The sequence below is a fragment of the Salvelinus namaycush genome, chromosome 24, assembly GCF_016432855.1.
Source record: "Salvelinus namaycush isolate Seneca chromosome 24, SaNama_1.0, whole genome shotgun sequence".
NCBI classification, from domain to species: domain Eukaryota; kingdom Metazoa; phylum Chordata; class Actinopteri; order Salmoniformes; family Salmonidae; genus Salvelinus; species Salvelinus namaycush.
The window spans coordinates 31,506,433-31,642,668 of NC_052330.1; the positions used below are offsets into that span (position 1 = coordinate 31,506,433).

The 136,236-nt window shown below is 45.6% G+C and overlaps 4 protein-coding genes and 1 pseudogene across 6 annotated transcripts; 3 read left to right on the forward strand and 2 right to left on the reverse strand.

Moving 5' to 3' along the window:
• Positions 1-19,608: 19,608 nt before the first annotated feature.
• On the forward strand, positions 19,609-41,767 carry LOC120019392 (MAGUK p55 subfamily member 5-A-like). Its single transcript, XM_038962681.1, has 15 exons — positions 19,609-19,956; positions 20,038-20,062; positions 21,763-21,792; positions 25,625-25,836; positions 29,324-29,401; positions 33,477-33,605; positions 34,173-34,334; positions 35,103-35,180; positions 35,358-35,541; positions 35,625-35,693; positions 35,908-35,979; positions 38,130-38,297; positions 38,712-38,914; positions 39,301-39,411; positions 41,591-41,767. The coding sequence occupies exons 1-15, from the start codon at positions 19,609-19,611 to the stop codon at positions 41,765-41,767; spliced, it is 2,046 nt and encodes a 681-aa protein (XP_038818609.1).
• Positions 41,768-43,123: 1,356 nt separating this feature from the next.
• On the reverse strand, positions 43,124-52,803 carry LOC120019176 (V-type proton ATPase subunit D-like). Its single transcript, XM_038962479.1, has 9 exons — positions 52,564-52,803; positions 49,748-49,865; positions 48,937-49,016; positions 48,777-48,844; positions 45,303-45,347; positions 44,945-45,048; positions 44,656-44,722; positions 44,472-44,550; positions 43,124-43,914 (listed from the first exon to the last, which is right to left on the reverse strand). Exons 1-9 carry the CDS (start codon positions 52,602-52,604, stop codon positions 43,770-43,772), a joined length of 747 nt encoding a protein of 248 aa, XP_038818407.1. The 5' UTR covers positions 52,605-52,803; the 3' UTR covers positions 43,124-43,769.
• Positions 52,804-52,868: 65 nt separating this feature from the next.
• On the forward strand, positions 52,869-65,994 carry LOC120019177 (annotated as a pseudogene).
• An 880-nt stretch (positions 65,995-66,874) lies between these two features.
• On the reverse strand, positions 66,875-100,340 carry LOC120019178 (RNA-binding protein 25-like). Of its 2 annotated transcripts, none has more exons than XM_038962481.1 (17): positions 100,209-100,340; positions 96,449-96,524; positions 93,846-94,048; positions 91,527-91,584; positions 87,751-87,920; positions 87,088-87,273; positions 80,833-80,919; positions 74,555-74,832; positions 74,362-74,479; positions 72,743-72,832; positions 72,334-72,407; positions 71,934-72,084; positions 71,185-71,731; positions 68,560-68,876; positions 68,087-68,185; positions 67,941-67,988; positions 66,875-67,775 (listed from the first exon to the last, which is right to left on the reverse strand). In XM_038962481.1, exons 2-17 carry the CDS (start codon positions 96,522-96,524, stop codon positions 67,683-67,685), a joined length of 2,595 nt encoding a protein of 864 aa, XP_038818409.1. In that variant the 5' UTR covers positions 100,209-100,340; the 3' UTR covers positions 66,875-67,682. The 2 variants fall into 2 exon arrangements, with proteins under 2 accessions (XP_038818409.1, XP_038818408.1); XM_038962480.1 differs by having other exon boundaries at positions 87,088-87,276.
• Positions 100,341-105,552: 5,212 nt separating this feature from the next.
• On the forward strand, positions 105,553-116,114 carry LOC120019179 (breast cancer metastasis-suppressor 1-like protein-A). Of its 2 annotated transcripts, none has more exons than XM_038962483.1 (10): positions 105,553-106,081; positions 106,324-106,414; positions 106,565-106,692; positions 108,453-108,532; positions 108,894-108,990; positions 111,217-111,306; positions 111,416-111,480; positions 111,567-111,606; positions 114,129-114,314; positions 114,494-116,114. In XM_038962483.1, the coding sequence occupies exons 1-9, from the start codon at positions 105,991-105,993 to the stop codon at positions 114,203-114,205; spliced, it is 759 nt and encodes a 252-aa protein (XP_038818411.1). In that variant the 5' UTR covers positions 105,553-105,990; the 3' UTR covers positions 114,206-114,314; positions 114,494-116,114. The 2 variants fall into 2 exon arrangements, with proteins under 2 accessions (XP_038818411.1, XP_038818410.1); XM_038962482.1 differs by having other exon boundaries at positions 105,556-106,081; positions 114,129-114,255.
• The last annotated feature ends 20,122 nt before the right edge of the window (positions 116,115-136,236 follow it).

A 136,236-nucleotide genomic window follows, 5' to 3' on the forward strand; every position in this document is an offset into this window, starting at 1 on the left:
GTAAGGGGGAGGATGATATAGAAGAATGTAAAAAGATAAAACAGTGTGAATGATAGGGTGTGAAAAGATTTTGAATGGTAATGTAGATACATGAATTATGGAGTTTAATATTGAAACTAAACAGACAAGGTTTATTTAGAGGCCCAAACGGAACAGTGTGAGCAAAAAAGGTGAATAGGGGGTATTGATTCTATTGGCCCGATATTCTCAATTATCAGTTTTTGATAGTGATGTGCGAAAGTGGGAGTCTTATGTGAGAGTAAATTTAGGTAACTCTAATAGAACTGGTGTTTGACATATCAAAAATGTTGTATATGGTATTTTAGAAGACAAATAAATGGGATAGAGGGGATCTCTTTCAGGATAACTGAAAGGTGTGGAATTGATTGATGCCACAGATCAATTTTGGAAGAGTCTTAATGAAAAAGGTGAGTGAAGGGAGGTGGTGGACATGTAAGGTGGATGGATTGTTAATTGATGAAATGTTGTTTCTTTTCTCTTCATATATTCGACAAGTTCGCCACGTTGGACATGGACGGTGTTCGTAAACTCATCTTTGCCCTCCCAGGTAGTGTGTAAGTAAAGAGAAAGGGAAATCGAACAATCGTTTCCAGATGGTTCTAACACACTTTGTTTTCTTTCTTTCTCCCCCCCCCCCCCCCCCGGCCCAGGTAACCCCGTGTCTGCTGTGGTGACATGTAACCTCTTCGTCATTCCCGCCTTGAGGAAGATGCAGGGGATCCTGGACCCACGGCCCACCATCATCAAAGCCAGGGTAAGAACGAAGTCACAGGACTCCATGAATCTTTCTTAATTTGGTCATTTAGGGTGGCAGGTAGTCTAGCAGTTAGAGCGTTGGGACAGTTCTCTAGTTCCAATCCCTGAGCTGACAAGGTGAAAAATCTGTCGATGTCCCCTTATGCAAGGCACTTTACCCTACGGTCACCGTTGGTAATGGCTAACCCTGGCCGTGACCCCACTCTCCGTGGGTTGGCTCAGGGGGAGTTGGGATATGTAAAAAAAAAAATGCATGCGTATGAATTGTAGTGAACGAGTGCACACTTCAGGAGGGAGGAGAGATAATTGGGGGACACACCCTGATGTGATGTCATGATGTGGTCATCATGTCATGATGAGCCCTGTTGATTGTGTGGTTGTCGCCTGTAGTTGTCATGTGACGTGAAGCTGGACCCTCGCCCTGAGTACCACCGCTGCATTCTGACATGGCACCACCAGGAGCCTCTGCCATGGGCCCAGAGCACAGGTACTGATGGAACCATACCATTCTATTGTATTGTATTATTTTCTATTCTATTCTGTTGTGCATTGCTATAAGGAGCGATACACTTCTATACTAAACGACTACACTAAATGAATAGTCACAGTCTCAATGGACTGGTCACTGGCTTTGTTCATGGGCAATTGTAGAGGGGTAAGCTATAGTCCTCTCATCTAACAAACCCTCTGGCTGTGACTATTTTCAGACAGTGTAGTATTAGAAAGCTCTCACTCCCTTGCATGCTGTTGTAGTGAGATCATCCTGACTGTCATGGGTGTAATCCTCCTGGACATGTGTGGTACTGGGCACTGACAGAGGGCCTAGAGTGCATTTATTCTCTCGCTCGCTCTCGCTCTCGCTCTCGCTCTCGCTCTCTCTCTCTCTCTCTCTCTCTCTCTCTCTCTCTCTCTCTCCTCGCGCTCTCGCTCTCCTCTCTCTCCTCCTCTCTCTCTCTCTCTCCCCCCCCCCCCCCCCCCCCCCTGTAGGTAACCAGGTGAGCAGCAGGCTGATGAGCATGCGCAGCGCCAACGGTCTCCTGATGCTACCTCCAAAAACAGAGCAATACGTGGAGCTGCACAAGGGAGAGGTGGTCGACGTCATGGTTATCGGCCGGCTATGATGTCATCAAAGGGGGACGTTGAGATGGCTTCATAGAGAGAGGGGGTTCGAATGGGTGGTTCACGGTGCATGTCCACATATCATTGACTATTCTGTAATATGCAACGGCACAGCTAGTTTTTCTTGATTTGGATAACGTTGAGGTATAGTCAACATCTCCATCACAAACCTAGGTACATATGATACAAAAAAATATGATTAATTTAAAAGATTATAATAGTATTTCAAACAAAGAAAATATAACTTTCAAAGAAAAAAATCTAATTATAAAAAGAGATTTATTCTGTAATATATTCTTATGATTATTCTTATGATTCTTCTTCTTACTCTCATTGTTAGATTGTAAGGCAACTTTGTTCCTTTCATTGCAATTGCTTTGTGTGTTCAATGCTAGACCTTATCAATAGCAGTAGCATTTTAATAGATCTGTAGGTGCCTGCCAGGACAAAAAAATAAGAAATATTATTTTCTAATTTTAGTGGGAAAAAAGTATCCTTTTTTTTTTATATATCAAGAAAAACCCTGAGGAAGACTCCAGATTTCCCACGGTGCTCGTGTAAGAGGAAGGAGGGGAGGGTTTAATCTAGGTCTATTTCCTCTGTGGTGTGTCGCTTTAACGGTGACACCACACACTTCTATTTTTCTCTCATTAGTATGCATCACAATGGCTTGACAAAGAGCTTTGCTTGTTGTTTATCTTGTGAGTCTTGTTTATGTGCGCAGTGCCAAATGCCTGGGCAGGGATAAGGGTGGTGCTGGAAGGGGGGGGGGGGCAGTCATCCACCAACCTGCCCAGACCCTGAAGCTTCCTTATTTATCACCTGACCAGGTGCAACTCTGCCCCCGGGGAGCGTGGTTAACTGGGAAAAACAAAAACAGTATTTTATTTGATCGACTAAGAGAAAGAGGGAAAACACACAGAATAAAAGAAACAGCTTCTTTAAGTGCTGACAGCCTTTTTAACTGACTTCACAAAAAATGTACAGAAAAAAATAATACGAAGATTAACCATATTGTACAGATATGTGACCAGCACTCTGAAGGAAATGACCAATATTGAAGCAATGAGGAGACATTGAACAATGCTGTACTATAGTACATTTTCTGTAATGATATGAAACTGATGAAAGAGACTACGATAATAAAAATCCTTGATCATTATGTAAAAAAAAAGTGATTGTTGGGTTTCCTTTTTTTAAATAAAATCTATTTAAAGGAAAAAAAATGTGATTTTTGTTCTTTGATGCACCTTGTTTGAGGGTGATCCAATAACATGATCAAGTTTATGACCAGTTCCTGTTTTCATAAAGTGGCTCAGAGTAGGAGTGCTGCCTTTTTACATTATATTGAATAGACAGGGTTGTAAATAAGAATGTGTTCTTAACTGACTTGCCTAGTTAAATAGAGGTTAAATAAAATAAGAAATTAAATCCTAGATCAGCAATGCTATTATGAACATGGGCCTTTAACCCTTAACTTCCTGCATCTTGAGGTAGCCTACGTGAAGAAGCCAATAGGCCATTGAAAGATCAAACCCTGAAGAGAGAAAGAGGTTATGTTTACACAACGAGGTTATGTATACATAAAGAGGTTATGTATACAGAAAGAGGTTATGTATACACAAAGAGGTTATGTATACACAAAGAGGTTATGTGTACACAAAGAGGTTATGTATACACAAAGAGGTTATGTATACATAAAGAGGTTATGTATACATACGTATGTATGTATAAATGTCACTGAGAGATTAGAGTTGATTACCCTCATAGAAAATAGAGTTGAAAATACTGAAGCTGTGTGTAAGCAAACAGATACTGTGCAGATGCCGCTGTCTGACTGTCCCTAGAATCATTAACCCTAAAGTAACATATTTGTTAGCTTAGAAGCGCCAACTAGGGTCATTCTTTTTACTCCAAATTGGTAATGATTGCAAAGAGACACTGTCAAGAAGTAAGACTTTTTTATTTTCGTTAACCTTTTGTAACACAAGCCAATGGTTTGAGCTCCCCAAAATAAGCTTCTTTTTTTCCCACACATGTATAGTCAAATGTGATGTTGAACAGATATTTTGATACCGGTACAATCTAATTTGCCAACAATATGGTCACCGATGCAATCAGACTTTTATGGCATTGCCTAGGCGTCCCAACTTCCGGTGAAGCTGGAGGGCGCGCAATTCAAATAAATAATCATAAATATTATGTATGTTAAACATTTCGGTACATATACAGTAAGTGTCTTATATCGGTTGAAAGCTTAAATTCTTGTTAATCTAACTGCACTGTCCGGTTTACAGTAGCTATTACAGCGAAAACATGCCATGCGATTGTTTGAGGACGGCGCCCCACATCAAAATATTTTTCCACCAGCACAGGTTTCATAAATTCACAAATAGCGATTAAATATTTGCTTACTTTTTGAAAATCTTCCTCTGATTTGTCATCCAAAAGGTCCAATCTATAACATGTAGTGTTGTTTTGTTAGATAAAATCCTTCTTTATATCCCAAAAAGTCTGTTTAGTTGGAGCCATCGATTTTGAGTAATCCACTCGTTCAACATGCTGAGAAAGGAATCCGAAAATATACCCCTCAACTTTGTTTCATCAAGTCAAAATAAGTTTATATTTACTCCTCAGATACTCTAAAATGTAATCAAACTATAATATTTCTTACAGAAAGAAGTATGTTCAATAGGATTCCGATTTTAGCAGGTGCGTCCTCTCTTCATGGCGCGCGCAAACACGAATTTCCAAGACTGTGTCCCTGTACTAAAACTGATATTTCTTATTCGTTTTTGAAATTACAAGCCTGAAACCTTGAACATAGACTGCTGACACCCTGTGGAAGGGAGTTAATTTTCAGTATGACCTTATACTTGCCATTGTAAGAGGATGGTCTCTCAAAAAAAAATCATGTTGGTTTTTCTTTGGATTTTCTCCTACCATATCTATTGTGTTATATTCTCCTACATTATTTTAACATTTCTACAAACCTCAAAGTGTTTTCTTTCCAATGGTACCAATTCATGCAAAATTTTACGACTAACTAAAGAAAGAATTTGCATAAAATGTATTATCTCTTGTTGAATGACAAGAATCCCGTACATAGTTTCCACTCCTACTAGGAGTAGTACAATCACCCACAAAGATGCATAGACTTCGGCTACCGAACTTCGACTTGCCTCAAGAAAAAATATTGTGCGCTCCAACAGCTGAAAAAAACTGCCGAACACCAAAACATCACAAAATGTTGTTATAATATACAGTGCCTTCTGTAAGTATTCAGATCCCTTGACTTTTACCACATTTTGTGACATTACAGCCTTATTCTAAAATCTATTCAAAAAACAAACAAAAAATCCCTCTTCAATCTACACACAATAACCCATAATGACAAAGCAAAAACAGGTTTTCACAAATGTTTGCTAATTTGTCCCGAAGCCACTCCGGCGTTGTCTTGGCTGTGTGCTTAGTGTCGTCGTCCTGTTGGAAGGTCAACCTTCTCCCCAGTCTGAGGTCCTGAGTGCTCTGGAGCAGATTTTCATCAAGGACCTCTCTGTACTTTGCTCCGTTCATCTTTGCCTCGATCCTGACTAGTCTCCCAGTCCCTGCCTCTGAATAACATCCCCACAGCATGATGCTGCCACCACCATGCTTCACAGTAGGGATGGTGCCAGGTTTCCTCCAGATGTGACGCTTGGCATTCAGACCAAAGAGTTCAATCTTAGTTTCATCGGACCAGAGAATCTTGTTTCTCATGGTCTGGGTCTTTAGGTGCCTTTTGGCAAACTCCAAGCGGACTGTCATGTGCCTTTTACTGAGGAGTGGCATCTGTCTGGCCACTCTACCATAAAGGCCTGATTGGTGGAGTGCTGCAGAGATGGTTGTCCTTCTGGAAGGTTCTCCCATCTCCACAGAGGAACTCTAGAGCTTTGTCAGAGTGACCATTGAGTTCTTGGTCACCTCCCTGACCAAGGCCCTTCTCCCCCGATTGCTCAGTTTGGCCAGGCGGCCAGCTCTAGGAAGAGCCTTGGTGGTACCACATCTCTTCCATTTAAGAATGATGGAGGCCACTGTGTTCTTCTGGACCTTCAATGCTACAGAATTCTTTTGTACCCTTCCCCAGATCTTTGCCTCAACACAATCCTGTCGGAACTCTACGGACAATTTCTTGGAACTCATGGCTTGGTTTTTGCTCTGACATGCACTGTCAGCTGACCTTATATAGACAGGTGTGTGCCTTTACAAGTTATGTCCAATCAATTGAATTTACCACCGGTGGACTCCAATCAAGTTGTAGAAACATCTCAAGGATGATCAATGGAAACAGGATGCACTTGAGCTCAATTTCGAGTTTCATAGCAAATGGTCTAAATACTTATGTAAATAAGGTATGTTTTTTTTGTTTTATTAATTTGCAAAAATTTCTAAAAGCCTGTTTTCACTTTGTCATTATGGGGTATTGTGTGTAGATTGCTGAAATATAAGCTATATTTAATCAATTTTAGAATAACGTTGTAACGTAACAAAATGTGGAACAAGTCAAGGGGTCTGAATACTTTCCGAAAGCACTGTATTTGCTAACTGTTCCAACTGGGAAGCATGCGACAGGCTTAACCCAGATAGCAAAACCTTTCCTTCCAATTGCTGTTTGGCGGATACTACCTTACATTCTGTCAAACAGTCTTGCGATCACCACAACCTGGACTGGGGCAGGGGATAAGGCCTGTTTCAGACACTTGTTTCTGAAGACCATTCTTCACAGTAAGTTTTGATATTATGAAATGTGTTACACTTGTTTTCTCTACATTTTAAGTTAATTCTTAAACTCATGTGTAAGAACATGTACGATTCAAATGTAACTCAATGTTCTTTCTTTGTGTATAGGAGCCATTCTGAAGAACTCCGCAACCCGGGATGCCATGGTTGAGGGGTCCAGATTCAGGTCACCCGTTACCTGAAAGGCGCCTCCGGTTGAAGGCGGGAGGCTGAGGCGCACAGAGGAAAGGGATCCGCTGCAGTGAGTGTCAATGTCAAGTCTCGGACCACCTGTCTCAAAACCAGCCTCTACCCGCAAGCCACAGAGCTGTTCCAACAGCTGAACCCTGGGCTGACTCCTGCACCCTACCACACACTTACCATTTATTCATATTCTGTACACACTGAAATCAGTTTTGTCTACAGGACCAATGCAGTAGTTATGTCACCATATTTCACTTCTCATGTATATACTTTCAAAAAAAATGATGCTGTTATTACACTCACTATGCACATGGGAAAACAATGTTCTACTATATCCCTATAGGCCATTTTTTTATATATTATTTTTATTTGTATCTTATTTTCTTTTATCTGCATGCCTCTTGTACTTGATTTTGTTTATTTTGTATTTTTATATTAGTATGTTATACACTGAGTACACTGGGGGCTGCTGAGGGGAGGACGGCTCATAATAATGGCCGGAACAGAGCAAATGGAAATGGAAATGTGTTTGATGTATTTGTTACCATTCCATTAATTCCGCTCCAGTTGTTATCACGAGCTCGTCCTCCCCAATTAAGGTGCCACCAACCTCATGTGACTGAGTATACAAAACATTAAGGACACCTACTATTTCCATGACATAGACTGACCAGGCTAATCCAGGTGAAAGCTATGATCCCTTATAGATGTCCCTTATAAATCCACTTCAATCAGTGTAGATGAAGGGGAGGAGGCAAGTTAAAGAAGGATTTCTAAGTCTTGAGACAATTGACACATGGATTGTGTGTGTGTGTGTGCCATTCAGAGGGTGAACGGGAAGACAAAATATTTAAGTGTCTTTGAACGGGGTATGGTAGTAGGTGCCAGGCGCACTGGTTTGTATCAAGAACTGAAGTGCTGCTGGGTTTTTCACGCTCAACAGTTTCCTGTGTGTATCAAGAATGGTCCACCACCCAAAGGACATCCAGCAAACTTGACACAACTGTGGGAAGCATTGGCGTCAACATGGGCCAGCATCACTGTGGAACGCTTTCGATACCTTGTAGCGTATTAGAAAGGTGTCCTTAATGTTTTGTACACTCAGTGGACATATGTTACTTATTTGATTACTGCTACGTTTGTCGCCATTGAACTGTGTGAGAAGCCTGCAAGTAGGGCAATAACATTGAATAAGTACCTGCATAATTGCACACCCAACTCACTCAGGTGCTTCGCTATATCACATTTGACATTGTCCGTAATCTTGAGTTCAGTTGCACACAAAAAATCATACAATGATGGAAAGACCTGTGTGTTGTCCTTGTTATTGCAGACAGAGAAGAGCTCCAACTTCTTAATCATAGCCTCAATTTTGTCTCGCACATTGAACATAGTTGCGGAGAGTCCCTGTAATCCTAGATTCAGATCATTCAGGCGAGAAAAAACATCACCTAGGGTACCTGTATTTGACAGTGTTGTTATTTCGCTGAACACTAGATGGTTTAATTGTATTTTTAGCAGTGAAATGAGGTTACTCAGGCGATTTTAAAAAAAACTCACCCAAATGTATAGCCTCATTGGAAAAATATAAATGGACTGTTTGAAAATGTGAAGAAGAAGAAAAAAATATGATCTATATTTAAAAAAAATGTGAATCACATTTTTATTTGGCGTACCTCTGATGGCATTGCTCCAGTTTGGGAATACCTGGTCTAGGTTATATCAGCTGTGTCGGTGAACCGCTTCTGAACTGCCTGACACAGAGGGCACAGCATGATCAGAGGTGAGAGGTCACTTGGTCGGGGTCAACAGGAAGTATTATTAAAAAGATGCTTTACATTGAACTACAGATAGATACAGTGGGGAGAACAAGTATTTGATACACTGCCGATTTTGCAGGTTTTCCTACAAACAAAGCATGTAGAGGTCTGTAATTTCTATCATAGGTACACTTCAACTGTGAGAGACGGAATCTAAAACAAAAATCCAGAAAATCATATTGTATGATTTTTAAGTATAAATTTGCATTTTATTGCATGACAAGTATTTGACAGTGGGTTCTCCCCACTGTGGGTTCTCCCCACTCCCCACGGTATGTAGCAGTCCCAGAGTGCATTTCACCTCCTGATGATTATGATGACTGGCAGTGTTAGCATGATTAATCCTTGTTTTTTAAAATTCTCTCTCTCCATCTGTCTGTCATCCGTAGGTATTTTTTGATGTGAGAGACAATGCCAACCCCCCCAGTCCCGTCATCGCCACTTCCCCCAATTGGGGGCCCGAGGCTGGTTAGGAGACACCGTTAGAGACACACTTATGCAACTTTGAGGACCTGAGAATATGAAGTTTAGTAGCACTGTAATTCATTAATCATATGCGTTCTTCTCTAGTATCACTGTAAGTCATTAATCATATGCGTTCTTCCCTAGTATCACTGTAAGTCATTAATCATATGCGTTCTTCCCTAGTAGCACTGTAAGTCATTAATCATATGCGTTCTTCCCTAGTATCACTGTAAGTCATTAATCATATGCGTTCTTCCCTTGTATCACTGTAATTCATTAATCATATGCGTTCTTCCCTAGTATCACTGTAGGTCATTAATCATATGCGTTCTTCCCTAGTATCACTGTAATTCATTAATCATATGTGTTCTTCCCTAGTATCACGGTAAGTCATTAATCATATGTGTTCTTCCCTAGTATCACTGTAATTCATTAATCATATGCGTTCTTCCCTAGTAGCACTGTAAGTCATTAATCATATGCGTTCTTCCCTTGTATCACTGTAATTCATTAATCATATGCGTTCTTCCCTAGTATCACTGTAAGTCATTAATCATATGCGTTCTTCCCTAGTATCACTGTAATTCATTAATCATATGCGTTCTTCCCTAGTAGCACTGTAAGTCATTAATCATATGTGCTCTTCCCTAGTATCACTGTAAGTCATTAATCATATGCGTTCTTCCCTTGTATCACTGTAATTCATTAATCATATGCGTTCTTCCCTAGTATCATTGTAAGTCATTAATCATATGCGTTCTTCCCTTGTATCACTGTAATTCATTAATCATATGCGTTCTTCCCTAGTATCACTGTAAGTCATTAATCATATGCGTTCTTCCCTAGTATCACTGTAATTCATTAATCATATGCGTTCTTCCCTAGTAGCACTGTAAGTCATTAATCATATGTGCTCTTCCCTAGTATCACTGTAAGTCATTAATCATATGCGTTCTTCCCTTGTATCACTGTAATTCATTAATCATATGCGTTCTTCCCTAGTATCACTGTAAGTCATTAATCATATGCGTTCTTCCCTAGTATCACTGTAATTCATTAATCATATGTGTTCTTCCCTAGTATCACGGTAAGTCATTAATCATATGTGTTCTTCCCTAGTATCACGGTAAGTCATTAATCATATGTGTTCTTCTCTAGTATCACTGTAATTCATTAATCATATGCGTTCTTCCCTAGTATCACTGTAAGTCATTAATCATATGCGTTCTTCCCTAGTAGCACTGTAAGTCATTAATCATATGCGTTCTTCCCTAGTATCACTGTAAGTCATTAATCATATGTGCTCTTCCCTAGTATCACTGTAAGTCATTAATCATATGTGTTCTTCCCTAGTATCACTGTAATTCATTAATCATATGCGTTCTTCCCTAGTAGCACTGTAAGTCATTAATCATATGCGTTCTTCCCTAGTAGCACTGTAAGTCATTAATCATATGCGTTCTTCCCTAGTAGCACTGTAATTCATTAATCATATGCGTTCTTCACTAGTATCACGGTAAGTCATTAATCATATGCGTTCTTCCCTTGTATCACTGTAATTCATTAATCATATGCGTTCTTCTCTAGTATCACTGTAATTCATTAATCATATGCGTTCTTCCCTGGTATCACTGTAAGTCATTAATCATATGCGTTCTTCCCTAGTAGCACTGTAGGTCATTAATCATATGTGTTCTTCCCTAGTATCACTGTAAGTCATTAATCATATGCGTTCTTCCCTAGTATCACTGTAAGTCATTAATCATATGTGTTCTTCCCTAGTATCACTGTAATTCATTAATCATATGCGTTCTTCCCTAGTATCACTGTAAGTCATTAATCATATGCGTTCTTCCCTAGTATCACTGTAATTCATTAATCATATGCGTTCTTCCCTAGTATCACTGTAATTCATTAATCATATGCGTTCTTCCCTAGTAGCACTGTAAGTCATTAATCATATGCGTTCTTCTCTAGTAGCACTGTAAGTCATTAATCATATGCGTTCTTCCCTAGTAGCACTGTAATTCATTAATCATATGCGTTCTTCCCTAGTATCACGGTAAGTCATTAATCATATGTGTTCTTCCCTAGTATCACGGTAAGTCAATAATCATATGTGTTCTTCCCTAGTATCACTGTAAGTCATTAATCATATGCGTTCTTCCCTTGTATCACTGTAATTCATTAATCATATGCGTTCTTCCCTAGTATCACTGTAAGTCATTAATCATATGTGTTCTTCCCTAGTATCACTGTAATTCATTAATCATATGCGTTCTTCCCTAGTATCACTGTAATTCATTAATCATATGCGTTCTTCCCTAGTATCACTGTAATTCATTAATCATATGTGTTCTTCCCTAGTATCACTGTAATTCATTAATCATATGCGTTCTTCCCTCGTATCACTGTAATTCATTAATCATATGCGTTCTTCCCTAGTATCACTGTAATTCATTAATCATATGTGCTCTTCCCTAGTATCACGGTAAGTCATTAATCATATGCGTTCTTCCCTTGTATCACTGTAATTCATTAATCATATGTGTTCTTCCCTAGTATCACTGTAAGTCATTAATCATATGCGTTCTTCCCTTGTATCACTGTAAGTCATTAATCATATGCGTTCTTCCCTTGTATCACTGTAATTCATTAATCATATGCGTTCTTCCCTAGTATCACTGTAAGTCATTAATCATATGTGTTCTTCCCTAGTATCACTGTAATTCATTAATCATATGCGTTCTTCCCTAGTATCACTGTAATTCATTAATCATATGCGTTCTTCCCTAGTATCACTGTAATTCATTAATCATATGTGTTCTTCCCTAGTATCACTGTAATTCATTAATCATATGCGTTCTTCCCTCGTATCACTGTAATTCATTAATCATATGCGTTCTTCCCTAGTATCACTGTAATTCATTAATCATATGTGCTCTTCCCTAGTAGCACTGTAAGTCATTAATCATATGCGTTCTTCCCTTGTATCACTGTAATTCATTAATCATATGTGTTCTTCCCTAGTATCACGGTAAGTCATTAATCATATGCGTTCTTCCCTTGTTTCACTGTAATTCATTAATCATATGCGTTCTTCCCTAGTATCACTGTAATTCATTAATCATATGCGTTCTTCCCTAGTATCACGGTAAGTCATTAATCATATGCGTTCTTCCCTAGTATCACTGTAAGTCATTAATCATATGTGTTCTTCCCTAGTATCACTGTAAGTCATTAGTCATATGCGTTCTTCCCTAGTATCACTGTAAGTCATTAATCATATGCGTTCTTCCCTTGTATCACTGTAATTCATTAATCATATGCGTTCTTCCCTAGTATCACTGTAATTCATTAATCATATGTGTTCTTCCCTAGTATCACTGTAATTCATTAATCATATGCGTTCTTCCCTCGTATCACTGTAATTCATTAATCATATGCGTTCTTCCCTAGTATCACTGTAATTCATTAATCATATGTGCTCTTCCCTAGTATCACGGTAAGTCATTAATCATATGCGTTCTTCCCTTGTATCACTGTAATTCATTAATCATATGTGTTCTTCCCTAGTATCACTGTAAGTCATTAATCATATGCGTTCTTCCCTTGTATCACTGTAATTCATTAATCATATGCGTTCTTCCCTAGTATCACTGTAATTCATTAATCATATGCGTTCTTCCCTAGTATCACGGTAAGTCATTAATCATATGCGTTCTTCCCTAGTATCACTGTAAGTCATTAATCATATGTGTTGTTCCCTAGTATCACTGTAAGTCATTAATCATATGCGTTCTTCCCTAGTATCACTGTAAGTCATTAATCATATGTGTTCTTCCCTAGTATCACTGTAAGTCATTAATCATATGTGTTCTTCCCTAGTATCACTGTAAGTCATTAATCATATGCGTTCTTCCCTTGTATCACTGTAATTCATTAATCATATGCGTTCTTCCCTAGTATCACTGTAAGTCATTAATCATATGTGTTCTTCCCTAGTATCACTGTAATTCATTAATCATATGCGTTCTTCCCTAGTATCACTGTAATTCATTAATCATATGCGTTCTTCCCTAGTATCACTGTAATTCATTAATCATATGTGTTCTTCCCTAGTATCACTGTAATTCATTAATCATATGCGTTCTTCCCTCGTATCACTGTAATTCATTAATCATATGCGTTCTTCCCTAGTATCACTGTAATTCATTAATCATATGTGCTCTTCCCTAGTAGCACTGTAAGTCATTAATCATATGCGTTCTTCCCTTGTATCACTGTAATTCATTAATCATATGTGTTCTTCCCTAGTATCACGGTAAGTCATTAATCATATGCGTTCTTCCCTTGTATCACTGTAATTCATTAATCATATGCGTTCTTCCCTAGTATCACTGTAATTCATTAATCATATGCGTTCTTCCCTAGTATCACGGTAAGTCATTAATCATATGCGTTCTTCCCTAGTATCACTGTAAGTCATTAATCATATGTGTTCTTCCCTAGTATCACTGTAAGTCATTAGTCATATGCGTTCTTCCCTAGTATCACTGTAAGTCATTAATCATATGCGTTCTTCCCTTGTATCACTGTAATTCATTAATCATATGCGTTCTTCCCTAGTATCACTGTAAGTCATTAATCATATGCGTTCTTCCCTAGTATCACTGTAAGTCATTAATCATATGCGTTATTCCCTAGTATCACTGTAAGTCATTAATCATATGCGTTCTTCCCTAGTAGCACTGTAAGTCATTAATCATATGCTGTCATCCCTGCTCCTCTGTTCTTATCTCTTTCCCTTCCTGTCTTTGACACTCTTTCTCACACCTCGTCTTTTTTCCTCTGTTTTTATAGTGCACACCAGATGTGCATTGAAGTACAGATTGAACTTGTATTCATAATATAATATTATAATATTTATAATGCATGTATTATGTATTTATAACACTTGGATAATGAACTTCTTTTAGTAAAGAATTCTCGACTGGAATTGGTTCTCATTCTCTGCTGGTTGAAATGAAGTCTCTCATTTGATGAAATACTACACCTATCCTGTGTCCTCAGATCAATGGAGATTGAGGAAATTAGATATTGAGATGCACCTGTTTAGAGTGTTTACATGATGCATAAGAAGTGTAGTGTACTGTTTTTTAAAATTATGGTTCTGTATATATGAATTACAAATCAGCCTTTAACTAGTTAAATCATGTGTTCCAGTCTATTGCCGAGTTCAATGGGTAACCATTGATGTCCCAGGACCAGGATTGGTAAACACTGTTGAAGTGTATAATTGTAAGACATACATGCAGACACAGCATCATTCAAACACTGGAGTTTGATACTCCTGGTATTGGATATGACTGAAAAAGAATGTCTCACAGACATTCATACCTGAACCACACCTTTATTTGCCAACGTAGAGTACATGATCAGTGAATATATTCAATGTACAGGCTACAATGTGGGGGAACTCATGCTTGGAAATAACTACATGTATATATCACTTGCATCCTTGGCACAATAAAGTTAAATTATATTCTCCTCAATCCATAGGCTTCATTGATGCCATTTAAAGTCAATACAACCGGCCTTGATAGCTGAGGTTCATAGTTAGCTAGCTAATGTTGATTTTATAAGATTGACATGTAACAGTCATGGGTGTAACAGTCATGGGTGTAACAGTCATGTGTGTAACAGTCATTTTCTGCAATTTCTTGGGGATTAATGATTAACTGGTGGAAGCAATTAAAACCACTGTTCTGAACTCATATTTATACCAAACGTTTTAGGGTCCATACACAGATCGGCTAAATAGCTAGCGACATCCATAGGCATACAGGTATTTTTATAATCCACTACACAACGAGCAAGAAAATAGTTAGCTAGCTACGTTACTTCAACGGCAATGCATGGCAAATATCAAATATCAAATAACACACTTATTTTGAAGTGCATTTAGAGTGCAGTATAACTGCAGTTCAACAGCAGTTTTTATTTATTTAACCTTTATTTAACCAGGTAGGCTAGTTGAGAACAAGTACACTGCAGTTATTCTGAAATGCTTGTGTCCAAAATACTACCATCAACTGTCGTTACTGCACTTTTTGCTGCAGTTTAAAAACGGCAATCTTTTTTGTAAGGTTTTAGCTAGCTAGACTCGTTACATCCACTGTTTCACAAGACCACAGCCTGGTTTTCTGGCTTTGTCAGGAGTGCCGCCCCGTAGTGTACGTGGGCGGTGAGGCGATGGGCAAAAAAGCTGTCGCACCGCGCGACCACCCTTGCGGGATGCCGGACTCCAGAGTGCTCATTGCTAACAGGGTTGTAGGCCTATTCAAGATGTATTGTTTTTCATTTCTCCATATTAACACATAAATCATGGTAAATAGTTTTTTGTCGGTAACAAGACAAAGTCCTTACATTTCAGAAGGATAGAAAAATGTTTTCGAAATTATGACATTTTTGATCCCTTGTCAATTTTAGGGTTAATTGCGTCCTTTTTTTCATGAACTTTTAATGCGCACGGCAGGTGAAGTAACTATCATTCTACTAGTCACATATGATCGTGAGGTGCACACTGTACAGTCTATTCTCCATAACTCCACTAATTATGACCAAAGTCGTGTTTAAAAAAAAATGTATCCTATATATTGGCTTTGTATATCCAGCTAAAAGTAGTTCACTATTTGTGGAATAGGATGTGAAGTTATCACATGCTATTGAAAGACGAACACTCGCTCATGACCATTGACATTGTAAACTAATTGGCGCCGTGGAGTTGCCTGGGAGATGCTCAAACATCATGCGCAGTTACACTGCAATGATGCAAGCTGTCCCAACTCACCACAGACCGGCTAAGTACGATCAACCAGCAAGAAGAATAAAGACGATACGGCTACGCTCATCTTGAACATGTTTTGTGGGCAATAGAACAGGTATTTTAGAACCATTGCGTATTACGGGATTACTTATTTTTTTTAAGACTTGGAAGCGGTGAGTAGACTTCTTAGACTTAAGACGGTTGAGTCCGATCCTATTGTCTAGAAACATTCATTGAATACTAAGTTCGCCAACAGTATCAGTGCACTCTTTGTGTGTGTAATGACCATCTCGCGGTTGGTATTCGAACTTTTCTATTAAAGCAATCACAAACACCAAAATCACAAGCCTACAACTGCATCAATTTAACTTATATCAAATTGTGCTGTATTTCACACGTTAAAGTTGATGTTTATCACAATTGAAACAGGACAGATCTGCACTCCAATGTGAGGCTATATTTGTTGTAGTGCTGCTATCCATGGAAGGAGAACCTTTTGCTTCCTGTAGTAGCCCCGATATTTGAACATGTTGAATAGACATTTAATAAAAGCTTTAGCCAGCAGTGAAAGCTCTCGGTTGTCGAAGTAACTCTAAGAATGACTTATTTTAACTATGAAAACATGGCTGTTCTTCTGTAGCCTAAATTAATTATATAGATACATTTCTATGTATCTACATTTCAGAGGCCAACGTTGAAAACCTTTCCTTTTTCGGCACCCTTTTGACTCATGAGTCCACCTGACATTTAAAGCCATTTAAAACAGACTTAAACAATTGACTCCGGGGCATGAGTGATTAGTCACTCTGACAAGTAGCCTAGCCACCAGCTGTAAGGAACAGTATTTAATTAGCCACCAATTTGAACCTGTTTTCCCAAAGGAGCCCCTCTTATCAACGTCTTCCTCAATTAATCAGTTAGCTAGGAGCTAGTGTAATTACAGCCACAGATGAGCCCAGAGCCATGCGGTCTAGTCTAGGGCCTACTGTTGGTGAACTCATTTTCTACACTTATAAATTATATGAGTGAAGATAATCAAATGTATGCCTACATTTAGGATAAAGTTACCCCCACAAAGGGTGTGTATGTGTGCGTGTTTGTGTGCTCGCCTGCATATGCATGTAAGTGGCTGTGTGTGTGTGTACGTTCAAAGCTTAATTCACACAAAGTAATCTCATCAGAACCAATGCCAGCTCCCATGGTCTCTACTCAGTGTCATGCTGCTGACAGAGCTGAAGCCTGGAGGACTACATTAGACCATGAGATTCTTCCTCCCCAGGCTTAACCAAACCCACAGGAGAGGAACAGATGGTGTTGGTGGCTCACTGTGGCTGTCTGTACTGTTTGTCAGCCTTGCTGTGCTCTAAACAGTGGTAAATGCCCAGATACGGGAGGGGGAGAAGAGAGCTAGGGTATTAGGGGGGAGGAGGGGGAGAGAGTAGACCTGCCAGACATGATTAGCTGGTACCGGGGGTGAAGGGGTTAGGGTTGCCATGTGTGTTTGTCGTGGCTGGCTGCCTCTCTCTGACAGAAGGAACTTCAGAGGTGTCTGTCCAAGAAAAGCTGAGAACTGCCCCAAAGAAATCTTTAATTTTTACATTGATGACATGCTCATGTTATTTCCTGTTCAAGCCATTTTACTGAGTTTCCTTCGTCATTCATGTTAGTTCTTGACAATACTGTTTTGCTTAATTTGTTGTGTTTTCCAGTTCCCCTGCAGCATCAGGTCTGACTGGGTCTTGATTGGGTGGGGTGGACATTTTGAGAGCCAGCTGATGTTTGTCTATTGAAACACCCCATACACTCCCTGAGTAACATTCCTAGCCTTTTGCTTCTCCATTCTACTGTCCCTAACCAGACAAAACTTCACCTTTGTGAGAACGTTTTCCTTGCATCTTGAAATGCATATAATCCTCACACAAAAAAAGTGCTTGCTCCTCATCCTTTGAAAGAAAAAATTATACAATTTGGCCTTTAAAAAAAAAAACGTTGCAAGTTCAGTTTCCCTTGAGTATACACACCAGCTCACTTTATTTCCCTAGTGAACATCTAATATACAATCGTATAGTTGGTTAATCCAGATTAATACTGGGTAACATCCTTAAAATAGATTGTAATCCACAGCAGCAATGGCAGATCAGGTTGGTTGTATACTCGTAATATACCGGTTCTGGTTGAATGCATTATGATGCACTTCCTGTCACATTTTATATCCTTATTTTGGCTGTAGATGAATAGAATCAGCCTGAAGGAGCCAGGGAGCAGAGATGTAAGTGGTGGGGGGTGGGGGGGGGGTATTAGATGACAGAGAGATATTCAGGCTAGGACAGGTGGGGACAGAGTGACAGACAAAGGGGTGGATGGGCCTGCTGGACTCAAAGGATTGCAGCAGGAAAGTGAGGGCAGGCCAGGGAGGTTGCCGTGTGAGGAGTGAGATTAGCTCTTCTGTTGATTGTAAACTAGGAGGGGGGAGGATAAAATGGTGGTTAGGTATATAGTAGGTGGTTCTGGTAGTAATGTATATACTAGGTGGTTCTACTAGTAAGGTATATACTAGATGTGATAGGTCATCAAAGATCAGGGTGAGGTAACCAGGTTGGTTATTACTGTCTGGACCTTTAGGCGTAAATATATTGGACTAATGTACCATGTGCAAAATTTAACATCAGAACATGTTAAAGTACTGTATGAATAGTGTATATCAGGCCTCTCAAACTCATTTTGCCCAGGGGCCAAATTATGTGTTCACCGAGGTCCGGAGGGCTGTGGTGTGTTGCTGTGCCTTGGTTCTGGTAGTAAAGTCTGGAGGGCTGTGGTGTATTTCTTTGCCTTGGTTCTGGTAGTAAGGTCCGGAGGGCTGTGGTGTGTTGCTGTGCCTTGGTTCTGGTAGTAAAGTCTGGAGGGCTGTGGTGTATTTCTTTGCCTTGGTTCTGGTAGTAAGGTCCGGAGGGCTGTGGTGTAATTCTTTGCCTTGGTTCTGGTAGTAAAGTCTGGAGGGCTGTGGTGTATTTCTTTGCCTTGGTTCTGGTAGTAAGGTCCGGAGGGCTGTGGTGTAATTCTTTGCCTTGGTTCTGGTAGTAAGGTCCGGAGGGCTGTGGTGTAATTCTTTGCCTTGGTTCTGGTAGTAAGGTCTGGAAGGCTGTGGTGTATTTCTTTGCCTTGGTTCTGGTAGTAAGGTCCGGAGGGCTGTGGTGTCATTCTTTGCCGTCAAAATCGTCAGAAACAGTAGACGATGCAGTACACAGTATTTACTATGACAGCTGCGGCTCGTGACCGCGTACTGTATCGTGGGACCCCTGGAGTACATAACCAATATATTGTGGCTGTAATAATGAATAGTGTAAATTTGATAAGGAGGTAAACGGTAGAAGTCTCATCATATTTCATAGGCCTAGCTAGCTAGCTATCACAAGACTTCACATTATGGCTCACAAGACTAGAACAGTGGTAATGTAGCTGCTCCATCCTAACCCTGCTTATGCATTTCAGAACCTGCTCACCACCTGAAGACAACTGTCCCAGTTGAAGTGCTATGGCCCCTGCTGAAGTGAAGAGTCCTAGCCTCAGGCCTTCATAGTGGACATTGCCCTATCAACACACACAGGTGTAGGCCAGGGTCAGGCTCCCGGAGCAGGGATGATCACTTCTCACCAGAACGGAGGACCCGGATATGTAACAGAGGACCCAATGGGGCCTGTAAATGGCACGGAGGGTCCTGGGAGTGGAGCCAAGCTGCAGCAGAGAGAGAGGGCTGTGGATTTCCCCCCTGGGGACAGGGTGGTGGGGACTGTTAGCAGCATGGTGCAGGGTTCCCGCTGCAGCGCCCAGATGGAGAGGATGCAGCAGTACCAGGAAGAGCTGAGGAGGAAGCGGGAGGAGGACGCCAACAAAGGGAAGCATGAAATCGATCTCAACGCCTCGCTCAGGCTCAAGAAGTTGGCCCAGAACCCAGCCAAGACGGGTATCGACAACCCCACGTTCGAAGTGCCTGAGGCAGGCAAGGAGACCAAGGATGGGAGCCCCCTGCCTGGTGGGGACACGGCTGCGGGTGAGTAGAATCATGAGTTAATGAAGGGAGGGGGAGGCGAGGGTGAGAGGGGATGGGGTAAAGAGGGGGAGGGGTACCTCTGTGAGAAGAACAATAGAGGTGTTGGGAACTATCATAACGATTCTGTGAAACAAAGGAGTCAGAACAGTGTGCAAGGAAAGGGCTGAGCCAGGGTCATTGATGGAGTGAGGATGGGAGATTAAAAGTGAATGTCAATGGAAAGGCTCCCTCCATTTAGTCACATGGAAGTCACTCACTCCCCTCACCTCTGGTAAAGAGGATGGATCCATTTGGAGTGAAACACTTCTGTTTGGAAGTCAATTTTTCAGAGGTATTCTCATTCTGGCATTGCACATGTAGGCCTGAAATATATCTGTTTATATATCTGTTTCATTGGAGGGTGATTGTAAATCATATGAAGGTGGTATAAGATGGCGCCGATAGATATGGCGGCTCTGATTCTAGCTCCTAAGCAACTTTGCAGTATTTTTTTTTGTTTTGTTATTTCTTACATTATTAGCCCAGAATTGTTTGTGTTATTACATACAGCCGGAAATAACTTTTGGATATCAGAGCGGTGGTAACTCACCAGCATTACGACCAGCAATACAACTGTCCTGAATTGTATCCTTTGATCGTACCCCCCAGGAAACCACATATCCTGAGACCGCATTTATTGTAGTTGGGGATTTTAACAAAGCAAATTTGAGGAAAACGCTACCGAAGTTCTACCAACACATTGACTGTAGTACTCGCGCTGGTAAAACATTGGACCACTGCTACTCAACTTTTCAAAATACCTACTAGGCCCTCCCCCGCCCTCCCTTCGGCAAATCTGATCACGACTTCATTATGCAACTGCCTTCCTATAAGCAGAAACTCAAACAGGAAGTACAAGTGCTAAGGTTGACTAATCGGAATCCATGCTTCAAGATTGTTTGATCACGCGGACTGGGATATTTTCCAGGTAGCCTCTGAGAATAACATTGACGAATACACTGATAGGATGACTGAGTTCATCCGGAAATGTATAGGAGATGTTGTACCCAATATGACTATTAAAACCTACCCTAACCAGAAACTGTGGATTGATGGCAGCATTCGTACAAAACTGAAATCGCAAACCACTGCATTTAAGCATGGCAAGGTGACTGGGAATATGGCAGAATACAAACAGTGTAGTTATTCCCTCCGTAAGGCAATGAAACAGGTAAAACATCAGTATAGAGACCAAGTGGAGTCGCACTTCAACGGCTCAGACACGAGATGTATGTGGCAGGGTCTACAGACAATCACAGACTACAAAGGGAAAACCAGCCACGTCACAGACACCGACATCTTACTTCCGGACAAGCTAAACACCTTCTTCACCCGCTTTGAGGATAACACAATGCCACCGATGCGGCCCACTACCAAGTATTGTGGGCTCTCATTTTCCGTGGCTGACATGAGTAAGACATTTAAGCATGTTAACCCTCGCAAGGCAGCATCCCATGCCGCGTCCTCAGAGCATGCACAGAGCAGCTGGCTGAAGTGTTTACGAACATATTCAATCTCGCCCTATCCCTGTCTGCTGTCCCCACTTGCTTGAAGATGTCCACCATTGTTCCTGTACCCAAGAAAGCAAAGGTACAGTGGTTCCTCCTTTAAAAATGGTGAGTTTATGCCACGGGACTTAGAGATCATTTGTGGTTTAGTACGGTACCCTGCGTCACCACTTCATTGCTCCAGACCAGTGCAAGGGGGAGTTAGAGCACTGATTATGCTTTTGGGTCCTACTGTGTCTCTGACTGACAATGAATGGGCGACATAAACCTAAATAGAAACTGATAATTGTTCACAACTTCAGTATTACTTACTAAAACTGTTGTTACACTAAGGTTTTTATTATTTTCTTTTGTTAGGATTCTTTTTTGTTGCTACAGATGCTGGTTCAATACCGTGCTGTCCTCAACTGGGAAACCCATGAGATGATTGTAGGTTTTTGGTTTCTCTTCCTCTAAAAACAGAAATAAATGATTCTAAATAACAAACTGGCTTTATTTACAAATTAGTAACAATGTCTCACCCCATGTTCAAGAATGGCCTTTTTCCTTGCTCATTTTACATTACATTTTACAACGAAATCATCCCCAAAATATATTTTTTTTGTACAAAGCGATTCTTCTTCTTCATTATTATTAATTCAGAATTATATGAAAGCCTGATGGATATTCTCACAGATGTATTATTAACCCTGTTATTAGCAGGACAATATATTTTGGTCATATTGTTCATGGCTCCTGAGTGGCGCACAATGGGATTGCCTTGCAGTTCTCCAGCTGTATCCACTGAAAGCGCGTGAGGTTCAAGGCACGAGGGCAGTGGGCACGGGATGGGCCGCAAAGCCGTGCACAGAAGACCGACCTAGCCCATGGGGAAGGCGTGTAATGATGGTGACCGGTGTGCGCCATAACTGGCAGCCTGGTGACCTAGAGGCCGGAGAGGGAGCTGAGTAGTAGTGTCAAATTTTTTAACAAGGCAAGTCAATTCGGAACAAATTCTTATTTGCAAGACAGCCTACTCCTTCCTCCCCTTCGGGGAATTGAACCCCGGTCTCCCGCGTACCCGCACGACACAGGGATTCTTTAGCTAAATAGCCCAGTTCTGTACTCCTGACCATCACGTTGTACAGCGCCATATTTTCCTTCCCATCGTAACGGAAACCCAGAGGGTTTTTCATTTTTCTTGGAATAGAAACACCATAATTAAGCAAGTACCGGTCAAAAGTTTGGACACACCTACTCATCCCAGGGTTTTTCTTTGTTTTTACTATTTTCTACATTGTAGAATAATAGTGAAGACATCACAACTATGAAATAACACATATGGAATCAGTTAAGAACACATTCTTATTTACAAGGACAGCCTACTCCTTCCTCCTCGTCTGGGTTTTGAACCCCGGTCTCCTGCGTGCCCGCATTCTCTAGTACAGCTATTATTGAAGGCTATCAAATGCTTCTCAAAGATGCCCCCTGGTGGTCAAACTAGAACTAACTAGCATTAATGGTACCAGTGCTTCACACTTAAATAACGTGCCATAGAATTCTGTGGCACCATGCAAGCTGCGCCGCAGTACGCTGCAACTTTTAAAGGAGGAACCACTGTAACTGAAGTAAATGACTATCATTTACTATGACTACTGTAGCACTCATTTCTGTCATCATGAAGTGCTTTGAGAAGCTAGTTAAGGATCATATCACCTCTACCTTACCTGACACCCTAGACCCACTTCAATTTGCTTTCCGTCCCAATAGATCCACAGACGATGCAATCGCCATCGCACTGCACACTGCCCTATCCCATCTGGACAAGAGGAATACCTATGTAAGAATGCTGTTCATTGACTACAGCTCAGCATTCAACACCATAGTACCCTCCAAGCTCATCATTAAGCTCGGGGCCCTGGGTCTGAACCCCAACCTGTGCAACTGGGTAGGAAACAACACCTTCAATTTGCTGATCCTCAACACAGGGGCGCCACAAGAGTGCGTGCTCAGTCCACTCCTGTACTCACTGTTCACCCATTACTGCATGGCCACGCATGCACGCCTCCAACTCAATCAAGTTTGCAGACAACACAACAGTAGTAGGCCAGATTACCAACAATGACGAGACAGCCTACAGGGAGGAGGTGAGGGCCCTGGGAGAGTGGTGCCAGGAAAGTACCCTCTCACTCAACATGAACAAAACAAAGGAGCTGATCGTGGACTTCAGGAAACAGTGGATGGAGCTCGCCCCTATCCACATCAATGTGACCGCAGTGGAGAAGTGGTAAGGTTTCAAGTTCCTCGGTGTACACATCACTGACGATCTGAAATGGTCCACCCACACAGACAGTGTGGTGAACAAGGCGCAACAGTGCCTCTTCAACCTCAGGAGGCGTAAGAAATTTGGCTTCACCCCTAAAACCCTCACAAACTCTTACAGATGCACAATTGAGAGCATCCTGTCGGGCTGTATCACCGCCTGGTACAGCAACTGCTCCGCCCACAACCATAAGGCTCTCCAGAAGGTAGTGAGGTCTGCACAACGCATCCCCGGGGGCAAACTACCTGCCCTCCAGGACACCTACACCACCCGATGTCACAGGAAGGCCTAAAAGATCATCAAGGACATCAACCACCCGAGCCACGGTCTGTTCTCCCCTCTATCATCCAGAAGGCGAGGTCAATACAGGTGCATCAAAGCTGGGACCGAGAGACTGAAAACAGCTTCTATCTTAAGGCCATCAGACTGTTAAATAGCCATCACTAGCTGGCTTCCACACTGTCATGTAACCCTGCACCTTATATACATACTGGCCACTTTAATAATGGAACACTAGTCACGTTAATAATGTTTACATAATGCTTTACTCATCTCATATGTAAATACTGTATTCTATTCTACTGTATTTTAGTCAATTCCACTCTGACATTCCTCAATCTAATATTTATATATTTTTCAATTCCATTCTTTTATATTTGTGTGTATTGTTGTGAATTGTTTTTAGATACTACTGCACTGTTGGAGCTAGGAACACAAGCATTTCACTACACCCGCAATAACATTTGCTAAATATGTGTATGTGACCAATAAAATGTCATTTGATTGGATTTTTGATTTGAAGTGAATTTAATATATTTTGTGAGGTGAAACAAAATTGTTCCTCAGAGAATTTGTTTTCATGTCAGTTGGCTAGCCCTTAGAGGAGACAGTAGGTTGTGGCTGTTGCTGCTGACCGGTGTTAGTAGGGGGGGACATGCGCACGCACACACACACACACACACACACACACACACACACCCTGCTTCTTCTTATCTCAGGTAAACGCCCCTTTATGAGACCACTGTCTAGATAACATTAATCAAGTAAGCTTTTGTAATCGGTGGTTTAAATGAAATCCATGTGTTAATCCATGTACCTCGTCACTTAAACAGAACACCTGCTGGTTTCTCTGTGCTCCTCAGAGTTGCTATATGTAGGTGGTACCTTCAGGCCAAACTTGATGCAGATGCCAAATCCTGTCTGGGGTGCAGAATCCCACTGGTGCGCAACCCAAACAGGTTTTGGCACCTGAATTGACTTTGGCATGACAATATCCCATTAGTAACATGGCTTTAAAATTCCCACGCTGTCTCTGTGTGAGCAAGTGCTTGCTAGCGCCAGAGAGGTTTGAAACCGAGAGACATGTGATTTTACTTTCTGAAAATTCCTTGTGAACAAATGTACCACTTTGGTCTGAATGTTAAAGGTCACAGGCATTACAGGAAGGAACAGCATGTTGAACCTCTCTCTCTGGCCCTAGTAAACAACTCCTCACACAGAGATGAATGATACTGGAACCTAATCAACCTCTTTTTCTAATTGTTTTATATTGTTTATTGACTTCTTTGTATTGCGCCTTTACCACGTATTGGTGTTATTTTTGAGATTTAAATTTGGACTTCTTTTGATATTTTACTGCACTGTTGAGATGTAGTTCGCAAGTAAGCATTTCATTGCACCGTTTACACCCCGCTGTATCCTGTGAATATGACGAATACATTTTGATTTGGTCTCTCCCTCCTTTTCACTACCCAGAGCTGGAAGATCTGCTGGAGGCCCTACGACGGGTGCAGAGCTGCCTAGTGGACACCCAATCGCAGGCCGACGTGGCTCTGGTGCTGGGCATGCTGCACAAGGAGGACTTCCAGAGCGCCTTCACCACCCACAGTGCCGTGACCCAGCAGATGCAGCCCCGCGGCAGCCCGCCCTTGCCCCTCACCGCCCAGGCCCAGGGCCTCTGCCTGGAGGTAGAGTGAAATACTCCAGCACGCTAGACATCTTGATTTGATCTAGACATTAAATGGATCTTCTTTCACCGATGTATTGGTCAGAAGGTAGGGGGAGAAAAAATGAGGTAAAGTATTAGGAGGGAGGTGGAGGAGGGTTTGGAGAAGAGGATTTGTGGGATGAGAGAAGAATATGTGGGTTAAGGAGATATTTTGGGCAATGAAGAACAGCTGGGTAGGGAAGTTGAGAGAGAGAGAGACGGGAAGAAGGAGAATGAGGATGAGAGGATGGTGACAGAAACTACAAAGAAATGAGGGTAAAGGAAGCCATGTACAAAACGGTTGATTAGAGATGCAGTCTCATATTGAGACGTGGAAATGATCCTTGGTGTGTTGGAACTAGATTCCTCCTCTCACGTGTTGTTTCCTGCTTCCATGGCATCACCATTAAAGGGATAGTATATGCAAGCTGTCCCTGTAGACTTCCAGTCATTGTGCTAACGCTAGCAATTGCTCTAGAAACTACCTTAAACTTCCTTTAAACTGCACACAGGGACATAACAATGGTCTCTGAGAAGTGCTTGACTTGGGCAGAAGCTCAACGGAGCTGAGTACCGGCAGGTCAAATGTTCTACTGCTTCAGCTCCTGTTCCTCTTGTAGAATATTAGCTCAAAACTATTGTGATGCTCCTGCACCTAAATGTAAACTAAATGAGTACCGGCACCTATTTCAGTCCAAGTCAAGCACTTTCTCTGAGTAAGTAGAAAAAAGGACTTCATCGCCAAAATGTTGCACTCTCCGGTTAAACACCTCACAGCATACCATAGCTGGGGGTAATGTTACTCACTGTACCAGGAGTGACAGAGTAACACAAACTCATCACTGTGTCCATGTCCACATCTGTCTGACCACTTTTCTACCTGACTCCTTCAGTGACAAAATACAAAAAAAATACCATAGGTCTCTGCCACAGCACAACCAGCTGTGATTGACCTGTTGCTCCTGTGGGTCTATACATTGTCTATTCCATACATATCCATCATTCATTGGTCTGTACAGCCACATAGTATGTCTGATAGCCTGTTATGCTGTAGGTCTAGCTAACCTCCCACCACGTACAGGTCATCAGGTCCTGAGGATTACATATGACATGATGGAATGTATTACATGCTTGTCCAGGTAGAACAAACAGTGTGACTTCTATCAGACCATGGGTTCAAATAGTATTAGCTTTTCTTCCAAATGATTTAGCTGCACTTGACTGAGCTTGCCTGGCGCATTGGAACCAAAGTGTAAACCTCGTCCATTTGGCACTCTGCAGCAGGCTCAATAAAATACTCAGGCATTTTAATGAAAATAAATAGTATTTGGCCCCAGGTCTGATTTCTATAGGAAAGCTGGCTGTAAAACAGTAAATATATGATAACTGACAGAGGCTGCTTTAAAGGGTTCATTTGGACTGAACACATCAGTACCATTGCTCTTGTGATGTGAAGATGACATTAAGGACAAAGCGTGTAGGCTTCGGAGGAGGACCTCGGTCAGTGAGATACTGATCTTTCTCACACACACACACACACACACACACACACACACACACACACACACACACACACACACACACACACACACACACACACACACACACACACCATCTCTGTTCATACAGTAAATACATGCAGACACTCACTCAGAGCAGCAGGCACAGCGCCAGGAGATACTTAGCAAGGTGGTAATAGTTTGAGCCAGTGGACAGTGTGTCTAAACTAAGTGGCTGGTGGCGTGGGCCTTCCTGATTGGCCCTCGGGGCCAGGTAATCTCCCAGCAGCCCTGGGGCCTGGAAGGAAGTGGCCGAGGATCTGATCTGCCACAGCCAGAAAAAGAAACTCCAGCAGCTTACAGGGTACAGTGGCATGGGCTGGAGGGAGGTGGAGAGGAGAGGAGGCAGCGGGGGAGGGGGGAAAGGGGGAGGAGAAAGTGCGTCACCTCATTACAGAGAGCTTTGATTAGTGTAAAGGATGAGCTAAGCTAGAGCCAGGGAGTGGGAGAGAGGAGGGCTAGAGAGAGGGGGAGGAGGACTAGAGAGAGGGATAGAGGGGGAGGAGGGCTAGAGAGAGGGATAGAGGGGGAGGAGGGATAGAGGGGAGGGAGGGAGGGGGATATAGGGAGGGGGGATAGAGGTATAGAGGGAGTGAGACGGATGGATGAGGGGAAGGAGGGTGGAGAATGCAGGGGTGGTGGGAAAGAGAGGATTGGGGATTCTCTTCTTGAAATGGGCTGTTTTTTATATTTTTCTATGATGATGACGAAGGAATTGTGGATCTGTCTGGATTGTGATAGTTCTGAGGACCATGAAGCTGTTAAAAGACAGACTGTAGAAACACTAACGTCATGACAGTAGAACCAACTCCTCATGCTTCTATTTGACCTCACATGTTAATTCAGGGTCTTTAATTTCCAAGGCAACAGCCAGAGAGAAGAAGAAGAGTGTTCCAAATGGCAGTCTATTCCCTACATGCACTTCTTTTGACCAGAGGGTGCCATTTGGGCGGAGACTAAGTCCCGTTACAGTAGAGTGACTTCCCTGTCTGGAATGGGAAACCCCACTGTGACTTATTAGAGAGCAGCCAACTTGTGTGTGTGAAGGAATCCAGTTGGTCATCTTAACAGCAGAATGGTAGTTTGACATGACCTTCACGTAAGAACAAAATATTTACTGTTATGGCATTCGTATTTGGACAAAATACCTCTGATAGCACATGAGAGCTCAGTCATAAAGCTGACACTGTCTGCACAATGACTTTCACGTTTTTTTTACGGGATACGCATGGTATACATCGTCCAATGAAATGCTTTCTTGTAGGTTCCTTCTCGACAATGCAACAACAATAAGAAATGATATAAGATAAGAATATGAACATAAAGTAAATGGCTCAGTAGAATAGAATAAACATTTTAGCATCAGTATAATACAGGAAGGGATCATATATAGTCCAATATTTACACGTGTACTGGGGAAGACAATGACAAGCATAGCAGATGTACCATCAGTGGTTTTATCAATGGCGTACTGAGAAGTTGATTCTGAGGAATGACTAAAGCCTTGGTTAGCTTGTTGACATGTGTCGACTCATGACTGGTGGTCAGGAAGTTGTATAATTGAACTGTCATGTTGAATCACGCATAGAGCCTCAAGAGGGAGTTTTCAAGATGGCTGGTGATGTTATTAAGTCATGAACACTTTGAACTGCATACTATTCCAGATAACCAATGATGCTGACTTAGTGCTACTTATACAGTTCACCTTAATCTGACCCCTTTCGCTCGCTCGCTCTCTCTCGCTCTCTCTCGCTCCTCTCTCTCTCTTTCTTACAATCTCTTCACCTCCTCTCTCTTTCTTACAATCTCTTCACCTCCTCTCTTGAACTCTCCCTCTCTTCCTCTCATTCCCTCCCCTCTCTCTCTCCCCCCATCTCCTTTCCCCTCTCTCTCCCTCTCTCTGTCCAGGTGCAATCCATCCTCCAGTCCAGTCAACATAAAGAGGGTGTAGAGCTCAGTAACCTACTCACCACTCCCCACCTCCAGGTAAGAGACCTGGGACACACCAGAACTCAACCCTTAACCTTGTCAGTGTTCCTGAGCTGGCTATGGTACTATGGACCAAATCCCGATTTGGAATTTGTCAATGTTACTGAGATATATGTGAATATGCTCCATATACTGTACCATAGGCTCCATATACTGTACCATAGGCCCCATATACTGTATCATAGGCTCCATATACCAAAGGCTCCATATACCATAGGCTCCATATACTGTACCATAGGTTTCATATACTGTATCATAGGCTCCATATACCATTTGCTCCATATACTGTACCATAGGTTCCATATACTGTATCATAGGCTCCATATACCATTTGCTCCATATACTGTACCATAGGCTCCATATACTGTACCATAGGCTCCATATACTGTACCATAGGCTCCATATACTGTACCATAGGCTCCATATACTGTACCATAGGTTCCATATACTGTACCATAGGCTCCATATACCATTTGCTCCATATACCATAGGCTCCATATACTGTACCATAGGTTCCATATACTGTACCATAGGCTCCATATACTGTACCATAGGCTCCATATACCATAGGTTCCATATACAGTACTGCGCAAATGTTTTAGCCAGGTGTGAAAAAATGCTGTAAAGTCAGAACGCTTTCTAAAATAGACATGTTAATAGATTATATTTATCAATTAACTAAATGCAAAGTGAGTGAACAGAGAAATATCTACATCAAATCACTATTTCGTGTGACCCCCCATTGCCTTCAAAACAGCATCACTTCTTCTAGGTACACTTGCACACAGTTTGAAGGAACTCGGCAGGTAGGTTGGCCCAAACATCTTGGAGAACTAACCACAGTTCTTCTGTGGATGTAGCCAGCCTCAGGTGCTTCTCTCTCTTCATGTAATCCCAGACAGACTCGATGATGTTGAGATCAGGGCTCTGTGGGGGCCATACCATCACATCCAGGACTCCTTGTTCTTCTTTGACATTCTTAATGGCTTTTGCTGTATGTTTGGTGTCGTTGTCATGCTGCAGAATACATTTGGGGCCAATCAGATGCCTCCCTGATGGTATTGCATGATGGATAAGTATCTGCCTGTACTTCTCAGCATTGAGGAGACCATTAATTCTGACTAAATCCCCAACTCCATTTGCAGAAATGCAGCCCCAAACTTGCAAGGAACCTCCACCATGCTTCACTATTGCCTGCAGACACTCATTCGTGTACCTTTCTCCAGCCCTTCGGTGAACAAACTGCATTCTGCTACAGGCAAATATTTGACTCATCAGTTCAGAGCCCCGCTGCCATTTTTCTGCACCCAGTTCCTGTGTTTTCGTGCATAGTTGAGTCGCTTGGCCTTGTTTCCACGTTGGAGGTGTGGCCTTTTGGCCGCAAGTCTTCCATGAAGGCCACTTCTGATCAGACTTCTCCAGACAGTAGATGGGTGTACCAGGGCCCACTGTTTTCTGACAAATCTGAGCTGATGGCACTGCTGGACATCTTCCGTTTGCGAAGGGAAGTAAACATGATGTGTCTTTCATCTGCTACAGTAAGTTTCCTTGGCCAACCATTGCGTCTACGGTCCTCAACGTTGCCCGTTTCTTTGTGCTTCTTCAAAAGAGCTTGGACAGCACATCTGGAAACCCCTGTCAGCCTTGACATTTCTGCCTGGGAGAGACCTTGCTGATGCAGTATAACTACCTTGTGTCTTGCTGCTGTGCTCAGTCTTGCCATGGTGTATGACTTTAACAGTAAACTGTCTTCAGCAACCTCACCTGGTTAGCCGAGTTTGGCTGTTCCTCACCCAGTTTTATTCCTCCTACACAGCTGTTTCTGTTTCAATTAATGATTGTGTTTCAACCTACATATTGAATTGATGATCATTAGCACCTGTTTGGTATAATTGTTTAATCATACACCTGACTATATACCTACAAAATCCCTGACTTGTGCAAGTGTACCTACAAGAATTGATGCTGTTTTGAAGGATAAGGGTGGTCACACCAAATATGGATTTGATGTAGATTTTTATTTTTCTTGCATTTTGTTAAGTGATAAATATAATCTATTAACATGTGTATTTTTTGAAAGCATTCTTACTTTACAGCATTTTTTCATATCTGCCTAAAACCTTTGCACAGTACTGTATGTTCATGTGAAACCCTGAACCATCGTCACGTGACTGTTATCCAATCCTGACATCAGCCTCCCAGAGGAGCTCAGGGAAGTCACTGATCAGTGGGTTTCATATGGCTCTTTATGTGGCTTTACCTTTGCTCTGTGACTGAACTAAAGGGCATGGGAAACAGCCCTAACTCTATGGTTGCCCTGTCATAGTCTTTAATAACCTCTTGTATAGGTGATATAACAGGGCATCGTGGGTTTTGGAGTTTGGATGGTTAACATGATGACAGTGTATCCAGCTTGAGCATGTCATCGATTTGCGGAGTAGCCCAAGAGTTGCCTTTTGAAACTTGCACTGCCTTGCTGGTCAGTGTCCAGCCCAACACGCATACAGACAGGTCACTCAGTATGGATGGCTTACGGCTGGCCTTTACATGAATGACCCCAGGTCTGGTGTTGACACCGCTCTCTAAGTAGCCACTCATAGTGCACTGTCATGCCGTTGAGGAAAGAGATGAGACATGTCGTAGGCGGTGAGGAGGAGGGATGGGGAGATGGATGTGTGAGGACGAGGAAAGAGATGAGACATGTCGTAGGCGGTGAGGAGGAGGGATGGGGAGATGGATGTGTGAGGACGAGGAAAGAGATGAGACATGTCGTAGGCGGTGAGGAGGAGGGATGGGGAGATGGATGTGTGAGGACGAGGAAAGAAATAACATGCTACAGCTGGGCAACTGAGAGGCTCAACACCTACTGTGTACCACAGGTGGCTGGTGGCACCTTCATTGGGAGGAAAGGCTCATAGTAATGGCTGAAACGAAATTAATGAAATGGTATCAAACACATGGTTTCCACTCACTTCATTCCAGACATAGTGAGCCATCCTCCCCTCACCAGCCTCCTGTGCTGTATACCCTAGAAGGTGCAATCAGTAGAATATAGAGAGGATCCGGGCTCTGGTCTTGCATGCTAGTCTCTCTAGACAGACGCGTTTCCTCCCACAATGTACCAATGAGCTGTTGCCCTAGGTCTGGGAATTCCGAGACTAGTTGCGTACCGACACGTGACCACGTGACTGTGTGACCTGCCAAACTCCACTGTTGCCCCATTGACTCCACTGGGCATCATGTCCAATTAAACACAGGCATTTGCCGCACAGAAGCAACGGCAACCACACGACATCCAACCGGGAGTGGGTTATCCCTCCCTCCGGTTACTCTGCAGAACGTGACCCTTCCCACAATCTGACCCCGGTTAACGACCCTCACCCTATCTACACACACACATACACACACAGGTAAACAGATCAACAAACCCCCATGTAAAATGGTAGTGAATAGGTAACCTGCTAGGAACACACTGCCTCCCTCTCTCTCCCTCTTCTCCATTTCCCTTCCTGCTCATCCTTCTCGAGATCGAGCTGTTTTTATGATTGATGGAGGCGAATCCTGCCTCCTAAATGCAGGGCAGATTAAGAGGGATTGTGTGTACGCTGGAAGCTTAGCCAGCCCTCAGTCAGCCCTCCTCTCTGCCTTCTCAGGTCTCTCTTCTGCGGGATAAACACTCATTTGGTTCAACGGTTATTAATTGCGGCATAGGGAGAGCCCGTCACCTTAAATGAAGTGAGAGGGAAATCTTTTTCTTGTTGGCTTAGAGGTGGAGTCTGCTGTCGGCTGGTGTTGAGGGAGGGAGGAAGAGAGAGACAGGGTGGGCTTTGGGTAAAACGTGCATGTTTAAGCATAAGGGATGGAAGCCGAGTTTCAGTTTCCCCCCAGTTATTGACAATAACTGGTGAATATGAAAGTGTGTTGTGTGTTGTGTGTTGTGTTGTGTGCACTGTGGATCAAAAAGCTCCAATTCATCCAAGTCACTTCTACAACAATCAAATGGAATAAACACCCAGTTTCCACGGCACACACACTCCTTGTCCCCCATGTACCTGTGTGTTGTCTCTCCCAGGCTCTGATACAGGCCCATGACAGGGTGGCAGAGCAGGAGTTGGAGCCGGACCCAGAAGAGAGTGTGATTCAGTACATGGGAGAGACCGTCAAACTGGTGCGGCTGGAGAAGGCCGGTGACATGCCTCTGGTAAGCCACACACACACACACACACACACACACACACACACACACACACACACACACACACACACACACACACACACACACACACACACTCATCTAATTAAAACAATCAAGAATATCTGTGCAAATGGACCAATAAAGCAAATATTGTACTGTATTGTACTGTATTGTATTGTAATGTAATGTTGGGGCGGCAGGTAGCCTAGTGGTTAGAGCGTTGGGCCAGTAACCGGAAGGTTGCTGGATTGAATCCCCGAGCTGACAAGGTAAAAATCTGTCGATCTGCCCCTGAACAAGGCAGTTAACCCACTGTTGTCTTAGGTCTCTCTTTATGTAGGCCGTCATTGTAAATACGAATTTGTTCTTAACTGACTTGTCTAGTTAAATAAAGATTCAACTTAAAAAATATATATAATAATAATAATGTACTGTATTTGTATAGTAATGTAAATTCCCTGATGTAGACTTGTCTTGCTAGTTGGTTTGTGTTTATGTCAAGTACATCTAGGTGGTTTGTACTGATAAGTCTATATGACCGGTAGTGTATTTGCCTGTGTGTCTTGTCCCCAGGGAGCCACAGTTCGTAACGAGATGGACAGCGTGGTGGTGAGTCGCGTGGTGAAGGGCGGGACAGCCGAGCGGAGCGGACTACTGGCCGAGGGAGATGAGATCCTGCAGATCAACGGCGTGCCCGTCCGTGGGAAAAACGTCAATGAGGTCCATGACCTTCTGGTGAGGAATTGGTTAACTGAGAATCGCTCACACTGGATATCACACACACACACATCCCTGGGTCGCTCCTCTTTTCAGTTCGTTGCAGCTAGCGACTGGAACGAGCTGCAAAAAACACTCAAACTGGACAGACATGTCCAGTTTGAGTCCAGTACCATCTCTTCATTCAAAGACTCAATCATGGACACTCTTACTGACAGTTGTGGCTGCTTCGTGTGATGTATTGTTGTCTCTACCTTCTTGCCCGTTGTGCTGTTGTCTGTGCCCAGTAATGTTTTGTACCATGTTTTGTGCTGCTACCATGTTGTGCTGCTGCCATGTTGTGTTGCTACCATATTGTGTTGTTGTCTTAGGTCTCTCTTTATGTAGTGTTGTGGTGTCCCTCTTGTCGAGATGCGTGTTTTGTTGTATTTTTTTATTTTTAATCCTCTGTCCCCGCAGGAGGCTGTTTGCTTTTTGGAAGGCCGTCATTGCAAATAAGAATTTGTTCTTAACTGAGTTACCTAGTTAAATAAATCAAATCAAAAAACATGCACAGACCCACACATAATGTGCCCATTGACTGGTGTCAGTATGTCACGTTGATGCCATCAAATCTAATTCACGTAACATTTTATGTAGCCTCGGCTCGACCCCATCTTTCCTCATTCTTGAAACCACAAAACATTACAGTACATGACACTACATTGTGTAATACTTAGTTAATTTGAATGAAGCTGATTCCATGTACTGTGGATTGTACTCAGTGTCATTGGTCTCTCTCCTCAGACGGAGATGCATGGCACTTTGACCTTCCTTCTCATCCCCAGCTCTCAGAAGAAAACTCCCCCACACAGAGAGACGGTGGTAAGGCTCCTTCAGGGTGTGTGAGTGGTGTGTGTGTGTGTGTGTGTGTGTGTGTGTGTGTGTGTGTGTGTGTGTGTGCGTGCGTGCATGCACAACATGTGTGTTCAATTATTACATCATAATCAGTTACTAAACTCTTCTGAGAGATGATGATGCTTATGTCACCCATGTGTTCAGATGCACGTGAGGGCGTATTTTAACTACGACCCGTCTGATGACCCGTACGTGCCGTGCAGGGAGCTGGGCCTTTCCTTCCGGAAGGGAGACATCCTCCACATTATCAGCCAGGACGACCCCAACTGGTGGCAGGCCTACCGGGAGGGAGATGAGGACAACCAGCCCCTAGCCGGGCTAGTACCAGGTACCCAACCCTAACCCCAACCCTAACAACCTCTACCCCATAATTTTTTCCCCCAAGTAAATGTTTCTGTTGCCCTCTCCCAGGGAAGAGCTTCCAGCAGCAGAGAGAAGCTATGAAGAAAACCATTGTGGACAGGAATCCTGACAGCCCAGGTAAGGGGATTATTATATATACTGCCTGCTCAGTTACACACTCCAGGCACTATCACAGGTGTCTAAACACAGGCATGCACACACACACACACACACACACACACACACACACACACACACACACACACACACACACACACACACACACACACACACACAATCATTATGATCTGATATGCTCAGTTGATAATTTTCCACTTCTCATTTTCTCCAGGGAAGCTTTGGTGTTCAAAGAAGAACAAAAAGCAGAGGAAGAAAACCATGTACAACCCCAGCAGCAACGTCGGTAAGGCTGGTTCTTTCTCCCACATCTTTTTGGTCCAATCCCAAATTGACTGCTAGCACCCTATGCACTTGTGGATATTTGATTGGTGTGAGGAATATGGTGAAAGTTCCACTTAGCCTATCAGAGGTGGAGCTACTACCATATTGCTCACACCTGTCAAGTCCTCTCAGATATCCACAACATAGTGGGGCATAGGTCATAGACACCCCATAGGTATAGGGGTCGATTTGGGACTTGGCCTCTCTCAATGTCCCTATGTACATTATAATAGATTTTCACACAATTGTAAAGTGCCTTCGGAAGGTATTCAGACCCATTGACTTTTTACACATTTAGTTACGTTACAGCCTTATTCTAAAATGGACAAAATCCTCAGCAATCTACACAAAGTACCCCATAATGACAAAGCGAAAATATGTTTTTTTAAATTAAAAACGGAAATATCTTATTTACATAAGTATTCAGACCTTTTGCTATGAGACTCGAAATTGAGCTCAATTGATTGGACATGATTTGGAAAGGCACACACCTGTCTATATAAAGGTCCCACAGTTGACAGTGCATGTCAGAGCAAAAACCAAGCCATGAGGTCGAAGGAATTGTCCGTAGAGCTCCGAGACATGATTGTGTCGAGGCACAGATCTGGGGAAGGGTACCAAAAAACTGTCTTCAGCATTGAAGTTCCACAAGAACACAGTGGCTTCCATCATTCTTAAATGGAAGAAGTTTGGAACCACCAAGACTCTTCCTAGAGCTGGCCGCCCGGACAAAACTGAGCAATCAGGGGAGAAGGGCCTTGGTCAGGGAGGTGACCAAGAACACGATGGTCACTGTCAGAGCTCCAGAGTTCCTCTGTGAAGATGGGAGAACCTTCCAGAAGGACAACCATCTCTGCAGCACTCCAGCAATCAGGCCTTTATGGTAAAGTGGCCAGAGGGAAGCCACTCCTCAGTAAAAGGCACATGACAACCCACTTGGAGTTTGCCAAAAGGCACCTACAGGATTATCTGGTCTTATGAAACCAAGATTGAACTCTTTGGCCGGAATGCCAAGCGTCACATCTGGAGGAAACCTGGCACCATCCCTACGGTGAGGCATGTTGGTGGCGGCATCATGCTGTGGGGATGTTTTTCAGTGGCTGGGACTGGGAGACTAGTCAGGATTGAGGCAAAGATGAATGGAGCAAAGTACAGAGAGATTCTTGATGAAAACCTGCTCCAGAGCACTCAGGACCTCAGACTGGGGCGAAGGTTCACCTTCCAACAGCAAAAGAATCCTAAGCACACAGCCAAGACAATGCAGGAGTGGCTTCGGGACAATTCTCTGAATGTCCTTGAGTGGACTTGAACCCGATCGAACATCTCTGGAGAGACCTGGAAACAGCTGTGCAGTGACGCTCCCCATCCAATCTGACAGAGGATCTGCAGAGAAGAATGGGAGAAACTCACTAAATATAGATGTACCAAGCTTGTAGAGTCATACCCAATAAGACTCGAGGCTGTAATCGCTGCCAAAGGTGCTTCGACATATTTTTTGTAAATTAGCAACAATTTTCTTTTAAACAGTTTATTCTTTGTCATTATGGGTTATTGTGTGTAGATTGATAAGATTTTAAAAAATATATATATATGTTTATCCATTTTAGAATAAGGCTGTAACCTGAACAAATGTGGTCTGACTACTTTCCGAAGGCACTGTAAAATCGGTGCGAACTCGGTCAGGACATTACATTCAGAGGTGCTAAGTTCTCTCGGCCAGCAAATGTTATTGGTGTGTCTTAGAGTTAAAAGTATGAGAGTGGAACGTCCTCTCCTAGCAGGAAGTCTTAATACCTCAGTCTTGTTGGCACACAGGAGGCTGGACTCTGGGGCACATTCAGAAATAAATGGATTGGGTAGAACAGAAATGCCTCTGACATGTACCTAGTAATCATGCCTGCTCTATTCATTACATTTGTATCTGCCGTGTTCCCCCTCAGCTGAATGTTGTGGAATATTCTGATAGGTATATCTGTTCTACATAACATATTTCTATCTGATATGTATATTTCTGATTTTCTATCTGATATGTATAGTAACATTTCTGTAACATTTCATACTGCAACACCTTCAGTAAACCCCAACCTCTCTACTTACCTCTGTTGCGCCCAGACTCCTCCTCCGATGACATCCTGACCTATGATGAGATGGCGCTCTACCACCAGCCGGCCAGTCGCAAGCGACCTATTGCCCTGATTGGTCCGCCCAACAGCGGGCAGGACGAGCTGCGGCGGAGGCTGCTGTCAATCCAGCCGGACAGATTCGCCAGCGCCGTGCCACGTAAGTAGACCAATCAGAGCAGGGGATTGGGGGGCGGGGCAAGACTTGTGATGGGAACAAGATCCACTTGTTCTTGTGGAAGGTTCAGTTCGTGGCCTGTTAGGTTTTTATATCTTATTTAAGTGTTGTGATTATTAAACAAACTTTAATTATTAAACAGACTTTAAATACAGTTTGATGGGGTTTGATAGCTTGAAGCATTGGCAAATTACTACAGCAATTCAATCAGGTAAGGTCGACGTTACCAATACATACAGCTTAGCTTCTACCAAATTCTCATTTATTTTTATGTGTTAACTGTTTATTACAATAGACCAGACAAAAACTTAATTATACATGTATTATACATTTAATATACATTTAATACTACATTTAATATACCAAGTTCTAATTTCAACAATCGTTATCACTCAGATACAACGAGAAGCCCACGGATACATGAGAAGAATGGGAGGGAGTACCACTTTGTGAACCGTCTGGCGTTTGAGACGGACGACGCAGCAGGGAAGTTCATCGAGTCTGGGGAGTATGACAGGAACTTGTACGGCACCAGCAGTGATTCGGTTCGACAGGTCATCAACTCAGGCAGGATCTGTCTGCTGTGCCTGCACACTAAGGTAGGAAACTAAATCTTCATAAGCCCTACATAGCACTTCATAAGCACTACATAGATGCTTCATAAATCATGTGTAAGTAAGTCATTCTACATAAAGGGTGATATGTCCTTACACCTGGTGCTTAGCCCTTGTGCCACATTTTATGTGCATACCATTTTAAGCATCTCTACAGGCCTTATGAATGGTTAATCAAGGCTTTTTAACTCTTAAAAGTTATGTTTAGTTAAAGGGGGACTGTTAGCCGCTAGTTGAGAATATGTTGTGGAGGAAATTTCATATCATGTTTTGAAAGCATACTATCTATGCTGCTATTCCTCTATTCTCTATCTCCCTTTTTTCTAATTTTCTCCGCTCCTGCTGCTGTTTTCTTTCGTTTTCTCCGTCAGTCACTGCGGGTGCTGTGGTCCTCCAACCTCAAGCCCTATGTGATCTTCATCGCTCCTCCCTCTCAGGAGCGGTTGCGCACCCTGCTGGCCAAGGATGGCAAAAACCCAAAGGTACTTATCTCACAAAAAGCCCTTTATCAGCAAGTACCATAGATTCATGTAATACATTCACTGTGGATATTAATGTATCACACTTATCATGTTGATTATTATACATGTGAGAAGCTACAATGAACTATTTATCATCTGCTGGTACAGTAATAGTTCTGCCTTGAGCTACATCTAGCCAGGATATCTCTAAACCCTGTCCTTCCTGTTTCCCTACATCTAGCCAGGATATCTCTAAACCCTGTCCTTCCTGTTTCCCTACATCTAGCCAGGATATCTCTAAACCCTGTCCTTCCTGTTTCCCTACATCTAGCCAGGATATCTCTAACCCCTGTCCTTCTTTCCTGTTTCCCTACATCTAGCCAGGATATCTCTAAACCCTGTCCTTCTTTCCTGTTTCCCTACATCTAGCCAGGATATCTCTAAACCCTGTCCTTCCTTCATGTTTCCCTACATCTAGCCAGGATATCTCTAAACCCTGTCCTTCCTTCCTGTTTCCCTACATCTAGCCAGGATATCTCTAAACCCTGTCCTTCCTTCCTGTTTCCCTACATCTAGCCAGGATATCTCTAAACCCTGTCCTTCCTTCCTGTTTCCCTACATCTAGCCAGGATATCTCTAAACCCTGTCCTTCCTTCCTGTTTCCAAACATCTAGCCAGGATATCTCTAAACCCTGTCCTTCCTTCCTGTTTCCCTACATCTAGCCAGGATATCTCTAAACCCTGTCCTTCCTTCCTGTTTCCCTACATCTAGCCAGGATATGTCTAAACCCTGTCCTTCCCTCCTGTTTCCCAACACCTAGCCAGGATATCTCTAAACCCTGTCCTTCCTGTTTCCCTACATCTAGCCAGGATATCTCTAAACCCTGTCCTTCCTTCCTGTTTCCCTACATCTAGCCAGGATATCTCTAAACCCTGTCCTTCCTTCCTGTTTCCCTACACCTAGCCAGGATATCTCTAAACCCTGTCCTTCCTGTTTCCCTACATCTAGCCAGGATATCTCTAAACCCTGTCCTTCCTTCCTGTTTCCCTACATCTAGCCAGGATATCTCTAAACCCTGTCCTTCCCTCCTGTTTCCTTGCATCTTGCCAGGATATGTCTAACCCACCGTTTCCCAAACTCTGTCCTGGGGACCCCAAATGGGTGCACTTTTTGTTTTTTGCCCTACCACGATACAGCTGATTCAAATAATCAAAGCTGTATAGTTCTAGGGCAAAAACCAAAACATGCACCCCTTAGAGTCCCCAGGACTGAGTTTGGGAAACCCTGCTCTAACCCCTGTCCTTCCTTCCTGTTTCCCAACATCTAGCCAGGATATCTCTAAACCCTGTTCTTCCTTCCTGTTTCCCTACATCTAGCCAGGATATCTCTAAACCCTGTCCTTCCTTCGTGTTTCCCAACACCTAGCCAGGATATCTCTAAACCCTGTTCTTCCTTCCTGTTTCCGAACATCTAGCCAGGATATCTCTAAACCCTGTCCTTCCTTCCTGTTTCCCTACATCTAGCCAGGATATCTCTAAACCCTGTCCTTCCTTCCTGTTTCCCAACACCTAGCCAGGATATCTCTAAACCCTGTTCTTCCTGTTCCCCAACATCTAGCCAGGATATCTCTAAACCCTGTCCTTCCTTCCTGTTTCCCAACATCTAGCCAGGATATCTCTAAACCCTGTCCTTCCTTCCTGTTTCCCTACATCTAGCCAGGATATCTCTAAACCCTGTCCTTCCTTCCTGTTTCCCAACACCTAGCCAGGATATCTCTAAACCCTGTCCTTCCTTCCTGTTTCCCAACATCTAGCCAGGATATCTCTAAACCCTGTCCTTCCTTCCTGTTTCCCTACATCTAGCCAGGATATCTCTAAACCCTGTCCTTCCTTCCTGTTTCCGAACATCTAGCCAGGATATCTCTAAACCCTGTCCTTCCTTCCTGTTTCCCAACACCTAGCCAGGATATCTCTAAACCCTGTCCTTCCTTCCTGTTCCCCAACACCTAGCCAGGATATCTCTAAACCCTGTCCTTCCTTCCTGTTTCCCTACATCTAGCCAGGATATCTCTAAACCCTGTCCTTCCTGTTTCCCTACATCTAGCCAGGATATCTCTAAACCCTGTCCTTCCTGTTTCCCTACATCTAACCAGCATATCTTTAACCCCTGTTCTTCCCTCCTGGGTTTCCCTGCATCTAGCCAGAGGAACTGAAGGAGCTGATGGAGAAGGCCTGGGAGATGGAGCAGGCCTACGGCCACCTGTTTGACACCGCCATCGTTAACAGCGAGCCAGAAACAGCCTTCCACGAGCTGCTACGGCTCATTGACAAGTTGGACACAGAGCCCCAATGGGTACCCTCCTCCTGGTTGTGCTAGGGGTCAGGGGTGAGGGTTCACCCTAGAGGTCAACCCCAGGGAGCCTCATGAATGAGAGTGTGGCCTGGGTCGTGTTCATTAGGCACCAAACGGAAGAAAACAGATTGAAACAGGAAGGGACTACATGGACTTGTCCAATAAGAACCACTTGTTTTCAGGAGAAAAATAAATACATTTCACTACGGTGTACCCTAATGAACATGACCCACAGCTCTGGAAGAATGACCCTAAAAGGAAGAATGGACAATGATCGCTGAGGCCAACGTGGACCCTCGTTGACACAAAATAGAGGGCCCATGCCTTCTCTGACCGAAAGGGTGACTTGTCCTTTAACTAGCCTTCTTATGGTAGGTGGACTTTACAGGGATGGATACTGTCTTATATGTGTGTTCTGTCTGTGTTTTTGTCTTTGAATGTTCTTTTGGGTTTGTGTCAATGTCGTCAACATTCCAGTAGCCTATGCAAAGACATTTATCCAAAACTGTAGAAAACATATTTTCATTTCAATCTCAATAGTTATTTATGATTGTAAAATATGTATTTTTTAGAAGAGATGGTAAACAAATGTGGTTTACCATTACCTCAGTCCCCAATGTAAGGTATACAACAAGAGAATGCAATGCACAGGAACAATATATCTCAATGGAGGACCAATTTGCTACTATGTAACTTTCTCCCAGAAGTGAGAACCAAAGAGAAGCCGTTTGTATTGTAAATATGGTAAGGTAGTTGCTGTGTATAAACGATAGTACTATGTTGTGTTTCTGCGCTTGTACCTCAAACAGACATCATCAGTAAAGATCACCTTAGTAGCTATTGTCTAGTCAGTGTATCGAGGGGCTTGATTCAATCATTATCGCTGGAGATCTGCGCTATAGCGTGCTTGAAGTTAAGGTCATTTCCGATTGAGCCGACATATGCAACGTTTACTGGGAGTCCAGTCTCCGCAAACACGGGAATGTTGCCTTTAAATTTCAATCGCACTGAACTTCAGCGTTACAGATTAAATCAAGCTCCTAGTTAGTCTGACCACAGACACTAACAGGTTGAACAATTAGGAGCTGTAGCCTACTTCAACATATCAATTAATCTGACAAACCTTTTTCATTGGTACTTTATAAGCAGAACTCAAGAAGCCATCTTCAATAAAACTAATATTTCTCTTGAGCACTGCTTCATAATGTTGGACATTAGTTTCAGGTAAATGAATGCTTTTGGAATACACTTCAGAAATATTAATTGTGTATGCCGAGTTACCAAAACATGTAAGTAAGATCAGAATTGGGCTGCATGTGGAAATGCAGCCTGATGCACAAATTGTGGCTAAAACATCAAACTCATTTGAGAAAGTGACACTTGAGGAATATACAGAATCTTTATTTGGATGAAGTGCTCTGACACAGGAGGGGTTGCCCTCAGGGTGCAACAGCAGATGGTTACAGCGGGATCAGGTACCTACATGTTAGCCATCCTCCTGTAAAGGGTCAATGCCATAGAAATAGAATGTAATTCTGCTATGTTCAATATAACCCCACTCATATGGGGCCAACATGGAAGGGACTAGCCTCCACAAAGCAGACACTACACTTCGGGGGAAAAGAACGACCACGCTGTTATAACTGTACAGAATGACGGCATGCATTGACTTGAGTGTTCTGGTGAAACCGTAAACTTTACAGAGCCATCTATGTCCTCACCCAATCAGATGGAATGTTGAATACAGTTCACATATGTAAACCATGTTACTTTACTTAATCTATATATTATTCGCTGCTTTAAGTATTCAAAAGATAACTAATGTCAGATTTAACAACGTCGATGTGATTGCTGTTAGCAGCAAAGTTCTGACTTTAAAGTCTAAACCTCGTAGTTCAATACAGGGATACATCTGGGACATCTCCAATACTGAAAACAAAACATCACCGGTGTACACAAAAACATAACTTTTTTTTAGAACAAGACAATATGAATAAATAGGATGACTAATGGGAATGACGGCATGTCACTCAAACAGCAGGTCCTCGTCGGTTTCCTCCGTCAGCATGTTGGACGGCTCAGCGATGGGGCCCAGCTTGGCCAGACGGATGGCGATCTCCTTCTCAGTCCTCTCCCTCATCTGCTTCTTCTTCTCCTGGATCTTCTTCAGCCTGTGGAGGTGGACACGCCATAGAGATAGTTTGAAGATATAACCTGTTTTAGCATAGACATTGAGGGCTTCCACCATTTAAAGTAGTCAACTAGGTGGGGATCCTATTGGTTGGGAGAAATCAGTCAATGATCAGAGCATTGTCTTCTTTAAATAAATGGGCTATGGTTTGTAAATGGCTTTAAGCTACTGTATGTCACCTCCATCTAGCAGCCACAACATTTGGTGCAGGACTCCAGCACTGCAGGTGGCAGTAAATCACCAATATAGCTTGACACTTTTTCCCAAACAAAATAGGAAAATTGACCATTTTAAAATGAAAATAGGCAGCGCCATTGAGGCTGAGGTCACAGATACAAAGATGAGACCTCTTTCCATCTCTGGACACACCATAGAAACTGAATAAGAATACTTTCTATCTACGAGATACAGACGGTGATACTCTGGTAATATGGGGGTAGAGACAAGGATATGGAGTTGAGGGACACTTAAAAAAAAAAAAAAAAAAGGAGATGGACAGAGGTGAGGAGAGGGAGGTGGTCTGGAAATATAACTTACCTGTAGAACTCTTCTCGTTCCCTCTCATCCAGCTCTGTGATGATGTAGCTGAGGGTCCGCTCAATGCGGGGGATGATTACTGCAGACAGTTCAAATCACATTTTAATAATTTTGCTCTCTTCTGACAGCCATTATTGATATGTGTCGCAGGTTTTGTCATTGTGCGAAAGCAGGGCGGACTCACCATGCTCGATGGCATTCACACGGCGGTTGGTGATCTTGATGGCTTGATCCAGTGTGACGAAGGAAGTCTATCAATCAAACAGTGAGACCATGAGACTTTGTTGTTTAGTGAGACATACATTGCATGTTTTACCACAGTCTTGCAACAGACTTACTTCCTGGGATCATGGTCTTTAGGGCACGCACCAGAAAACGTGAACTTTTTGCAATGGGAAAACGAAAATAAGCTGTTCTTATTGGCCAAGGCCTGGAAAATCCCTTCCTGTTTCATTCTATTTTATTCCATCTACCTGTAAGGAGGCCAACTCCACTAGCAGCTCCACTGCTTTAGCATAGTTCCTCTTCAGCCTGGAGAGCTGCTCTCCTCCCCTGGCCAGACCAGTCAGCTCATAACCTAACAAGTAGAGGATGGAAGGAATACCGTGAGTAGTGACACAAACACCCACTACATGTTCAATAGCATGGCATAGACAAAGCTTCCTTTAAACCTGTTAAAAAAAGAAAATTTTCCCATAAATGCAACCATGCCAATATTTGAGATTATTTAATATGTTATAACAAAATTGCCATTTAGAAGGTTTATTCAAAAAGAGTCATGCGTTCATACTCTACCAACTGAGCAATACAGGACCAGATAAGACTACTTACTGTCCCCTCCTTCTTGGTAGAGCTCAAACACAGGTAGAGTGACACCTGTGATGTGAGGGAGAGGAGAATCACACAGGTCAGACATTTAGGAGAGACATGTTCTAAAAAAGTACAGAGAAGATCAGAAGAGCTAACCTGTGTGTATATGTACCTTTAAACAAAACTGGGATGCTTAACATTAAGATTTTTATTTTTATTTTTACAAAATGATTATTTTCTGTGTTATAGCCTAACTAGACGATAGGCTATAAAGGCCTGAGGAAAGGGGTGGGGGTGTGTGTCTTTTTGTCAATAACAGCTGGTGCGCAATGTCTAATATTCAAGAAGTTTTGAGGTATTGATTGCCTGAGGTAGAGTACCTTATGATAAGCTGTAGACCACACTACCTACCAAGAGAGTTCTCATATTATTCTTGGGCCGTCTATTTACCACCACAGACCGATGCTGGCACTAAGACCGCTCTCAACCAACTCCATAAGGCCATAAGCAAACAAGAAAATGCTCACCCAGAAGCGGCGCTCCTAGTAGCCGGGGACTTTAATGCAGGGAAACTTAAATCAGTTTTACTAATTTTTACTAGCATGTCACATGTGCAACCAGAGGGGGAAAAAAACTTTTACTTAACACACAGAGATGCATACAAAGCTCTCCCTTGCCCTCCAATTGGCAAATCTGACCATAATTCTATCCCCCTGATTCCTGCTTACAAGCAAAAACTAAAGCAGGAAGTACCAGTGACTCTCTCAATACATTAGTGGTCAGATGACACGGATGCTACGCTACAGGACTGTTTTGCTAGCACAGACTGAAATATGTTCCGGGATTCATCCAATGGCATTGAGGAGTACACCACCTCAGTCATCGGCTTCATCAATAAGAGCATCGACGATGTCGTCCCCACAGTGACCGTACGTACACATCCCAACCAGAAGCCATGGATTACAGGCAACATCTGCATCGGACGCCTATAAGAAATCCCGCTATGCCCTCAGACGAACTAACAAACAAGCAAAGCGTTAATACAGGATAAAGATTGAATCCTACTACACCGGCTCTGACGCTCGTCGGATGTGGCAGGGCTTAAACTATTAAGGATAACAAAGGGAAACCCAGACGCGAGCTGCCTAGTGATGCGAGCCTACCAGACGAGCAAAATGCCTTTTATGCTCGCTTTGAGGCAAGCAACACTGTAGTATGCACGAGAGCATCAGCTGTTCTGTGTGATAACGCTTTCGGTAGCCGATCTGAGCAAGACCTTTAAACAGGTCAAGATTCACAAAGCCGCGGGGCCAGACGGATTACCAGGACGTGTACTCAAAGCATGCACGGACCAACTGGCAAGTGTTTTCACTGACATTTTCAACCTCTCCCTGACCGAGTCTGTAATACCTATGTTTCAAGCAGACCACCATAGTCCCTGTGCCCAAGGAAGAGAGGGTAACCTGCCTAAATGATTACCACCCCGTAGCACTCACGCCTGTAGCCATGAAATGCTTTGAAAGGCTGGTCATGGCTCACATCAACAGCATCCTCCCGGATAACCTAGACCTACTCCAATTCGCATACCGCCCCAACAGATCCACAGATGATGCAATCTCAATTGCTCTCCACACTGCCCTTTCCCACCTGGACAAAAGGAACACCTATGTAAGAATGCTGTTCATTGACTACAGCTCAGCATTCAACACCATAGTGCCCATGAAGCTCATCACTAAGCTAAGGACCCTGGGACTAAACACCTCCTTCTGCAACTGGATCCTGGACTTCCTGACGGGCCGCTCCCAGGTGGTAAGGGTAGGCAACAACACGTCTGCCACGCTGATCCTCAACACTGGGTGTGTACTTAGTCCCCTCCTGTACTCCCTGTTCATCCACGACTCCAACACCATCATTGTTTTCTCCCCAATTTTGTGGTATCCAATTGGTAGTTTCAGTCTTGTCTCATCGCTGCAACTCCCGTACGGACTCGGGAGAGGTGAAGGTCGAGAGCCGTGCGTCCTCCGAAACACAACCCAACCAAGCCGCACTGCTTCTTGACACAATGCCCACTTAACCCGGAAGCCAGCCGCACCAATGTGTCGGAGGAAACACTGTGCACCTGGCGACCGTGTCAGCGTGCTCTGCGCCCGGCCAACCACAGGAGTCGCAAGTGCGCGATGGGACAAGGACATCCCTGCCGGCCAAACCCTCCCCTTACCCGGACGACGCTGGGCAAATTGTGCGCCGCCCCATGGGTCTCCCGGTCGCAGCCAGGAGGCCCTTACCATCATTAAGTTTGCTGACGACACAACAGTGGTAGGCCTGATCACCGACAACGATGAGACAGCCTATAGGGAGGAGGTCAGAGAACTGGCAGAACTGACAGGATAACAACCTCTCCCTCAATGTGATCAAGACAAAGGAGATGATTGTGGACTCCAGGAAAAGGAGGACCGAGCACGCCCCCATTCTCATCGACGGGGCTGTAGTGGAGCGGGTTGTTAGTTTCAAGTCCCCCCCATTTGTTTTGTACACTGCTGCTACTCGCTGTTTATAATCTATGCATAGTCACATACCCCCTACCTACATGTACAAATTACCTCTAACCTGTACCCCCGGTACCGGTACCCCCTGTATATAGCCTCGTTATTGTGTTACTTTTTATTTATTTTTTTACTTTAATTTATTTGGTAAATATTTTCTTAACTCTTCTTGAACTGCATTGTTGGTTAAGGGCTTTTAAGTCAGCATTTCACGGTAAGGTCTACACTTGTATTTCGGCGCATGTGACAAATAAAGTTTGATTTGACTGTGTGAGAAGTAAGTGTTGCGTTGGACTCATCTCAATATCCTAGCCTCTTCATTGATGATAGGCTCTGCCTTACTGAAGTTGTGAGATACAGCATTCCATTGCGAGATACAACTTTTGATTGCCGATAGATATGCCTAGTGTACGGTTACGACTGTCTGCCTGGTGGCTGTCCTGCTTATAATATGCCCCTCCCCTCTCTCTGTCTGTCCCTCACTAGATCGCTATGAAAGATGTGAGTGTTCTCGGAAGTACGGCAACCAATCAGTCTCCTCTGTTCCAAAAATACTGAATCTTAGGAGACGATTCCTAGTGGACACTCAGAAATGGTAGTCGACGTGCAAGGAGTCGAGGAATCAATTATTTTGGAGCCGACTCTCCACTACGTCACTGTCGTCAGCAGAGAAAGGCAAGCGACAGCAGCGAAGTCCTGCATGACAATACTTTGGGAAGTTAAATGAGAAAGAAATGCAAACTTTGATGTGGAACTGAGATCCAGTAAAGGTAGTACAGGTGCAACACTGAACCGTCTGACTTTGAAAGGGACGCTCTGTGAGACCCAAACCGTTGCTGGCAGCTGCGCTGAATTCACATGGAATTTTATGAACGAAAAATCGATAAAAATTGATGTTTATTATTATTTTTTGCCCATTTATAACATCCCTAGTGAGTCCAGAGCTGCTAACCTGCCACGTTGTCTTTCTTCGCCCGAACCTTCACCTTGGCCTTGTTAACATTCTGGATGACAGTGGTGCTGTGGGAACATTAGGAGAATGTTATGAGAGAACATTGACTAAACATTAGACAAACGTCTAAATAAAAAGCATCAAATGCACATCCTCTCACCTGAAGTCGCCAGCAGCGAATTTCGCCTCAGCTAAAGAGAAGGCCGCCTCCCTCATCACTTCGCCCATCAAGGTCTTTGTCTAGAGATAGCGAGAGGAAACGAGAAGGACTGAAGTCAATGTGTCAGGCCCTGATGACATTAGGATTTGTTATACAAAACAATAAACTTACTTACAGTATATTACTAAGAAACAGGGAATTAGACAATGTTTTAAAAACATAGAAATAGAACTACAAGAACAGATATTCCCATTTAAATCAATGGTTGGTGATGGGTAGGCCGGCAGCCATACTGAGTTTACCCTAGCCCTTAAATCATGACTCTCAGTTCCATTACACATAAGAGTCATTGGACACATAAGAGTCATTGGACGAAGAGTCATTGGACGTCTTCTCTCGGGAGAGCTTTGTTCTGAACATGAATCGCTTGCGGTTAAATTGATACACACCTTTTATAGGGTTAGGGTTCCACATTGCCATAACTCTATGTTACAGCACGTGTTTACAGAAGACAGAGGGACAACCTGTGCTAATTAGCTATATAGCATGCGCCGAACACCTGTGTGTAATGGAAGAAGCTCACAGAACGGGACCACATACTTTGAGAACTGATTCACGTTTAGATTGAGTATTGGGCTGTTTTGGCTGCCAGAACCAGCGTACCTCTGAAAATAGCTTTGGACCTTAAGGAGTAACAGCAGGCTCCTTAAGAGTACATCTTGGGCTAACGTGACACATTAGTGTACCATCAAATGTCCATGGTTTTCCCCAAATATTTTTGTTTCTATGGTTTTAACCCCCCTTGAATTACCTCAATGATCTTGCGGAGGATCTGACGGAAGCGCATGGAGAGAGCATCAGCCTTCTTCTTCAGTAGGTTCCTGCCGGTCTGGGCCCCCTTCAGACGGGCCTTCATGATGGTCTGAGCCCTTCACAGACAAGTCATCAGATGTCAGATAGAGGACTTCCATAATAAATGTGAACATTCAGATTTGAATCATAGTAAGTAGGCCTAAGTAGTTTGACGTGGCATAATCTGTGGAGAATATTTTTGGGGTAAGTACAGTAGTCCCATAGACTATATGTAAGGCACATAAAAAGCTCTGTGGTTTGGAAATTACGGCCAGTCATCACATGACAGGGAGACATGTCCTATTTTAGATGTTCATCTTAAAATGGCAAAGGATTAAAATCTGTCATTGCACCCATTTCATTAATTGAAAGCACTTTTACAAATGGGCTCTGCCTAACAACTAGCTAGAACAGGGATGGGAAACTGATGGGAGTGGGGGCCACAAACAAATCTGAACTCATCATGAGGGGCTGCAGTTGCTCGCAGGTCTGCGTACCCACGTGCATGCTCCCTTTAATTCGCCCCTCCTGGAGGACCTGAAGACTAAAACCATTCCTCAGGACTACCTGGTCTGATAAATCCTGGTAGTACCCAGTCGTGCTGCTGATACAGTTTCTGCTGTTTTGCCTGTGGCTTTTGCCTGTTTTGCCTGTTCACAGGACATGCTACCTTGCACAGGGCCTGCGGTATTCAACCCTCTTTTTCCCTCTACCGCACCTGCTGTCTCGTCTTCTGAATGCTCGGCTATGAACAGCCAACTGACATGTATTCCTGAGGTGCTGACCTGTTGCACCCTCTACAACCACTGGGATTATTATTATTTGACCCTGCTGGTCATCTATGAACATTTGAACATCTTGGCCATGTTCTGTTATAATCTCCACCCGGCACAGGCCACCCCCCAGAGCCGATTCCTCTCTAGGTTTCTTCCTAGGATCCTGCCTTTCTGGGGAGTTTTTCCTTACCACCATGCTTCTACATTGGCATTGCTTGCTGTTTGAGGTTTTAGGCTGGGTTTCTGTATAAGCCCTTTGTGACAACTGATGATGTAACAAAATGTGTAGAATTGCACGAAATTAACTCAAAAATTGCAGAGAATCTCCTGCAATTCTACACATTTTGCTATAGGGTGAATAGGAAAATGTGCTTTTTTACAGCTAATTAACTACAATTCTACACATTTTGCTATAGGGTGAATAGGAAAATGTGCTTTTTTACTGCTAATTAACTACAATTCTACACATTTTGCTATAGGGTGAATAGGAAAATGTGCTTTTTTACTGCTAATTAACTACAATTCTACACATTTTGCTATAGGGTGAATAGGAAAATGTGCTTTTTTACTGCTAATTAACTACAATTCTACACATTTTGCTATAGGGTGAATAGGAAAATGTGCTTTTTTACTGCTAATTAACTACAATTCTACACATTTTGCTATAGGGTGAATAGGAAAATGTGCTTTTTTACTGCTAATTAACTACAATTCTACACATTTTTCCACAGAGTGGAGATAAATGCTTGCAGTTTTTAATGATATCTGAGTGAGACTGACAAACAAAATCAAATGAAGGCCCCGTCGGCTGGTAATTCGACCATGATTACTACATTTTGATAGCTGGCGCTGGACTATTTTACTAATCAGAAAAATGTTAGCTGACATGAGCTAATTGCGTGATTGACATAAGAAAAAAAATGCTGATTCACAACCACATTTCAAAATTGCACCTTGTGTATTCTGCTATTCGAACTTACAACGGAGTTGAAAAAATATATACATGACCAAAAGTATGTGGACACCTGCTTGTAGAACAACGGGTGTAGAACATCTCATTCCAAAATCATGGGCATTAATATGGAGTTGGTCCCCCTTTGCTGCTATAACAGCCTCCACTCTTCTGGGAAGGCTTTCCACTAGATGTTGGAACATTGCTGCGGGGATTTGCTACAAGAACATTAGTGAGTTTGGGCAAGCTTTACAACACTCCAGCAGACACTTGGCATTGCGCATGGTGATCTTAGGCTTGTGTGCAGCTGCTCAGCCATGGAAACCTATTTCACAAAACTCAGAGGAACAGTTCTTGTGCTGACTGCTTCTTTTTATTTAACCTTTGTTTAACCAGACAAGTCAGTTAAGAACAAATTCTATTTAAAATGATGGCCTAGGAACAGTGGGTTAACAACAGACTTTTACCTTGCCAACTCGGGGATTCGAACTTGCAACCTTTCGGTTACTAGTCCAACGCTCTAACCACTAGGCTACCTGCCGGAATTCGGTAGTGAGTGTTGGAACCGAGGACAGACGACTTCGCGGCTGAGCCGTGGTTGCTTCTATTAGTTTCCACTTCACAATAACAGCACTTACAGCTGACCAGGGCAGAAATTTGACTTGTTGGAAAGGGCATCGTATGACAGTGCCACGTTGTAAGTGTGAGCTCTTCAGTAAGGCCATTCTACTGTCAACGTTTGTCTATGGAGATTGCATGGCTGTGTGCTCGATTGTATACACCTGTCAGCAACGGGTGGGGCTGAAATAGCCGAATCCACTAATTTGAAGGGGTGTCCACATACGTATGTGTATATATAGTGTTTTTTTAAATTGTTATTATTGTTCCGAGAGTCTTCGAAAGGGGGTTGGTAATCTCTGAGCTAGAAGGCGATGTAGATTCATATAAAATTGGGGAGCATAAAATCGCAAACCTAGCTAGATTGCTAGGATTATTTAGAAATGTCAAACATGCTAACTAGCTACTTAGCTAGCTAACGTTACTTACATTCTAGAGGGGAATACGTCTATCCTCTCTTTTCCTGACATCTTGTTCTTTGGCTGCAAACAGTCTTCTGTACTTCAATTCCGTCTGGATGACGAGACAGCTAACAGATATCTCTAATAATAAAGAAAAGCTATTGCACAATTTTTATTACACCTTGAGTATGACAGATTTGTAACCGATGTCGTGATCTTCACGATATTCTAGTGCGAAAATACATCAGCTGGTTAGAAGTCATGTGACTGTGTTGTTAACAGCTATTGCGCTTGCGCCTGTCAACCCAGGCGCTTTCTCTTCCGGGTCGAAAAATGAGCGCACAGATGAATTTGAAGTTGTAGCAATTGGGCCCAATTCGCTAGCTACGTATTTGGAAATAAAACAAATACAGGACATTACACCATATTGTTCCGTAACTATACGATACAGGTGAGACGTCTACTCCAGTCACCGCGAACAAAACAGCTGTTTGCCGGGGTTGTGAAGAGTTAATTTGCTAGTTAGGTGCATGTGCGCTAATGTAATCACGTTAAGCTGGGTTACTTTATGGCAATACAGTAAGAGGATATCTATCTGTCAACTCATTCTTGTCGGTGTAAAAATATGTGCTATGGCAATTGAGTGCAGTTAGAGATATCTGCTGTGAGAACATACAGGTGTGATCAATGTGGATTCGTTGACGTCTAGAGATTTGAAGAGTTGAAGGGGAGGAGTTTTTGGGACATGGAGGTATGATCAGGTAACGCTAGACTTAAATATCAGAACAAAATGTAATCTCTGTCATGGAACTATCCTTGTAGCGTACTAAACCACACGGTGAAGGAAGTGTGTTATAAACTTCACGAGTGGAGCAGAGACCCAGCTTTGTGGAATTTTTGCTCTTGACTACAGTGATTCGCCCAAAGTACATTTTATTTAACCTTTATTTTATCAGGGAGGCATGTTGAGACCAAGGTCTATTTTACAGATTACCTCTGAATTACAGAAAATATAAATATATTTAACAAAAATGTAAACATGTAAAGTGTTTAATGAGAGGAAATAAAATATCCCAGAAATGTTCCATGCCACGAAAAGCTTATTTCAAATGTTGTGCACAATTTGTTTTACATCCCTGTTAGTGAGCGTTTCTCATTTGCTAATATAATCCATCCACCTGACAGGTGTGGCATATCAAGAAGCTGATTAAACAGCATTATCATTACACAGGTGTATTTTGTTCTGGGGACCACTCTAAAATGTGCAGTTTTGTCACACAACCCAATGCCACAGATGTCAAGTTTTGAGGGAGTGTGCAATTGGACTGCAGGAATGTCCACCAGAGCTGTTGAATGTTAATTTCTATACCATAAGCCACCTCGTTTTAGATGTCAATGTCGTTTTAGAGAATTTGGCGGTACGTCCAACCGGCCTCACAACCACAGACCATGTGTAACCACTCCAGCCCTGGACTTCAACATCTGGCTTCTTCACCTGCAGGATGGTCTGAGACCAGCAACCCAGACAGCTGATGAAACTGGGTTTGCACAACCAAAGAATTTCTGCACAACTGCCAGAAACGTCTCATGGAAGCTCATTTGCGTGCTTGTCGTCCTCACCAGGGTCTCGACCTGACTGCAGTTCGGCGTCGTAACCGACATCATTGGGCAAATGCTCACAGGCACGCTGGAGAAGTATGCTCTTTACGGATGAATCCCAGTTTCAGCATGTATGGCATCGTTTGGGTGAGCGGTTTGCTGACATCAACGTTGTGAACATGCCCCATGATGATGGTATGGGCAGATAAAAACTCCGGACCACAAACACAATTGCATTTTATCAATGGCAATTTGAATGCACAGAGATACTGAGGTCCCATTGTTGTCATTCATCCGCCGCCATCACCATGTTTCAGCATGATGCATGGCCCAATGTCTGTACACAATTCCTGGAACTGAAAATGTCCCAGTTCTTCCATGGCCTGCATACTCAGACATGTCACCTATTGAGCATGTTTGGGATGTTCTGGATCAACGTGTACAACACCGCGTTCCAGTTCCCACCAATATCCAGCAACTTCGTACAGCCATTTTATTTTTTCATTTAACTAGGCAAGTCAGTTAAGAACAAATTTTTATTTACAATGACGGCCTACCGGGGAACAGTGTGCTAACTGCCTTGTTCAAGGGCAGAACAACAGATATTTTTAACTTGTCAGCTCGGGGATTCAATCCAGCAACCTTTCGGTTACTGGCCCAACGCTCTAACCACTAGGCTACCTGTGTGGGACTACATTCCCACAGTGCACAATCAACAGCCTGATCAACTCTATGCGAAGGAGATGTGTCACACTGCATGAGTCAAATGGTGGTCACACTGACTGGTTTTCTAAGCCACACCCCTACTTCTTTTGTTATCTGTGACCAACAGAAGCATATCTGTATTCCCAGTCATGTGAAATCCATAGATTAAGACCTAATTTATTTATTTAAATTGACTGATTTCTTCATATGAACTGTAACTCAGTAAAATCTTTAATTGTTGCATGTTGCGTTTTATAGTGTACTTCCAAGACTAAAGATCAGACTGACATTTTTACACTTTTACTGTAACCAATAATTATTGACAAAAGATCAATTATAATTAGTAAATAATAAGAATGTAGCTATTCCATGTATTATCCTATCTGATGTGACTGTCCAACCAAATGTACGTCCCATTGATCTTTTATTCAGTTGCTAGAGTTTCATCAAAGCCTGTTTAAAAACCCATTGTAAGTAAATGGAATAGCATATCTCAACATTTAAAATGTCTCTGGTTTCATTATATTTACCTCAATGCTACTGTTTCCCTCCCAGCGATGCTGAACCTTAGCTGTAGGTTCTACCAGCACCGGTTCCCTGAGGTGGAGGATGTGCTGATGGGGAACGTGTGCTCCATCGCCGAGATGGGCGCCTACGTCAGTCTTCTGGAGTACAACAACATTGAGGGCATGATCCTGCTGAGCGAGTTGCCACGCCAACGTATCCGTTCCATCAACAAGCTCATTAGGATCAGTCGCAATGAGTGTGTGGTGGTCATCCGAGTGGACAAAGAGAAGGGTGAGGCGGGGTTTGAGTGGGTCTGGTCGGTGAAAGAAAGATTGTGTGTGTACACATCTTGTTAATTTTGGTCAGTCAAAAACATCTCTGATATTTGTCAATGTCAACTCTCCGCAGGGTAGTCATCAAAGAGAAGAGTTTCGCCAGAGGAGGCTATCAAATGTGGAGACAAATTCACCAAATCTAAAACCATAAGTCAGGTTGACCGTCGGCACTCAGCCACGTGCCGGAGGATGCTGTAATGTACAAACTCTATCATTCTGTTCCAACAATGTCATAAACTCTCAGACGATTGTGTACCCTGTTCCCAGATCTGTTTGTGCAGTGTAGCCTACTGCTATGGTGGTTAGGATGTGTCGTGGAAATTCTAACCAGAAAGGAAGAGACTAGATTCTTCAAACAACAACTTTTTAATTATAAGATTTGCAAATCTGGAGCTGGTTAACAATCCACTCAACAACAGTGCAGAGTTAAGGGCCCTTCAAACAAGAGTTGGGTCTCAGCCTTTATAGGGAAATGCAACCTCTGTCTACGTGACAGTTTAGCAGGTGTGTGAGATCATGGTGGGATCATAGCGTGCAAACAAGTGATAATGCCAGTGTTGTTACTCCTTTCTGCTGATAAAATTGTTGTTGCTGCTCAAGCTAACTGTTCTCTTCATATCTCCACACAGATGTGCCCTTGGAAAGATACGGAAAAACAGGATGGACCAAAAACTGGTCACTCTGAGGCTCTTTGTCTTTGGCCGTGTGACCAAGTTACTCAGAAACAAGAGAGGAAAAACGCTGGCTTCTTCTAACATGAGAGAAACAGACAGTGGAAATGTACAGCTTTAAGGCTTATACAGCACATGTGTATAACAGAGTTTGTAATTTTGCCACGATAGATGACAATGACCAAAGGAGTTGGCAAGATGGAACAAACAGGGCCCCTATTCATAAAGTGTCTCAGAGTAGGAATCCTGATATAGGATCAGTTTTGCCTTTTAAATCATAATGAATGGACAGGGGGGGGAACCTGTTCCTAAATCGGCACTCCTACTCTGTCGCTTTATGAAATCGGGCCTAGATCTGGGACCAGGCTAACATGAGTATTCCCCTCTTGACCAGAAGGGATATGGAGTGTAAATATCTTAGGCGTGGCAGGTGTACAATCAATCAATCAATCAAGTTTATTTTATATAGCCCTTCGTACATCAGCTAATATCTCGAAGTGCTGTACAGAAACCCAGCCTAAAACCCCAAACAGCTAGTAATGCAGGTGTAGAAGCACGGTGGCTAGGAAAAACTCCCTAGAAAGGCCAAAACCTAGGAAGAAACCTAGAGAGGAACCAGGCTATGAGGGGTGGCCAGTCCTCTTCTGGCTGTGCCGGGTGGAGATTATAACAGAACTATGCCAAGATGTTCGAAAATGTTCATAAGTGACAAGCATGGTCAAATAATAATCATGAATAATTTTCAGTTGGCTTTTCATAGCCGATCATTAAGAGTTGAAAAACAACAGGTCTGGGACAGGTGGCGGTTCCATAACCGCAGGCAGAACAGTTGAAACTGGAATAGCAGCAAGGCCAGGCGGACTGGGGACAGCAAGGAGTCACCACGCCCGGTAGTCCCGACGTATGGTCCTAGGGCTCAGGTCCTCCGAGAGAAAGAAAGAGAGAAGGAGAAAATTAGAGAGAGCCAAGATTTTCAAAATGTTCATAAATGACAAGCATGGTCAAATAATAATCAGGAATAAATCTGTTGGCTTTTCATAGCCGATCATTAAGAGTTGAAAACAGCAGGTCTGGGACAGGTAGGGATTCCGGAACCGCAGGCAGAACAGTTGAAACTGGAATAGCAGCAAGGCCAGGCGGACTGGGGACAGCAAGGAGTCATCATGCCCGGTAGTCCTGACGTATGGTCCTAGGGCTCAGGTTCTCAGAGAGAGAGAAAGAAAGAGAGAACGAGAGAATTAGAGAGAGCATACTTAAATTCACACAGGACACTGGATAAGACAGGAGAAGTACTCCAGGTATAACCAACTGACCCTAGCCCCCCGACACATAAACTACTGCAGCATAAATACTGGAGGCTGAGACAGGAGCAGTCAGGAGACACTGTGGCCCCATCCGAAGATACCCCTGGACAGGGCCAAACAGGAAGGATATAACCCCACCCACTTTGCCAAAGCACAGCCCCCGCACCACGAGAGGGATATCTTCAACCACCAACTTACAATCCTGAGACAAGGCCGAGTATAGCCCACAAAGATCTCCACCACAGCACAAACCAAGGGGGGGCGCCAACCCAGACAGGAAGATCACGTCAGTAACTCAACCCACTCAAGTGACGCACCCCTCCTAGGGACGGCATGAAAGAGCACCAGTAAGCCAGTGACTCAGCCCCTGTAATAGGGTTAGAGGCAGAGAATCCCAGTGGAGAGAGGGGAACCGGCCAGGCAGAGACAGCAAGGGCGGTTCGTTGCTCCAGAGCCTTTCCGTTCACCTTCACACTCCTGGGCCAGACTACACTCAATCATATGACCTACTGAAGAGATAAGTCTTCAGTAAAGACTTAAAGGTTGAGACCGAGTCTGCGTCTCTCACATGGGTAGGCAGACTGTTCCATAAAAATGGAGATCTATAGGAGAAAGCCCTGCCTCCCGCTGTTTGCTTAGAAATTCTAGGGACAATTAGGAGGCCTGCGTCTTGTGACCGTAGCGTACGTATTGGTATGTACGGCAGGACCAACTCGGAAAGATAGGTAGGAGCAAGCCCATGTAACGCTTTATAGGTTAACAGTAAAACCTTGAAATCAGCCCTTGCCTTAACAGGAAGCCAGTGTAGGGAAGCTAGCACTGGAGTAATATGATCAAATTTCTTGGTTCTAGTCAGGATTCTAGCAGCCGTATTTAGCACTAACTGAAGTTTATTTAGTGCTTTATCCGGGTAGCCGGAAAGTAGAGCATTGCAGTAGTCTAACCTAGAAGTAACAAATGCATGGATTAATTTTTCTGCATCATTTTTGGACAGAAAATTTCTGATTTTTGCAATGTTACGTAGATGGAAAAAAGCTGTCCTTGAAACAGTCTTGATATGTTCGTCAAAAGAGAGATCAGGGTCAAGAGTAACGCCGAGGTCCTTCAGTTTTATTTGAGACGACTTTACAACCATCAAGATGAATTGTCAGATTTAACAGAAGATCTCTTTGTTTCTTGGGACCTAGAACAAGCATCTCTGTTTTGTCCGAGTTTAAAAGTAGAAAATTTTCAGCCATCCACTTCCTTATGTCTGAAACACAGGCTTCTAGCGAGGGCAATTTTGGGGCTTCACCATGTTTCATTGAAATGTACAGCTGTGTGTCATCCGCATAGCAGTGAAAGTTAACATTATGTTTTCGAATAACATCCCCAAGAGGTAAAATATATAGTGAAAACAATAGTGGTCCTAAAACGGAACCTTGAGGAACACCGAAATGTACAGTTGATTTGTCAGAGGACAAACCATTCACAGAGACAAACTGATATCTTTCCGACAGGTAAGATCTAAACCAGGCCAGAACTTGTCCGTGTAGACCAATTTGGGTTTCCAGTCTCTCCAAAAGAATGTGGTGATCGATGGTGTCAAAGGCAGCACTAAGGTCTAGTAGCACGAGGACAGATGCAGAGCCTCGGTCTGACGCCATTAAAAGGTCATTTACCACCTTCACAAGTGCAGTCTCAGTGCTATGATGGGGTCTAAAACCAGACTGAAGCATTTCGTATACATTGTTTGTCTTCAGAAAGGCAGTGAGTTGCTGCGCAACAGCTTTTTCTAAAATTTTTGAGAGGAATGGAAGATTCGATATAGGCCGATAGTTTTTTATATTTTCCGGGTCAAGGTTTGGCTTTTTCAAGAGAGGCTTTATCACTGCCACTTTTAGTGAGTTTGGTACACATCCGGTGGATAGAGAGCTGTTTATTATGTTCAACATAGGAGGGCCAAGCACAGGAAGCAGCTCTTTCAGTAGTTTAGTAGGAATAGGATCCAGTATGCAGCTTGAAGGTTTAGAGGCCATGATCATTTTCATCATTGTGTCAAGAGATATAGTACTAAAACACTTAAGTGTCTCTCCCGATCCCAGGCCCTGGCAGAGCTGTGCAGATCCAGGACAGCTAAGCCCTGGAGGAATACGCAGATTCAAAGAGGAGTCCGTAATTTGCTTTCTAATGGTCATGATCTTTTCCTCAAAGAAGTTCATGAATTTATTACTGCTGAAGTGAAAGCCATCCTCTCTTGGGGAATGCTGCTTTTTAGTTAGCTTTGCAACAGTATCAAAAAGAAATTTTGGATTGTTCTTATTTTCCTCGATTAAGTTGGAAAAGTAGGATGATCGAGCAGCAGTGAGGGCTCTTCGGTACTGCACGGTACTGTCTTTCCAAGCTAGTCGGAAGACTTCCAGTTTGGTGTGGCGCCATTTCCGTTCCAATTTCCTGGAAGCTTGCTTCAAAGCTCGGGTATTTTCTGTATACCAGGGAGCTAGTTTCTTATGACAAATGTTTTTCGTTTTTAGGGGTGCAACTGCATCTAGGGTATTGCGCAAGGTTAAATTGAGTTCCTCAGTTAAGTGGTTAACTGATTTTTGTCCTCTGACGTCCTTGGGTAGGCAGAAGGAGTCTGGAAGGGCATCAAGGAATTTTTGTGTTGTCTGAGAATTTATAGCATGACTTTTGATGCTCCTTGGTTGGGGTCTGAGCAGATTATTTGTTGCGATTGCAAACGTAATAAAATGGTGGTCCGATAGTCCAGGATTATGTGGAAAAACATTAAGATCTACAACATTTATTCCATGGGACAAAACTAGGTCCAGAGTATGACTGTGGCAGTGAGTAGGTCCAGAGACATGTTGGACAAAACCCACTGAGTCGATGATGGCTCCGAAAGACTTTTGGAGTGGGTCTATGGACTTCTCCATATGAATATTAAAATCACCAAAATTAGAATATGATCTGCTATGACTACAAGGTCTGATAGGAATTCAGGGAACTCAGAGAGGAACGCTGTATATGGCCCAGGAGGCCTGTAAACAGTAGCTATAAAAAGTGATTGAGTAGGCTGCATAGATTTCATGACTAGAAGCTCAAAAGACGAAAATGTCATTTTTTTTTTTGTAAGTTGAAATTTGCTATCGTAAATGTTAGCAACACCTCCGCCTTTGCGGGATGCACGGGGGATATGGTCACTAGTGTAACCAGGAGGTGAGGCCTCATTTAACACAGTAAATTCATCAGGCTTAAGCCATGTTTCAGTCAGGCCAATCACATCAAGATTATGATCAGTGATTAGTTCATTGACTATGACTGCCTTTGAAGTGAGGGATCTAACATTAAGTAACCCTATTTTGAGATGTGAGGTATCACGATCTCTTTCAATAATGGCAGGAATGGAGGAGGTCTTTATCCTAATAAGATTGCTAAGGCGAACACCGCCATGTTTAGTTTTGCCCAACCTAGGTCGAGGCACAGACACAGTCTCAATGGGTATGGCTGAGCTGACTACACTGACTGTGCTATTGGCAGACTCCACTAAGCTGGCAGGTTGACTAACAGCCTGCTGCCTGGCCTGCACCCTATTTCATTGTGGAGCTAGAGGAGTTAGAGCCCTATCTATGTTGGTAGATAAGATGAGAGCACCCCTCCAGCTAGGATGGAGTCCGTCACTCCTCAGCACGCCAGGCTTGGTCCTGTTTGTTGGTGAGTCCCAGAAAGAGGGCCAATTATCTACAAATTCTATCTTTTGGGAGGGGCAGAAAACAGTTTTCAACCAGCGATTGAGTGCTGAGACTCTGCTGTAGAGCTCGTCACTCCCCCTAACTGGGAGGGGGCCAGAGACAATTACTCGATGCCGACATCTTTCTAGCTGATTTACACGCTGAAGCTATGTTGCACTTGGTGACCTCTGACTGTTTCATCCTAACATCGTTGGTGCCGACGTGGATAACAATATCTCTATACTCGCCAGATTTAGCTTTAGCCAGCACCATCTTTAGATTAGCCTTAACGTCGGTAGCCCTGCCCCCTGGTAAACAGTGTATGATCGCTGGGTGATTCGTTTTAAGTCTAATACTGCGGGTAATGGAGTAGCCATGACTAGGGTTTTCAATTTGTCAGAGCTAATGGTTGGAGCCTTCGGCGTCTCAGACCCCGTAGCGGGAGGAGTAGAGACAAGAGAAGACTCAGCCTCAGACTCCGACTCGCTACATAATGGGGAGAACCGGTTGAAAGTTTCTGTCGGCTGAATGAGCGACACCGGTTGAGCATTCCAACAGCATTTCCCTCCAGAAGCCATGAGAAAGTTGTCCGGCTGCGGGGACTGTGCGGGGGGGTTTATACTAACGTTACTATCTGTACTTACTGGTGGCACAGACGCTGTTTCTTCCTTTCCTACACTGAAATTACCCTTGCCTAACGATTGCGTCTGAAGCTGGGTTTGTAGCACAGCTATCCTCGCCGTAAGGCGATCGTTCTCCTGTATATTATGAGTACAGCGACTGCAATTAGAAGACATCATGTTAATGTTACTACTTAGCTTCGGCTGTTGAAGGTGCTGATGAACCATGTCCAGATAAAGCGTCCGGAGTGAAAAAGTTAAATGAGGGAAAAAAGTTGCGATGGAAAAACTAAAAATATAAACGGTAATTAAAAAGAAAAAAAAACAAAACGTAAAGTTGTCAGCTAGCAAAGTAAAGTTGGCAGCAAAACGCACAGCAACAAAACGCACATCTCAACATCAGCTGTTCAGTGTACAGTATTCTTCGTCACGTGGCTGAGGTGCTGGAGTACACTAAAGACCTGCAGCTGGAGAGTGTTCACATGCACGGCCTGGGTGTTTGATGAGAAGCACAAGCGTCCGGGATTCGGTGCTTACGACGTCTTCAAACAGGCTGTATTGTATCGTGACTCTTCCTATAACCTTTTCACATGACTGAGCCAAACTGTACTAGGCTGGCCTGGTTACACATCCACCATAGTAACTGGAACCGGGCTGGAAAGGACAATGTGAAAAGAGAATATGGGAGCCAGCAGAATGTGTTTCTGGATCTGCCCTAGAGTGGGAATCAGACAATGAGACTAAGATCTGTCATTCTTAGGGTGCGTTCATAAATTCCCAGAGACCCTGCCGTTCTGGATGGGCTGGACCTGACAGAGGAGGAGAGGGCCGTGCTCATCGACAACATTAACAGGCGACTCACTCCACAGGCGGTCAAAATCAGAGCAGGTCCGAGACCACCACACAATCAACATTAAGATACACTACACACACGTTACAGAGGATCAGAGGGGGAAGGAGGCATGTACATGGCATGGATGCTGTTTTTCAGTAAAGAAGGAGGCCTGTACATGGCATGGATCCAGTTTTTAAGTAATGGAAGGAGGCCTGTACATGGCATGGATACTGTTTTCAGTAAAGGAGGAGGCCTGTACATGGCATGGATACTGTTTTAAGTAAAGGAGGAGGCCTGTACATGGCATGGATCCAGTTTTTAAGTAATGGAGGAGGCCTGTACATGGCATGGATACTGTTTTCAGTAAAGGAGGAGGCCTGTACATGGCATGGATACTGTTTTAAGTAAAGGAGGAGGCCTGTACATGGCATGGATCCAGTTTTCAGTAAAGAAGGAGGCCTGTACATGGCATGGATCCAGTTTTCAGTAAAGAAGGAGGCCTGTACATGGCATGGATCCAGTTTTCAGTAAAGGAGGAGGCCTGTACATGGCATGGATCCAGTTTTCAGTAAAGGAGGAGGCCTGTACATGGCATGGATCCAGTTTTCAGTAAAGAAGGAGGCCTGTACATGGCATGGATACTGTTTTAAGTAAAGGAGGAGGCCTGTACATGGCATGGATCCTGTTTTTCAGTAAAGAAGGAGGCCTGTACATGGCATGGATACTGTTTTCAGTAAAGAAGGAGGCCTGTACATGGCATGGATACTGTTTTTAAGTAAAGGAGGAGGCCTGTACATGGCATGGATACTGTTTTCAGTAAAGGAGGAGGCCTGTACATGGCATGGATACTGTTTTAAGTAAAGGAGGAGGCCTGTACATGGCATGGATCCAGTTTTTCAGTAAAGAAGGAGGCATGTACATGGCATGGATCCTGTTTTTCAGTAATGGAGGAGGCCTGTACATGGCATGGATCCAGTTTTTCAGTAAAGGAGGAGGCCTGTACATGGCATGGATCCAGTTTTTCAGTAAAGAAGGAGGCCTGTACATGGCATGGATCCAGTTTTTCAGTAAAGGAGGAGGCCTGTACATGGCATGGATCCAGTTTTTCAGTAAAGGAGGAGGCCTGTACATGACATGGATCCTGTTTTAAGTAAAGGAGGAGGCCTGTACATGGCATGGATCCTGTTTTTCAGTAAAGAAGGAGGCCTGTACATGGCATGGATCCTGTTTTAAGTAAAGGAGGAGGCCTGTACATGGCATGGATCCTGTTTTTCAGTAAAGAAGGAGGCCTGTACATGGCATGGATACTGTTTTAAGTAAAGGAGGAGGCCTGTACATGGCATGGATCCTGTTTTAAGTAAAGGAGGAGGCCTGTACATGGCATGGATCCTGTTTTTAAGTAAAGGAGGAGGCCTGTACATGACATGGATCCAGTTTTTCAGTAAAGGAGGAGGCCTGTACATGGCATGGATCCAGTTTTTCAGTAAAGGAGGAGGCCTGTACATGGCATGGATCCTGTTTTTCAGTAAAGGAGGCCTGTACATTGCAGAGATAATAAAGTGAACTATATAAAAATATTCCAAGGTAAAAGCAGATAAGCATATTAAGGTTGCAGCAGGACTCATACTGCAACGTGTTTCAACCCAACAGGTCTGCCTCAGGCAGTGCTCATTCCCTACCTTAGGAAGCCTTGTTGGGTTCGTATTTCCACATTTGATGTTTAAAATAACATTTTACTACACCAATATGGAAATTGATTTTAACTCCAGAGTGGCATGTTGAACTCGTTTGAAGTGTTGAACTGGAAACATGGTGGCTTGGCACCGTAGTTTTTTTAACAATACATTTGTACCATCTTCCTAGCAGACATTGAGGTGGCATGCTACGGGTATGAGGGCATCGACGCAGTAAAAGACGCCCTGAGGGTGGGGCTTAGCTGCTCGACAGAAGCCATGCCAATCAAGGTAGGTTGCATCAAGGAGCTCTCGTACCCTATCAAGCATGTGCCCGTGTCAACCCCATAGAAGTATAATCTATTTCATGTCATTCTTTCTGTGGTCGACCCCAACTTTCTTGACGGTGTTCAATGACCGCTCGAGTGCTTCCTCCTCCTAGATGAATGTGATAGCGCCGCCACGCTACGTGATGACCACGACCACTCTGGAGCGCACTGAGGGCCTGTCGGTTCTCTACCAGGCCATGGCGGCCATCAAAGAGAGGGTCGAGGAGAAGAGGTGCGTCTTTAACATTAAGATGGAGGTGAGACAGAGGATACCGTTACAGTAGATAGTTGGCTGGGAAAACGATGGAAAGATGGGTGATCAGTAGTGTGAGGGAATGCCAAAGTACTATGTGGAAGGTGGTTTCTCTCTCTGAGGCCACTTCTCATGAAGTGAATGTGTCATGTCCAACTATGTAAATAAAACACACTTGACTTTTGTACCGTCTTACTAGCACTGATTTTACAGTTAGCGGCTTAAGGTTTTACTTACAATTATATGTTTGTTTTTACCCACCTTAGTTGAATGCACTGATTATAAGAGGCTCTGGAGAAGAGCATCTGCTAAATGTGTAAATGTGGTGACGGACATGGACGAGACAGCTGAAAAGGCTAGAGCGGGAGAACGCAGAGGTGGATGGAGACGACGAGGATGGAGAGATGGAGGCTAAAGCAGAGGACTAGTCCGTCAGCCCTGAGAGAAGGGATGTTGGGAAGACAATAGAGAGGATAGGCAGATCTGGCCATAGTCACATTGTCCAACAGATGTGTAACTCTCATATTCCAAAAACAGGGGTATTCAATTGCAAATGTCCCTGTCAATTAAGAGAGGTTTCTCAGAAAATGTTAACATGTATCACTATCCACTCAGGTCTAGAAATAGACAGAATGAAATGTTAAGGCAAACTATACTAGTAAGTAACCATTGTACAGTACCAACACCTATTTGGATCAATTATACCCATATATGCAGAAAACTGTCTACAAGCATTGGCCTTTTACTTTCTTCTTGCCCCAGTGTCTTCAGTATCCATGGTGATTGGCCTCTTGCTGGTCACAGGAAGTGATGCGTGTAGAAGGAAGAGGTATAATAGGCTGTTGTGTGTCTGGTTTGTGGGACTTGTGCTCTTCCAGTACTATGTATTTTGACATCAATAAAGTTCTGATCAATGACTTTGTTGGCAGCTATGTGGAGTTTGGCATCGATTGCTAGCCTGGGTACCAGTCTGTTTAGCTAACATTTACCCTTTGTATTCCCTGTCATATACCAAATGTTTAGCTTGGCAAGGAGCGGAATGATAACCAAAAAGACTGGTACCCAGACTAATCCAGATTGTGTAGAATAGGGAATCACATTCACATTATATTGCATCAAATTTAACAAGCCCCCTAGTTTAAAGTGCTTGTACCATGTCTCCATGGCACACAGTGGTTCTTTATACTACACTGCCAAAGCTGGTCAAATAAATTCAGTCTTCCTTACTGTTAGGTTCTAATTTTCAGAGTAAAAACTTTGGACACTATGAAAGATTTTCTTCCCAGAGGATCAATACAGCTGCATTAGACAAAACATGTTTCCACCACCACAAATGTGTGTGTGTGTATATATATATATATATATATATATACATATATATATATATATATATATATACATACACACACACACCAATCCTTACATATTTTATGGTTTGACAGGAAGACGAAGTAATAAACCATTCCTTCTCCCTTATGGTGATCTGACCTCGAGCCCCTTGATGTCTAATTCAAAGCTCTCCACCCGTATCACCTATAGTATTCCTGTGACTGCCTCCTGTCCACCCAGCACATTCCAAAGCCATCTGTCTCCTACAGATAACCAGTCTCTATCACTCCTCAGATACTATAGTATTACTGATGTAACAAACATTCTCTATCACTCAGATACATCATGTCTCTAGGATAGCAATGTTCCAAGTTTAACCCAGAATCCAACATTAACTATTGGTTTATGCACTGGGCCAGATCAAGACCTGATGACATCTTGACTATTGACAAAACCAAGTACACAGAACTATAGAAAATCATCTTTATTCAAAACAAATTTCCACTGGTACAAAAAACCCAAAATGGAGACAATGTTTTCACAAATCACAATCATTACAGCTGGTCTTCCAAATGAACCTTTCCTATACAGTGTTCTGTCAGGTGTTACAGTATGAGACCAGCCAATCACAAGTCAGGAAGACCTAACATTCAGTATCTGGCCCATCATCCTCAAATAGCATTTTTAGAAAGTTGTTTGTAATACAAAAACAAACCTACTCCACTTAAACAGAAGTTTCAGCAGATGCCAATGACTAAGCATTTGAGATGTTACAGAAGTTGTGGATGTTTCTAAGTACTAATATCACAAAACTATAGACAAACTGAGACCAGTGAGATACCTTTCATTGAACCTCCTTCCCACGGCTTGGTAGCCATGTTGTCTTCTTCAAACGTTAACTGCTTATCTGCCAGCTCCATCCCAACCCTCGGGACAGCCAACTCAAGCCAAGAGACTAGTCAGGCCATTGTCCAAGTGGTTGCTTGCATGCATCTTCAATAAGCACTTAGTCAAAGTCATTCAAGCACATACACATGTAGGCTGTACAGTCAGCAGCTGCAGTAGAGAGACATGTACCAGTCTATTGGAATAATGAGAAAACGGGAGCTCAATATTGTCCGTAGTAGAAAGCCATTGTTGGCGTATTAGGATGAGCCCATTCTTTGATTTTAGGCTGCTCGAATGGAGAAGCAGTATTTTTTGGTGACTAACAACACTAAAGTCGGATTAATCTATTAGAAAAAGTTGGATGTTCGTTCTATGCTTTCTTGGGTTTCTTATTTCACCAGCCCAATCTTCTTGGCCTCTGTTTCGTAGATCAGCAACCTCCACATCTTGACTATGAAGACTTCTGCTTCTTCATCCAGAACCTTGGTGTAAAGATACAGCATTTCAGTTGGATCAATGAATTTAGTACATTTTAAAGGCTCTGTTTTAGGGAATCAAAAATTATCAAATGTAGTTGTAACAATAAGCTTAAGCTGAACTGAGACTATTTTGAGAATGTTTGCAGTGTCTTTGTTTGGGATACTCACCATGGCAACATCATCCAAGATACCCTGTGGTGTACCATGAGCCATCACCTGGGGATAAGAGGTCAAAATGAATGAATCAGAATTAACTCCTATACCAAGAACGCCCACTTCCCCCAGTAGATTGCATCACAATCAAGCTTACACACCTTTGAGCAGACAAAATCCACTAGCGTAGCCTCCTCTTCTCCAATGTACTCAATTATCTTTTTATTGATCCAGGGGCGTATGCGTCGATCCATCAGAGTCTGGGAAGGATAGACAGTCAGGCATACAGTTCTTTAGTCACTGCACCAGAGACGTCTATCAGTATTGTAGGGAAACACATTATCAAAATGTTTATGATTTGTCAAAGTAGAAAAAAAGGCTATATCACCAATTCCCTTGGATTTATTAAACCAACCAGTGTCATTTTTCCTCTCTGGTCTCTCCACCACTCTGCCATATCTCCTCTGGTTGCCCCACCACTCTAGCCTGGTCGCCCCACCACTCTAGCCTGGTTTCCTGTCTATTTCGGCCCTCTTGCCAACACCTTATGGAATCAGTTGGCAAGAGAGCAGCAAGCCTGGAAACCAGGGTACCGCCACATCCTATCCCTCATCCCAATCCCTTTGATCTTTACCGAGTCCACGGCGGACCAGTCCAGCGGGTAAGAGAACAACTCCGTCTTGCCCGTGGGGATCTTCTCGATCAGGCTCTTGATGTGCTTGCGCTTCTCCTCAGTGTTGGCGCCCTTGATGGCCGCCAGTCCCGAGGCACCATCCACCATGCTCTGGAGGTTTTTATCATCGTCACCGTAGTCCAGCGGCACCAGCTTGCGCTTGCGGGGAGCCTCGTCCGCCTCCTCCTCGTCGAATTTGTTGAAGACACTGTCCACAGTGAGCTTCTTGCGTTTGATGGCCACATTGGGCTGGCTGGGGCTGGTAACGTTAGGGGCTCCTGTAGAGAAAGATATTTTACTCCATGAAGAAAGGCTTAAAAAGGTCAAATGCAGCCGTGTTTATCTCAATATCATTTCTGGGTAACAATTAAGTACCTTACTGCGATTTAATTAAAATGGTTAAAAAAATAATAATAATTGCTTCTTCGCAAAGAGCAATTTCTCAAGCAAGAATTTAGCTAGGACTGTCTGAGTGGGGAGGAGAAAAAGTTAAACTATCCATTATTGGCAGAGGTTTGGAACTCTTTCCCATTGGTTAATTAACTAATTTACCACCTGGTGATGTCACCAGACAGGCCAAAACTCCATCTCACCAAAACAGGCTGAAATTTCAGGCGGTCTTTTCTCACAGCTCTTACACTAAAATGGCATTAACATTTTCACAGTTTCACTGTATTATTCTAATCTCAGTGTGGAAATGTAAAACACAGAAAAAACACATTTTTGACTGAAATAGGACGGCTACATTTAGTTGATATAGACAGCAATAGTAAGTGTCTTTTTGTAGGCACTAAACTCTGCCATGGTTCATTGGGGGAATGATGTTTTTGTAGTTTTTGTTATTGTTGATAAAAGCCCAAAATAAGGTCAGAGGTTAACACAGGCTGAGGAGATGCGATACGTTTTGTTCTATGACAATCTTCCTTAGCTAACGTCACTTTTTGTGAATTTTGAAGCTTTTATGTAACAATAATAAAAAGCACAGGGTTGATAATTAATGTTAACGGACTGATATTATCTCATAGAACAAAACGTATCAGATCTCCTAAGCCTGTGTTAACCTCAGACCTTATTTTCAGCATTTATCCTAAAATCCTAGTCTTTCCCAATTGGAACGGCTGAACAAACCAGAAGTAACTAATTTCCACACAAGCTCACAGAACAGGACCGCTGAAGCGCACAGCGTGTAAAAATCATCTGTCCTCGGTTGCAACACTCACTACAGAGTTCCAAACTACCTCTGGAAGCAACGTCAGCACAAGACCTGTTCGCCGGGAGCTTCATGCAATGAGTTTCCATGTCAGAGCAGTCGCACACAACCCTAAAATGTGCAATGCCAAGCGTGGGCTGGAGTGGTGTAAAGCTTGCTGCCATTGGACTCTGGAGCAGTGGAAACGCATTCTCTGGAGTGACGAATCACGTTTCAGCATCTGGCAGTCTGCCGGATGAATCTGGGTTTGGTGGATGCCAGGAGAACACTACCTGCCCCAATGCATATTGCCAATTGTAAAGTTTAGTGGAGCAGAAATAATGGTCTGGGGCTGTTTTTCATGGTTCAGGCCTCTTAGTTCCAGGGAAAGAAAATATTAACGCTACAGTATACAATGACATTCTATACCAAGGGTACTCAACTCTTACCCTACGAGGTCCAGAGCCTGCTGGTTTTCTGTTCTACCTGATAATTGTGTCCCAGGTCTAAATCAGTCCCTGATTAGATGGGAACAATGAAGAAAATGCAGTGGAACTGACTTCAAGGTCTAAAGTTGAGTTTGAGGGTTCTAGACGATTCTGTGCTTCAAACTTAGTGGTAACCGTTTGCGGAAGGCCCTTTCCTGTTTCAGCATGCCAATGCCCCCGTTCACAAAGTGAAATGGTTTGTGGAGATTGTTGTGAGTGAACTTGACTGCCCTGCACAGAGCTCTGGCCTCAACCCCATCTAACACCTTTGGGATGATTTGAAACGCCGACTGCGAGCCAGGACTAATTCGCACAACATCAGTGCCCGACTTCACTAATACCTTTGTGGCTGAAAGGAAGCAAGTCCCCACAGCAATGTACCAGCTGCTCGTGGAAAGCCTTCCCAGAAGAGTGGAGGCTGTTACAGGAGCAAATGGGGGACCAACTCCATATTAATGCCCATGATTTTGGAATGAGATGTTCGATGAGCAGATGCCCACGTACGTTTGGCCATGTCGTGTATCTGTCATCATTTCACGACAACGAGGCGTGGTCTGTGCTTGTGACGTGCTAGCGTTCGAGGGAGGGTTAGGGAGAAGGTTTTGTGGGAGATGATTGGTTGGTAGATTAGTTAAATTAAACTAATGCATCGGGAGATTCTCTGAATGAGAAAAGTTTGTCAAACAAACTAGCTCGATGGCTCAATCTAAAATGAATGGTAAAGAGTCTTATTCCTGATTTGTTCCCATCTTTCCTATTCATTAGGGATTGAGACACTTCACTGGATCTACACAACAGATATCATACATATCCTGGTAGTTAGTTAGCAATATAGTAGGTGTATAGTTATATAACCAGATGATTCTGGAACTAGCTTCTCCCTCCAGTCTCACAGAACACAAAACTCACCCAGTTTGAGACTGAGGCCGATCTTGGGGCGGTACTCTTCCTGGGACAGGGCCTCGTAAGGGGGCGTGGCCTCGTGGGGGGGAGAGTTCTCGTGAGGGATGATGATACCGCATGGTGATTCGTCCCCGGGCGTGTTGGGGGTGGCGCCCCCGCTGGCCGACGACACAGAGGGGGCCGCCGTGATTGGCCGCAGTGTGGGCTTCAGGCAGGGCTTGGACCCTGATTGGTCGTCGTCTTCAAACTCCTCCCCCTCTTCCACGTCATCATCTGAGTGGAGGTGGGGATGGTGGTCCCCTCTGTCTCTCTCTCGCTCCCTTTCTCTGTCCCGGTCTCCTCGCTCTCTCTCCCGGTCTCCTCGCTCTCTCTCCCTTTCTCTGTCCCGGTCTCCTCGCTCTCTCTCCCTTTCTCTGTCCCGGTCTCCTCGCTCTCTCTCCCGGTCTCCTCGGCGGTCCCGGTCCTCCCGTGGGGCCTTGTGTACCCGCTCCTCCTCGGGATCCGGCTCCAGCTTCACCGGGGGCTGGCGCAGACGCTCTGCCTCCTCCTCCATCTGGACCAATCCGAGAAGAGAAGCAGTGAGACAAGGGGCATACACAGTCAGGAATGTGGATACACACAGACACACACCTAATGTTTATGACTGCCAGATGAATAGAGGCCCGTTTACAACACAGACATATAGACAATGAGATCTTAGGAGTAAATGACCTTGAGCCATACACACAGTCAGACACACACTCTCTCTCCCTCACCCTGCGTATTTCGGCCTCGGGGTCGGGGTGTCCCTCGGCCAAAAGCCTCTGTCTGATCTCCTCCAGCTCCTCCTTCTCTCTCTTCCTGTCGCGCTCGTCCATCTCAGTCTCCTTCTCCCGGTCTCGCAGACGCTTCTGCAGCGCGCTGCCCCTAGGGGCGGAACACGGAACAACACCTTATATAACTGTGTCCCTGGCACTCATGTCTTCAAAATGTTGGAAGTAGGGCTGTTTATTTCTCTTCATAAATGTCCTATAGAAAAACGTGTAATAATGTCGACGTTTCAGGCCTTTATCCACCATCAACTCCACTATATCTCCTTTTCAAATTTGTTTTCTATAGTATGTAAACCTAGGGGACCAGCATCCACTGTGTCACGTTCAACTTCATTATGGTCACCTGTAGAACTTAGGGTCATCCCTGTCGTCATCATAGTCCTCCAGGAACTCCTTCAGACGTTTGCCTTCTTTAGTCTGTAGAAGACAAGACAACCGATGACGCCATTAGCCGATACACTTTGGTCTATTTGATTTAACGCCGTAGCCCAAACATTAAAGGCTTTAACTTTCAAACCCACACGTACATATGAATATGTCAATGGTAGGACCCATCAGGCCAGGCTCAGTGGTAAACCTGGGTCCTGTTCAGTAGGGCGCAGCGTAACAAAACGTTTCGCTACGGACAATGAACACTGGCGTTCCTATTAGACAAGTTCAGGTTGTACTCCCCCCTCCCCCCGTTTCAAAAATGTTTTCTCCCAACAGAACACGACCCAGGAGAGCTGTGTGAGAACAGGGTTTGTTCCTACCATCTCTCTCCTACGCTCCTCCTCCCGCTCAGACTCCTTGGAGTAGTCTCGAGCCTTCTTCCTCTCGCGGATCTCCCAGTTCTTCAAGCGCTTCAAGACAGACACGAGACATTTAGCAACATTTCACAGCCAACACACACTATCATGCTCACACTCAACTGTAAAGCACCAGGGATGCAAACTGCTAAGGGCCCAAACAGGTGACACTTTTTCAGTTGCACTGAAACATGCAATAAATCCCTGCTAGGTGGAAATGCAGGTTTTAACTAATTAAACAACAAAGAATATGATCTAAATGATTAGTCTCTGTGTGTAAAATAAAAAAGTGGTTAATATGAACCTAACTCACAGCTAAAAAATGTAAAGAAAGCAATCCAATGTTATTTGTTGTCTAGACTTTCCTGCAAATGACACTCAAGTCTTGAGAAAAAAACAATACACTACAGTTACCATGACAGCCTTTATAATAGAACGCTTGTTACCATGACAGCCTTTATAATAGAACGCTTGTGACCACACACATCTAAATATTGCACTTGGGGAAAAAACATCTTAAAGTAGAAATAGAATGAAACAGGCATTCTATTTTGCTCTATTATAGTGGCCACTATAGTAGACATCGATCAAGTGCACAAGGCTGTGTGCAAAAATAACGTTCACTGAGTAAAAAATTAAATTACTCCCCCTTACTCACACGTGTCACTGTCAAGTTCAACACAACAAATGCAATATCTTTGGGCTACACATTATTACATTGTACATGTTCTGCCTGTGGACATCTGTTCTACAACGTGCCAGCAGAGCATGAGACCCTTTGTTGGCATAATTGATCTCTTTCAGGCAGAGAGTTCACCTGGCATACCCCTTTTTAACCACTGACTGAAAAAGTGAGAGGGAGTGTGTGGTGTTCCTTTCACCTCTATAGTGGCCTCCAGTTTAAACCAGGCCCAGCTACACTTCATCCCTGAATCCACTTGTTTAACAATTAACGCCTCATTTTCACCTAATTCTCTCATTCTGAAAAATAACCACATACTGTAAAGGGAAAACATTAGTTCACAGATAGTAGTTAGTTCGTTAGCTAGTTAACATTTCACACAGATTGCCAGGATCCAGTAAGCAACTAACATGTTATAACGGCAATGAGTTGTATAACAGTTAATACTATAGCGAATTGGTTAGGTTACTAATGTTAGCTCATCTGATGTTGTAACGTTAGCTAGCTAACGTTAGCGGTCTGACTTTATTAGCAAGCTACTGTAATTTTCACACCATAAACTCAATTATTTAATCAGTTAAGTTGGCTAATGTTGCTCAACATTTACCTGGCTAGCAAGCGGAGAATTCGATCCATCTAGCAAGATACTTCCTCCCTCACCTCTAACTTTCCAAATGCCAGTTGTTTTTCCGGATACAGCTCATGAAGTACGCTTCATCACCTTCTCACCCCTGTCCCCATGGTCAGGCCTCTCACCTACCTCTTCGTTATCGTTCAGGGGACGTGCAAACTGCCTTTCCACTCTCCATCCCCCGCCCCAAATTCTCATCGGATCTACACAAATCACGTAGGTCACTAGCTGGCATCCCTGAAGCACTACTAGGTGTGTGTGTGTACCTACTTCTTGGTAGGCTGCCTCCTTGTCTCTGAGCTTTCTCTCCAGCCTTCTCCTCTCATAGACCTCCTCTTCATCCTCCTGGTCACGCTTCTTGTCCTTGTCGCGACTCACCTCTCTGTCTCTGCAACATCACCAACCTAGTTACATACCAATCATTCCTTTACAAGGTGATTTACGACTTTATTAAAACACTCACCTGGAGTGGCTGCGGTCTTTGCTCCTGTCGCGGCTCCTCTCCCTCTCCCGTTCTCTCTCTTTCGTCCGGTTGCGGTCACGATCTCTGTCTCTGTCACTTCTTTCCCGTTCTCTCTCGCGCTCCCTCTCCCTCTCCTTCTCACGCTCCTTCTCCCGCTCCTTCTCCCGCTCGCGGTCCCGTCGCTCCCTCTCACGCTCCCTCTCCTTGTCCCTCTCCCGTCGCTCACGCTCAAACTCTGCACGCTCCTTCTCCTTCTTGTCCTTCTCCTCCTCCAGTTTCTGCAAAAAGAACAGAGGAGGTTGATAAGTTGGAGGCTCCGGGACTACAGCCATGCCAACAGAACAGGAGCACAGTGAGGCTGGCTCACACGTCTCTATAAATGCACAGAAGTGGATCTAGAAGTGGCTTCCAGGCTCTGGGGGCAGAGGGGATTACTGTAACAATGTTGATTCCTATTATCTAAGGATGAAGTAGTTGATAGATAGTGACGTTTTGGCACAACAGGTACTGTACGGCAGGGCTAAGAGTTTATGGGAAAACCAGCGCTCTATGGCAGGGCACAGCATTTCTATGGGAAAACAACAACAAGCTGTCCCTTGTCGCAAGACCCAGCACTTCTTTGTCCTTGTTAATTATTTTATTTATTTTCCCCCAGACTACCTTGTGGGCCAAATCAAAAATCTGTCTTGGGGCCAGATGCAGACCTCTGATAGTATCAATATAGTACAATAATTGTTAAGCAGGGTGACTTACAAGCTAACTAGAGACACTGGAAACCACTTTGAGGTCAAAGAAGACATCTTGTTGGCCATGTGTAACATCACAGGCATTCACAACTAGAAAAAGGCCGTGCTTGATAGACGATGCTTTTTCTCCGCAAAGTCAAGTGTCCTTATTACAGGAGAAACAGAAAGAAAAAGCGTCAATCCTTTTGTTAAACTAGTGGTTGGTGACTTACAGGTGTGGAACTACGGATTTCAGCTCTTCGCTGCCCCTACAAGCCTATACCAGTTAGGCCTGGGAGGAAAACAGGTCAAACGATCCACAAACGAAACATCATGAGATTCTCTCACTTCTTTCTCAAGCAAATCATCAAAAAACAACCATTAACTTCAAATGGGGTACATCGCTAAAAACAAAGCTGTGAAAAATCCTGGTACGTCTTTTTACATACTGTAGTTTTATCACATTTTTTGTACAGGTAAATTAAATTGTAGAGACTCTTACCCCTGCTTCAGTCTTCGGTAGTTCTCCCGTGACTCACTTTCCCAGACACACTCAGAGACATCTTTCCCTCCTAGCAGCTACACCCATGGCTCCCCATGTACTCTGAACTGATTTACAGCTACAATTATAAGCCACACATTCTGAATGCATTGGGTTTGTCATGTATGTGTCGGGTTGAGACCACAGGATTCCGATAGCTATCTGCTCTTGACATAAAAGCAGTCCATTGGTCCATAATGAACAACAGATGGTTGTCCTGACCAGAACTATAGAGCCATGGGTCTAGTGCAGCTTAAGACCAAAACAATAGGCAGAAGAGAGAGATTTGGGGTCGGGGATGGAGGGAGGGAGGGAGAAGAGAGAGGTGGACGGAGGGAGAAGAGAGAGGTGGACGGAGGGAGAAGAGGGAGAAGGGGGTGGACGGAGGGAGAAGGGGGTGGACAGAGAGAGAAGGGGGTGGACAGAGAGAGGTGGGGGTGGACGGAGGGAGGGAGAAGAGAGAGGTGGGGGTGGACGGAGGGAGGGAGAAGAGAGAGGTGGGGGTGGACGGAGGGAGGGAGAAGAGAGAGGTGGGGGTGGACGGAGGGAGGGAGAAGAGAGAGGTGGGGGTGGACGGAGGGAGGGAGAAGAGAGAGGTGGGGGTGGACGGAGGGAGGGAGAAGAGAGAGGTGGGGGTGGACGGAGGGAGGGAGAAGAGAGAGGTGGGGGTGGACGGAGGGAGGGAGAAGAGGGAGGTGGGGGTGGACGGAGGGAGGGAGAAGAGGGAGGTGGGGGTGGACGGAGGGAGGGAGAAGAGGGAGGTGGGGGTGGACGGAGGGAGGGAGAAGAGGGAGGTGGGGGTGGACGGAGGGAGGGAGAAGAGGGAGGTGGGGGTGGACGGAGGGAGGGAGAAGAGGGAGGTGGGGGTGGACGGAGGGAGGGAGAAGAGGGAGGTGGGGGTGGACGGAGGGAGGGAGAAGAGGGAGGTGGGGGTGGACGGAGGGAGGGAGAAGAGGGAGGTGGGGGTGGACGGAGGGAGGGAGAAGAGGGAGGTGGGGGTGGACGGAGGGAGGGAGAAGAGGGAGGTGGGGGTGGACGGAGGGAGGGAGAAGAGGGAGGTGGGGGTGGACGGAGGGAGGGAGAAGAGGGAGGTGGGGGTGGACGGAGGGAGGGAGAAGAGGGAGGTGGGGGTGGACGGAGGGAGGGAGAAGAGGGAGGTGGGGGTGGACGGAGGGAGGGAGAAGAGGGAGGTGGGGGTGGACGGAGGGAGGGAGAAGAGGGAGGTGGGGGTGGACGGAGGGAGGGAGAAGAGGGAGGTGGGGGTGGACGGAGGGAGGGAGAAGAGGGAGGTGGGGGTGGACGGAGGGAGGGAGAAGAGGGAGGTGGGGGTGGACGGAGGGAGAAGAGAGAGGTGGGGGTGGACGGAGGCAGAAGAGAGAGGATGGGAGGGGACGGAGGGAGAAGAGAGAGGATGGGAGGGGACGGAGGCAGAAGAGAGAGGATGGGGGGGGACGGAGGGAGAAGAGAGAGGAGGGGAGGGGACGGAGGGAGAAGAGAGAGGATGGGAGGGGACGGAGGGAGAAGAGAGAGGATGGGAGGGGACGGAGGGAGAAGAGAGAGGATGGGGGGGACGGAGGGAGAAGAGAGAGGATGGGGGTGACGGAGGGAGAAGAGAGAGGATGGGGGTGACGGAGGGAGAAGAGAGAGGATGGGGGTGACGGAGGGAGAAGAGAGAGGATGGGGGTGACGGAGGGAGAAGAGAGAGGATGGGGGTGACGGAGGGAGAAGAGAGAGGATGGGGGTGACGGAGGGAGAAGAGAGAGGATGGGGGTGACGGAGGGAGAAGAGAGAGGATGGGGGTGACGGAGGGAGAAGAGAGAGGATGGGGGTGACGGAGGGAGAAGAGAGAGGATGGGGGTGACGGAGGGAGAAGAGAGAGGATGGGGGTGACGGAGGGAGAAGAGAGAGGATGGGGGTGACGGAGGGAGAAGAGAGAGGATGGGGGTGACGGAGGGAGAAGAGAGAGGATGGGGGTGACGGAGGGAGAAGAGAGAGGATGGGGGTGACGGAGGGAGAAGAGAGAGGATGGGGGTGACGGAGGGAGAAGAGAGAGGATGGGGGTGACGGAGGGAGAAGAGAGAGGATGGGGGTGACGGAGGGAGAAGAGAGAGGATGGGGGTGACGGAGGGAGAAGAGAGAGGATGGGGGTGACGGAGGGAGAAGAGAGAGGATGGGGGTGACGGAGGGAGAAGAGAGAGGATGGGGGTGACGGAGGGAGAAGAGAGAGGATGGGGGTGACGGAGGGAGAAGAGAGAGGATGGGGGTGACGGAGGGAGAAGAGAGAGGATGGGGGTGACGGAGGGAGAAGAGAGAGGATGGGGGTGACGGAGGGAGAAGAGAGAGGATGGGGGTGACGGAGGGAGAAGAGAGAGGATGGGGGTGACGGAGGGAGAAGAGAGAGGATGGGGGTGACGGAGGGAGAAGAGAGAGGATGGGGGTGACGGAGGGAGAAGAGAGAGGATGGGGGTGACGGAGGGAGAAGAGAGAGGATGGGGGTGACGGAGGGAGAAGAGAGAGGATGGGGGTGACGGAGGGAGAAGAGAGAGGATGGGGGTGACGGAGGGAGAAGAGAGAGGATGGGGGTGACGGAGGGAGAAGAGAGAGGATGGGGGTGACGGAGGGAGAAGAGAGAGGATGGGGGTGACGGAGGGAGAAGAGAGAGGATGGGGGTGACGGAGGGAGAAGAGAGAGGATGGGGGTGACGGAGGGAGAAGAGAGAGGATGGGGGTGACGGAGGGAGAAGAGAGAGGATGGGGGTGACGGAGGGAGAAGAGAGAGGATGGGGGTGACGGAGGGAGAAGAGAGAGGATGGGGGTGACGGAGGGAGAAGAGAGAGGATGGGGGTGACGGAGGGAGAAGAGAGAGGATGGGGGTGACGGAGGGAGAAGAGAGAGGATGGGGGTGACGGAGGGAGAAGAGAGAGGATGGGGGTGACGGAGGGAGAAGAGAGAGGATGGGGGTGACGGAGGGAGAAGAGAGAGGATGGGGGTGACGGAGGGAGAAGAGAGAGGATGGGGGTGACGGAGGGAGAAGAGAGAGGTGGGGGTGACGGAGGGGGAAGAGAGAGGTGGGGGTGACGGAGGGAGAAGAGAGAGGTGGGGGTGACGGAGGGAGAAGAGAGAGGTGGGGGTGACGGAGGGAGAAGAGAGAGGTGGGGGTGACGGAGGGAGAAGAGAGAGGTGGGGGTGACGGAGGGAGAAGAGAGAGGTGGGGGTGACGGAGGGAGAAGAGGGAGGTGGGGGTGGACGGAGGGAGAAGAGAGAGGTGGGGGTGACGGAGGGAGAAGAGGGAGGTGGGGGTGGACGGAGGGAGAAGAGAGAGGTGGGGGTGACGGAGGGAGAAGAGAGAGGATGGGGGTGACGGAGGGAGAAGAGAGAGGTGGGGGTGACGGAGGGAGAAGAGAGAGGTGGGGGTGACGGAGGGAGAAGAGAGAGGTGGGGGTGACGGAGGGAGAAGAGAGAGGTGGGGGTGACGGAGGGAGAAGAGAGAGGTGGGGGTGACGGAGGGAGAAGAGAGAGATGGGGGTGACGGAGGGAGAAGAGAGAGGTGGGGGAGGGGATGGAGAAGAGAGATGTGGGGGGAGAAGAGAGCACAGGTACTATGGGCATGGCTGGAAGGGAGATGAGTCTCAATCAATCTTGTTCCTGGATCTAATTGGTTAGTCTGTCTTCCTACTTCAACTTACCTTGCTCTGTGTTCTACTGGTGACAGCTTGGGCATAGAGTCACTAATTAACTGCATGTAGGCCATAGGTACATTACTCTCCCCTCTTATATATTAACCATAGGCCTTACCATTCACACTTGAGACAACATCTCATTGCGTATTAGGAGCTCATTTACTGCAAGTCTACTGCTGTAAATAATGAACTTTGAAAACAATGTAAATGAAGAGGGTGAATGGCAGTTGGAATCAGGTGGAAAAGGAGACAGACAAGTTAAACAAGGGAGAAAGAGCTAAAGTAACAGACAGAAAAAAATAAGAAAGAGAGAAAAGCCCTAACACACACACACACACACTCATCGACAGGGTGGATTGGGACTTACCCAACTGGTCTTCAGAACACAGAGTGCTGTGGAGGGGCGCCCCCCCTCCCTGCTATAACAGTGGTTATTGAGTCTGTGACTTTCACACACATTATGTAGAATAAACAATTTACAGAGGACTCACACAGGTTCACTGGCCTCTACGGCTTGGGGACAACATGATCAAATGTTGGAAATCGAAATCAGCATGGTTCTGTCCCCATATGGTAAATAGGACCAAGACCAATGTCATGTTGACATGTATCTAATGGAAACGGTTGGCTGTGTATTGTTTAGAGGTTCTCCTAAGGTTCCAGTCACCAACGTATGCCAGAGTGCCTGTGCAGTTGCCCCTATGCGAGTCTTCGAGAGGGGGGCGTCCAGTATATGTACAAAATAAAGGAAAGCTCATACTTACATCCTATCCTCGACAACTTTTTCCAAAGCTCTGAGATTCATCTTGCTTTAGTCACCATATGATGTCTATCATAATGGTTGGGTTTAATGAATAGATTAGCTTTAAGGTAACTTTACATTGTCGCCATGCATTTTGTTTGTGTGTGATGAATGACTTATGGATCTAACCATCTATACTGTCACACCTAAATACCCTAATATACACAAATAAGTGTCCCGCCATCACACGAGTCAAATTAGGTTTGAAAACGGTGACAATACTAGAAATCGGACAACTATTCGTGTTGGAACAGACTGTAGATAACATTGAAATGACATGGTAAAAATCCAGATATTTCTAAATTTCTGACATTGCCAATTAAATCAGATTTTAGAGCAATGTACGCAATATTTTGGTATAAAAGCGTTACTATTCTCCCATCCTATATTTAGAGAACAATCATGAAAGGGTCTTTGTGCAAGTGTCCACTAGCAGTAAATGTGTAAACTAAAAGGAGTGTACTACTAGCATGTGCTGCTTCTTTTCCGAAACCTGCAATGTGAGTGAGAGAGATGAATACGGTACTGTACCTTGTGGGTGTCACGGAATTTACTGATCTCTCTGGAAATCAGGTCTCTCTTGTCATCCTCCAACCCGTCAATTGCGTTGATATCCTCCTAAGGGACAATGGGATGCAGGCAGATGGGACATTGTTCAGGGTCATGCTGTCAACCATTTCTTACACGGAACCCAAACAGGCTGTGCGCGTGCTCCATCGTGCATAAATGTATTTTCTCCCCCCACACCAAATGTGATCACGACACGCAGGTTAAAATATCAAAACAACCAATTACATTCATTTGGGGACAGGTCGAAAAGCATTAAACATTTATGGCAATTTAGCTAGCTAGCTTGCACTTGCTGGCTAATTTGTCCTATTTAGCTAGCTTGCTGTTGCTAACTAATTTGTCCTGGGATATAAACATTAAGTTGTTATTTTACCTAAAATGCACAAGGTCCTCTACTGCCAATCACAATATAAAGTCAAGAGAAGAAAAGACCTAGAAGGAGGAGAGATGACTAGAAACGATTCGGTTGACAGTTTTAATCCACAGATAAAACTGTCAACTGAATCGTTTCTAGTCATCTCTCCTCCTTCTAGGCCTTTTCTTCTCTTGACTTTATATTGCGATTGGCAACTTTCATAAATTAGGTGCATTACCGCCAATGACACCCACGTGGGTATAACCAATGAGGAGATGGGAGAGGCAGGACTTGCAGCGCGAACTGCATCACAAATAGAACTGACTTCTATTTTAGCGCCTGGCAACGCAGATGCTTGTTGGCGGCGCGAGCAGTGTGGGTGCAATAAATTAATAATTTCGATTTCTAAATTTATTTAGCATTTTGCGCGCGCAACGCGAGCGGTGTAGTCAGCCTGTTAGCGTAGTGTTTCCATTTACACAGATCACACAACCTGAAGAAACACCTAGAGCTGTGGGCCAGTTTCCCAGACACAGATTAAGCTTATTCTTGGTCTAAAAAGCATGCATGAGAATCTACATTGAAATAGCTTTTAAGTCCAGGACTAGACTTAAGTCCTATCCAGAGCTTTGTGCATCAGTAAATGTATAATGTGCCCAAATACAATATCACAACCCCAACCAATGCATATCAGGTTACAGAGAAAGGATCCCCCCAGAGTGATAACAGAGAAAGGATCCCCCCCCCCCCCCCCCCCGAGTGATAACAGAGAAAGGAACCCCCCCCCAGAGTGATAACAGAGAAAGGAACCCCCCCCCAGAGTGATAACAGAGAAAGGAACCCCCCCCCAGAGTGATAACAGAGAAAGGAACCCCCCCCCCAGAGTGATAACAGAGAAAGGAACCCCCCCCCAGAGTGATAACAGAGAAAGGAACCCCCCCAGAGTGATAACAGAGAAAGGATCCCCCCCAGAGTGATAACAGAGAAAGGAACCCCCCCAGAGTGATAACAGAGAAAGGATCCCCCCCAGAGTGATAACAGAGAAAGGAACCCCCCCCCAGAGTGATAACAGAGAAAGGAACCCCCCCCCCAGAGTGATAACAGAGAAAGGAACCCCCCCCCAGAGTGATAACAGAGAAAGGAACCCCCCCAGAGTGATAACAGAGAAAGGATCCCCCCCAGAGTGATAACAGAGAAAGGTGTTAAGTTCATGTTTTAAGTATCCCTATACTCCTGTTATTACGGGGCTATCACGGAGTCAAGAGTGCGCATGCGCTGGAAGTCTGTTCGTTGTTGGACCTAGCCTGGAGTGTAATGGCTACCTTGTAGTGTGTTCATATAGTAGAGTAAACTTTGTTAAACTGGAACCTTGTCGTTGTGTCATTTCGAGTTAACATTGGTAGCAGACGATGGCTTCTAACTACAACGTGCCACCTCGCTTCGACGAGAAGAGGTCGTACGAAAGTTGGAAAAATGAACTGGGAATCTGGACACGCGTTACTAATCTGGACGCGAAAAAGCAAGCACTTGCGGTGGTATTATCGCTCGAGGGAAGAGCGAGAGATACAGCACTGGAGATATCCGTTGAGGATTTGAACAAGGATGACGGTATGGGAACTTTGATCACAGCACTGGATTCTGTATTTCTTAAAGAAGAGAAAGACCGTGCCTACGAGGCATATTCAAACTTTGACAGTGTTACGAGAGATATTTCGGTTGCAATGGCGGACTACATCATTGATTTCGAACAGAGGTACAATAGAATGCGCAAGTACGACATGGTTCTCCCAGATGCAGTGTTAGGGTTCAAGTTGCTAGACACTGCTTGTCTAGATGGTAGGGAGAAACAGTTGGCGTTGACTGCTTGTACTGTGCTGACTTTTGCATCTATGAAGTCGGCACTAAAAAGAATATTTGGTGAAAAGACGTCTGTCGCGCCAATAACAGATGGAATGCAAGTGAGTGACGCAGCATATTACACCGAGCAGCACAGAAAAGGCGCCAAAAAGTCACGTTCTCAAGATAACCAGAAGAGGGCGCCATTTCCCGGCACAAATCCACTGGACACATATGGAAGGAGATCGAAATGTGCTATTTGTCAAAGCACTTACCATTGGGTTAAAGACTGTCCTCATAAAAATGAACACGTTAAACTAACAGAGGAAAATGTAAACACAGAGATAGAGCAGTGTAACATTACACTGTTTTCAAATGAATCTGCTTCTGATACTGAGATTTTTATAGTTGAATCCTTAGGATCTGCTGTGATTGATACTGCATGTACACGGACAGTGTGTGGTGCAAAATGGCTTGATAGCTATGTCAGTGAACTAAATATGAAGGAAGTACAAAATATGATTGACACACCAAGCAACAGAGCTTTCAAATTTGGAGACGGGAGAATTGTCCATTCTACCAAGAGAGTTAAGATACCAGCAAAAATTGGTCAGACTAAGTGTCACATTGAAACAGAGGTGGTCCCTACAGATATCCCCTTACTATTAAGCAAAGCTTCCCTCAAGAAGGCAGAGGCTGTACTAGACATAAAAAATGACAAGGCAGTGATGTTTAAACAACCAGTGACTCTTGAACTTACTACCTCAGGCCACTATTGTGTAAACATTTTAGACAAAGACATCACACAGTGTCCATGCAAAAATGAGATTCTGACTGACACAGAGCACATGAAGATTCTGACAGTCACAGAGAACATGAGCACTAAAGAAAAACACAAAGTATTGTTAAAGCTTTACAAACAGTTTGGACATGATACAGTTAACAGACTTCAAAAGTTACTCAGCAGTTCAGGGAATAATGATGATGAGAAGTACGAGTCTGGAGACAAAGTGTACTACAAACGAGTTGACTGTCAAGAGTGGAAAGGACCGGGAGTAGTCATTGGTCAAGATGGTGTGGTGATATTTGTGAGGCACGGAGGCATGATTGTCAGGGTGCATCACTCAAGATTGCGGAAAGTAAATGATCAACAAGATAGAGGGGCTGTTGCTGAGAATCAGTCTCCTAATGAAAATGACAAAAAGGACACAGTAACAGACACAAACCTACCAGATGTCGCATCCAATGATATGGACACCGAAACTGACATAGGAAATGGAGCAGAGACCTTCAACCATGCCACAGGTAATACTGTTGAGCGTTCAAATGAGGAAAACATTCAACAGCCACATGTGTTAAGAGAACATGGTTGTTCCAATCTGAAAACTGGACAACCTGTTAAATACACGGACAGAGAAAGTGGTATTCCACATACAGCAACCGTCATTGGACGAGCAGGAAAAGTAAAACACAAGAACTGGTACAACTTGCAGTACTCTGAACCAGCTACACTTTCTGGTACAACAGGGTCAGCTGACCTGCCACTTGTAGATAATATCAGAATTGAACCAATGGAAAATCGAGAAAAACAGAATGACATTCAAAATGATGATGTACTTGAAACAAAGGACGTGTCATTTGACTCAGCTAAGCTAGATGAGCTCAGTAATTGGAGGAAAAATGGAGTGTTTGAGGAAGTCAAAGACATTGGCCAAAAGTGCGTCTCAACAAGGTGGGTGTGTACCCTTAAAGAATCCTTAACTGGAATAGTGCCCAAAGCACGTCTAGTGGCTAGAGTTTTTGAGGAGCTGGCTGCTAAAGAACTCCCAAAAGACTCACCGACATGGGCCTCAGAGTCACTCAGATTGCTGATGTCAGTGATCTGCCAGAAAAAATGGAAACTTAATTCCATAGACATCAAATCTGGATTTTTGCAGGGAACAGAGCTGTCAAGGGACATTCACATCCGACCTCCGCCCGAAGCTAAAAGTGAAGGAACACTGTGGAAACTAAAAAAGTGTGTGTATGGACTGGCAGATGGATCACTCTACTGGTACAACAAAGTCAAGGCAACAATGCTGAATACAGGTGGAAAAATGTCACAAGTGGATCCTGCAGTCTTCTATTGGCTTGATCAAGACTGCAATGTGACTGGAGTACTTGCCTGTCATGTTGATGACTTTATCTGGGGTGGCTCACAGACCTTTGCTTCAACTGTGATTCCACACCTCAAAGCTGTTTTCTAGGTTGGCCGTGAGGAGCATGATCATTTTTGTTATGTTGGCATAGAGTTTATTACAGTTGATGGAAAAATACTGATGCAACTGGAGAGCTATATCAAGAATCTTCAACCTATCCACATGGATTCTTCAAGAGCCGTACAAAGGAATTCCCCTCTGTGGAATTGAAGCTGGTCAATTGAGGTCAAAGATGGGACAAATTTTATGGGCTGCGAGACAGAGTAGACCTGGTTTGATGGTTGCAACTTGGCATCTAACACAAAACACGCCACTGTACAAACCATTCATGAGGCAAACAAAGTTGTTCGTAAACTGGAATCACAACAAGTGACGTTAAAGTTTCAGCATGTTGGAAAAGATGACTCTTTGAAACTAGTTGTCTTCAGTGATGCTTCGCTAGGTTATCACTGGTGGGACAAAACGGCACTTCCTACCTGTAGTTTGTGTCACTGACAACTACTCATTAGTTGATGCTGTGAAGTCAACCAAGTCTGTCACAGAGAAAAGACTTTGAGATTAGCAGCATCAAGGAACTTATTCAAGCACAGAGAATCCAGCGGATTCTGTGGTCGACCACAAAGGAACAGCTTGCTGACTGTCTGACTAAAAAGGGAGCATCCGGTCTTGTGCTCCTACAGGCTCTCGCTCCTACAGGCTCTCAGTAATGGAAAGTGGCAGCCTGTAACACAACCCATTTGTAATGGGGATCTTGAATAATACTTGGACCTTTAATTATGTTGTTGATGTTTTATTTGTCTTTAAAGAAAAGGGGGAGATTGTTAAGTTCATGTTTTAAGTATCCCTATACTCCTGTTATTACGGGGCTATCACGGAGTCAAGAGTGCGCATGCGCTGGAAGTCTGTTCGTTGTTGGACCTAGCCTGGAGTGTAATGGCTACCTTGTAGTGTGTTCATATAGTAGAGTAAACTTTGTTAAACTGGAACCTTGTCGTTGTGTCATTTCGAGTTAACAAAAGGATCCCCCCCAGAGTGATAACAGAGAAAGGATCCCCCCCAGAGTGATAACAGAGAAAGGATCCCCCCCAGAGTGATAACAGAGAAAGGATCTCCCCAGAGTGATAACAGAGAAAAGATCTCCCCAGAGTGATAACAGAGAAAAGATCTCCCCAGAGTGATAACAGAGAAAGGATCCCCCCAGAGTGATAACAGAGAAAGGATCCCCCCAGAGTGATAACAGAGAAAGGATCCCCCCAGAGTGATAACAGAGAAAGGATCCCCCCAGAGTGATAACAGAGAAAGGATCCCCCCAGAGTGATAACAGAGAAAGGATCCCCCCAGAGTGATAACAGAGAAAGGATCTCCCCCAGAGTGATAACAGAGAAAGGATCTCCCCAGAGTGATAACAGAGAAAGGATCCCCCCAGAGTGATAACAGAGAAAGGATCCCCCCAGAGTGATAACAGAGAAAGGATCCCCCCAGAGTGATAACAGAGAAAGGATCTCCCCCAGAGTGATAACAGAGAAAGGATCCCCCCCAGAGTGATAACAGAGAAAGGATCTCCCCAGAGTGATAACAGAGAAAGGATCTCCCCAGAGTGATAACAGAGAAAGGATCCCCCCCAGAGTGATAACAGAGAAAGGATCTCCCCCAGAGTGATAACAGAGAAAGGATCTCCCCCAGAGTGATAACAGAGAAAGGATCCCCCCAGAGTGATAACAGAGAAAGGATCCCCCCCAGAGTGATAACAGAGAAAGGATCCCCCCCAGAGTGATAACAGAGAAAGGATCTCCCCAGAGTGATAACAGAGAAAGGATCTCCACGTACCTCCTCTTTTTTCTCTTTCCTTTTCCTGCGTTGCTGAGATTCATCATCATTCAAGGGAGCTTTGAGATCGCTGGCGTACTCTCGGATCAGACCGTCGATGGTGCCCTTGACGATCTGGTCCCGCATCTGGGTGTCCTTGTCGATCACCTCCTCCTCTTCCTCCTCTTTTCCATCCTCTGCTTCCGCCTTCTATCACAAACACAGAGAGAGATGGAGGAGAAGGGAGAAAGAAAGAGAATGCAAAGAGAGAGAAAGAGGGAGAGAGAGGTGGCAGGCAGGTTAGTATTATAAGGCAACTCAGCCTAACTAGTTGAAATTTAATTATAAGGGGCTGTTTTGTTCCAGGCCTTTCGGCACAGAGTTACCCATTCGTTTAGGCAGCCCTGCTTCCTAGTGCTTGGTCCATCTTAGCCTCCACTATATTACACTGTCATTCAGATTGCAAGCAACATTCCCCTCTCCCCTCTGCATGTGTTACTTCGTTGTTGATAACATAGAAATAGAATGAATGGGGAAGCCCGTTCTATCCATTCTATTTTGATGGTCGATATATTTGATCTGTCAATTCTGTTTCCTGTGGCAGCACCATTCCACCAAATCTAATTCCAGTTCTATGTAAATGTACTTGGCGTGTAAAGGTGATTGATTCCAGCGTGTCCCCACCCCGTTGCCGTTGGTGCTACTCTTCTTCTTGCCCTTCCACTCGTCCAGCTGGGCCTTGGTCTTGGCGTCCACCTTCACCAGCAGCTTCTTCTCCCCGATCTGCAGCTCGTGGAGCAGTCGCAGGGCCCGCAGCGTCGACTCTGGTTCCTTGTACTCACAGAATCCAAAAGCTGGAGAGAATAGAGGAGACAGGAGGGATGGCACAGTGTTTATCACACACCAGCGCATATTCACCACCAGGAATCAGTGACGGCAGTGTAGTAGGCAGGGCCTACCCTGTAAAAATGAAAAAATAACTAATGAAAAACAAATATAAATTGTCAATAATTTGGTCAACTTTTCTGCATGATAAAATTGATTTCTGGACTAGTACTTACTTCCCAAATTGGCAGCCTTGCTGTGTGCCTTTCCCCCACCCTTGAAACTCAATGCAAGGCATTGACAGGACTTGTGCATGCATGTTTCTACCATACACACTGAAAGGCAGGCCGAGAGCTTTGCTGCTTTTCATGTGTCAGTATGTCCCATTCATTTTCATTGCACTCAAATAATAAATGTGCATTGGTGTGAAAAAAGTAATGGGATAGGCAGGGCTCGCTCCTGCCTGTGGACGTCACATGTCAACTGCCGCCTTTTTGCGGTTACGTTTGTTTTACTGCTAGCTAAAATAAGCTGATCAGGACAGCTAACGTATTGCAACTGAAACAGTTATCAAAGTTGGATTTTCTAGCGAAACGGGGTGACAAGGGATGGAAGACGAACACCTGAGCTGAGGGACCTACATCAAAAGGAAGGGACAGAAAATAACACAAGTGGTATCAACAGACAGACTGGCTCTGTGGCTGAGCTGCTAGGCGACAGGGGGTGGTATCAACAGAAAGACTGGCTCTGTGGCTGAGCTGCTAGGCGACAGGGGGTGGTATCAACAGAAAGACTGGCTCTGTGGCTGAGCTGCTAGGCGACAGGGGGTGGTATCAACAGAAAGACTGGCTCTGTGGCTGAGCTGCTAGGCGACAGGGGGTGGTATCAACAGAAAGACTGGCTCTGTGGCTGAGCTGCTAGGCGACAGGGGGTGTTATCAACAGAAAGACTGGCTCTGTGGCTGCACTGCTAGGCGACAGGGGATGGTATCAACAGAAAGACTGGCTCTGTGGCTGCACTGCTAAGCGACAGGGGGTGGTATCAACAGAAAGACTGGCTCTGTGGCTGAGCTGCTAGGCGACAGGGGGTGGTATCAACAGAAAGACTGGCTCTGTGGCTGAGCTGCTAGGCGACAGGGGATGGTATCAACAGAAAGACTGGCTCTGTGGCTGCACTGCTAGGCGACAGGGGATGGTATCAACAGAAAGACTGGCTCTGTGGCTGCACTGCTAAGCGACAGGGGGTGTTATCAACAGAAAGACTGGCTCTGTGGCTGCACTGCTAGGCGACAGGGGGTGTTATCAACAGAAAGACTGGCTCTGTGGCTGCACTGCTAGGCGACAGGGGGTGTTATCAACAGAAAGACTGGCTCTGTGGCTGCACTGCTAGCAGCCGACTCTACTGTTTCCAATGCCTGCTGTTCTCCACCAGCGACAGCGTGTTTCTGGTGGAGAACAGAGCGAGTTACTGCGATTTGACTATAGCACTCAACAAGCATGAGAAATCTACGTCTCACATCCAAAGCCAGATAGCTCTTAAGACATTAGGCAGCTCACGGATAGATCTGACATTGATTGAACGTGAATATGCACAATGCAAAGTTAAAGAGACCCAGATTTTGAAAGACCTAGCTAATTAATGCTACAGCATGCTACCTAGGTAAACAGGAGTTGGCATTTCGTGACAACGACAAGAGTGTCAGCTCATCAAACAGGCCCAGGGGACAACAACAAGAGTGCCAGCTTATCAAACAGGCCCAGGGGACAACGACAAGAGTGTCAGCTCATCAAACAGGCACAGGGGACAACGACAAGAGTGCCAGCTCATCAAACAGGCCCAGGGGACAACAACAAGAGTGCCAGCTTATCAAACAGGCCCAGGGGACAACGACAAGAGTGTCAGCTCATCAAACAGGCCCAGGGGACAACGACAAGAGTGTCAGCTCATCAAACAGGCCCAGGGGACAACGACAAGAGTGTCAGCTCATCAAACAGGCCCAGGGGACAACGACAAGAGTGTCAGCTCATCAAACAGGCCCAGGGGACAACGACAAGAGTGTCAGCTCATCAAACAGGCCCAGGGGACAACGACAAGAGTGTCAGCTCATCAAACAGGCCCAGGGGACAACGACAAGAGTGTCAGCTCATCAAACAGGCCCAGGGGACAACGACAAGAGTGTCAGCTCATCAAACAGGCCCAGGGGACAACGACAAGAGTGTCAGCTCATCAAACAGGCCCAGGGGACAACTACAAGAGTGTCAGCTCATCAAACAGGCCCAGGGGACAACTATGTGGAACTATTACAGGCCTTTGCTGAACAACATTTAACAGATAGCAACCCATTTAAAGACTGCCATCATGTTTGCTTTTTGCTCATGACCTATGATGGCATTTTCAATAAAACTGACTCGCTGTTCCGGGTTCTGCAGAACAAAGTGATGGATATGTGTGTCTGCGGTACCCATAGAAACGACACAAAGAAAGAACTGGAACAGCAGTGACAAGATGTTGATAGTTTCTATGAGCGATTTGAGCATAAATGCAATGAAGTGGGCCTTGCAGAAACTCGTAGTAAACACCCGATCAGAGTAGAGGGCGAATCTACTACAACATACTGGACAATATCAATGTTCAGATGAGAGCCAGACCACTTTGGTGATCTTCATTTCCTTTGCTTAGAGGACTACACTAAATAAAATGCTCATCAAAATACTGCAAGTACTTTGACTTCGTTAGACTTCAGGCTGATCTTGTCAGATTGTACAGGTCACTAATTATAGGAGACAAATCAACTGGACAGCTCCTTTTTGTTCCAGCATGACCTGACACAGAAGGTCCCTGAGGCGACAAAGTTACTGCAGCTGGTCCTCATTATATCAGCCACAATAGCATTCATTGAGAGGTCATTTCCTGCACTGAAACGGATAAAGACATAGTCGAAACCGGACCGATCAAGGATGACTCTCATCCCTTGCCATCATCTCCTTTTAAAACTGACGGCCAACAGTGAGGAGATAGACGGACGGGCTGTTTACAAGTGCAAGTGTTTATTTAGAGTAGCACCATCTACTAGGATTACATGTCTGTTGTGTTAGCACTACTGATCTGAGATGTGTACTGACTACTGGGCATGCTGGGTCGCTGTCTGCGGTTCTGAAAGTTGCCTGTCCGTGCAGAGCAGCCAGTTGCGTGGGGCACAAGCTATTAGGGCCTGTGAATGTTTCTAATGGTTGGCCACCTACCTGCTGCTGTTTGGTTGTTTGATGGTTATCTTTGTGATCGTGTCATACCGATAAACACCGTAGCAAAAATACGCTTGATGAGTGTGTGTGTGCGCGTGAGACGAGGAGCGGGGGAAATTAAGGAATAACTTTGTCAAGAGTCGTGTTCATTCAAATAAAAAACATTCAAATTAGTATTTTTTTTTTTTTTTTTAAATCGGGCAAGTCCACATAGTCACACCCTGTTTCAGTCTGTTTCCTTATAATTAGTGTCTAATGAACTGGACCATGCTAAATAGTTTTACTAAATAGTTGTTGCTCCAGATTGAGAAAGCATGCCGGGGGGGTGAGGGTGACATTGGACTTACATGGTGGTAGAATATTTCACAAATGTTGTACCTGTTCTGTTTTTACCTTGAAGTTTTCCAGAGGCTCCTTGGACTCGCTTCCAGCTTAGGACCAGGCCACATTTCTGAAGAGGGAAACATTTCTTTATGACATGGACCCACTAAAGAAGATGGTTTACATTTCTATCATAGAGGATCAGGTGCAGTGGTGTAAAGTACTTAAGTAAACATACCCCAAAAAACTACTTAAGTAGTACTTTAAAGTATCTGTACTATGAATATTTTCCCCTACTTTTGTTTTCTTTAGGAATGTAGTAAAGTAATGTACTTTATACTCCATACATTTTCCATGACACCCGAAAGTACTCGTTACATTTTGACAGGAAAATGGTCCAATTCACACACTTATCAAGAGAACATCCCTGGTCATCCCTACTGCCTCTGATCTGGCAGACTCATTAAACACAAAGGCTTGGTTTGTAAATTATGTCTGAGTGTTGGAGTGTACCCCTGGCTATCTGTCAACAAAAAATACAAGAAAATTGTGCCGTCTGGTTTGCTTAAAATAAGAAATTAGAAACTGATTTATACTTTTGATACTTAAGTACATTTGAGAAATTCCATTTACTTTTAATACTTAAGTATAAATAAAACTAAATACTTAGACTTTTACTCAAGTAGGATTTTACTGGGTGACTTTTACTTTATTCATTTTCTATTAAGAGATCTTTACTTTTACTCAAGTTTGACAATTTAGTACTTTTTCCACCACTGATCAGGTGAAAACCAGAAAAAAAATTGAAATAAAATATTTGGCCAAAAGATAAACATCTTTTACAAATCAGTTGAACCCCAAAGTCTAACTGAACCTTCATACACATACCGAAAACAGAAGAAAACCTCTCAAAACAACTATCCTGATTTGAATTGTCTATTTGAGAGCTGTATTGTACTAATATGATGTGTGACTAAAGACATTGACCGTATCCGAATACCCATAACAGCGTCATAAATAGTAGGCTGTGGAGTATTAAAAAATAAATTAATTAAATAACGTTTTATAGTACGTGTCATTTTGAAAATGTTGTATGCTTTAAATGCGCAGATGTCATACTAATTTCGGCTTTTCATATAGTATGAATGAACTGTAAACTTTTGGGGAATTTCTCACTCACAATGCATTCAAACTGAATAAAAGGACGGCTAAGATTTGATATTTCTTTGAAAGTAAATATATATATATATATATATATATAAAATAATAAACTAATTGAAGATGGCAAAGAAGATGCAAAAAGAGTTTCCCGCAGTTCTGTCCGTAATAGGATCACAACTATTTAATCATACATCTTTGAAAACAGATTGTTATTTTCAGCCTGCAGTGCCTTTACTTTAGCTAAATAGCTAACATTAGCTTTAGCAGGACTTGAAGTTAACTGGATACCTGAAAATCTTGCGGTTGTTGAATGACAACTTCATATTTAACCTAGCTAGCTAGTTAGACTATCCTTTCCGGTTTAAAAACTGAGTGTACAAAACATTATTAAGGACCCCTGTTCGTTCCATGAGGCTGACCAGGTGAATCCAGGTGAAAGCTATGATCCCTTATTGACGGCACTTGTTAAATCCACTTCAGTCAGCGTAGATGAAGGGAAGGAGACAAGTTAAAGAAAGATTTTTAAGTCTTGACACATGGATTGTGTATGTGTGCCATTCAGAGGGTGAATGGGCAAGACAAAAGATTGAAGTGCCTTTGAACGGGGTATGGTAGTAGGTGCCAGGCGCACTGATTTGTGTCAAGAACTGCAATGCTGCTGGGTTTTTCATGCTCAACAGTTTCCCGTGTGTATCAAGAATGGTCCACCACCGAAAGGACATCCAGCCAACTTGACACAACTGTGGGAAGCATTGGAGTGAACGTGGGCCAGCATCCCTGTGGAACGCTTGACACCTCGTAGAGTCCATGCCCTGACAATTTGAGGCTTCTAAATGCACTTTTAAAAAACTTGTTACAGATTCTATTTTTGGAAACAGAAAACTGTATGGAAATCAAATGTTTCATCGATGAGAAAATGTGCAGAACGTTGAACAAAATCCATCTCGGTCCATCTTTTCCCACTGGGCTTCCTCATCACCATATTTGGTAGTGAGTGGAAACACCAACCGGATGCTTCACATTTATACATCTGGTGAAATAGCTGGCTCATTTTTCTAGCTGTGGTAGTATAAACATTGTCATAAATAGTATGCGACGAGGAGTACATAGTATGCAGTTTTAGTATGTAGTGCGCTAGTTTGGTTATTGGGACATGGTCACCGTCTATAGCCTAAATAAAAGGTTGCTGTCTCTTTCCAATATGACTACATGCAAGTTCCACTTCCTCACCGCCAGCAACTTTCGAATCAGCATGTCCGAGGCCTTGTCCGAGATGTTTCCTACAAACACTGTGGTGGTGGGGCCGCTGTTCTCGTCCAGGGGAGATTCCTTCCTGGGGGCCGCGGGCTTACTGACCACGGGCATGGAGGTGGGTACCAGGACTGTGGGGTTCTGGGTCATGATGCCCATGTGGACTGGTATCATTGGGGTACCTAGAAAAGTGATAACCGGGATTAATGTATACAAAATATATTTGGATTAAAGGAAAATTCAAATCAAAAACGATCTGTAGGTATTTGTTTCTTTAGTCCACTGTTGATACACTCCTGAAATGTTTTGCATGTCAGCAATCAAGTTTCCAAGATATATAACTTTCAAAATACAGGAAGTGTCACAGTATTGGTGCATTCGTAATCAAGTGGGAAGTGGGAATTTACCACCATAGAGTTAGATAGAGAACTATAGGATGGATAAAACCTGTTTTGGCATGGACATTACCAAAGGGCTTCATCATTTTAAGGTAGTCACCTGGGTGGGACTTCCTATGGGTGAAGGAAGGATCACATGATTCTATCCGGGTCATCAGCCAATGAATTACAGTGCCTCCAGAAAGTATTCACAGCTTCACCTTTTACACATTTTGTTGTGTTACAAAGTTGGATTGAAATGGATTTGACATGTTTTTTTTGTCCATGATCTACACACAAAACTCTAATGTCAAAGTGGAAGAAAAATTCTAACATTTGTAAACAATTCATGAAAAATGCAATGCTAAAATACAATCCCCCTGAGTCAATACATGTTACAATCACCTTTTGGCTGCGATTACAGCTGTGGGTCTTTCTGGGTAAGTCTCTAAGAGCTTTCCACACCTGGATTGTGCAACATTTGCCAATCATTATTTTCAAAATTCTTCAAGCTCTGTCAAATTGGATGTTGATCATTGCTAGACAACCATTTTCAGGTCTTAACATAGATTTTCAAGCAGATTTAAGTCGAAACTGTAACTCGGCCACTCAGGATCATTCACTGTTTTCTTGGTAAGTAACTCCAGTGTAGATTTGGCCTTGTGTTTTAGGTTCTTGTCCTGCTGAACGGTGAATTCATCTCCCAGTGTCTGTTGGAAATCAGACTGAACCAGGTTTCCTCTAAGATTTGGCCTTTACTTAACTCCATTCTGTTTATTTTTATCCTGAAAAATCCCCATTCCGTAACAATTACAAGCATACCCATAACATGATGCAGCCATGACTATGCTTGAAAAAATGGACAGTGGTACTCGGTAATGTGATGTATTGGATTTGCCCCAAACATAATACTTTGTATTCAGGACAAAAAGTGAACTGCCTTGCCACATTTTTTGCAGTATTACTTAAGTGCCTTGTGGCAAACAGGATGCATGTTTTGGAATATATTTTCCTCTGTACAGCCTTCCTTCTTTTCACTCTGTCAATTAGGTTAGTATTGTGGAGTAACTACAATGTTGTTGATCCATCCTCAGTGTTATCCTATCCCAGCCATTAACCTCCGTTTTAAAGTCACCATTGGCCTCATGGTGAAATCCTTGAGCGGTTTCCTTCCGCTACGGCAACTGAGTTAGGAAGGACGCCTGTATCTTTGTAGTGACTGGGTGTATTGATACACCATCTAAAGTGTAATTAATAACTTCACCATGCTCAAAGGGATATTCAATATATGCTCTTTTTAGGTGCCTTTCTTTGCGAGGCATTGGAAAACCTCCCTGGTCTTTGTGGTTGAATCTGTGTTTGAAATGCACTGCTCAACTGAGGGACCTTACAGACAATTGTATGTGTGGGGTACAGAGATGAGGTAGTCATTCAAAAATTATGTTAAACACTATTATTGCACACAGAGTCTATGCAACTTATTATGTGACTTGTTAAGCACATTTTTAGTCGTGAACTTGTAAGGCTTGCCATAACAAAGGGGTTGAATACTTATTGCCTTAAGACATTTCAGCTTTCATTTAATTAATTAGTAAACATTTCTCAATACATAATTCCACTTTGACATTATGGCCATTGTGTGCCGGCCAGCGACAAATCTCAATTTAATCAATTTTAAATTCAGGCTGTAAAACAACAAAAAGTGGAAAAAGACAAGGGGTGTGAAAACTTTCTGAAGGCACTGTATACTTGTGAGCAAACATTCCATAACTGTAGGTGGCAGTAAATTGCCATTCTTGGCTTTATACCTGTTCAAACAACACACTCTAGATGGCAGTAGGCAACCTTTTAGTTTGTTTGCCAACTCAGAAGTAGTAGAAGAAGAAAATGTACTACTTCAAAATGGAGATAGCTTCGCTGGCCCTGGCCGTGCACTCAGACACCATACTGGGACATAGAGAATGATAGAGATATCATCGGTATATATGTTTACCAGATACGACTGGGAAAAATCCATTTGAACAGCTCTCCAACTGGTAATTACTAGAGGGAAACTCATCCATTATATTGTTTCTCTATCAATACAAAGTTTGCAGAATATTATATATCCTTTACAAATCAAAGGCATGTTCACAATTTACTAACTAGCTGTATAATTTACATAGACAGGTCCATAGGATAGGACCTCTGTCTATGACGACTCACCTGAAGGAAAACCAGAGAACTGTGGAGGGGGGATTCCCGGTGGCAACAGGGGTCGGTTGAGATGAGGGAACGACATCTTGTGGAAATCACCCACATAAAACATTGGACCAAAATAAACAGACAGAACAGTCATAAGAGAGCAGTGGACACAACAGTAAACAACTCTCCAGTCCAAACAGGATGACTGGTATAGCGAGTGATTTCAGGCCTAAAAAAAAGCCTAATGAAGTTACTGATACCTCTCACCAAGTCACCTAACATCTTCCTAGCGCCATAAGATACCGTCATGAATTAACATGGACTGTCAACGGAGACACTTTTTCCCCCCTAAGGTATTGAACTGTCAACGCGTTCACGTCACGCACAAGTCATGTAGACATAGTGTTTATGTATACGTCACACGTCAGTTTATTATGAAATATCTCACTACGAACACCTTCGAGTCAGTTTATTATGAAATATCTCACCATGAACACCTACGAGTCAGTTTATTATGAAATATCTCACCATGAACACCTACGAGTCAGTTTATTATGAAATATCTCACTACGAACACCTACGAGTCAGTTTATTATGAAATATCTCACCATGAACACCTACGAGTCAGTTTATTATGAAATATCTCACTACGAACACCTACGAGTCAGTTTATTATGAAATATCTCACTACGAACACCTACGAGTCAGTTTATTATGAAATATCTCACTACGAACACCTACGAGTCAGTTTATTATGAAATATCTCACTACGAACACCTACGAGTCAGTTTATTATGAAATATCTCACTACGAACACCTACGAGTCAGTTTATTATGAAATATCTCACCATGAACACCTACGAGTCAGTTTATTATGAAATATATCACCATGAACACCTACGAGTCAGTTTATTATGAAATATATCACCATGAACACCTACGAGTCAGTTTATTATGAAATATCTCACTACGAACACCTACGAGTCAGTTTATTATGAAATATATCACCATGAACACCTACGAGTCAGTTTATTATGAAATATCTCACCATGAACACCTACATGTATACGATGCTTTTATAAATATGATTAAATTGGAAGAGTAATCTAATCAATTGAATTTGTCAATTTAGCTAAAATAGGCTTATCACCTCTTTAAAAATATAGATTAGGCTGTACGGTTTGCAGCCTGCCACCATTACTGTGTAGATACTGTATAGGAAGGACTCTTTCTGAAATCAACATGGACACGAGGGCTTTATTGGAGCCCTATTCAGGTTCACCCGTTTCACAGATGCAATCACTGTCACCATGCACTCCTTAGGCTATATGCTATCAATTTCTGTGGAGGGTTTGATGTGTTATGGTTAAAAACATGGTATGAATTGAGGGGGTATGTGAGAATTTAACAATTGTTATAGAGAAGGGCAAAAAACACATAGGCTACCCCTTGTTCACTTATACACTGAGTATACCAAACATTAAGAACCTCTGCCCATGACAGACTGACCAGGTGAATCCAGGTGAAAGTTATGATCCCTTATTGATGTCACTTGTTAGATCCACTTCAAATCAGTGTAGATGACGGGGAGGCGATGGCTTAAAAATCTCTCTTTCATCTTTGAGGCATGGATTGTGTGTGTGCCATTCAGAGGGTGAATGGGCAAGACTAAATATTTAAGTGCCTTTGAACAGAGTATTGTAGTAGGTACACCGCTTTGTGTCAAGAACAGCAACACTGCTGGGTTTTTCACTCTCAACAGTTTCCTGTGTGTATCAAGAATGGTCTACCACCGAAAGGACATCCAGCCAAATTGGCACAACTGTGGGAAGCATTGGAGTCACCATGGGCCAGCATCCTTGTGGAACGCTTTCCACACCTTGTGGGGTCCATGCCATGACAAAATGAGGCTGTTCTGAGGGCAAAATGGGGGGTGCAACTCAATATTAGGAAGGTGTATATAAAGCCATCTAGGCTATAACAATGATTAACTCTGCAAGGCTTTCTGCAGTCACTAACCAATTGAATGTCTCGCTCAACATGAGTTCACGCCACGGTAGACTTATAAAGCAAGTGTCATTAATCCCCGGAAAATATGGTTGTTTTAAATGCTCCGGAATTGAGAAGATTAGTGGTCGCCTATGCCTATAACAAAATACCAAAAAGATAGAAGCAGTATGGGTCTATCCATAGACAAAACATCTTAACAGATTAACACATTTTTTACTTTCAGGAGGGGGGAAACGCATTGAATCTGGCTATTCATTTCAGTGCATTTGCATTCTTACGCATAACCTATAGGCTAAACGGAACCAACAATATACCAGCCTATTGTGATCACGTAATGACAAATCCTGAACATTTTGGCTTTATTGATCCTTGATTAAGCAACAGATTTGATACACATGAAGGCCTAGATTGATCCTTGATTAAGCCTACAGATTTGATACACATGAAGGCCTATATTGATCCTTGATTAAGCCTACAGATTTGATACACATGAAGGCCTATATTGATCCTTGATTAAGCCTACAGATTTGATACACATGAAGGCCTAGATTGATCCTTGATTAAGCCTACAGATTTGATACACATGAAGGCCTATATTGATCCTTGATTAAGCCTACAGATTTGATACACATGAAGGCCTAGATTGATCCTTGATTAAGCCTACAGATTTGATACACATGAAGGCCTATATTGATCCTTGATTAAGCCTACAGATTTGATACACATGAAGGCCTAGATTGATCCTTGATTAAGCCTACAGATTTGATACCCGTTACACAATATATTGAGATAAACTACAACTCCCTACTACTGATATAACAGGCCAATACTCAGTTATCACCGAAAACGTGGTAATCAACTACAATGACCATAATCCATTGCGCACCAACTTGTCCGGTCTGTTTCTTTTACGCCTGCTATGTTAGGTTAGTGTGGGGCAGACACAGAGAAGGAGAGATAGAAGTTGCTTGTCAAGACATCACTACCTGAAAATACATGATCTAAGTGACTGATAGTTTTGACTGCTGAATGCAAACTATACCTTATTGACTCTGAATAACTACTAATGATTGTGTCAGACAGAAGCTCTATAGAGATGAGATGGCTTGGAATTAAATAAAGTCATCAAATAAAACGAATGTAATATGCATAACTGAAATATGTTATTAAATTAACGTTAATGTTAATAAATTATAGTTAAGTGAACCAGTAATGGACCGTCATGGGACTTTAATTGTTTTATTATGTGTTGCTACAGCATTCAACCGACATAATGTAATGCATTTAATGTTTAATGATTTTTTAAAAACCAGTGAATATTGTTTTATAATCGAACCGAACTCAAATATCACTAATCGCTAAGCACTATTGGCTGTATAATGTGTCAGCTGACAACTATTCATATCTAAAATTCCAACCGTGTCGTGTGTGGTTGAAAAGCCAGGCCTGGTGCTAGCTATCTGGCTAATTACATATGAAAGACAAATCACCTTCACGTTGGCATTGGTTATATTGTCGTTAGGGTCAGCTATAGCCACCCAACCTTAATTATTCTCGCTAGTTAGGCAAGTAATGTTAGAGATTTTGCCCTCCACAACAGAACAAGCCTGACAAGGTTAGCTGCGGCTGTTGTAGTTAGCGGATACGCTGGCTAACTAACGTTACCGGGAAACCATTCGCAATGTTTGAGGTAGCTAGCTAACGTTACCTAAGGTTGATAAAACTCAGACAATATGGTGAAAAAGTAGCTACTGAATCAGATTTTACGTACCCCAAAACCTCGGTTTATCGATTATTACGGGCGACTCTTCACTTCTGTGTAGCTACCTCCGGTAGGATGCATCGAGGTATGGCTAGCTAACTGCGATAGATCAAATCCGCAAAAAGTCAGCTCACGCAGCAGAGGGTCGTCACTAGTTACCACAGCCACAAAGTCATAACCCCGCCTATTTTTACAATGTATCTTGTTCGGGGGAGTTTATCCGGGATTGGCGTTCAACGATTTTTTTTTGTTTTTTTTACAATGTATCTTCTTAAAATGTGATTTTAGACCTAACCTTAACCACATTGCTAACCTTAAATTAAGACAAAAAAGCAAATGTTTGTTTCCAACTTTGTGGCTGTGCTATCTAGTGGAAACAACAACAGAGATGTACATTTTTAGCAAAGGAATATTTGATTTGTCGATTCGGAAGCCATGTTTTCAACGTCCAGTTCACAGATATTTCATCGGATGAATACATTTGAAGCACCTTCTTGGCGTTTCCACTCACTAGCAAATGTGGTAGCGAGAGGAAGCCCAGTGGCCGGCAGTGGGATGAAATGGAACGAGATACATTTTGGTCGACATTCTGCCAATTTTCTCATCGATGAGAAAACATTTGATCTCAAAACATTTGATCTCAATACAGTTTTCTGTTCTCAAATCTATAATGTGTTATGAACAGAGTGGACTGGGTTTTGTAGACTTTACCCGTTGCCAACGTTTTTTTAAAAATCGCGTTGTTTAGGAGTGCAAAGGCGAATTTAGTTATTGCACACCATGCTTAATTTGTTTACGGACAAGTGTTGGAGTAACTACTGGATGAGAAATGGCTTGTGAGTCGTAATGACGGCTGGGGAACCAGGATTGACCCAGTAACTGAAAAATGAATCTGCTCTGGATTTTACTTTGATCTCAAATTCAATGGCAGGCAGATGTAGTTGGGAGGTTTTGGAGGAATCTATAGTGGGTAGTGATCACTATCCTATCATGGGGGAGGAAGAATCAGTAGGAAATGGATTGAGGAGATGGATATTTGGGGAAGTGGAGTGGGGTCAGTTCCAGGAGTTGAGTGAACAGGAGCTGTCTCAGGTAGATCTTAATTCAGATATAGCAACAGTCAATGGTGGAATAATAGGAGCAATAGTAGGGGCCTCAAGGCAGGTGATTCCTATGGGTACATAGGGGAGAAAGAGTAACGCAGTCCCCTGGTGGAGTGAAGGGTGTAGAGAAGCAGTGAAGAGTAGGAACAGCGCTTTCAGAATGTTGATAAGGTCCCATAATTACCAGCACCTGATTCAGTATAAACAAGCACAAGCAGTAGTAAGGAGGATCATTAGGACAGCTAAGAGGGAGTATTGGCGCTGGTTCTGGGGAAACATAGGCAGGGCCACTCCTGTGGGAGAGGTATGATTAAAAGGATGAGTGGGGTCAGAAGAGATTGGGATCTCCCTGTAAGTGGGGGGGATTGTTGCAGTGAGAGATGTGGAGAAGGCAGAGATGTTAGCCCAGGTATTTGTGAAGGTGCACAGTTCAAATAATCTGACAGAAGAGGGGCAGCATGGGGGAGAGAGAGGGTCAGAGGAGAACATCCGGGGTTCCTGGATCAGAAAGAGATGGTGGGGGATACATTGAATGGCCCTTTTACGTTGGCTGAGATGAAGAGTGCATTAGCTAAAGCAACATTTTATTTTATTTAACTAGGCAAGTCAGTTAAGAACAAAGTCTTATTTTCATTGACGGCCTAGGAACAGTGGGTTAACTGCCTTGTTCAGGGGCAGAACGACAGATTTGTACCTTGTCAGCTCTGGGATTCGATCTTGCAACCTTTCGGTCCAACGCTCTAACCACTAGGCTACCTGCCGCCCCATCTCCTGGGAAGGATGAGATGTGTTACATCATGATTGCTCATCTCAGTGACACTGCAATGGGGAAAGTATTGGGCCTTTATAATAAGGTGAGGCGGAAAGGGAAACTGCCTGGAAGTTGAAAGCAGGCGGTAGTTGTGCCAATACAGAAACATGGGAAAGACCCTACTAGTCCTTCAAGCTATAGGCCGCGTTGACATCTCACGTATGTAAACTTATGGAAAGGATGATAACGGAAAGGCTGACTTGCTTTCTGGAGAGTAAAGGACTAATGTCACCAGATCAAAGTGGGTTCACGAAAGGCAGGGGTATGATGGATCCTGTACTGTGCCTTGAGTCAGTCATACGGAAAGCACAGGGAAATAACCAGGTTGTGGTAGCAGTTTTCTTTGATGTAGAAAAAGCTTATGATATGATACAGAAGGAAGGCCTACTTATCAAGCTGGATAAAATGAGGGTTGAATGAAGGGTTTTTAACTGGATAAAGGATTTTATTTTCAGGCGATCAATACAAGTGAGGGTGGGGAGCTCTATGTCAGAAAGCTATGAGGTGGATAATGGTATCCCCCAGGGAAGTGTCATTAGTCCTTTGTTGTTCTCTATTATGATTGACGATGTATTCTCTCAGGTGAGACCTGATATTGGGAGGTCATTGTTTGCAGATGATGGAGTGCTGTGGAGAGAGGGAGAAATATTAGCTATACAGCCAGAAGAGTTCAAGAAGCGATTAGGGAAGTAGAGTAGTGGTCCCTCAGGTGGGGCTTCAAGCTTCCAGTTGAGAAAACACAGACTGTGTTTTTTTCTAGAAGGAAGGTTGGGGAGGAAATATACCTGAAGCTGTTTGAAATGAATCTGGAGAGGGTGGGAGTGGTTTAGGTTCCTGGGGGTCTGGTTTGACACTCGAATGACTTGGGCGGAGCATATTAACAGAGCAGTTGTCAAAGGAAAGACAATATTGGATGTGATGCGTTGCTTGTCAGGAATGGAGAGGGGGTAGATACAATGGCGTTTAAAATGATATATATAACGCTGTTAAAGTCATCAGTGGATTATGGAAGTATAGCATATGGATCATAAAGCTAGCTGTTATCCAATCCCAAGCCCTAAGAATATGATGTGGAGCACTCAGGACCTCCCGGTGGCAGCGATGCGGGTAGTGTTGGGAGAGATGCCGGTAAAGTTAAGAAGACAGTTGTTGGCCATACTATTGACTGCAGTGTGTGTGGATGAGGTGAGGCCAGACAGGGTAGTCATCTGCTCTGACTCCTGTGCAGCACTGATAAACTTTAATGCATTTGTGTCTCAGAGCAGACAGAATGTATTGTGTGAGGTTTTGCAGTGCTTGTATATGGTGAAACAGATGGAGATATTTGTGATGTTCCTCTGGGTACCAGCTCATGTGGGAGTAGAGGGGAATGAGGAAGTGGATATTATTGCCAAGCAGACTCTTAAACATCCTAATGTTGAGATGGAATTGTCCATCAGTAAAACAGAAACCAAGGGATTAATAAGAACAGTGGTTAAAAATAAGTGGCAAGAGTTGTGGAACAGGGAGAGTAAGGGAAGACTATCGCCCCTTAGCACTCACCTCTGTCATCACGAAGTGCTTTGAGAGACTAGTCAAGGCTCATATCACCTCTACCTTACCTGCCACCCTAGACCCACTTCAATTTGCTTAACGCACCCAATAGATCCACAGACGATGCAATCGTCATCACTCTGCACACTGCTCTATCCCATCTGGACAAGAGGAATACCTATGTGAGAATGCTGTTTATTGACTATAGCTCAGCATTTAACACCATAGTACCCTCCAAGCTCATTATTAAGCTCGAGGCCCTGGGTCTGAACCCCGCCCGGTGCAACTGGGTCCTGGACTTCCTGACAGGAATCCCCCAGGTGGTGAAGGTCGGAAACATCACCTCCACTCCGCTGATCCTCAACACTGGGGCCCCACAAAGGTGTGTGCTCAGCCCCCTCCTATACTCCCTGTTCACCCATGACTGCGTGGCCAAGCTCGCCTCCAACTCAATCATCAAGTTTGCAGATGACACAACAGTAGTAGGCTTGATGACCAACGATGACGAGCCTACAGGGAGGAGGTGAGGGCTCTGGGAGTGTGGTGCCTGGAAAACAACCTCTCCCTCAACGTCAACAAAACTAAGGAGATGATTGTGGACTTCAGGAAACAGCAGAGGGTGCACCCCCCATCTACATCGACGGTAAGGTGGAAAGCTTCAAGTTCCTTGGCATACACATCACTGACAAATTGAAATGGACCCCCCACACAGACAGTGTGGTGAAGAAGGCCCAACAGAGCCTCTCCAACTTCAAGAGGCTGAAGAAATGTGGCTTGTCACCTAAAACCCTCACAATCTTACAGATGCACAATTGAAAGCATCCTGTTGGGCTGTATCACCGCCTGGTACGGCAACTGCACCGCAAGACTCTCCAGAGGGTGGTGCGGTCTGCCCAACGCATTACCGGGGGCAAACTACCTGCCCTCCAGGACACCTACAGCACCCGATGTCACAGGAAGGCCAAAAAGATCATCAAGGACATCAACCACCTGAGCCACTGCCTGTTTACCCCACTATCATCCAGAAGGCTTAGGTCAGTACAGGTGCATCAAAGCTGGGACCGAGAGACTGAAAAACAGCTTCTATCTCAAGGCCATTAGACTGTTAAACAGCCATCACTAGCACATTAGAGGCTGCTGCCTGTAGGCATAGACTAGAAATCACTGGCCACTTTAAGGAGTGGAACACTAGTCACTTTAATAATGTTTCCATATCTGGCATTACTCATCTCATATGTATATACTGTTTTCTATACTATTCTATGGTATCTCATTCACTTAATAATGTTTACATATCTGGCATTACACATCTCATATGTATATACTGTTTTCTATATTATTCTATGGTATCTCATTCACTTAATAATGTTTACATATCTTGCATCACTCATATATGTATAAACTGTATTCTACACTATTCTACTGTATCGTAGTCCATTCCGCTCTGACATTGCTCGTCCATATGTATATAGTCTTAATTCATTCCTACTTTGTGTGTATTGGGTATATGTTGTGTAATTTATTTTAGATATTACTTGTTAGATATTACTGCACTGTCGGAGCTAGAAGCACAAGCATTTCGCTACACCCGCAATAACATCTGCTAATCATGTGTATGTGACCAATTAAAATTTGATTTGATTTGTTTTGACACCTGTATAAGATGCAGGAAAAGGTGGGGGCAGGGAGGTCCTCAGGCTGAGAGAGAAGGGAGGAAAGTGTAGTCACAAGGCTGACTGGGACACACAAGGCTAAATAGTACATTGAAAGTGGTGGGGAAGCATCCACCTGGGAGGTGTGATCATTGTCAGAAGGAGATGGAGACAGTGGATGTTCTATTTCAGTGCCAGAAATATGTGAGAGAAAGGTAGCGATTGTTATTAGATTTGAGGAGTAATGGGGTTGAAGAGCCAGGATTAAGGGAACTGCTGGGACATCTTCAGGGGATGTAGTATTTAATTATGTATTTCGTTTCGTTGGGGAGACGAGATTATTGGGTAGAATAAAAACTTCACTGTCTCTGGTACACAATCCAGACCGGTTGGTGGCGGTAATGCACCTTAAAGTTGGTTGCCAACCGCCATATAAAATCCACAGAAGAAGACTAATTTCTTCCCATTAGAAACGACAGGCTGTGGTCTATCTTGGGTTAGTTATAAAAATCGTTGTCCAGTTTCCGCTCTGTTTTAGCTATCTAGCTAACTAACAAGCTAGTTAGTTGTTTAGCCGTCTTTGTTTATATTGATAAAACACTCTTATTTTGACACAATTTAGGTCGCCAACCTATCATCAGTAATTGAATAAGTGCAAGTTCGCGAAAAGAAAGAAAGCAACCAGGAAGAATATGGAGGTTGATTTCCCAGAGCAAGACGCTAGTAGCACGGACGAAGACGACACTGTCAGCTCTTCTGTATCTGAAGATGGAGACAGCTCGGGTAAGGAATACAGTAAATGTAGTTAGCTAGATTTAACTAGGCCAAATGCAGCTTGCTGTTATGCAGTTTCAAAATGTTTTACGTGTGTGTTAGTACAGTATGCATGGCGATTTTGATTATGGTCTCCTTTATGACGAAAGGGATGCTGCGTGGCCATGTTGCTATAGTTGCTAGCTAGCTACTTCTACTGTGTTTACTGTGTTGGAGTTGTCTGACAGTTGGCATGTTTATTTTGCCAACAGAGATGAACGATGAGGACTGCGAGAGGAGACGAGTGGAATGCATGGACGAGATGACTACCCTGGAGAAGCAATTCGGCGACTTGAAAGAACAGTAAAGACAATTGGCTACATTCCAAATTGAATCACTCTTACCAGATTGATTGATTTCTGATCCATGTTTACGTGCATGTTTAAGCCAAGTTAACTAGCTACTGATGATGCTGCTATATTGACTCACCCCTGTCTATCTCGTTATGACTAGGCTGTACAAGGAGAGGCTCTGTCAGGTGGATATAAAGCTACAGGAGGTCATAGCAGCCTGTGCCCAAGAGTATCTGCAACCACTTGCCAACCTACAGGAGAATATGCAGATCAGAACTAAAGTGGGCGGTGAGTTTCCATGTCACTTTGCCTACACTAGATTGGATACTAACGTCCCACTTTGCATTTTAACTTTAGTTGTGACAGGCGGCTGATGTCAACGTCAGAAACGTTCCTTAGATGACCTACCTACCGGGTTCCTGGGTAGGCTACCTCCAAATAGAACTAACAGACATTTGTTTAGAAGGCTGGATCTATCATCGGCACCCACCAGGACAATCTAGAGCCCATCCTGGATAAGCGGATCCTCAGAAAGCTTAGGAGTATGGAAGCCGGCACTAGCCACCCCCTCCACAGTCCTTGGAGCATCACAGTGCTATGGCCAAGACTAGACACCCCCTCCACAGTACCTGGAGCATCACAGTGCTATGGCCAAGACTAGACACCCCCTCCACAGTCCCTGGAGCATCACAGTGCTATGGCCAAGACTAGACACCCCCTCCACAGTCCCTGGAGCATCACAGTGCTATGGCCAAGACTAGACACCCCCTCCACAGTACCTGGAGCATCACAGTGCTATGGCCAAGACTAGACACCCCCTCCACAGTACCTGGAGCATCACAGTGCTATGGCCAAGACTAGACACCCCCTCCACAGTACCTGGAGCATCACAGTGCTATGGCCAAGACTAGACACCCCCTCCACAGTACCTGGAGCATCAGAGATATGGCCAAGACTAGACACCCCCTCCACAGTCCCTGGAGCATCACAGTGCTATGGCCAAGACTAGACATCCCTTCCACAGTACCTGGAGCATCAGAGATATGGCCAAGACTAGACACCCCCTCCACAGTACCTGGAGCATCAGAGATATGGCCAAGACTAGACACCCCCTCCACAGTCCCTGGAGCATCAGAGATATGGCCAAGACTAGACACCCCCTCCACAGTCCCTGGAGCATCACAGTGCTATGGCCAAGACTAGACACCCCCTCCACAGTCCCTGGAGCATCAGAGATATGGCCAAGACTAGACACCCCCTCCACAGTCCCTGGAGCATCACAGTGCTATGGCCAAGACTAGACACCCCCTCCACAGTCCCTGGAGCATCACAGTGCTATGGCCAAGACTAGACACCCCCTCCACAGTCCCTGGAGCATCACAGTGCTATGGCCAAGACTAGACACCCCCTCCACAGTACCTGGAGCATCAGAGATATGGCCAAGACTAGACACCCCCTCCACAGTCCCTGGAGCATCACAGTGCTATGGCCAAGACTAGACACCCCTTCCACAGTACCTGGAGCATCAGAGATATGGCCAAGACTAGACACCCCCTCCACAGTACCTGGAGCATCAGAGATATGGCCAAGACTAGACACCCCCTCCACAGTCCCTGGAGCATCAGAGATATGGCCAAGACTAGACACCCCCTCCACAGTCCCTGGAGCATCACAGTGCTATGGCCAAGACTAGACACCCCCTCCACAGTCCCTGGAGCATCACAGTGCTATGGCAGACATATTTATTTTAGCTAGGTCTAAAACATAATGTTTCCGCTGATCCTTTTTAACACAAACACTTTTTATATTCATTGATGTGATGCTTTGAATGTCTGTGTCCTTGTTGTGTTTTAATGGTGTATTTGTTGGTAATGTATGTGTTGGCTGGTGCAATAATGTCCCCCCTGTGAAATGTATAAAGTACTATCGTATCTTATATACAATGTACTGTTACACTGTAGATATATGGCTCTGTTCTCAGTGACGTCAAACCTTCTGAAGGTTGCCAAGAGTAAAGAGATGTTTTCCTTGTCTTGTATCTTCTCTAGGGATCTACCAAGAGCTGTGTCTTGAGTCTGTGAAGAACAAGTACGACTGTGAGATCCAGGCTGCCTGCCAACACTGGGAGGTTGGGTCAATTCAATACGATACAACTTTATTGATTCCCAAGGGCCAATTGTTGGGCCAGTGAATAATGTGACAGTGATCAAACGTGGAATTAAATCATTGTCTCTGGCCCTGTCTGAGGTTTAGGGCTGTAGAAAGCAGTTGGTTTGAATCCTTGCTTTGCCTTGTCTAGTCACATACAGATCAGCAATATGGCTACCTCAAGGAATGAAGGTTGCATGGCAAACTACTGGAAAATAACGTAGAATGCTTTGCAGTTATGCAATCAGCAAAGGTGCATTTTTGTATGTATTGGACCAGGGTCTCTCGCCATGGCATTGGTAGTACTACAGTACTCATCCATGTTCTGTGTTTCCTCCCAGAGTGAGAAGCTGTTGCTGTTTGACACGGTGCACAGTGACTTAGAGGAGAAGATCAGACGCCTGGAGGAGGACCGACACAGTATCGACATCACCTCAGGTACAGGAGGCTATGCAGAGGCTATAGCCCCGGGCTATATGCAGTACTCTGATCCTGTTAACTATATACAGAGGACCTTGAGGAAGGGCTATTACTGTACAGTCGATATTAGTTGGAAATGACTTTACAGCCTGTTAATCTAAGTAAATACTATTACTGACACACCTGATTGAACTAAATGAAGGTCATGGAGGGTAGTTGATGGGTTGAATTAGGTGTTTAAATGCAGGGCTGGAGAGAAAAAAATCCTGCATACCCTACAATCTCAAGTATACCAGCTCGGATTGAAAGTGCCTTCACAAAGTATTCATACCCCTTGACTTATTCCACATTTTGATGTGAATACTAATGAAATGCACATTGTTATATTTGGTAACACTTGCTTATTTTCCCTCGACTCCAACCACATTCGATTATCATTGAACTGATGAGGGTGGAGCTATGTCTACATAAGGGTGCAAATTCTAAACTCACACAAAAGCTCTGACAAAGGCCTTGAGGTCGATATGTAAAGCTTATTAAAGAGCAGTGGGTTTCTTTTCTCATCTTGTTAGACTGAATTCAAATTGTATTAAATGTTATATTTTTTTCTCTCACCCATCTACAAACGGTATCCCATAATGACAAAGTGAAAACATTTTTGCTAATTAATTGAAAATTAAATACAGAAATATCTCATTTACAATAGTATTCACACCCCTGAGTCAATACTTTGTAGAAGCACCTTTGGTAGTGATTACAGCGGTGAGTCTTTCTGAGTAAGTTTCTCAGAGTTTTTCTCTCTTGGATTGTGCAACATCTGCCCATTTATTCTTTTCAAAATTCTTCAAGCTCTGTTAATTTGGTTGTTGATCATTGCTAGACAACCATTTTCAGATCTTGCCATAGATTTTCAAGCAGATTTAAGTCAAAACTAACTTGGGAACTCAGGAACATTCACGGTCTTCTTGGTAAGCAACTCCAGTGTAGATTTGGCCTTGTGTTTTAGGTTATTGTCCTGCTGAAAGGTGAATTCATCTGGTGTAAAGCAGACTGAACCAGGTTTTCCTCTAGAATTTTGTCTGTGCTTAGCTCCATTTCTTAAAAAAAATCTAGATAAAGACCCTGTCATTAGTGATTAAAAGCATACCCAAAATATGATGCAGCCACCAGTATGCTTGAAAGTATGGAGAGTAGTACTCAGTAATGTGTTGTATTGGATTTGCCCCAAACAGAACACTATTTATTCAGGACAAAAAGTGATTTGCTTTGCCACATTTTTTTCAGTTTTACTTTAGTGCCTTGTTGCAAACAGCATGCATGTTGTAGAGTATTTGTATTGTGTGCAGGCGTCCTTTTCACTCTGTCAATTAGGTTAGTGTTGTGCCGTAACTAGACCTGGGTTTGATTTCGGGCTGTATCACAACTGGCCGTCATCGCGAGTCCCATAGGGAGGTGCACAGTTGGCCCAGGGTCGTCCGGGGTTGGCCGGGGTAGCCTGTCATTCATTGTAAATAAGAATTTACTCTTAATTGACTTGCCTAGTTAAATAAAATAAAAATCTCTTTTAAAGTCACCATTGGCCTCATGGTGAAATCCCTGAGCATTTTCCTTCCTCTCCGGTAATTGAGTTAGGAAGGACGCCTGTATCTTTGTAGTGACTGGGTTTATCAATACACTTAAAGTGTAATTAATAACTTCACCATGCTCAAAGGATATTCAATGTCTGCTTTTTTATTTTTACCCATCTACCAATAGGGACCATTCTTTGCGAGGCATTGGAAAACCTCCCTGGTGTTTGTGGTTGAATCAGGGCTTGAAATTCACTGCTCAACTGAGGGACCTTACAATTATCTGTGTGTGGGGTACAGAGATGAGGTAGTCATTCAATAATCATGTTAAACATTATTATTGCACACAGACTGAGTCCATGCAACTTATTATGTGACTTGTTAAGCACATTTTTAGTCGTGAACTTGTTAAGGCTTGCCATAACAAAGGGGTTGAATACTTATTGCCTTAAGACATTTCAGCTTTTCATCTTTAATTGATTTGTAAAAATGTCTAAACATAATTCCACTTTGACATTATGGGGTATTGTGTGTGGGCCAGTGACCAAAAATCAAAAAAATTTAAAATTCCTGTTGTAACATAATGTATAAAAAGTCAAGGGGTGGGAACTCTTTCTGAAGGCACTAACTGTCTTGAGTGGCTTTGCACGCTTCTTGCTCCGTCTCTGCATTCCAGAACTGTGGAACGATGGTTTACATTCACGGAAGAACAAGAAGAAGGATCCCTTCTGCCCTGTCAAGAAAAAGAAGCCTGTTGTTGTCTCAGATATCCTTTCTTTCTACCCGTCTTACTCTATTGATGCTGTATTGGATACAGATACGGTCAGTGCTAATATCAATAAAGAACTTTACCTTTTTACTTAACCCCTTCCCACGTCCATATATTGTTTACATGTTGCAAGACATCGATGTACTTGAAGACTGGACAGCAATACGAAAGGTATTTGAGTTAACCAAATGTAAGTCTGTTGTAATTTTGTTAGGGTTGGAATTTAACTTTTCAATCTTGTTCTGTATGCACCACAGGCGGAGGTGACATTAGGGTCGCACAGGGTCAAGGTTGATGGTAAGAATCTCAGATTTATGTCTTTCATTTGTTACAGTATCTGGTCCCACATTATATTAAGAGCAGGGATGAAAATAGATTAAACATTTTACCTGTACGGTACCTTCTATGTTTACATTTCTGATTTTTTTGTTGGACATAGACATATAATCCCTATTAATTTAATAGAATGACAAATAGAATGACTATTCAGTTAATAGAATGACGTGTAGCGTCCCCATTCAGTTAATAGGATCTCTATGGGCCCAATAGTAAAGATATGTCATTTATCTTTTAAAATCTATTATTTTGATGTTCTATTAACATAACTAGTCATGATGTTTTCATCTGATTGTCAATCACTTCAGAAGGCTTCTGTAAGCCTGGCTACCTACGTATATTTGCGTATAAATAATTCCCGCTTCCATACTGTGCACCCGACATTTGATGAATGGAAAAAGTCATCTGTTAAAAAAAATTATATATATATATATATATATACACACACAGTTTTAAGTCGGAAGTTTACATACACCATAGCCAAATATATTTAAACTCAGTTTTTCACAATTCCTGACATTTAATCCTATCAAAAATTCCCTGTCTTAGGTCAGTTAGGATCAACACTTTATTTTAAGAATGTGATATGTTAGAATAATAGTTGAGAGAATTTTTTCAGCTTTTATTTATTTTATCACATTCCCAGTGGGTCAGAAGTTTACATGCACTCAATTAGTATTTGGTAGCATTGCTTTTAAATTGTTTAACTTGGGTCAAATGTTTCAGGTAGCCTTCCACAAGCTTTCCACAAGCTTTCCACAATAAGTTGGGTGAATCTTGGCCCATTCCTTCTGACAGAGCTGGTGTAACTGAGTCAGGTTTGTAGGCCTCCTTGCTCGCACATGCTTTTTCAGTTCGGCCCATTTCTATAGGATTGAGGTCAGGGCTTTGTGATGGGCACTCCAATACCTTGACTTTATTGTCCTTAAGCCATTTTGCCACAACTTTGGAGGTATGCTTGGGGTCATTGTCCATTTGGAAGACCCATTTGCGACCAAGCTTTAACTTCCTGACTGATGTCTTGATGTTGCTTCAATATATCCACATACTTTTCCTTCCTCATGATGCCATCTATTTTGAAGTGCACCAGTCCCTCCTGCAGCAAAGCACCCACACAACATGATGCTGCCACCCCCGTGCTTCACGGTTGGGATGGTATTCTTCGGCTTGCAAGCCTACCCCTTTTTCCACCAAACATAACAATGGTCATTATGGCAAAACAGTTCTATTTTTGTTTCATCAGACCAGAGGACATTTCTCCAAAAAGTACGATCGTTGTCCCCATGTGCAGTTGCAAACCGTAGTCTGGCTTTTTTTTATGACGGTTTTGGAGGTTATTTCGATATAGGACTCGTTTTACTGTGGATATAGATACTTTTGTACCCGTTTCCTTCAGCGTCTTCACAAGGTCCTTTGCTGTTGTTCTGGGATTGATTTGCACTTTTCGCACCAAAGTACGTTCATCTCTAGGAGACAGAACGCTTCTCCTTCCTGAGCGGTATGACGGCTGCGTGGTCCCATGGTGTTTATACTTGCGTACTATTGTTTGTACAGCTGAACGTGGTACCTTCAAGCATTTGGAAATTGCTCCCAAGGATGAACCAGACTTGTGGAGGTCTACAATTGAGGTCTTGGCTGATTTCTTTTGATTTTCCCATGATGTCAAGCAAAGAGGCACTGAGTTTGAAGGTAGGCCTTGAAATACATCCACAAGTACACCTCCAGTTGACTCAAATTTTGTCAATTAGCCTATCAGAAGCTTCTAAAGCCATGACATAATTTTCAGAAATGTTCCAAGCTGTTTAAAGGCACAGTCAACTTAGTGTATGTAAACTCCTGACCCACTGGAATTGTGATACAGTGAAATAATCTGTCTGTAAACAATTGTTGTAAAAATGACTTGTGTCATGCACAAAGTAGATGTCCTAACCGACTTGCCAAAACTATAGTTTGTTAATTAACAAGAAATTTGTGGAGAGGTTAAAAAACAAGTTTTAATGACTCCAACATAAGTGTATGTAAACTTCAGACTTCAACTATGTGTGTGTATATATATGAATATATGAATGGTAACCTGAATTGATGGATCCACTGTCCGCGCACGTCTCGGCCACTCATTTCTGCCTTCGCAATAATTCACTTATCATCAAAATCATTTTGGAGAGTATTGTCCAGGTTTTAAGTCCATTTGCCAGTGTTTCATGTAGGTGACATGCTGTAATGCTAAATAACAGTAGCAGCAGTACAGTTTCCTTGGCATCTTTGTGTTAATTATTGTGATAGGCTGTTGTTCAACCGGTATGGCGTAGCCCCACTGTTTATTTTGCCGGTACTCCGTCCCGGATCGTACCAGCTTAGTTTCACCCCTTATTTAACACTTTCTGAATGTATGTATTTAGATAGTGTGGGTATATGTTAATACATAGTGCTTACAACTGTTGTACCTTCATTATGACGTGTTTGTGCTGTGTGTGTGTGTGTAGTCCCTACCAAGGCTGACAGACACCATCATGTGGCGAGGTCTGAGGAGGGCAGACTGTTCTATGACAGCCAGTGGTAGTGCAGAGGACAGGCCTCGTGTATCAACAAGAAGGACCAACACCCTACCAGGTGTGTGTCTTGGTGTCTGTGTAGGAAATGTATGTTTTCAAATGGTGGATGTCTTTGAGGTAAGTGTGTGTGTATTTCTGTATGTATATATGCATGTGACGCATTTGAGCGTGGGAGCATGATCTTGTGTGGATATACTGGTGGTGTTGTAAGTGAATTGGTGTAAGGAGGCATATAGGTGTATGTAATGTGTATTCATATATTTTATTATCCAATCCTCTTCCGTCTCTCCGCACAGTTCCATAATAACCACCATAAACCATGACGAGGTGTGGTTCAAATGGCTTGACAGCAGCAAGTCCAAACTCTACATCTCTCAGCTGCAGAAAGGCAAATACATCATCAAACACTCCTAATGTCCCTCGCAGCCTGCCGTACTCTTTCACCCTGGATAACAGATGATGAACTCCACTGCCATAAAATGTCCTCTCCTTTATGTCAGTGGACTTAACCAAGCCTGGTCCTGGAGAGCTACAGGTCAGGATGTGTAGGGTCAGTGACTGACTAATGCTCTTTGTATGTTAATATGATCTGCGAGGCCAACAAGTGTCATTCCTTCTCTAAACTGGAAATGAGATGAGTAAAGTTCTGGTTGTGAGGAGGAGTGGTGTAGTGTGTCTTTAGTGTATTTTACCCCCCTTTTTCTCCCTAATTACAATCTTGTCTCATCGCTGCAACTCCCTAACGGGCTCGGGAGAGGCGAAGGTGGAGTCTGAAACATGACTCGCCAAGTCGTGCTCCTTAACACCCACCAGCTTAACCCGGAAGCCTGCCGCACCAATGTGTCGGAGGAAACACTACTCAACTGGCGACCGGGGTCAGCCTGCAGTCACCTGGCCAGCTACAAGGAGTCGCTAGAGCGCGATGGGCCAAGTAAAGCTCCCCCCCGGTCAAACCCTCCTCCTAAGCTGGACAACACTGGGCCAATTGTGCGCCGTCCTATGGAACTCCCGGTTGTGGCACAGCCCGGGAATGAACCGCGATGCAGTGCCTTAGACCGCTGCGTCACTCGGGAGGCCCCCGTAGTGTGCCTTTTTTAACAAGATGATGCCTACCGTCTTGAACTTACTCCGCTCTTCTGGCCGGTGAGAACAGGACGAGGATCAAGTCAAGCGGGTCCATTGGTTGTGACTGGATGGATGGCTAAACCCTGGTCCTAATGATGCGTTTCCTTCACTGTGAGACCCCCACCTCTTGTAGTATTCCATGTATAGTCTCATCTTTCATGTCTCTGTTACTATTCTGATAAGGATACACCCCTCTTGCTTTTTCTGTCTTCCCTTTCTTCCTGCCCTCAAGGGGACATGATACCATTTACCTAACCAATGCTGTCAGATGTGTTATTAATTCAAGGAAGGAAGGATGGATGTTAACTATATTTTAGCATGGCCAAGGTCAGTAGAGATGGGTCAAAATATCTGGTTGTTGTACAATCACGTCCATGCAATCCCACTCTTTTGCACATGATTGGATATTGTGGGAAAGCATTTGTTTCTGTGTATAAAGTACCACCTGCCAACAGTTTTGCATCTTAAGGTTCTCAACATATTATGAATTGTGTAATGTTACATGCTGTATATATTGGGAGCATCTGCTGTTTTTTTTCGCAGCCTATGAAGAATTCTACTTATGTCCGTCTGAGTACGATCAGACCAAATGTTTCACTGCCATCAATTGAACAGTAGTCCTGCTGTCTTGAGTTTTTATTTGTAAAGTTTGGATTTTTTTGTGTATTTTTTATTTTTTGGAAATTAACGCTCAGTCTACACTACATTTTCTTTTCATGTCATGCGGGAGGAAAATTGGAATAAAATATCAGTCACAATTCATGTACAGCAAATAAAATATTTAATTTTGTAGTAAACGTGTAATTTGTCTTAGTTTGTAAAGATTGTAGAACCTTGACGCAATCCTATAGAAAGAACTGGATTTACAGCCATCAATAAAAGCAAAATAGTCTGGGTGGAATAGAAGGCCATATCATAATTCCTTTTTATGTTGTCCGTCAGTAAAGCTGACAGCATGTCTAGTGAAGCTAAATCGACTTGCTCAGCACAAGCCATTCCTTCCTGCTCTCTGTCGAGTCCTAGAACAAATTATGTGAAATGATACAGCGTATTCCCTCTCATTGCCAAGCAGGTTCCATAGTGGATTTAAACTGTATACACAACCCAACCCCAAATCACTAGTTATAATCTATATAGCTCTGTTATAGAGGCAAAATTGCCAGGCAATGCTGAACCAAAAGTCAATCCCAAGGTTTAGTCCAATGCAACCCCACCCCCCCCCCTTCATATGCTCAGCGTGGCTTTATAATGGCCAAAGTCTGCTCTGCTGTTCAACTGTTTAGCCAGGGTTTTCTGCCAGAGGGGAACTCACTAGATTAACACACTGTATTGGGATCGATGCAGGATCCACTCAAATATCTCACTTATCCCCCTCTGTCCATTCTCTACCTAAGTCCTATACTGAGCAAAAACAAACTCATTCATTAAGTAGCCTTCTAGGTAGAAGTTTACCTTCAGCACAGATCTAGGATCAGTTTATCCTAGCCCCAATCCTAACCTCAACCATTGGAGGTATGAAAGATATCTATCCCTGTATCAGTGGGTAGGGGCAACTTAAATCAAAGCACTCCAAAAAGGCATGTGCCGTATATAAATCCCCATATAGTCTATAAGTAAGATAATACAAACATCCCCATCAAAATCTGTTGGTTTAAGCTAGAACTATCTGTCTGTCTCCGTCTACCGCATCTACCTGTGGCGGTCTTCAGCATCTGCGGTGGAAGGTGGCCGAGCTACAGCTGTGTTTGTCAGACTGAGAGATCCCGAAAATCGGTCTATTCACGAAAATGGCTGTAGCTTCCGAACAATTTGGCATCCCGTTTTACTCCACCCCCCACACACTCACACAAGACCTACGGGGAGGTGTCTGAAGTCGATATCGTCGACGTGCCAATTTCAGTTTGTAGCGTACGAACCTTTTGGGCTACGAACTAACGCCACTGTGGAAAGGGGTGATTCTCACAAACACGATGACGTTCTCTGTTTTGCTGTATGACCGGTTGAATTTGTTTTATGGGTGAATGGAGGTAGTTTACCCAAGAAAAGGGGTTAAAACTTCTTATGGCTGCAGGGGCAGTATTGAGTAGCTTGGATGAAAGGTGCACAGAGGTGCCCATAGTAAACTGCCTGCTCCTCAGTCCCAGTTGCTAATATATGCATATTATTATTCATATTGGATAGAAAACACTCTGACGTTTCTAAAACTGTTTGAATGATGTCTGTGAGTATAACATAACTCATATGGCAGGCAAAAACCTGAGAAAAAATCCAAACAGGAAGTGGGAATTCTGAGTTTGTTCGATTTTCAACCAAGACCCTATTGAATACACAGTGGGATATGGATGAGTTTGCACTTCCTACGGCTTCCACTAGATGTCAACAGTCTGTAGAACCTTGTCTGATGCCTCTACTGTGAAGTGGGGCCGAAGGAGACAGGAATTAGTCAGGTCTATCATGACCTGACCATGCTTTCACCATGCGCGTTCACATGAGAGGGAGCTCTGTTCCATCGCACATCTGAAGTCAATGTAATTCTCCGGTTGGAACGTTACTGAAGATTTATGTTAACTTTCTAAAGATTGATTCAATACATCGTTTGACATGTTTCAACTGACTGTTACGGAACTTTTTGACATTTCGTCTGCTTTTAGTGAACGCGCTTCCTGACTTTGGATTTGTTTACCAAACACGTTAACAAAAATAGCTATTTGGACATAAATGATGGACATTACCGAACAAAACAAACATTTCTTGTGGGAGTCCTGGGAGTGCATTCCGACGAAGATCAGCAAAGGTAAGTGAAGATTTATAATGCTTTTTATGAGTTTTGTTGACTGCACAATTTGGCGGGTAACTGTATGGCTTCCTTTTGTGGCTGAATGCTGTTCTCAGATTATTGAATATTGTGCTTTTGCCGTAAAGCTTTTGAAATCTGACACAGCGGTTGCATTAAGAACAAGTTTATCTTTAATTCTATGTAAAACATGTATCTTTCATCAAAGTTTATGAAGATTATTTATGTTATTTGACGTGGCTCTCTGCAATTTCTCCGGATATTTTGGAGGCATTTCTGAGCATGGCGCCAATGTAAACTGAGGTTTTTGGATATAAATATGAACTTTATCGAACAAAACATATATGTATTGTGTAACATGAAGTCCTATGAGTGTCATCTGATGAAGATCATCAAAGGTTAGTGATTCATTTTATCTCTATTTCTGCTTTTTGTAACTCCTGTCTTTGGCTGGAAAAATGACTGTGTTTGTCTGTGATTTTGCGGTGACCTAACATAATCGTTTGTGGTGCTTTCGCTGTAAAGCCTATTTGAAATCGGACACTTTGGTGGGATTAACAACAATATTACATTTAAAATGGTATAAGATACATGTATGTTTGAGGAATTTGAATTATGAGATTTCTGTTTGAATTTGGCGCCCTGCACATTCACTGACTGTTGTCATATCATCCCGTTAACGGGATTGCAGCCATAAGAAGGTAAATAGAGTGCGTTCGGAAAGTATTCAGACCTTTTGAATTTTCCACATTTGTTACGTTACAGCCTTATATTAAAATGGATCAAATTATTTGAGGAAAAAACGCAATACCCCATAATGACAAAGCATAAACAGGTTTTTAGAAAACTAAAATATCACTTTTGTGTTCAGACCCTTTACTCTGTGCTTTGTTGAAGCACCTTTGGCAGCGATTACAACCTCGAATCTTCTTGGGTATGACGCTACAAGCTTGGCACACCTGTATTTGGGGAGTTTCTCTCGTTCTTTGCAGATCCTCTCAAGCTCCTTCAGGTTGGATGGGGAACGTTTCTGCACAGCTATTTCCAGGTCTCTCCAGAGATGTTCGATCAGGTTCAAGTCTGGACTCTGGCTGGGCCACTACAGGACATTGAGCCGTGTCCCAAAGCCACTCCTGCATTGACTTGGCAGCGTGCTTAGGGTCATTGTCCTGTTGGAAGGTGAACCTTTGATCTAGAGAAGATTTTCATCAAGGATCTCTCTACTTTGCTCTGTTCATCTTTCCCTCGATCCCGACAAGTCTCACAGTCCCTGCCGCTGAAAAACATCCCCACAGCATGACGCTGCCACCACCATGCTTCACTGTAAGGATGGGGTCAGGTTTCCTCCATATGTGACGCTTGGCATTAGGTCCAAAAAGTTAAACTTGGTTTCATCAGACCAGAGAATCTCGTTTCTAATGGTCTAAGAGTCCTTTAGGTGCCTTTTGGCAAACTCCAAGCGGGTTGTCATGTGCCTTTTACTGAGAAGTGGCTTCTGTCTGGCCACTCTACCATAAAGGCCTGATTGGTGGAGGGCTGCAGAGATGGTTGTCCTTCTGGAAGGTTCTCTCCTCTCCACAGAGGAACTCTGGAGCTCTGTCAGAGTGACCATTGGGTTCTTGGTCACCTCCCTGACCAAGGCCCTTCTCTTCCGTTTGGCCGATGGGGCCAGCTCTAGGAGGAGTTGAGGGTTTATACTTCTTCCATTTAAGAATGATGGAAGCCACTGTGTTCTTGGGGACCTCCAATGCTGCAGACATTATTTAGTACCCTTCCCCAGATTTGTGCCTCGACACAATCCTGTCTCGGAGCTCTACGGACAATTCCTTCAACCTCATGGCTTGGTTTTTGCTCAGACATTCACCATCAACAGTGGGACCTTTTCATTATAGACCTGTGTGCCTTTACAAATAATGTCCACTCAATCGAATTCACCCCGGTGGTCTCCAATCGAGTAGTAGAGAAATCTCAAAGATGATCAATGGAAACAGGATGCACCTGAGCTCAATTTCGAGTCTCATAGCAAAGGGTCTGAATACTTATGTAAATAAGGTATTTCTGTTTTATTTTTAATACATTTTAGAAAATGGCTAAACCTGTTTTCGCTTTGTCATTAAGGAGTATTGTGTGAGGAATGTTGAGGAAAAATAAATAATTGTATCCATTTTAGAATATGGCGGTAACGTAACAAAATATGGAGAAAGTTGAACATTTTTCAAATGCTCTGTATGTACAGTGGGGAGAACAAGTATTTGAAACACTGCCGATTTTGCAGGTTTTCCTACTTACAAAGCATGTAGAGGTCTGTAATTTTTATCATAGGTACACTTCAACTGTGAGAGACGGAATCTAAAACAAAAATCCAGAAAATCACATTGTATGATTTTTAAGTAATTCATTTGCATACACACAGTTCTCCCCACTGTATATATGTGTGTGTGTGTGTGTGTGTGTGTGTGTGTGTGTGTGTGTGTGTGTGTGTGTGTGTGTGTGTGTGTGTGTGTGTGTGTGTGTGTGTGTGTGTGTGTATATATATGTATATCACACACACACAGTTCAGGAGATGTATATATATCCTGAGCTGTCTTATATATCCTAGATATAGGACAGACACTTCAAAACATTATTCCGTATGATTTTTTAAATAAATATTTTGCCATTTATGAATGTTATTCAATGGGATTTGGTACTTAAGGCCAAAGTCAAAAAGCTAACTGATCCATAGTATGACGGTCTTAAAACAATTCCATATCTCAGCTTATAACAGGTAGCCTAGTGGTTAGAGTGTTGGGCCAGTAACCGAAAGGTTTCTGGATCGAATCCCTGAGTTGATAAGGTAAAAATCTGTTGTTCTGCCCCCGAACAAAGCAGTTTAACCCACTGTTCCCTGGTAGGCAGTCATTGTAAATAAGAATTTGTTCTTAACTGATATGCCTAGTTAAGTAAACATATTTTTGAAATAAACCCCCAATATCTTAGACTAGAGAAATAATATTGCAGTAATACAAAAATCACATTTCTCAGTGCAGTACTCAATTCTGACCAGTTGGTGTCGGCAAAGCTCCATTGTGGTCGTGCTGCACTAGATCAAATCAAATATTGTTTGCCTATGGCTGACCCTATAAAACAACACATTTCACTGTCCCTATCTGGTATATGTGACAAAACCATAATTTTTTTCAACCATGCAGAGAGAACCATTTCAAATAATAGAAAAATAATAACAAGGAATAAATGCACAATGAGTAACGATAACTTGGCTATATACGCAGGGTACCGAGTCCATATGGGGGTATGAGGTAATTGAGGTAGATATGTATACTGAACAAAAATATATACGCAACAATCTAATCAATGGATTTCACATGACTGGGCAGGGGCGCAGCCATGGTTGTGCCTGGGAGTGCATAGGCCCAGCCACTCGGAATGAGTTTTTCCCCACAAAAGGGCTTTATTAAAGACAGAAATACTTCTCAGTTTCATCAGCTGTCTGGGTGCATGGTCTCAGACCATCCTGCAGGTGAAGAAGCCGGATGTGCAGGTCCTGGGCTGGCGGGGTTACATGGTCTCAGACCATCCTGCAGGTGAAGAAGCCGGATGTGCAGGTCCTGGGCTGCGGGTTACATGTCTCAGACCATCCAGCAGGTGAAGAAGCCGGATGTGCAGGTCCTGGGCTGGCGGGGTTACATGGTCTCAGACCATCCTGCAGGTGAGAAGCCGGATGTGCAGGTCCTGGGCTGGCGGGGTTACATGGTCTCAGACCATCCTGCAGGTGAAGAAGCCGGATGTGCAGGTCCTGGTCTGGCGGGGTTACATGGTCTCAGACCATCCAGCAGGTGAAGAAGCCGGATGTGCAGGTCCTGGGCTGGCGGGGTTACATGGTCTCAGACCATCCAGCAGGTGAAGAAGCCGGATGTGCAGGTCCTGGCTGGCGGGTGTTACATGGTCTCAGACCATCCAGCAGGTGAAGAAGCCGGATGTGCAGGTCCTGGGCTGGCGGGGGGTTACATGGTCTCAGACCATCCTGCAGGTGAAGAAGCCGGATGTGCAGGTCCTGGGCTGGCGGTGTTACATGGTCTCAGACCATCCTGCAGGTGAAGAAGCCGGATGTGCAGGTCCTGGCTGGCGGGGTTACATGGTCTCAGACCATCTGCAGGTGAAGAAGCCGGATGTGCAGGTCCTGGGCTGGCGGGGTTACATGGTCTCAGACCATCCAGCAGGTGAAGAAGCCGGATGTGCAGGTCCTGGGCTGGCGGGGTTACATGGTCTCAGACCATCCTGCAGGTGAAGAAGCCGGATGTGCAGGTCCTGGGCTGGCGGGGTTACATGGTCTCAGACCATCCAGCAGGTGAAGAAGCCGGATGTGCAGGTCCTGGGCTGGCGGGGTTACATGGTCTCAGACCATCCAGCAGGTGAAGAAGCCGGATGTGCAGGTCCTGGCTGGCGGGGTTACATGGTCTCAGACCATCCAGCAGGTGAAGAAGCCGGATGTGCAGGTCCTGGGCTGGCGGGGTTACATGGTCTCAGACCATCCAGCAGGTGAAGAAGCCGGATGTGCAGGTCCTGGCTGGCGGGGTTACATGGTCTCAGACCATCCAGCAGGTGAAGAAGCCGGATGTGCAGTCCTGGGCTGGCGGGTTACATGGTCTCAGACCATCCTGCAGGTGAAGAGCCGGATGTGCAGGTCCTGGGCTGGCGGGGTTACATGGTCTCAGACCATCCTGCAGGTGAAGAAGCCGGATGTGCAGGTCCTGGCTGGCGGGTTACATGGTCTCAGACCATCCTGCAGGTGAAGAAGCCGGATGTGCAGGTCCTGGGCTGGCGGGGTTACATGGTCTCAGACCATCCAGCAGGTGAAGAAGCCGGATGTGCAGGTCCTGGGCTGGCGGGGTTACATGGTCTCAGACCATCCAGCAGTGAAGAAGCCGGATGTGCAGGTCCTGGGCTGGCGGGTTACATGGTCTCAGCCCATCCAGCAGGTGAAGAAGCCGGATGTGCAGGTCCTGGGCTGGCGGGTTACATGGTCCTCAGACCATCCAGCAGGTGAAGAAGCCGGATGTGCAGGCCCTGGGCTGGCGGGGTTACATGGTCTCAGACCATCCAGCAGGTGAAGAAGCCGGATGTGCAGGTCCTGGGCTGGCGGGGTTACATGGTCTCAGACCATCCAGCAGGTGAAGAAGCCGGATGTGCAGGTCCTGGGCTGGCGGGGTTACATGGTCTCAGACCATCCAGCAGGTGAAGAACGGATGTGCAGGTCCTGGGCTGGCGGGGTTACATGGTCTCAGACCATCCAGCAGTGAAGAAGCCGGATGTGCAGGTCCTGGCTGGCGGGGTTACATGGTCTCAGACCATCGCAGGTGAAGAAGCCGGATGTGCAGGTCCTGGGCTGGCGGGGTTACATGGTCTCAGACCATCCAGCAGGTGAAGAAGCCGGATGTGCAGGTCCTGGGCTGGCGGGGTTACATGGTCTCAGACCATCCGCAGTGAAGAAGCCGGATGTGCAGTCCTGGGCTGGCGGGGTTACATGGTCTCAGACCATCCAGCAGGTGAAGAAGCCGGATGTGCAGGTCCTGGGCTGGCGGGGTTACATGGTCTCAGACCATCTGCAGGTGAAGAAGCCGGATGTGCAGTCCTGGGCTGGCGGGTTTACATGGTCTCAGACCATCCTGCAGGTGAAGAAGCCGGATGTGCAGGTCCTGGGCTGGCGGGGTTACATGTGTCTCAGACCATCCTGCAGGTGAAGAAGCCGGATGTGCAGGTCCTGGGCTGGCGGGGTTACATGGTCTCAGACCATCCTGCAGGTGAAGAAGCCGGATGTGCAGGTCCTGGGCTGGCGGTTACATGGTCTCAGACCATCCACAGGTGAAGAAGCCGGATGTGCAGGTCCTGGCTGGCGGGGTTACATGGTCTCAGACCATCCAGCAGGTGAAGAAGCCGGATGTGCAGGTCCTGGCTGGCGGGGTTACATGGTCTCAGACCATCCAGCAGGTGAAGAAGCCGGATGTGCAGGTCCTGGGCTGCGGGGTTACATGGTCTCAGACCATCCGCAGGTGAAGAAGCCGGATGTGCAGGTCCTGGGCTGGCGGGGTTACATGGTCTCAGCCATCCTGCAGGTGAGAAGCCGGATGTGCAGGTCCTGGGCTGGCGGGTTACATGGTCTCAGACCATCCTGCAGGTGAAGAAGCCGGATGTGCAGGTCCTGGGCTGGCGGGTTACATGGTCTCAGACCATCCTGCAGGTGAAGAAGCCGGATGTGCAGTCCTGGGCTGGCGGGTTTACATGGTCTCAGACCATCCAGCAGGTGAAGAAGCCGGATGTGCAGGTCCTGGGCTGGCGGGTTACATGGTCTCAGACCATCCAGCAGGTGAAGAAGCCGGATGTGCAGGTCCTGGCTGGCGGGTGCATGGTCTCAGACCATCCAGCAGGTGAAGAAGCCGGATGTGCAGGTCCTGGGCTGGGCGGTTACATGGTCTCAGACCATCCTGCAGGTGAAGAAGCCGGATGTGCAGGTCCTGGGCTGGCGGGGTTACATGGTCTCAGACCATCCTGCAGGTGAAGAAGCCGGATGTGCAGGTCCTGGGCTGGCGGGGTTACATGGTCTCAGACCATCCAGCAGGTGAAGAAGCCGGATTTGCAGGTCCTGGGCTGGCGGGTTACATGGTCTCAGACCATCCAGCAGGTGAAGAAGCCGGATGTGCAGGTCCTGGGCTGGGGGGTTACATGGTCTCAGACCACCCAGCAGGTGAAGAAGCCGGATGTGCAGGTCCTGGGCTGGCGGGGTTACATGGTCTCAGACCATCCGCAGGTGAAGAAGCCGGATGTGCAGGTCCTGGGCTGGCGGGGTTACATGGTCTCAGACCATCCAGCAGGTGAAGAACCGGATGTGCAGGTCCTGGGCTGGCGGGGTTACATGGTCTCAGACCATCCAGCAGGTGAAGAAGCCGGATGTGCAGGTCCTGGCTGCGGGGTTACATGGTCTCAGACCATCCAGCAGGTGAAGAAGCCGGATGTGCAGGTCCTGGCTGGCGGGGTTACATGGTCTCAGACCATCCAGCAGGTGAAGAAGCCGATGTGCAGGTCCTGGGCTGGCGGGGTTACATGGTCTCAGACCATCCGCAGGTGAAGAAGCCGGATGTGCAGGTCCTGGGCTGGCGGGGTTACATGGTCTCAGACCCCTGCAGGTGAAGAAGCCGGATTGGCAGGTCCTGGCTGGCGGGGTTCATGGTCTCAGACCATCCAGCAGGTGAAGAACCGTATGTGCAGGTCCTGGGCTGGCGTGTGTGTTACTGGTCTCAGACCATCCAGCAGTGAAGAAGCCGATTGTGCAGGTCCTGGCTGGCGGGGTTACATGGTCCCAGACCATCCGCAGGTGAAGAGCCGGATGTGCAGGTCCTGGGCTGGCGGGGTTACTGGTCTCAGACCATCCGCAGGTGAAGAAGCCGATGTGCAGTCCTGGGCTGGCGGGGTTACATGGTCTCAGACCATCCGCAGGTGAAGAGCCGGATGTGCAGGTCCTGGGCTGGCGGGGTTTACATGGTCTCAGACCATGCAGGTGAAGAAGCCGGATGTGCAGGTCCTGGGCTGGGGGGTTACATGGTCTCAGACCATCCCAGGTGAAGAAGCCGGATGTGCAGGTCCTGGGCTGCGGGGTTACATGGTCTCAGACCATCCTGCAGGTGAAGAAGCCGGATGTGCAGGTCCTGGGCTGGGGGGGTTACATGGTCTCAGACCATCCAGGCAGGTGAAGAAGCCGGATGTGCAGGTCCTGGGCTGGCGGGTTACATGGTCTCAGACATCCGCAGGTGAAGAAGCCGGATGTGCAGGTCCTGGTGCGGGGTTACATGGTCTCAGACCATCCATGCAGGTGAGAAGCCGGATGTGCAGGTCCTGGCTGGCGGGTTACATGGTCTCAGACCATCCTGCAGGTGAAGAAGCCGATGTGCAGGTCCTGGGCTGGCGGGGTTACATGGTCTCAGACCATCCCAGGTGAAGAAGCCGGATGTGCAGGTCCTGGCTGGCGGGGTTACATGGTCTCAGACCATCCAGCAGGTGAAGAAGCCGGATGTGCAGGTCCTGGGCTGGCGGGGTTACATGGTCTCAGACCATCCTGCAGGTGAAGAAGCCGGAGGTGCAGGTCCTGGCTGGCGGGTTAACATGGTCTCAGACCATCCTCAGGTGAAAGCCGGATGTGCAGGTCCTGGGCTGGCGGGTTACATGGTCTCAGACCATCCTGCAGGTGAAGAAGCCGGATGTGCAGTTCCTGGGCTGCGGGGTTACATGGTCTCAGACCATCCAGCAGTGAAGAAGCCGGATGTGCAGGTCCCTGGGCTGGCGGGGTTACATGGTCTCAGACCATCCACCAGGTGAAGAAGCCGGATGTGCAGGTCCTGGGCTGGCGGGGTTACATGGTCTCAGACCATCCCAGGTGAGAAGCCGGATGGCAGGTCCTGGGCTGGCGGGGTTACATGTCCAGACCATCCTGCAGGTGAAGAGCCGGATGTGCAGGTCCTGGGCTGGCGGGTTACAGGTCTCGACCATCCTGCAGGTGAAGAAGCCGGATGTGCAGGTCCTGGGCTGGCGGGTTACATGTTCTCAGACCATCCAGCAGGTGAAGAAGCCGGATGTGCAGGTCCTGGGCTGGCGGGGTTACTGGTCTCAGACCATCCAGCAGGGTGAAGAAGCCGGATGTGCAGGTCTGGGCTGGCGGGTTACATGGTCTCAGACCATCCAGCAGGTGAAGAAGCCGGATGTGCGGTCCTGGGCTGGCGGGTTTACATGGTCTCAGACCATCCGCAGGTGAAGAAGCCGGATGTCAGGTCCTGGGCTGGCGGGGTTACATGGTCTCAGACCATCCGCAGGTGAAGAAGCCGGATGTGCAGGTCCTGGGCTGGCGGGGTTACACTGTCTCAGACCATCCTGCAGGTGAAGAAGCCGGATGTGCAGGTCCTGGGCTGGCGGGGTTACATGGTCTCAGACCATCCAGCAGGTGAAGAAGCCGGATGTGCAGGTCCTGGCTGGCGGGGTACATGGTCTCAGACCATCCAGCAGGTGAAGAAGCCGGATGTGCAGGTCCTGGGCTGGCGGTTACATGGTCTCAGACCATCCAGCGGTGAAGAAGCCGGATGTGCAGGTCCTGGGCTGGCGGGGTTACATGGTCTCAGACCATCCAGCAGGTGAAGAAGCCGGATGTGCAGTCCTGCTGGCGGGGTTACATGGTCTCAGACCATCCAGCAGGTGAAGAAGCCGGATGTGCAGGTCCTGGGCTGCGGGTTACATGGTCTCAGACCATCCATGCAGGTGAAAAGCCGATGTGCAGGTCCTGGGCTGGCGGGTTTCATGGTCTCAGACCATCCTGCAGGTGAAGAAGCCGGATGTGCAGGTCCTGGGCTGGCGGGGTTACATGGTCTCAGACCATCCGCAGGTGAAGAAGCCGGATGTGCAGGTCCTTGGCTGGCGGGGTTACATGGTCTCAGACCATCCTCCAGCAGTGAAGAAGCCGGATGTGCAGGTCCTGGGCTGGCGGGGTTACATGGTCTCAGACCATCCTGCAGGTGAAGAAGCCGGATGTGCAGGTCCTGGGCTGGCGGGGTTACATGGTCTCAGACCATCCTGCAGGTGAAGATGCCGGATGTGCAGGTCCTGGGCTGGCGGGTTACATGGTCTCAGACCATCCAGCAGGTGAAGAAGCCGATGTGCAGGTCCTGGGCTGGCGGGGTTACATGGTCCAGACCATCCTGCAGGTGAAGAAGCCGATGTGCAGGTCCTGGCTGGCGGGGTTACATGGTCTCAGACCATCCAGCAGGTGAAGAGCCGGATGTGCAGGTCCTGGGCTGGCGGGGTTACATGGTCTCAGACCATCCATGCAGGTGAAGAAGCCGGATGTGCAGGTCCTGGGCTGGCGGGGTTACATGGTCTCAGACCATCCTGCAGGTGAAGAAGCCGGAGCGCAGGTCCTGGGCTGGCGGGGTTACATGTCTCAGACCATCCTGCGGTGAAGAAGCCGGATGTGCAGGTCGGCTGGCGGGGTTACATGGTCTCAGACCATCCGCAGGTGAAGAGCCGGATGTGCGGTCCTGGGCTGGCGGTGTACATGGTCTCAGACCATCCAGCAGGTGAAGAAGCCGGATGTGCAGGTCCTGGGCTGGCGGGTTTACATGGTCTCAACCATCCAGCAGGTGAAGAAGCCGGATGTGCAGGTCCTGGGCTGGCGGGTTACTTGGTCTCAGACATCCTGCAGGTGAAGAAGCCGATGTGCAGGTCCTGGGCTGGCGGGGTTACATGGTCTCAGACCATCCTGCAGGTGAAGAAGCCGGATGTGCAGGTCCTGGGCTGGCGGGGTTACATGGTCTCAGACCATCCGCAGGTGAAGAAGCCGGATGTGCAGGTCCTGGGCTGGCGGGGTTACATGGTCTCAGACCATCCAGCAGGTGAAGAAGCCGGATGTGCAGGTCCTGGGCTGGCGGGGTTACATGGTCTCAGACCATCCAGCAGGTGAAGAAGCCGGATGTGCAGGTCCTGGGCTGGGCGGGTTTACATGGTCTCAGACCATCCATCAGGTGAAGAAGCCGGATGTGCAGGTCTGGGCTGGCGGGGTTACATGGTCTCAGACCATCCAGCAGGTGAAGAAGCCGGATGTGCAGGTCCTGGGCTGGCGGGGTTACATGGTCTCAGACCATCCAGCAGGTGAAGAAGCCGGATGTGCAGGTCCTGGGCTGCGGGGTTACATGGTCTCAGACCATCCACAGGTGAAGAAGCCGGATGTGCAGGTCCTGGGCTGGCGGGGTTACATGGTCTCAGACCATCCAGCAGGTGAAGAAGCCGGATGTGCAGGTCCTGGGCTGGCGGGGTTACATGGTCTCAGACCATCCTGCAGGTGAAGAAGCCGGATGTGCAGGTCCTGGGCTGGCGGGGTTACATGGTCTCAGACCATCCAGCAGGTGAAGAAGCCGGATGTGCAGGTCCTGGGCTGGCGGGGTTACATGGTCTCAGACCATCCGCAGGTGAAGAAGCCGGATGTGCAGGTCTGGGCTGGCGGGGTTACATGGTCTCAGACCATCCAGCAGGTGAAGAAGCCGGATGTGCAGGTCCTGGGCTGGCGGGGTTACATGGTCTCAGACCATCCAGCAGGTGAAGAAGCCGGATGTGCAGGTCCTGGGCTGGCGGGGTTTACATGGTCTCAGACCATCCAGCAGGTGAAGAAGCCGGATGTGCAGGTCCTGGGCTGGCGGGGTTAGCAGGTCTCAGACCATCCTCAGGTGAAGAAGCCGGATGTGCAGGTCCTGGGTCTGGCGGGGTTACATGGTCTCAGACCATCCGCAGGTGAAGAAGCCGGATGTGCAGGTCCTGGCTGGCGGGGTTACATGGTCTCAGACCATCCTGCAGGTGAAGAAGCCGGATGTGCAGGTCCTGGGCTGGCGGGGTTACATGGTCTCAGACCATCCGCAGGTGAAGAAGCCGGATGTGCAGGTCCTGGGCTGGCGGGGTTACATGGTCTCAGACCATCCAGCAGGTGAAGAAGCCGGATGTGCAGGTCCTGGGCTGGCGGGGTTACATGGTCTCAGACCATCCGCAGGTGAAGAAGCCGGATGTGCAGGTCCTGGGCTGGCGGGGTTACATGGTCTCAGACCATTCAGCAGGTGAAGAAGCCGGATGTGCAGGTCCTGGGCTGGCGGGTTACATGGTCTCAGACCATCCAGCAGGTGAAGAACCGGATGTGCAGGTCCTGGGCTGGCGGGGTTACATGGTCTCAGACCATCCAGCAGGTGAAGAACGGATGTGCAGGTCCTGGGCTGGCGGGGTACATGGTCTCAGACCATCCGCAGGTGAAGAAGCCGGATGTGCAGGTCCTGGGCTGGCGGGGTTACATGGTCTCAGACCATCCAGCAGGTGAAGAAGCGGATGGTGCAGGTCCTGGGTGGCGGGGTTACATGGTCTCAGACCATCCAGCAGGTGAAGAAGCCGGATGTGCAGGTCCTGGCTGGCGGGTTACATGGTCTCAGGACCATCCAGCAGGTGAAGAAGCCGGATGTGCAGGTCCTGGGCTGGCGGGGTTACATGGTCTCAGACCATCCTGCAGGTGAAGAAGCCGGATGTGCAGGTCCTGGCTGGCGGGGTTACATGGTCTCAGACCATCCAGCAGGTGAAGAAGCCGGATGTGCAGGTCCGGGCTGGCGGTTACTGGTCTAGACCATCCAGCGGTGAAGAAGCCGGATGTGCAGGTCCTGGGCTGGCGGGGTTACTGGTCTCAGACCATCCTGCAGGTGAAGAAGCCGGATGTGCAGGTCCTGGGCTGGCGGGGTTACATGGTCTCAGACCATCCTGCAGGTGAAGAAGCCGGATGTGCAGGTCCTGGGCTGGCGGGGTTACATGGTCTCAGACCATCCTGCAGGTGAAGAAGCCGGATGTGCAGGTCCTGGGCTGCGGGGTTACAGGTCTCAGACCATCCATGCAGGTGAAGAAGCCGGATGTGCAGGTCCTGGGCTGGCGGGGTTACATGGTCCAAGACCATCCGCAGGTGAAGAAGCCGGATGTGCAGGTCCTGGGCTGGGGGTTTACATGGTCTCAGACATCCGCAGGTGAAGAAGCCGGATGTGCAGGTCCTGGGCTGGCGGGGTTACATGGTCTCAGACCATCCAGCAGGTGAAGAAGCCGGATGTGCAGGTCCTGGGCTGGCGGGGTTACATGGTCTCAGACCATCCAGCAGGTGAAGAAGCCGGATGTGCAGGTCCTGGCTGGCGGGGTTACATGGTCTCAGACCATCCAGCAGGTGAAGAAGCCGGATGTGCAGGTCCTGGGCTGGCGGGGTTACATGGTCTCAGACCATCCAGCAGGTGAAGAAGCCGGATGTGCAGGTCCTGGCTGGCGGGGTTACATGGTCTCAGACCATCCAGCAGGTGAAGAAGCCGGATGTGCAGGTCCTGGCTGGCGGGGTTACATGGTCTCAGACCATCCAGCAGGTAAGAAGCCGGATGTGCAGGTCCTGGGCTGGCGGGGTTACATGGTCTCAGACCATCCAGCAGGTGAAGAACCGGATGTGCAGGTCCTGGGCTGGCGGGGTTACATGGTCTCAGACCATCCAGCAGGTGAAGAAGCGGATGTGCAGGTCCTGGGCTGGCGGGGTTACATGGTCTCAGACCATCCGCAGGTGAAGAAGCCGGATGTGCAGGTCCTGGGCTGGCGGGGTTACATGGTCTCAGACCATCCGCAGGTGAAGAAGCCGGATGTGCAGGTCCTGGGCTGGCGGGGTTACATGGTCTCAGACCATCCGCAGGTGAAGAAGCCGGATGTGCAGGTCCTGGCTGGCGGGGTTACATGGTCTCAGACCATCCAGCAGGTGAAGAAGCCGGATGTGCAGGTCCTGGGCTGGCGGGTTCATGGTCTCAGACACTCAGGTGAAGAAGCCGGATGTGCAGGTCCTGGGCTGGCGGGGTTACATGGTCTCAGACCATCCGCAGGTGAAGAAGCCGGATGTGCAGGTCCTGGGCTGGCGGGGTTACATGGTCTCAGACCATCCAGCAGGTGAAGAAGCCGGATGTGCAGGTCCTGGGCTGGCGGGGTTACATGGTCTCAGACCATCCAGCAGGTGAAGAAGCCGGATGTGCAGGTCCTGGGCTGGCGGGGTTACATGGTCTCAGACCATCCTGCAGGTGAAGAAGCCGGATGTGCAGGTCCTGGGCTGGCGGGGTTACATGGTCTCAGACCATCCGCAGGTGAAGAAGCCGGATGTGCAGGTCCTGGGCTGGCGGGTTACATGGTCTCAGACCATCCGCAGGTGAAGAAGCCGGATGTGCAGGTCCTGGGCTGGCGGGGTTACATGGTCTCAGACCATCCTGCAGGTGAAGAAGCCGGATGTGCAGGTCCTGGGCTGGCGGGGTTACATGGTCTCAGACCATCCAGCAGGTGAAGAAGCCGGATGTGCAGGTCCTGGGCTGGCGGGGTTACATGGTCTCAGACCATCCGGCAGGTGAAGAAGCCGGATGTGCAGGTCCTGGGCTGGCGGGGTTACATGGTCTCAGACCATCCGCAGGTGAAGAAGCCGGATGTGCAGGTCCTGGGCTGGCGGGGTTACATGGTCTCAGGACCATCCATGCAGGTGAAGAAGCCGGATGTGCAGGTCCTGGGCTGGCGGGGTTACATGGTCTCAGACCATCCAGCAGGTGAAGAAGCCGGAGGGCAGGTCCTGGGCTGGCGGGTTACATGGTCTCAGACCATCCAGCAGGTGAAGAAGCCGGATGTGCAGGTCTGGGCTGGCGGGGTTACATGGTCTCAGACCATCCAGCAGGTGAAGAAGCCGATGTGCAGGTCCTGGGCTGGCGGGGTTACTGGTCTCAGACCATCCTGCAGGTGAAGAAGCCGGATGTGCAGGTCCTGGGCTGGCGGGGTTACATGGTCTCAGACCATCCGCAGGTGAAGAAGCCGGATGTGCAGGTCCTGGGCTGGCGGGGTTACATGGTCTCAGACCATCCAGCAGGTGAAGAAGCCGGATGTGCAGGTCCTGGGCTGGCGGGGTTACATGGTCTCAGACCATCCAGCAGGTGAAGAAGCCGGATGTGCAGGTCCTGGGCTGGCGGGGTTACAGGTCTCAGACCATCCAGCAGGTGAAGAAGCCGGATGTGCAGGTCCTGGGCTGGCGGGGTTACATGGTCTCAGACCATCCAGCAGGTGAAGAAGCCGGATGTGCAGGTCCTGGGCTGGCGGGTTACATGGTCTCAGACCATCCAGCAGGTGAAGAAGCCGGATGTGCAGGTCCTGGGCTGGCGGGGTTACATGGTCTCAGACCATCCAGCAGGTGAAGAAGCCGGATGTGCAGGTCCTGGGCTGGCGGGGTTACATGGTCTCAGACCATCCAGCAGGTGAAGAAGCCGGATGTGCAGGTCCTGGGCTGGCGGGGTTACATGGTCTCAGACCATCCGCAGGTGAAGAAGCCGGATGTGCAGGTCCTGGGCTGGCGGGGTTACATGGTCTCAGACCATCCAGCAGGTGAAGAAGCGGATGTGCAGGTCCTGGGCTGGCGGGGTTACATGGTCTCAGACCATCCAGCAGGTGAAGAAGCCGGATGTGCAGGTCCTGGCTGGCGGGGTTACATGGTCTCAGACCATCCAGCAGGTGAAGAAGCCGGATGTGCAGGTCCTGGCTGGCGGGGTTACATGGTCTCAGACCATCCAGCAGGTGAAGAAGCCGGATGTGCAGGTCCTGGGCTGGCGGGGTTACATGGTCTCAGACCATCCAGCAGGTGAAGAAGCCGGATGTGCAGGTCCTGGGCTGGCGGGGTTACATGGTCTCAGACCATCCAGCAGGTGAAGAAGCCGGATGTGCAGGTCCTGGGCTGGCGGGGTTACATGGTCTCAGACCATCCAGCAGGTGAAGAAGCCGGATGTGCAGGTCCTGGGCTGGCGGGGTTACATGGTCTCAGACCATCCAGCAGGTGAAGAAGCCGATGTGCAGGTCCTGGGCTGGCGGGGTTACATGGTCTCAGACCATCCAGCAGGTGAAGAAGCCGGATGTGCAGGTCCTGGGCTGGCGGGGTTACATGGTCTCAGACCATCCAGCAGGTGAAGAAGCCGGATGTGCAGGTCCTGGGCTGGCGGGGTTACATGGTCTCAGACCATCCAGCAGGTGAAGAAGCCGGATGTGCAGGTCCTGGGCTGGCGGGGTTACATGGTCTCAGACCATCCTGCAGGTGAAGAAGCCGGATGTGCAGGTCCTGGGCTGGCGGGGTTACATGGTCTCAGACCATCCTGCAGGTGAAGAAGCCGGATGTGCAGGTCCTGGGCTGGCGGGGTTACATGGTCTCAGACCATCCAGCAGGTGAAGAAGCCGGATGTGCAGGTCCTGGGCTGGCGGGGTTACATGGTCTCAGACCATCCAGCAGGTGAAGAAGCCGGATGTGCAGGTCCTGGGCTGGCGGGGTTACATGGTCTCAGACCATCCTGCAGGTGAAGAAGCCGGATGTGCAGGTCCTGGGCTGGCGGGGTTACATGGTCTCAGACCATCCAGCAGGTGAAGAAGCCGGATGTGCAGGTCCTGGGCTGGCGGGGTTACATGGTCTCAGACCATCCTGCAGGTGAAGAAGCCGGATGTGCAGGTCCTGGGCTGGCGGGGTTACTGGTCTCACCATCCAGCAGGTGAAGAAGCCGGATGTGCAGGTCCGGGCTGGCGGGGTTACATGGTCTCAGACCATCCAGCAGGTGAAGAAGCCGGATGTGCAGGTCCTGGGCTGGCGGGGTTACATGGTCTCAGACCATCCAGCAGGTGAAGAAGCCGGATGTGCAGGTCCTGGCTGGCGGGGTACATGGTCTCAGACCATCCGCAGGTGAAGAAGCCGGATGTGCAGGTCCTGGGCTGGCGGGGTTACATGGTCTCAGACCATCCAGCAGGTGAAGAAGCGATGTGCAGGTCCTGGGCTGGCGGGGTTACATGGTCTCAGACCATCCAGCAGGTGAAGAAGCCGGATGTGCAGGTCCTGGGCTGGCGGGGTTACATGGTCTCAGACCATCCAGCAGGTGAAGAAGCCGGATGTGCAGGTCCTGGGCTGGCGGGGTTACATGGTCTCAGACCATCCAGCAGGTGAAGAAGCCGGATGTGCAGGTCCTGGGCTGGCGGGGTTACATGGTCTCAGACCATCCAGCAGGTGAAGAAGCCGGATTGCAGGTCCTGGGCTGGGGGGTTACATGGTCTCAGACCATCCGCAGGTGAAGAAGCGGATGTGCAGGTCCTGGGCTGGCGGGGTTACATGGTCTCAGACCATCCAGCAGGTGAAGAAGCCGGATGTGCAGGTCCTGGGCTGGGCGGGTTACATGGTCTCAGACCATCCGCAGGTGAAGAAGCCGGATGTGCAGGTCCTGGGCTGGCGGGGTTACATGGTCTCAGACCATCCAGCAGGTGAAGAAGCCGGATGTGCAGGTCCTGGGCTGGCGGGGTTACATGGTCTCAGACCATCCAGCAGGTGAAGAAGCCGGATGTGCAGGTCCTGGGCTGGCGGGGTTACATGGTCTCAGACCATCACAGGTGAAGAAGCCGGATGTGCAGGTCCTGGGCTGGCGGGGTTACATGGTCTCAGACCATCCAGCAGGTGAAGAAGCCGGATGTGCAGGTCCTGGGCTGGCGGGGTTACATGGTCTCAGACCATCCTGCAGGTGAAGAAGCCGGATGTGCAGGTCCTGGGCTGGCGGGGTTACATGGTCTCAGACCATCCTGCAGGTGAAGAAGCCGGATGTGCAGGTCCTGGGCTGGCGGGGTTACATGGTCTCAGACCATCCTGCAGGTGAAGAAGCCGGATGTGCAGGTCCTGGCTGGCGGGGTTACATGGTCTCAGACCATCCAGCAGGTGAAGAAGCCGATGTGCAGGTCCTGGGCTGGCGGGGTTACATGGTCTCAGACCATCCAGCAGGTGAAGAAGCCGGATGTGCAGGTCCTGGGCTGGCGGGGTTACATGGTCTCAGACCATCCTGCAGGTGAAGAAGCGGATGTGCAGGTCCTGGGCTGGCGGGGTTACATGGTCTCAGACCATCCAGCAGGTGAAGAAGCCGGATGTGCAGGTCCTGGCTGGCGGGGTTAATGGTCTCAGACCATCCAGCAGGTGAAGAAGCCGGATGTGCAGGTCCTGGGCTGGCGGGGTTACATGGTCTCAGACCATCCAGCAGGTGAAGAAGCCGGATGTGCAGGTCCTGGGCTGGCGGGGTTCATGGTCTCAGACCATCCAGCAGGTGAGAAGAAGCGGATGCAGGTCCTGGGCTGGCGGGGTTACATGGTCTCAGACCATCCATGCAGGTGAAGAAGCCGGATGTGCAGGTCCTGGACTGGCGGGGTTACATGGTCCAGACCATCCTGCAGGTGAAGAAGCCGGATGTGCAGGTCCTGGCTGGCGGGTTACATGGTCTCAGACCATCCAGCAGGTGAAGAAGCCGGATGTGCAGGTCCTGGGCTGGCGGGGTTACATGGTCTCAGACCATCCAGCAGGTGAAGAAGCCGGATGTGCAGGTCCTGTGCTGGCGGGGTTACATGGTCTCAGACCATCCAGCAGGTGAAGAAGCCGGATGTGCAGGTCCTGGGCTGGCGGGGTTACATGGTCTCAGACCATCCAAGGTGAAGAAGCCGGATGTGCGTCCTGTGCTGCGGGGT

Coding starts and splice junctions, on each gene's coding strand:
- LOC120019392 (XM_038962681.1), top strand. CDS start 19,609: ATGATCACTTCTCACCAGAACGGAGGACCCGGATATGTAACAGAGGAC. Junction 19,957..20,037: donor TCGACAACCCCACGTTCGAA/GTGCCTGAGGCA, acceptor TAGAATCATGAG/TTAATGAAGGGAGGGGGAGG. Junction 20,063..21,762: donor GAAGGGAGGGGGAGGCGAGG/GTGAGAGGGGAT, acceptor GACCAGTGCAAG/GGGGAGTTAGAGCACTGATT.
- LOC120019179 (XM_038962483.1), top strand. CDS start 105,991: ATGGAGGTTGATTTCCCAGAGCAAGACGCTAGTAGCACGGACGAAGAC. Junction 111,307..111,415: donor GAAGCCTGTTGTTGTCTCAG/ATATCCTTTCTT, acceptor ACCCCTTCCCAC/GTCCATATATTGTTTACATG. Junction 111,481..111,566: donor ACTGGACAGCAATACGAAAG/GTATTTGAGTTA, acceptor TATGCACCACAG/GCGGAGGTGACATTAGGGTC.
- LOC120019176 (XM_038962479.1), bottom strand. CDS start 52,604: ATGTCAGGAAAAGAGAGGATAGACGTATTCCCCTCTAGAAT. Junction 44,551..44,655: donor TGTGAATGCCATCGAGCATG/GTGAGTCCGCCC, acceptor AACTGTCTGCAG/TAATCATCCCCCGCATTGAG. Junction 43,915..44,471: donor GAACGAGAAGAGTTCTACAG/GTAAGTTATATT, acceptor CCACCTCCACAG/GCTGAAGAAGATCCAGGAGA.
- LOC120019178 (XM_038962480.1), bottom strand. CDS start 96,524: ATGTCGTTCCCTCATCTCAACCGACCCCTGTTGCCACCGGGAATCCCC. Junction 87,921..91,526: donor AGCCTCTGGAAAACTTCAAG/GTAAAAACAGAA, acceptor TATTCTCTCCAG/CTTTTGGATTCTGTGAGTAC. Junction 72,085..72,333: donor GATGACCCTAAGTTCTACAG/GTGACCATAATG, acceptor TTCCGCCCCTAG/GGGCAGCGCGCTGCAGAAGC.